Source organism: Ixodes scapularis, unplaced genomic scaffold, assembly GCF_016920785.2.
Source record: "Ixodes scapularis isolate PalLabHiFi unplaced genomic scaffold, ASM1692078v2 PGA_scaffold10__122_contigs__length_95168666, whole genome shotgun sequence".
In the NCBI taxonomy this organism is placed as follows: Eukaryota; Metazoa; Arthropoda; class Arachnida; order Ixodida; family Ixodidae; genus Ixodes; species Ixodes scapularis.
Window position 1 is genome coordinate 37,287,456 of NW_024609836.1, and position 116,909 is coordinate 37,404,364.

At 45.4% G+C, this 116,909-nt stretch overlaps 5 protein-coding genes across 9 annotated transcripts; 3 read left to right on the plus strand and 2 right to left on the minus strand.

The window, feature by feature from the left end:
• Nucleotides 1-831: 831 nt before the first annotated feature.
• Nucleotides 832-10,595, minus strand: LOC8039100 (translin-associated protein X). The gene is made up of 5 exons (XM_002413125.3): nucleotides 10,385-10,595; nucleotides 8,032-8,257; nucleotides 5,730-5,863; nucleotides 3,786-3,895; nucleotides 832-1,281 (listed from the first exon to the last, which is right to left on the minus strand). Exons 1-5 carry the CDS (start codon nucleotides 10,428-10,430, stop codon nucleotides 874-876), a joined length of 924 nt encoding a protein of 307 aa, XP_002413170.3. The 5' UTR covers nucleotides 10,431-10,595; the 3' UTR covers nucleotides 832-873.
• Nucleotides 10,596-17,444: 6,849 nt separating this feature from the next.
• LOC115325902 (zinc finger protein 528) lies at nucleotides 17,445-49,437 on the minus strand. Its single transcript, XM_042287820.1, has 12 exons — nucleotides 49,377-49,437; nucleotides 41,196-41,321; nucleotides 37,716-37,935; nucleotides 37,546-37,644; nucleotides 34,757-34,849; nucleotides 34,407-34,514; nucleotides 31,758-31,880; nucleotides 29,590-29,709; nucleotides 28,284-28,406; nucleotides 26,394-26,504; nucleotides 20,053-20,172; nucleotides 17,445-19,305 (listed from the first exon to the last, which is right to left on the minus strand). Exons 3-12 carry the CDS (start codon nucleotides 37,921-37,923, stop codon nucleotides 18,074-18,076), a joined length of 2,337 nt encoding a protein of 778 aa, XP_042143754.1. The 5' UTR covers nucleotides 37,924-37,935; nucleotides 41,196-41,321; nucleotides 49,377-49,437; the 3' UTR covers nucleotides 17,445-18,073.
• LOC115314625 (zinc finger protein 708) lies at nucleotides 38,673-57,790 on the plus strand. 2 transcript variants are annotated; one of them, XM_040210133.1, is made up of 7 exons: nucleotides 38,673-39,004; nucleotides 40,631-40,707; nucleotides 46,079-46,265; nucleotides 47,796-47,918; nucleotides 50,787-50,909; nucleotides 51,186-51,305; nucleotides 53,966-57,790. In XM_040210133.1, the coding sequence occupies exons 3-7, from the start codon at nucleotides 46,169-46,171 to the stop codon at nucleotides 55,453-55,455; spliced, it is 1,953 nt and encodes a 650-aa protein (XP_040066067.1). In that variant the 5' UTR covers nucleotides 38,673-39,004; nucleotides 40,631-40,707; nucleotides 46,079-46,168; the 3' UTR covers nucleotides 55,456-57,790. The 2 variants fall into 2 exon arrangements, with proteins under 2 accessions (XP_040066067.1, XP_040066066.1); XM_040210132.1 differs by lacking the exon at nucleotides 40,631-40,707.
• Nucleotides 57,791-60,283: 2,493 nt separating this feature from the next.
• Nucleotides 60,284-88,854, plus strand: LOC115314624 (oocyte zinc finger protein XlCOF6). Of its 3 annotated transcripts, XM_040210130.2 has the most exons (6): nucleotides 60,284-60,740; nucleotides 63,234-63,419; nucleotides 69,058-69,180; nucleotides 69,509-69,631; nucleotides 80,413-80,532; nucleotides 83,668-88,854. In XM_040210130.2, exons 2-6 carry the CDS (start codon nucleotides 63,323-63,325, stop codon nucleotides 85,158-85,160), a joined length of 1,956 nt encoding a protein of 651 aa, XP_040066064.1. In that variant the 5' UTR covers nucleotides 60,284-60,740; nucleotides 63,234-63,322; the 3' UTR covers nucleotides 85,161-88,854. The 3 variants fall into 3 exon arrangements, with proteins under 3 accessions (XP_040066064.1, XP_040066065.1, XP_029829611.2); XM_040210131.2 differs by having other exon boundaries at nucleotides 60,284-63,419; XM_029973751.4 differs by lacking the exons at nucleotides 80,413-80,532; nucleotides 83,668-88,854 and adding an exon at nucleotides 71,883-72,040.
• A 2,689-nt stretch (nucleotides 88,855-91,543) lies between these two features.
• On the plus strand, nucleotides 91,544-110,895 carry LOC8039102 (zinc finger protein OZF). 2 transcript variants are annotated; one of them, XM_029973744.2, is made up of 7 exons: nucleotides 91,572-91,804; nucleotides 93,276-93,388; nucleotides 98,194-98,380; nucleotides 98,669-98,791; nucleotides 100,333-100,455; nucleotides 105,196-105,318; nucleotides 107,344-110,895. In XM_029973744.2, the coding sequence occupies exons 3-7, from the start codon at nucleotides 98,284-98,286 to the stop codon at nucleotides 108,486-108,488; spliced, it is 1,611 nt and encodes a 536-aa protein (XP_029829604.1). In that variant the 5' UTR covers nucleotides 91,572-91,804; nucleotides 93,276-93,388; nucleotides 98,194-98,283; the 3' UTR covers nucleotides 108,489-110,895. The 2 variants fall into 2 exon arrangements, with proteins under 2 accessions (XP_029829601.1, XP_029829604.1); XM_029973741.3 differs by lacking the exon at nucleotides 93,276-93,388 and having other exon boundaries at nucleotides 91,544-91,804.
• Nucleotides 110,896-116,909: the final 6,014 nt, after the last annotated feature.

Here is a 116,909-nt window from a genome sequence, read left to right on the forward strand (position 1 = left end):
GATGCAGGATAAAATTACGATTTGCAACCTAATACGCCACGTAAATACACTGAAAACGCAGTAGGACAACCAATATTTTGAATTTTGTTTGAATTAACCGGAAGTACAAAATGTTCAGCTTCAATTATCATGAGCCTACTCTATTTATGTACAACACTGCATCGTTGCTTAGTTGCATTCGAGCCAGTGCTTCGTCGGCGCCAATTTAGTGCCGCGACGCAACTGTGAAACGTCCTTAAAGGGACACTGACGGGGTATTTATGCTTGCCAAGGTTTTTACTTGCACATAACATACAAAAGCACATCTACCCAGAACAGAATTTGTGACTCGAAATTTGTTTTCTTTCCGCCCGAAAGCCACCGATCAAAAATTGGCCGGTTTCAGCCGTGCTCACTCTCTTTTCCGTGGTCACGTACCGTTTTCTATGGTTAAAACACAACCAGCAAAGATATTCAAAGTTGTGGGTCATCGAAGGCACACACTAAATACTATAAATAGACAAAAATATGATACCCATCTTTTGTGGCCTCGTAAAAGACTGCAAATACGTCGATTTAAAAAGAAAAAAGTTGCACAGCCCCATGACTTCTGGCAACTTTCTCCTCCTATATTTTTTCTTCCTCCCCAGTCCAGTTTCGGTTTCGAGCAGTTTCGTTTTTTTTTAATTCATTAAAAATATATATGAGGCTGTAGCGAAATATTGATTGGGTAGTCTTTTGAGACCATAACAGATCGACTGGAAAAAAAAATTGTGTCCCTTTAAAAGTGGGAGGGAAGAAAGAGGGGTCGTTCAACCACAAAAACACGAAAAGACACGCAAAACGACGAGCTCGTATTCGAAAAGCGCTTTATTACGACTCCGTCCGTGGCACTCAGTCGCACTCTGGGAGCCCCTCTTCCTTGGCCAGCGAGACGCTGAACACGTCGGCCAGCATGTGGCTGGGGATCTCGGAGCCACGCACCCGTATGGCGTAGCAGGCGTTCTCCACCTTGCGCACGCTCTGGAACAGGGTCCACACCTTGCGGCTCGCCTCCCGCCCCGCCGTGTTGCCGAAGCCCAGGAAGGCCGAGTAGACGTCCCGTAGGAAGCGGCAGAGCACGAAGGGCTCCTCCAGGTTGCCCTGCCCCACCGCGTTGATGCACTTGCGCATCAGCTCCCCGGTCAGGTCTGCCACCCCCAGCATGTAGTCCGTGGGGGTCACCTCCAGCCGCAACTGGGCGGGGGAACCACCGGGGGCTGCTTCCCCTTCGCCGGAGGCCGCCAGGTCGCTCTCTGCCTCCTTGGTGGCGCGAGAGTGGTGTTGAACGAGCAAAAGGTTAAAAAGCATGAGGACAGGTAGAAAACACAAACGACACGACGGGTGCCGACTCGGACTTCTATCATTGCCTAAACATCCGGTGGCGTGCGCTTCCTCTTCGTGCACGAGAAAAGAATTCAGAATTGTCACGTCGGCAAGCAGTTAGTGCGACTGATGGCGGGATCTTGCTTTACACGTTGATAAAGGGAAGAGCCCAGCATACAAGAAATATGTTGAATTAAAACTTTGGTTTTGGGCCAGTGGGTCGATAATGCTAAAAGGCACAAAAGAAATGAGGACAAGTAGAGACTTTAAAAGCATCATGAAACATTTTTTTAATTTTTTTTAATTCTGAGTTATAGGTTATTTTGGAATCCTGGTTCTTTATTATATATACAACTTACATTCATTAATTTGATTGTCCGGATTCAATTACTGGTGTAAAAACTATAATCCCAGTTTCCTGGGGAGCTTCCCTCTCAGATCTACAAACATGTCATGATGGGGAACTTGCGTTGCCTGCGCAAGGTGGCTACGTAGACCAGACTTGATGTGCGAAGACAGAGCGTCAGATATCGCTCCGACGGCGGTGCCATAATGACGCCATGCACGCCAGTCAACGGATGACATCTGACATCCGATATTACTTATGCTCAGATACTCCCAAGACGGCTGACCTCATTGACCTCTAGCAGTGCCTATTAACTACACCAAGGTCAGCTTTTAGGTTTCGAGCCGTATGCCGTCAACGTATGTTGTTTGTGCTACTGCATGTTGTGCTACAAAGGTGAGCTTGAGGCGTGGAAGTACGAAGCTTCTGGAGGCAACATGGGTGGGAGGTCTAGAAAACACGGTGTTTGGCACGTCTCTCATTTCTCTGTTTTTCTGGCGCGAGCTTTTCCCGCTTTTACTTCACACCGTCAGACTTCTTTCAACCGATCGGAAACGAGCAGTACTGGCCCCGTATTACAACATCTGGCGTCAGATTTTCGGTGTTGCCCCTCGGCGCCTCGGATCGAATTAAAAAATTCAATAACTTAAAAAAAGAGATTATCGTGACCTGCAATTTTGGTTGCTAGTTTAGATGTGTCCAATAACATGTTGAACCAATTTGAGGCAAATCAGTTGCTATGAAAATTTTGCTGGATATCCCCTTAAGGGCAAGGGATTTGTTAAATCTTAAATTAAGCATGAGCAGAAATCAAAACCAAAACTTCGGCTTCGTCTGGCAACATTGCCCTCGGGCCGCCAAAAACATGGCTATCACGTGGTACGAGATGTCACGTGATCCCCTACGCAACAACAGGTGGGATTGGGGTGGGCCGATAGGCCACCATTGGGGCGGGTGTGTGTCAGGCACAAGTGTCGTCTGCATCGCACTCTTCACCACGTTTTGGTGTCTACGACTGTCGACGATGCTCACATACTGTCCAGTGTGAACAAAACTCCAAGACAATAATCACAAACGGTGAGACGACGACGGGGGATGTGACGCGATAGATGGCAGTAACAGCGGGACGGCCGGACGGCTCCCAAGAAGCGCGCTGCGACACCAAGCGCGCCGCAAGAAAACATTGCTGACGTCGCCAGTTACGCTTGCCCAGAGAAGTAAATACAAACAATGGTGATGATGTTGAGCTCAATGTTCGCTACGCCCACACCGTAGCCTTGACTGCGCTGTTGGTTGCACCTCAGTTCGCCTGCTAGAGTCAGCCAATTTCGGCAACCTGGCAAATTTCAAATGCTGTTGAATCATTTAAGAAACACCTAGACAGAGCTAGGTCGTAATATTTGACGTGCGGTCTCCCTAGGTGATACTGAAGAGGACTGCATTGTTTTTTCAAAAACAAAACAAAGTGGAGCTGTCGTTTAAGGGGTAAAGAATCGAAACTTGAAATATCCCCGAAACACTTCGAAACGGGTGAAATATGACCCATGATATCCACAAATGATAATCACACGCCTGTATCTGCAGCGGATGGCTATATTTTTCATTCAACCGACCGATTCTGGTAAGCACTTCAAAATTGGCCATCGAGGCGCCGCAATGCGTCTCGGGGCCAATTTGCACGTGACGTCCCGCTCGTGACGTCACGGACCCATAAACGGCCCAGGGTACTGTAATTACGATGGTCGTCACAGGTGGCGCCAGCTTTATCGTCAACGCGTTACGATCCTGCCAAATGGGAATACCCGTGCACCCGCATGGGACACTGCCGCGCCGCGGCGCTGCTACTATTGGATCCATGACGTCAGACATTCCAACGAGGCTTGACCAACCCAACCACCAGCTGGTATTGAAAAACTGTTTTACTCGTTTTAAGATTGCTTTTCTCGCGTCTACGAACGAAAGACCAGTGTTTCTGAGCTGCTGTCGTAAAAAAGACAGCCTCTGCACAAAGAAATAGATACTAAAATGTTGCTTCCATTTCCCTTTAAGGATTAACGCCGACGAACGGCCAGCCGTAAGAGACATGCCCTCTCACCTCAGGCTGCTCATCGTAGACCAGCGGTTGGCAGATCTCCTCAAGACTGACCAGGCGCCCGTCCTTGATGTAGTGGTAGAAGGTCACCGCCTCCACATACTCCTGGACCCCTGCACACGTGGAGGGCGACGTTCGTCAAGAGAACGACGCCAAACTTACGAGAGGTCGATGCACAGTCCGAGGACGTTGCTTCTCTACTGCGGGTCCTCGACATGGCGCCCCAAGTAGCACACTTATCGGTGCGCGAGTCACACTTTTCTTCCAAAATTTGTGGCGGTATGTCTTGTAGAACGGTGCAGCTTCTATGCCCTTTGATTCTACAAGCATGGACCTCAACCGCAAAAATTTGGCCCGAAGGTTAATATTTTTCGTTCGATTCGTCGACGTGAATATTGAAACTCGCTCTCAGTTGCACACATACTGCAATCGCAATAAGATACACGGTCTTTTCATTGCAGCTCCGTCGTGCCGACCGTACAAATACTTAGGCGCGACTCATAAGGCGATGCGAGCTATAGGCCGGAAAATATGGTGCCCCAGAGACATACAACATTAGTCGACTGAATCATTGGCCCTTTGAAGGGAACACGCAAACTGGTTTCTAAAAGTAACAAGCTAAGATCTCTTACATGGGGACCCCGAAGGCTGTGCATTTTGTGAAGCAAAATTTCGAAGAATGAGCATCCCTGGGCAAACAGCAAAGTGTTAAGAGAGTGAATTCGCTATCCACGGTGGCCAACGAAAGATGCAACACCAAAAAGATGGTGGTAGTTGTTGACATGTCGCCAAAGTAGCCTGACAAAGAATCTTTCTTGTTGGTTTTGTATCCACCCAACAAGATCATGCACTACACTGAAATAGCCCGAAACGCATTTGATTCATAAACATTGTCCGCCGTCGAAGATTGCTGCCTACGTCCTCGCTCTCACCTGCATCCATCTGCTGGATGTTGCGCCAATCGAACGCTTTTCGTTGGCGCACTGGTGCCACAGGCAGCGAAACCGGGCTCCAAATTGTTTACTCTTTACTCTGGCACGTTCATTCTTTGAGATTCTGACGCACGAAACGCACCATCTTCGGCCATTTCGGCGCAACGTCTTAGCGCGATCCGTTTAAACTGATTTATGTGGTCCCTTCAAAAGGCCAATGATCTGTTTGACTTGTGAGCTAAGTAGCGGAAGAGTATGGCCAACTGGCGTGGCCTGCTTGGCGGCTTTTCCGCTATACAACTGATGCGTTCCGCAAACGTCGGCCCTTTAGCCACTACCCAATATTGACTCTTTTTGTGTTTACAGACGCAAGCAGTCTTCGGTGCTCCAAGAGACTTCTGGTCGCCGTTCTGTTAAATGCTCTGAGCTTGTTTACATTGCAATTTCTAAAATGCGCTAAGGAAACAACGAAGTTTAAGATTTAGAAGGGTCCCTCTGCTGCGTCACTAAACATATTATGGGCAACTGGTTGTCTTATAGGAGTAAGCAAATCTCTCCAACGAGTCTCTCGCTAAACAATCCTTTAGCTAAGCACCAGTAGAATTGGTGAGAAAATATTTTTTGGTCGACACAAAGGGCAGTTTTGTGGCGGAGACCGTTTCTCCTCTAGTTTGACCGGAAGTTTGCAGGTACGTAAGACGCAACAGCGCCTACTTGGAGCATTTTTATGAAAAGGGTCTATGCAGATGGGCTTCACGAAGGGCTAGAGAACATATATTTTAGAGAGTTTTTAACCACCTGATCAAAGTCGCATGGTTTATGGGTGGTATTCGCAGTAGGAGCCGAGGGTGTGGCAAAAGTGCGGATCGTCTGCAAGCGTCTCGGCCTTTCCCCTCGCACCCCAACAATGCAGCGCACATGCACTCGCGACCAATTGGCGCAGGAGGCGCCTACCATTAAATCGCAAACACTCTCTCCTAGGCCCTCTGGGCAGGGCGGCGGGAAGTGGCATCACCTGGGGAGTATGCCCTGAGGTACAGGTAAGGGCACTGGTCCCTCAGCTCTGTGGCAATTTCCCTCAGCTGGGAGTTCTGCAGCTCGGAGAGCTTGCCGTGGGCTTCCGCCAGGGTCTTGTCCTTCTGCTGCTCCCTGCGATTCCACGACATTCCCCTCCGAGAACGATCGTTGTCGAAAACCATGCACGATGCGACCACCGCAAGCATTCCCGGTCAAAGTTTGATTACCCCGGCAGAACCAAATTTGCATCGTTGAGTTTCGTTGTATACAAGGTGTTTCACAAAACGTGGGCCAAATCGTTCCTTGCGAAAAGTATGAGTTGCACTGAAAAGAGGTCCATGTCGTAACAATCCCTGCCAAAGGGTCAATTTAAGAAAATTATTAATGTTTGGTATAATCAGTGTATTAATTACTTTTAAGTAATTAACTTTGTAATTAGTGAATTTATAGGTAGGGTTTCGATTAGAAACTTGCTGAGGATTATTGAAAACCACTCAATCAACCTATTCTAGAGGTATAGAAGGCACATTCAGGATTTTACCGTGCTCCAAAAAAATGCCCTATATATTATCGAGGTGCATATCTGCACGAGTGGTCCTGCCTCCCTTTCGCAGCTGAGGCGAGCAGCTATCATTTCGCCACCTTTGTAAGGAAAAAAGGAAGATGTGGTGCACTTGCATTGTGCACCTCGGCGGGAAGGGGGGGGGCAGGACTGCAGGCACAAAGATGCGCTCCGACAAGCCGAATCCTTGAAACGCATCCAAAGTGAGCGTTTTCTTTGGATTACAGTAAAATTCTGCGTGTGCCTTCTATTTTTCTACAATAAATTGATTAAAGGAATACTTCAACAAAATTTGAAATATATCTGCCGTGTTCAAAAATAGGTTGGATATGATCTACAATATCCGTAAACGACAATCGCACGTTTGTATTTTGAGCCTGGTAGCTGTATTTTTTGTTATAAACGGCCCACTCTAGCAAGCACTCGGAGAAGGCCCAGCCTAGAGCACGTAACATCCGACGCAATCGTGACGTAGGTTGTCTCGGGACGAGCAAAGCTACAGCGAGGCTGACGTCGAGGGGTGGTGGCAAAAGCAGCCACCGAAGCGGCTGCTTTTGCACAAATTTTGAGTGACGGGTTAATCTTTTATAATCTTGTAGGGGGACAATAGCCACTTCTGGAACACACAAAAGGGAATCTCGGGAAGACGGGAGTTCCTCGTTCCCCTCTTTTCGCAGGAACGACTTGGCCCACATTTCAAGAAACGTTCTGCATGCATATAGTGCTTGTACGAGCAAATGCAAGTGTTGCTGTCATCGTGACATCCCAACCACCAACTGCCGAAGCTTCCGGCAACTGCCAAGCTGGCGAGGAACCGGCAGTAGAACGGGTGTCTGTAACATTTAGCACTGCTGCTGCAACATAGCCAGGATCGCGGAAATCGGGTTGAAAATAAAAAGCATCAAATTAAAAAGCATGGCAAAAGAGCTTAAGTAGGCACCTGATCTTGCCTCCTCCCGCACGAAAAAGTCCGTCCGCTATGGTCAGCGTCACCATGGCAACAAAGAGTCTTCTTTATGAAGGAAAGCGCGAACACAGCATCTAAAGCCAGCAATGAGAGACACAAAGTTGCGATTGTCTACTAACGCAAACGCCGTAACGCGAGCAAAGTGGGCTGCGCCTTTGAAAAGCTCGACGCCGAGAGCGCAAAGCAGCTGCCCAGCACCCCCTAAGCCCAAGTTCCGACGACGCTTGGTGCACGCTCGGGCCCGAGATTACGTTAAAGTTTCCCCCGAGTAAAGTGAGGGGTGATCGCGCGCAGCACAGTCTGTCAGGCAGCTTAGCTTGAAGCCCAAGTTAGCATTGCCACATTGGTAGTAGACGGCATTTGGAAGATGGCAATGCTGTGGCCGGCTTCATATGCTACGTTTGCGAGCGCGTCTATTGACATTCGGTCATCATGGCGGACGGACTTTATTGTGCAGAAGGAGATGGCGGGATGGGGAGATCACTCGCATACTAGGGCTCTTTCGCTGCGCTTTGGGCAGAACAGGAAAAAAAAGAGTTAGAAATGAGGACTTAATGAAGATGCCAATTTTCTCCAGCTTCCAACGTTTAGACGAGCCATACGCGAAAAGCACGCTCCTTTGGCCATCTGACGGCTGGTTCTGTTCCCCTCGAACATGGGGCTAAAGCATCAAACTGCCACCACTTTTCCGGATGAGGAAAACACAACAGTCTCAGATGCGTTCCAGGTACCGTAACAGGGGTTAAATGAAACAAGGTTAGCAGCACCCACCCCATGATGCGGTGGAGGAGGAAGATGGTGCGCTTGCTCTCTATGGTCACGTCCCTGCTGAGCTTGACCAGGCGCTCGTGGCGGTCGTGCCGGTCGTCCAGCTCCACCTGAAAGGCCCGGAACATCTGCACCACGGGCAGGGACTCGTCCACCTCGGGCCCAGCCCCGCCGTCTGCTCCCTTGCGCTGGCCCCCTCCTCCTCTCCTCCAAGAGCCTCTGTCGTGTCCTGCATGCGTACGGAGGTCGAATTTCGGTCGACGTGAGGGCGTCCTCGGCCGCACCTCGGACGCGGTGCCACGACTTGGGCGTAAGCGACCGACAAGACATTTGTGACACACCCTCCAGTTCCCAACCGGGTAGTGTTTTGGTGAGAATGTCTCGGCGACGTGCGAATGGCGAGCGAGGTCTCACAACCTCCTTTGTGCCTGTCCATAGTATTCCTTCGTCCATCGGTCGACGTCGGCGGTGTAAATCAAGGTTTGCGAACAAAGCATGGGTTGTCAGTGGCTTCAAACACGAGATAGCGGACAATCACAATTCCAGCCAGCATCCAATCTTGCTTCACTGCGGTGCTCGGTTCGTAGCGGACAAACTTTTCTTTTTTCAGTCCGGAAGCAAAAGTTGTACGGCGTTTCATTTTACTTTTGTCTGCGTACGGTGCTCCATAGCAGACGAACTGCATTCTTCACTCCCGTTAGCGGACAAACCGTCGACAAACACAGTCTTCACTCGCGCTGCGAGAGGCAACTTAGGTATCCCTCTCACCCTCATCTTGATCAAAATCGGACCCTAGAAGAGGCGAGTCGGGCCAAAGAAAACAAGTGAGGCTATAGAGTCCATAAAGTTAATATGTTAATCTAGAGAGGACAATGCCATTGGTCCCACGCATTTTGGTCACTTTTGAATAATGGCACAAAGAATCAGACATCACTGGTCTTGATGGGGCATCTCCGCCGACATTTTGATATGCACAGAAGAAAAACGTCACTTGCAGGGTCTACATTTCTTTTTTGTTTTCCTAGCTTCATTTTGGAAGAAAACAACTGTGTCACGCATCGCATAAAAACAAATAAAAGTTAACAAATGCTCGAAGAACCTCAACTCGTCGCGACCAAACGAACACGCCTAGCTTACCATACGGTTTCTTTCTCAACTTTTCTGTTGCTTCCTTTCTCATTCTTCCTATTGGGACTACCGATGTCAGCGTTTACGATTTGCCACATTTTGCTCCCGTCTTTACCCCCCCATTACAGACAGCAAGATTGTTTGCTCCTAATACAGGGGCTATGGTGACATCAAGTTGCCAAGCTCTACCCCTTTTACCCAAGTTGCCAAGCTCTACCCAGATTTCCCCCCCTCCCCCCCAAAAAAAGTTTCTTGTTGCAAAATTGAACTATGCCCAAATGTAGCACTAGCAGCCCGGACCAGATGTCAAAATTTCATGGGAAAACAGGGCGCCTCCCAGTAGCCGATGCCACAGAACTCCATGTATGTGTGGACCTTGATGGCCGTCATTTCCCCAATGAAAATTTCCAAATATTTTCAATAACTCTTGAACCCGATAATGAAAGTTCTGAAGCTACGACATCTGGTCCGGACCTCTAGCGCAACATTTGAGCAGAGGCGGAGCGTTTGGTGATGCGTCATTTATATCTGTAATGAAAAAAACTAACGCTGTAATTTTTTTTTTTCGGGGTGCCCCATGTATTTTTATGTTTTCGGAAGTGTGACTTGGGCTTAAATTCTTCCCTATGCATACTTATTCGTTGTAGGTTTGTTCAAACAGCAGGGGGTTGGTCAGCCCCAATGGGTGCCCGGTGTTTCCGCTATGAGGAGCACAAGCTTGTCTGCTTCATTTGCAGGGGTTGTGGTGACAACAGAATGCAGAGCTCTGATTGGCTCTGACTGAAGGATTGTGGGTAGACATCAAGGCAGCTTGCTTTGACGTCTACCCACTATCCTTCAAACAGAGCCAATCAGAGCTCGACGTTCTGACGTCATCACAACCCCTGCAGAAGAAACGAAAAACTTGCGCTCCCCTCGCCGAAAAAAAAAAAATGTAGATTCCAAAGTCACGCTCTCGTGCCTCTCATAACCCTAATTTTATAAAGAAGGAAACTACAGTTAGTTTCACTTTCTGAGCGAGCAAAGCTTTGGCAGGGACGCTGAAAGCCTGGAGCTCGCTCTCGTAGCTCCTGCTGCGCTCGCACTTTAAGGTGAACGTGAAGCAAAAGCTCGCGCTGCAGAAACCATGGATCCCGAGTTCAATTCTTACCCCTGCCCGTTTCGATCCGAATGAGCATCGTACCGCCGTGCGGTAGATCATGCAAGCAACGGCCGTTTTGACACTAACCTCTTTGGCCGTGGCTCTTGTCATACCGTTTCCCTGGCTCCTTCATAGCTGTGACCCTTTGTTGTAATGCGAAACAAGCGATGGACGACCTAACTCAAATGTATTAACTTGATCAGTTTGTTTACGCGAAATACTGCAAGTTGTCAAACGGACGCGGACGAGGGATATCCAAACAAGCTTCTCGGCGTTTCTTCGGGGCCGCCGACTGGATTGTCTTGTTTTGATGGATTGCGACAAACAGAAAAGTCTATTCTGAAAATAATAAAAAAAAGGTCATGTGAATATATTGTATGTTATAAAATTATTGGTACAGCAATATTTTCGCACAAACAAGCAAATTTATGCTACACACGCAAATAGAGACAACATCACATTTTAAGATCAACAGTTGTTTCGGTTTCGTTTTGACAAACGATTTGCCGTTTTCATTTTTCTTTTAGGCTTGACGTGTACGCGCTTATTGCCATTCGCCGTGCTTTGGCTGGGCGTCGAGGCTCACGAAATTTCAAGCGTTATTGAAGATAGTAAGCTGCGTCTATCTTACAAGTAGCGCCAAATGCGCCATTAATGCACGTGCAGCCCCTGAAAGCGAACGGCGTCGAAGCATTCCCAGCACTCCTACCTCGTTGGAGCACCCGCTCGTGGCACGCGCACCATCTCACCTGAACTTGGCAAACGGAAAAGGCTACGATTCCCAGTGAGCCAATCAGCGCGTCGGACCAACTAGGTGGTGTTGGTCGACGAAGACACACGTGACTATGTTTTATCTCACTAAACGCAATGCTAACAACGCTAGGGAGCATCGATCAAGAGTGCATTCAACTGCTCGCCCGCGCGGTTGCGTGTTTATAAGCGCCCTTAAATTGAAAAAAAAAAAAAAAAAATTGTTGTAGAGCGGGAAGTTACATTTATACGAATTTTGAGTGACGGGCTGATTTTTTCGTGGTAAAAAAGCGACGCTTGGTACAGAGTAAAAAGGGTTTAAGTAAAAGCTGGGTGCTCCTTTCCCTCTGTTCCAATCGCTTCTGCTCTTCTACTGCACTCTCGCCCCTGTACCTTTGGTGGGCTTTCACCACTGATCATAGAGATCAGTGGCTGTCACGATCAGGGGCTTTACGTCCAGGCTCACAACTATAAAAAGTTACCCATAAAACATACGTTTGAGGAAAAAAAGAAAAAGGATAACCGCACGGCTTAATGACATTTGGGTGAGCATCTGCATCGACTGTCAGAAATGCAAACGAAGGGTCGCCAGATACTCGCTTCAAAACACCATAGAGAGACCTCCAACATTCAAAATGTAAAGCAGAAAATTTTCATGCAAGGTGCAGTACGGTGTCGAGACACTTGCAATCTTGCTCTGGCAACTTTTTTCTCTCTCTCTCTTTATTTCAGGGGCCTTATACGGAGACCAAATTCTGGAGCTCATTTCTTTGCCTAGTGACGTAGGTGGCAGCAGGACCTCAGAAATATCAATATTTTGTTGGAAAATACAAGAAAAAACATATTCTAGACTGAATGAAACAATAACAAAAAACCATGCACTTAGGTTTTGGTTAGTATGCGGGAAGTACGCTCACTGATACAGATTGCCTATGCCAGAACGTAATACCAAACGTGTGTAGAAGAAAGCCAAAGCACAGTTGGCCGCCTAGCTTCAAGTCACTCCGCCAGCCTATCATTTCCGCCAAATCTTTGACGTCACCGACGTCAAGGGTTAACGTTGTCAGGGGATGATGAACCATCTTCATCAACACGGCATGCGCTGCTTTCAACGTTGTTTTTGCCGAGGTCCTAAATCAAGACTGCCGGCTTATACATAACCGCTTGCTTACTACTGGAAATAACACCCACCAAAAGACAAAGTGAGCACAGTAGCTAGCAGAGACCCCGGTTTTAACTCTGGCGGCCCAAGAAAGGCGCCATAGCCAAAATCAGTGGTGTACCAACTTGTTTTTGAGTGGGGGGGCAAACCAGACCCCACCACCCAGGGTCAGGGCCCTCGGTATCCCTTGGGTGCCGCCGGACAGTGTTTGCCCTGCCCAGTGGCGGCTCTTTCAGGGGGAAGGGGGGGGGGGGGGGGGGGGGGGGGGCCAAAACACATGCCTTGCCCCCCACTCTAAAAACTGGGGGGCAAGCACCCTCCTTTCCGCCCCCCCCCCCCCCCCCCCCTCGTTGGTACGCCCATGGCCAGAACGATTCTGCAGTAAATACAGATTTTTCTTGATATCGGCACATTGATTTATAATTTGGTTTATGAGTGATTATAAATAGGTTTATTTTGTAATTTTTAACATTTAGGGTCTGTGTGTTTAATTTTTATTACACATTGATTTATAACATAGTTTACAACTGATTATCAAATATTTTAAAATTTATTTTGTAATATTTTTACATTTAAGGTTTACGTGTTTAATATTTATTATTTTCATTTACGGAAGAGATGCATTTCTCTCCTGGCCACTGGAAGGTTGGCCACAGGTGCCATGGACGTCAGGAGACAGGGATCTGCAGCTTTCACATTTTCCTCCTTTCATCACGTAGACATGGCAGAGCCCTGTTTACGTAGGGTTCTTCGTTTTCGTGCTTTATTTTTGTCAACAACTATTTTAATGTCTGCTAAGTTTGTTCTTGCTGTTATGGCTGTATCCCCATTGTCCTGTGTGTGTCCTCGTTGAGGGTTGCCCTCCCTTTTTTGTGCCCCCTAGTTTAAGGGCTCAAAGCTCCCAAAGTCTTCAATGGGTTTCCCCCATTCCGGAAGTGATGTCATGGACATGACAACAAAAATAAAACTTGAAAACAAAGAACACTATGTATACTGAAAGGGTTTGGCCGATGGGCAGAGCCTAACGTCTGCTACAAGAGGACTGTATGTAGGCTTTTTGCCTTTGGCCACTCCTCACGGTGTGTGCTAGTCCAAATGTGTGGTTAGTAGTTAGTAGTAAACACACATTCTTGTACTCCAATATTTTGTTATGCCTGCACCATCCTTAAGGTCGCGATCGGTGGCCGAGTGGGCTAGCTCACACCAGCTCGGAGCACATGGAGCGAAAGCTCGCGCTGCAGAACCCAGCGACCCTGAGCTCAATCGCCACCCCTGCCCATTTCAATCTGGATGAGCATCATGCTGGCGTGTGGCTGTGTACCACCCAGCTGAAAATTCCAATTAGATCCAATTGGAATTCTAACTGGTTTTAATTGGGACCAATTGGTTTTAGTGGGTTCCAATTGGAAGCACACTGGCCAATGGGTCTCACCAATTGGAAACAATTTTCCAGTTGGAATTTTAATGGGTTCCAATTGGTTCCCATTGCAGTGACCAATTGGTTGTCCCAAAACCTAGCTGGTACCAATTGGAAATTCCAATTGGAATCTAATGGGAATTTTCAACTGGGCACTACTGCTTGGTCAGCAAGCGGTTGTACTGCACTGCCTAAATTTCTCATCTACAGCTGGGAAACTAGCCGCCTGTTGAGGCAGACAAAGTTCTAGGCTGTATAAACATACCTATACACACCCCAAGTTTTGGCCATCCTTAATTATCTCCAGAAACAGAACTTACAAATAAGCTTTATTCTTTTCGGGTCTAAAACAAAATGCTTTCTCAAACAAAAAGGACTCTGGCAATTGAGTGCACGGGTACACAGCACCTCTCCTATATGGCACCCATTGTGGCACTCAAGTTGAGCAGTGGTCATCTTTTTGAAGTTAAAGCAAGGGTGCACGCGAGCTGGTTGAGTGTAGACATAACTTTAATAGAGTGGGGACCAGGAGGACAGCACAAACACAAATCCTACAACACAGCTAACATTTATTCCACGCTCCACTACCTTAAATAGGTACGTACATAAAGGAAGTCTGAAAGACCAGAAAGCAACACGTCGACCCAAGCACACTTAAACAAAGCGAAAAAACCTTGAAACTCGGGCGAGGAGGCAACAAAGCAAAACAAGTTCATACCTCGAAACCCGGGCAAAGAGGCCAAATCTCACAAGCGACAGAGAACAGAACCTTCTACGGGGCAATTCACACGATATACGAGCTGCTATCTGTATCGCAAAAATAAATAAAATGTTTATATAGAGAAACAACATTGTCCTTTATTTTCACATACCATATAATCATATTAGCTGTCGACTCATTAGAGAGTTTCAGTATATCATTCCAATGACTCCAATAGCGATACCCAATACTCCGCCGCTGCCTCGACGCATGCACCATATCATTATTGGGTGTCGGTGTCGGATACGCACATCATCTTACAGCCACCCAAGATTCCTTACAGTGAAGGGGTCCTTGGTGTACAATACATGATGCGTTGTATGTGTTTTGCCAAATCGGTAGCCATCACGAGCACAGACTATGGTAAGTTACTTGTCTACAGCCTTAATTCCAGCTTCATTATGCCTCAAGGCTGTAGTGGTCATGAAAGGCCCCTATGAAGGAGTGGGAAGGGACATGAAAGCTTACGAGGTTTACGTTGCGTAGTTTGTGGGACGCGAGATGCTGGCGACCCGGGACCCAAGCGGGCACACCAGGTAAAGGAAGACATGTCAGATGAGCTCAGAGTTTGAATGAAAACTGCATCTATTTACAATATCTACCTGCATCCAGAGACGGCGGGTGCCGCTGTCGGGCATCTCGCGCTATCTCGTTGTAACAACACAGACTGTAACTTATAGCGCCATCTGGTATATAGATGGCATGCTATAAAGGCCTACCTCACATGCTCGCATACACTCAACGGACAGCCTGTGGTTTTTTATACTCGTTACACGGGCACCCTTAACAATCGGCTTTAACTGCCATTATGCAACAACACAGTTATTGCGCTATACTCTCGGACAGCTATTTCAGAAGAAGTGAAGAGCGCGAGTGCACTGCTTTGATGGGTGCTCAAGATGCTCAAGCGCATGTTCACCTACAGCTTTGACTGCCTAGCCGCAAAATGTCTGCAAGCATCAGGGGCACATTCAGAACAATGTTTTGGGGGGGGGGAAATATTTGTAAGGACACTATTCTCCCATTCTTTCGTGTGCACCAGGGAGTCCACCCACGTCAAATTGAATGGAAAGCGCCGAATAAACAAGGACCAAGAAGGGGACAGAGACGAAGCGCACTCACAACTGAAGGTCTCTGTCCCCTTCTTGGTCCTTGTTTATTCGGCACTTTCCATTCAATGATGTACCAACTAGCCCATTTATCTATTTTACTACGTCAAATTGCCCTCCGAAAAGGGGGAAGGGGGGGGCGGCCGCTCCCGTCGCCCCCCCCTTGGATCCGCCCCTGGCAAGTATTGTGTGCTAACTGTGGCTTAGCGTAATTGCAGTTCAGTGTGCCCATGTAACAAGGGTATTACATGGTTCTTTGCTAGTCTTTAGGCAGGATACACAAAGGTCTTAAAACACAAGTCGTAGATGAAATAGGATATTGCAGGACACATGAACCAAATCGTAGGCTCCATACATATCCTCCCAATGGCTTTCATTCTCTTTCATAGCATATTCTAAAGATAGGTAGGTATAAGGCACCACAACACTCTGCAAACCTAAAAACTAAGTCTCACAAAAAAAAAAAGGTATATTTACTTTCTGATTATGCATAGTCTAGAAGAACAAAACATAGAGACTCTATTGGTACTTACTTGATGACAATGGCCTTTAAAGAAGAGGCAATTATTGTCTGTGCTTATCTTGTTGAGGTTGGCTTGTGACTTGCACATATCCTTATAAACTTTCCTTCTATTAACCACCACCAATTGAAATGCAATAATGGTACAAGTTGACTTGTACTATCGTTGTTCTTACATTTCCGTTTCTAGAGGTGCAGATTGTAATTGTGCCACTTTACTTTTGCTGACACAACATTCCATATACTCAATCCTGTCAACCTAAATAAATCTTGACCAGCATAGGACTAAAGACAGACCCTCTTTGGGAGCTGCCCTTTTGAACCTGTACCACTATTGCATGTAACTACTAAATTTTAGATTCTATTCCTCCGTTTATACCAGCGAATCCCAAGACTACACGAAAATCGATTGCAAACTTACAACAAATCACCCTGTTGGAATATCCTTGGGCCATTGGGGTTCAATGACAAATAGTTTTAATGACTGCTAGAGAGCAGACAGCTACAGTTTCTCATGGAAGGCAGATATGCAGAGGAGGGGCTGAAAACAAATGCACTAAATTTATTGAATCATCTCTGTAACATACATGCAAACATACCAATGACTTTGTAGTCTCTTGAATATTCAAGCTACCAAAAGGAATCCACTTGGGCCAGGTTAAGCACTTCAACGTCTTCAGTCCTGCAAGACGAGCCCGGTGCATAAGTCCTCATTCTGTCTGAATGCTTCACAACCACTTATACATTTGTTAGGTCTTTCAGTTTTGGAATATTATTGCATGCTTAGTATTCAAGCTACATTTTCATCTTTCCGGCTTTGGGTATGTGGGTATGTTGGGCATTCAAAGAAATCTTCACCGCTGTGAATAATCAAGTGTCCATCTAAGTCCCGTTTCCATCTTTGCATTTGTAAAGCATCTTGCGAGTATTCAGGCTATTTTGCACCATACTCTTGGGAATGTGAAGTACTTAAATGGCTCTTAGGCTGTGCAAGTATTCAGGTGCAAAAATACATTGGGTCTCATTTCTGCGAGAATGCTTTGCCACAGCTTTTACATGATTAACATTTATGGTTTTTCATGAATATTCATGCTCAATTTCCAACAAAACGCGTCTGAGCATGTAAGGTATTTGAAAGGCTTTAGGCCTATTGGCGACGTGCGCGACCGAAAGCGTCGCTGTGGTCGGCCTTCCACGATTGGCCCAAAAGCTGACTATGACGTCGGAAAGGGTATACCATCGACGGAAATAAGAGGAATGAAAGAACTTTAATTTCGACGGTGTTGGCAGTGCTGCTTTGAGAGCGCTATGATTTCAAGCTTCCACTATGCTATTTACAAACACCATCGAACTTGTTGTTTACAAGGTAATGACGTCACAAAGGGGAACCGCAGGAGGGCGCCACTAAAACATCTCGCCGCTAATGGGAGTAGTGGTGGTAGTTAGTGAAGCACTATCATTGCGAATAGTGTCAAATTCCATATTTAAAGGTCATTACACTGTTTTGAATACATGCTCAAAGCAGACTTTAAATTAATTTGAACAGGTAGGAAATTTCAAGAGCCCTTTACATTCATGTCAGGTCCTGTAGGAGCAGTCAATTCGCCCCTTGTTAGAAATGTTAGGGCCTTTTACATCCGAGTTCTTTTAAGATCGGTCATGCACAGATATACCAACCTGCAACATCTCTAAATTTCTAAAAAAATGCCTTCGCTTACTACGTTATCACAAAAAAGAAGCAAGGGAAAGCCTGGTGGGGGAGGAAAATGTGGAATTTCGACATGCTTTTTCGATTGTCGGTGGCCTTTTAAAGAGCTTATCATCCACGTGAGGTCTTTCATGAACAGTCAATTGGCTCTTTGCTTGAAAAGTTTGGGTCTTTCACTGCTGTCAGTCCTTTCATGATCAATCAGGTGATTCTAAAACTTCCTAGGGCAGGTGAATCACTTGAAGGATCTTGGACAGGTGGACACCTGTCCAAGATCCTTCAAGTGATGTGTGAACTCTATGAGCAACCAAGTTAAAATTCTTTTTTCAAAGGATTTGTCAAATAATACATTAAAAGAGCTCTTCATCCATGTGAACAGTCTCATGATGAGCCAAATGAGTTTTTCGTCGAAAAGCTTTAGGACATATGCCACATTTAAAGGGTCTTTCATCTGTGTGGATCATTTCATGGTTCTTTAAGCCACTCTTTTTTGGAAATGATTTAAGGCAGGTGGAGCATTTAAAGGGCCTTTCATCTGTGTGGACCACCTCATGAGTAGACAAACTAGACTTTGTTCGAAATGATTTAGCGCAAGTGGAACATTCAAAGGGCTTTTCGTTTGTGTGAATTCTTTCATGATTTGTCAAGCCACTCTTATTTTGAAATGATTTAGGGCAGGTGGTGCACTTAAAAGGCCTCTTATCTGTGTGAATCATCTCATGAGAAATAAAATTATGCCTTGTTCGAAATGCCTTGGGGCACATAGGGCATTTAAAGGGCTTCTCATTCATGTGAATTCTTTCATGAGCTGTCAAAATAAACTTTAAATGAAAAGCTTTAGTACAGATGAGGCATTTAAAAGGCCTCGCCATCTCATGAGCAGTCAAATGAGACTCCGTTTCAAATGCTTTAGGGCATTTGGAGCATTTAAAGGGCCTTTCAATTATGTGAGCCCTTTGATGAGCAGCCAAGTGAGATTTTTCTTTATAGGATTTGGGACATTTGGAACATTTAAAAGTCTTTTCATCCTTGTCGGCGCTTTCACAAACATCTGCTTTCTTGCAGATGTTGCGGCTGAGGTGCTTCTTTAAGTTATGTCTTGACTGAAATGTCAGTGGACAAGTGGCACACTTGAAGCGATTTGTGTCCATGTGTACATTTTGGTGACTTGTGAAGCTTTTTCTCCTCAAGAAGGCTTTGACACAAATGTCACATTTGTAGGACTTTTGGTGTGCGTGAATCTTTTCGTGGACAAACAGGTGATCTTTTCGTAAAAAAACTTCTGAACAAGCAAAGCATTTGAAGCGTGCTTTGTCTTTGTGAGTGCTTGCATGAGCGTTGAATCTCTGCTTGGTGGTGAACATCATCTGGCAGTGGTTGCAGCTGAAAGGTGGATCTCTTGTCTGTATGCACTCGTGCATGGCGAGCTTGCTTTTGGAGACACTGGAGAAAGAACAGAAGCGGCAGCCGTGGCCGTTGGGCTCGTCATGTTCCTCCTGCTGTCCTTGATCCCACTCTTGCGCACAAAGGGAGCTACTGCTCTCCTCAGGGTCAGAACTCTGCCACACCACATCAGCTGGCTCTGTGGAGAGACATGCCAGATAAGTTTAACTTTCTCAACATGTGCAGGAAACACTCGCCAGTAAAATTTCCTTAGATTCAAATTTATCCAAAAAAAACAAAGAAATTTAAGGTAACAATAGCAAAAAAAAATAAAAGCATAATGTGGTATCTTATTTGAAGGTAAAAAACAGTTCTGTGCAAGTGAATTTCAAATGAAAAAAGACACTCACTGGAGACTTTATATATTAGTGGGAAACTAAGAGGAAGAAGCATAAATTTTGTTTTTATTGACTGGTTTGGATGGGCCATGCTAAGCATACCCCATGTAGCAGACAATATGCCCAGTGTCGTCACCAACAAAGACGACGCAAGTTTTTTTTTTATGCAAGTTTAGATGTATATTTATTTATTTTTGTTAAAGTGTATGTTTTGTTTTTTACATTGTGATTTCCAGCCCTGTAATAGCCTTCACGGGCTGACAGTATTAATAAATAAAACGAGATCTAGTGTCATTAGTGCCACATTTTTTTACTTCTTTTTAACTTAAAAATTTGCAATCAAATATGCATAATAAAATCCCTAGTGGTAACCTGAAGATGTGTGACAAATACAGCTGCTACAAGCCAAGCAAGAAACACTTAACATGTTCCCCAAATGCCTCAACCGTCCCATTAAAAGAGACGGCACTTAATTCTGCTTCAAGTTGAGGCAGATTATTAAAGACAACCCGCATGACATCTAGAGTGGGGCTGCGAGAACAACTTGCCTTCTTTCACAACAGTGGCTCTATGGACATCGCTCACAGGCTGGCAAAAAACAGAAAGGCCGAGCGCATCTTCATTATCCAAGTCCTCGTAGGCAGGAGTGGCTCTTTCTTCAACTACCTCTGTCGAAACAAATGTGCAAGAATTATATCTATAGAGTAGGTGAAGTACAAAACATGTAAAAACATGGAAGTGGTTTAATATGGTGTCAGGAGACTACCCAATCAATATTTTGAATAAAGCAAAAAAACTCAACTGCTCGAAACGGAAACATGAGCACGGAAGCTCATGGCTGGAAAACACGTGGCTACACCCGACCACAGATTTTTTTTTCTCCGCTTCTCCGGTTTTTGAAACAGACAAAGACGACGACGACTAACTTGCGTGAACTGTTTGTCGTGCAATCGTTTTGCGCTTGTATCCCCTCCGCTCAATGTTCTGCACTTGAAGATCGACTGGCCGGTACCAGAAACGACAGTTCCGAAGTAGCGACCCCACGTTCGCAACGTCAATCCGTCGTGCGCCGCCATTGCATCATCTATTTAATATGGACGACGATTTAATATGGACGTAATAATGCGTCGCCATATTGAGAATGACATGTACATGTACCTACTGTAATCTGTGCAACATTTTTTTTGTTTTTTTGGATGAATGTATTTGCAGTTTTTTGGAGGCCACAAAAGATGGGGTTCATATTTTTTTCTATTTTTAATACTGAATGTGTGTCTTAGATGACCCACAACTTTAAATATATTTGGTACAGATAGTTTGAATGCCACGTGAAACAAGAGTGAGCGCGACTGGCCCCGGCCCATTCTCGACTAGCTGTTTTCGGGTGGAAAGAAAACAAACTTCGAGCCGCAAATTGCGTTCTGAGTAGTCGGGCTCTTATAGGTCATGCTCAAATAAAATCCTCGGCGAGCATAAATACCCTGTCAGTGTCTCGTTAAGTCCTTTCCTTGACTCAAAGAAAAGCGATACAGCTTTGGCCACTTTAGTCTTATGAGAGTAACAAGAAGGTCCCGCAAACTAATGCTTATCGAACAGAAGGTATCCAGCACAAACTGCCGCATTAGCGATTGCAATGGCAGCGAAGCTTCCCGAGCTTCATGAGCACAAGCGTGGTGGGCAGGAGTACAGTACCCCACGCTTGTGACATTTTTTGGAGGTCACCGCCCAGTTACCAAAAGGTGAAGAATAAATTAAAAACTCCCACTGGCTCACGACTGCATGATCTTATATGAAAACAATGTTCTGTAACGTTTTGGACACCGTATTTAAAAGCCTATGTAAACTTCACGCTTTGCACTTTCACTTCCCTCTTCCTCTCCTATATTCTCTCCTCTTTTCGCCCTTCTCGCAGTTTAAAAAGGGGAGGATGCTAAAAGGGTCATGTTCCCTGCAGGAGACAGTGGTTACACGTCGGCCTTTGAGAGGTCAGGACACGAAAATTAAACAGATAAATCACTCTTTGTATGCTATACGGATAGGTTACTTAGTATACACATTAAGAAATGTTTAGAGCCTTAATAGTTACAACAATTAACTTCATAACGTCTATCATTTGCATCTGGCGACCAAGCAACCCTGACCTACCCAGGTTGGACATATCATGGTATCCACGAACCGGACGATTGTAATCATGCAGCCAAAAGCCCTCGTTCTAGGTTTACCCAAGCTCGCCATGTTTGCACAATATGCAGCTACTCTCATTAACTGACCCTAAGATGTCAAAACAAGAGATACCAAAGACGCAAGCGATGCTATTGAGTTGATCGACTTCAAACGTGGGACAGAAACGAAGAAGCAAAAGGCCAGAGAAGTTCAAGCGCCGAGAGAACCAGGTCCGCAGGTGCAAGCAAGAGGACGGTCGGAGTTGCACCACTGTACTCTATGCCAACTATTCTGCGGTATGCTGTAAAGCCTAGCATAGCTTCCACACTGCTGCACGTCCCACGATGCTGTGCAGGCATGTGCATGTAACTTTTTTTACATTCAAACATGCTCGTGGAAGTAGCTTGGACACCTGTGGAGCATTGCAGAAGCTACACTAGACAATGTGGCACAAAATATGGCAGGCAAGTTCATCTGGCTCTTTGTGCACCTCCTGCATTTATTGCAGGTGATGCCGAGTATAGGGACACTTATAGATACACAAAGAGACGATGTAGATTGTCATTGAGCTTTAAAATATGACGACTATCCTAAATGGGTGGATCCGAGCGTCCCGCGATTAAATCTAATTAGGCCAAGGCACTGTTTACGAAACATATTTAGCACAAAAATGCCGGGGTCTCCAACACGTGGCCTTGAGCAGCTGCGAGCACCCATCCCCATGTCTCGAGCACCAGAAATGGCTCGTGTTATCGTATTTTTGGGATATCTTTTTTCTTCTTTTTTTGTACATACGAAAGGAAGTGGTGTCCTCCATAATCCTCAGGTTAAGATTCAAGGCATAGCACTGCCTGGTGCATTGCTCATCACTATTTTGCACTATTCTTTTTTTCTTCTTTTGGATTTCATTATGTTTCACATTCATCTATGCTTTCAGGGCTGTTTCTCGCGTTCAGCACCCATTCAACAGTACCCGTGGCCAGCATTAGAAGGGGAAACAGTATGAAATGCTGTTACAATATTTGACATAAAATCGAAAGACGTCAAATAGAATCCTTCACAAGATGTGCTAAACTCAACCTGGGTAAGTTGAGCATTTTGTTTTGACTCTAGTCATCAAGTATAAGCTCAGAGTAGGTACCGTAGTCAAAAGTCAAAGCTTAATATGCCACCGGTAGAAATCACAAGTTTCTAAGGCACAAGAAGCACGATGCCTCGTCATCAGGGAGTCTCGAGGATGTCTCTCAAACCCTCCACTACTTGCTACGCAAAAATTATTTCCTTTGCCTCAACTAATAGACCCTTTCCGAAATTCAGTCCGGCCACTTCAATAGCTATCATCATTGTCATCTTGACGGGGCTCAAAAGTGCGGCTGGCCACATTGTACGAGGGAGACGCTGCCAACGCCGCCATGAGCCTGTACGGCATCGCGAGTACAAGCTTTGCTGCTGCTGGCAGTCTAACAGTCTCGTGGACAAGACGTTTGTCGCCCATTTCAGACTTTCAGCCCGGTCGAGGACTGCGCCTGTGGCAGCATTAACGCAGTCGTCGATGTTACAATCGTTCACTATGCTGTCTTCAGTTGCGACTGCGTGGCACATGAAGTCAGCGGTTAAGTCTTCCATAGCGCTGACAGTGACGATTTCACCGCTTGCATTCTTTTGGCTCGATGCCCCAGGTGCCGCGTGTCCACCGGTCAGATCGGCGAATGCGTAGCTTGTTTCTTCACTAACGGGTTCGCTCACCGCGCCTTGACTGCTCGGATCGGCGATTGCGTCATTCGTCACTCCGGCATCAGCGGCGGAAAACTTCGGCGTTGACGGCGGCGCCTGTCGTACTCGTGGTTTCTTTCTGGGCGGCCTTTTCGCGACGTTGAAAGCGAAGATGCTTGGCACTGCTTCCTGTCTGAGGTAGCGATGTCTACTAGCGACGTTCGGAATGTAGTCACCCTCTCAAAAGTGTCCTGAGCAAATCTTAGTGTACTTCGTAATGGAGAAGTGCTTGCTTTCGTCACGTTTTATCGCAACAATCCATTTTTTTTCGGAGAGCGGGGTCGAATGGGATGGGGAACAAAGATACCTGTAAAAAAAAAAATATACAAATTCGCAAAAGGTCACACGAAATGCCCGAATGTTAACGTTCTCTCAATACCCCAAGCCCAGCAACATCGCTTCTGTTTACAAAAAGAAAAGGGTGCAGGTGCATGCTCCCTTCCGTCATGCTAGTGCTTGAGAAGCAGCACGAGACGGCTTATATCATTCTATGCTACTAATCTGGCGAGATCTCTTTCGTTTCGATTGTCGCAGCGGTCGCGTGCGTGCACCGCCCAACCGCAAGCCAGAGGCATCCTTGAGTCCTTTTTGCTTACACAGCGGCACACAGCAATGAAAAGGCATCGCAGAAGCAGCGTGTGGCGAAGTATCGGCCGCGCAACACCTTCTGTGGCCGCAGTGGTGTCGGTGATGTAGCGCACGTTGAGCAAGCGCCGATGCGACCATACATGCTTATGGCGGACGCACGCCACGCCACGCCCACCTGCGAAGTTTTGCAACCGTTCCGGTAGATGGCGCTGAATTTGTAAAAGGGTCTATTCCCCCCCCCCCCTCTAAAACACTGACCCTCAATGCCTACAAAGCCTACCTCTTGCTACCCAGCCCTCGGAGGAGGACGAGTCAAGACCGATAATGAAACTGGCTCTAAAAATGGCTACCTCAGATTTTGTCTTTAACACAAAACCTGCTTTATCAGCCGAATTTTATGAAAAGGCTCTTGCGAAGAACTGTCATGATGAACGCTCATAAAGGGGTATTCACGCAAAGGAGAAATCCGCTACTTTCCTCCACGGAGCATGCATCACATGAGACATACATCATCCCTTCTTGACACCTTGTGGTGCCGTCCTCCTCCTTGGCAGAGGAGCGGAGGGTTCGTGCTGTCAGCATGAACGCTTCGCAGGTGGGTGGCAGAGCAGTTCACTCTTCACTGTTTTTGGCAATACTCTTTGGCCTCGTCTGGCCACAAAAGTCTTTGCGCACTTCAGAAGGAATCGCCTGTGCCATTACTGTTGTTTCCGTTGTTGTAGTCCCACGTGAAATGGCAAACTTAAATGACAATGCCTCATTCTTTTTTATTTCCCTCGCTGAGCAGTTCCCGGCATTGTGGGACACAAGCAGCAATCTCTACTCAAACACAAACATCAAGGTGTCAATATGGGGAAAAGATTACCGGATAGATTATCGCCTGGTTCCCGCAATTTGCGGCGTACGCAGTGGATCAGTGATGTTTTCGTTCAATGCATATATGCGCTCTGCGGCTGCTGACATTAAAAACACTGTCAGAACCTCACAGGACACCTGATGTTTGTTGCCTGCTTCTTGTACTTGAGGGCCGACGCAGGCCAGTGGTTCGACGAAGACGTCATGGGGCACTCAAAGGAGTCTTCGATACTCGGCGGTGTCGCTTTCAAGAAGCTCCTCATACAACTGGTTCTGTATCCCAAGTTCTTTGCTCTGCACCCAACCTTTCTCACAGCATCTTCTTTTACCAGGAAGAATGTCTTCGCTGTCCCTTTCTAGCAGCACTGCTGCCATACTGGCGTACCGCCGCATCGTTGTCGAGAAAGCAATCGCTAAATTCGTCAGGTAACACTGATATTCTTCACGGCTCCCCGCGACTCGCCGCCCTCTGTGTGACTGCTAGAGCTGCAGACAAAGTTTCGCGGGCTGCTGACGTCGTGACATCTGTCCGCACAGTTCTCCTTCGTGTGAATACCCAAAGAACCATACCGAAAAAATGTGACATTATGCAACACCATGATGTCACAATGAATATGACAACACATGACGTGACGCCACCGTGGTACCACGAGATCCCACGACATCACCTGGATGTCGTGTTACACGATCATGATGCCCTGGTGTCATGGACACAATGAGGTCATACCACTCCAACATCACATGACACCATAACATAGTGTAATGTCAATCATGTGACCCCATGATGTCGCATGACGTTGCACACGCATAGGATGTGTCCAGCTCGTTCACTACAAATTCTGTGATCCCCGGTTTTTGTCAGCATGATCAAGCTTGTGTATTTTTATGCGTGCCTCTGAAGCACTAACCTGTGCAAGTAAAAAAGAAAGGGGCTGCAGTCACAGTTGAACTTGCCTTCCTCAATCACACAGTTCCAGTGTCCCTCAGGGCCCAGGGGGGAGGGCGATGCTCTGCTGCTTGCTTCTGTCTGGAAGCTGGCTCCCGTCAGAGTGGGCAGTACCTCTGTAGGAGATTACAGCACACCAATACCATTGATGATCCAGGATAGCATAAGGCATAGATGACAGGATTGACAGTAAGGGGAGGGGGGGGGGGGGGGGGGGCGTAACTTTGGGGTAAGTGCTAACATTTGCATTGAGCTGTCATAAAACGACAGATCAACATTGAGGAGGGCTGTAGCTATGTTAGCGCTAACTCTAGACACGCAAGTACCCAGCGATGCCATGGGATGGTTTGCCCAGACTGGCTTGCCATGGCTCGCAAGCTAAGGCGGCTAATGGCTAAAGGTCCCCGCAGTCAGTCAGCCAGCCAACGCCGGCCGTTGCAATGGTCGCTGTTTCAGTTTATTGCCCTGTCGGCATGATAAAGCTTGTGTATTTTTACGCGTGCCTCCAAAGCCCTAACCTGTGCAAGTAAAAAAGAAAGGGGTGGCAGTCACAGTTGAACTTGCCTTCCTTAATCACACAGTTGTTCCAGTGTCCCTCAAGGCCCCGGGGGGAGGGCGATGCTCTGCTGCTTTTTTCCATCTGGAAGCTGGCTCCCGTCGGAGTAGGCAGTATCTCTGTCGGACAGAATGGTACACCAATGCCGTTGATGTCCTAGGATACCATATGACCGCAGCCAGTCAGCCAAAAAGACCAAAAAACTTACAATATTGATCAACTTTGATTTTTGTTATTTTAAAAAAAGACATGAGGCTAACGAAACAAAGCTACAAAAAGGTATTTGGAACAGTACACATGTCAACAATGATTTTCTTTATAAAAGCATTAGCTTTAGGTTTCAATAGTAAAACCAACCGGCGGACACTTAGAGCGCCTTCCGGTTAGCTATTTCAGCGCCATCTCTTATCCGTTGGTATTCTATTAAGTCTTTCCGGTTTACGCCGGGAACTTTATTTAATAGGATGAGATACATATTATTGTTGCTATTTACAAATTTCAAAAATTATCCTGGTAAGATGAAACAAATATCTTGGTTAGCTAAAGTTTCGCCCTCATACTTTGCTCTCATTGGCCGGTTGTTTTTTGTATTTTGACCGTTGAGAACAGTTGCGCGTCGGCTGCCGCGCTCGCGGATGCGTCGGCTGCTCGGCGGCGCCTGTGCCAGCGGTACGGTGGTGGTTTTCGTTTGCGGCAGCGGGCAGTGGCATTGACCTATTGGTTATCGGTCTATTTCTGCTACCAGTACACAGAGCAAACGAAACCTTGTTCATTGCTCGACTCAGTGGTGCTCTAATTCCAGTGGCAACAGCTCTGCCAAGTTCTTTGGGTTCCCGATCGAGTGACGAAAGGTAAAGACGGGCTGCTATACTTTTGGTTATACAGTTTCGGATTGTCGAAAACTTGCTGGTGCATGTTTCTTTATAGAAGAGTTATTGTAAAGGGTCACAAGGGACAGCGCATGTATCTTAAAATGAGCGGTGTGGGCGGTGTCGGTGTTAGAGCACCGCAGCTCGGTAGCTCGTGCGTGGAGCAGCTCGCTGCAGAAGGAACCTGCGAGAAACCCCGGCGATCGAATCACTGTCGCTAACTACCGCAAAGTTAAATGTGTGATTGCAGGTCTGTGAATACTTGAATAGTAGTTTCGTGTAGATTTTGTTACTTTGTTGTGCTGTGCAGTGAACGTTTTTTTTTTTCTTTGTATAATGAGCGTGCCTAATAAAAAGAGAACTTGCAAAAGAAGTTTGGACTTGTGCTCAGACTGGCGATGTGCGCCCATCTTAAGCCGCTAAACAGCAGCGGCTGGGCGTGCTTTGCATTCATTCATTGACAATTTTATGAGAACTGGCTGTCACTGAACATGCACTGTTGCTAAGCCGATCTCAATCAGGCGAGGCAAAGTCAAGTGCAATTGTTTCGGAAGCGTCGGACATTCGCAAAAAAAGGTAAACACACTTTTTTTGTTCTAAAAAAGATTACATTGTATTGTAGAAGAACGAGACGGCGGCAATGGGAGCAGTTCCCTCTTCTCTCAACATCAGCGACAATAAGATGCAAATTCGTTCGGAGTTCGGAGGCTGCTCCGAACTCCGAACGAACTCGCATCTTTTTGTCGCCGAGGGTGAGAGAGAGGGAGAGGAGGGAACACACTTCTCTCACCCTCTCCCATAACCAAGCGGTTGCCATGACGACGGTGCGCGTATTGTTTTGTCTATTTGTTATTTCTTTTGGAGAAACCCAACGCCCGTTAGGGGAGATTTGGCGCTGCCGTCTGCAATTGGAGTCCCAATGGGAGGTATACGAAGAGTCCGCCGGTTGGTAAAACCTCCTGCTGCTATGAACTAAGATTGGTTGTTGAGACCGAACTGGACCGTGGAACGGGCATCTTTGCGGCTTACCTTCCTTGACTCTAACGACATTGTCCCCGTGTCCCTCCAGTTGTGGCGGACATTCGGAAATAATGACGTTACCACCGGAGGGCACGCTTTCACCTGCTGAAGTAGGCGCCGCATCCTCTGGCTCTGGTGAGGAAGACGGCACACAAATGTCGCTGCGAGTCGGACGCAAAACAAAGCCATGGTCATACGCTAAAATAAAGAATTATGCTGCAGGTCTGTAAGGATAGCATGATAACTCAAACTCGCAGCGCAATGACAACAGAGATGACTCACAGCACGCAAATGTTGCTGCTGGTCGGATTATAAGCAGAGCCCTAGTCGCCACTCAAAATGAAACGTTACGCAGGGTTCTCCCCACGCTGGGTGGCAGTGGCTTTACCGCCCACCTCTCCGACTGACCTCCCATTGCTTTGACTGTCCGCCCACCGCTCGATTATGCCACAAGATGACGATGCGATTTTGCATGTGCACATGGCTGCAGACCGTTGTACTCAGCAGACCTGCACACCGCCACATTATCGCGTGTTATCGCATCGCCGAGTGCCATCACTCTTTCAAACAAGGAGAGCAGAACCACAGAGCGCCGCCTTCAGTGAGAGGAGGGTGAGGTGCTCGGCCGAGGAGAAACTTAAAATAAACAGACGTGACGAACGCATACTGCACAGCAGCTCTCTCTGCAGGTGGTGAGTGGAGGGGAGCAGAAAACTGAGAGGACTTTTCTTTCACTGCTCAAAGTTTTCTCACGCCGTGGTTCTCTTTATCTTTGCCTCTTCGCTCGCTCCCCACCTTTCGTTCCCCACTTCTTTTTTTTTTTCCAAGGCAATGCAGTTTTTATTTTATCATTGCTCTGGGGCACCACTCACAGGTACGCAAAGTTAGAGAGCTTACGCAAAGTGTGTTCTGTTGGCAAGCCAAATCATGCCACATTGCAAACTACTACTAATACTCCTACCCCCCCCCCCCCCCCCCCCCCCCCCCCCCCCCCCCCCGTCCCCCCACCACCGCTCGCATGGTGGTTATGTCTACCCCAAAAGAATTCATGCGGAAACCCTCACATCACACTAAAGCTTTATAGTGATAGCATGCATCTACAGAAAAACTAAATACCCCAGTTGCACAATAAGACAGCTAAGGAAGTACGTTCTTTCCCGAGTCGCATGTGGAGAAAGGCGAGCGAAATGAATCAGAAAGCAATCCGAATGATGGGTAGCAGCACTACAATGCGCCATGGTCCTTCCTGCCCGACCGTCCAACAAACGTGTCAGCCCCGTGGAGCAGCTAGAGTAGTGGTGCAAGAGGAACTTGCCTTTCTTCACAAGCACGGACGTGTTTTGGTTTACATAAAGGTGCCCGTGGGAAATGAAGAGGTCTTCCGCATCTCCACTATGCAAGGCCTCGGATGTCAAAACGGCAGACTCTTCTTTCTCTGTCAGAGGAAAAGCAAGAGAGAGTTTTCACTGCGCTCAATGCCCAAGATTCAGAACAGGCGGGGAGTCATATGCTCATCTGACACTCGCCTAAGCATAGAGATCCTATTATTCGCTCTGTCTCAAGCTCTCCTAATGTCCAGCAAATTAGTTTTTCCCATTTTCCACTCCGCCAATGATAACCAAGGTCTCTGAGCAACGCTGCTATGATCGGTGGGACTTCCAGGGATAGAACTGGGCAAAGCAGCTTGTGACGTACCTCGTCACTGGTTGCTTCGGTCGTACTCACACGCAAGAAATCTCTTAAACGCTTTATTCTTTTGCGTACCCGCGCGCAGCGGTATCACTCCTGTTGCTAAGCCTCGCATTCCGCCCGACGACTCCTTCTTCCTTCTTGGATGGAACAGCACGGATGAACAGTCACACTGACATGCACACAAGAAGGAGACAGACTCGCAGCGCTGACTTCCAACTCAGTCCTATATTTCTTCTTCCTCAAATCTTCAACTTCAAACTTCAACTTCAAATCTTCAACCTTTGCCGTTAATGAGAAGCATGAATTACCAACTTGCCCAAGCATCCACATTATCAATCCTTCTTCCTCAACCTGCGTCGCCGCTCCCCGCCCGCGGCCGCTGTGCCATCTCTCGGGCTCGGCGCGAAACGGTTACAGTGGTCGCCCATGCCATTCGAGAGGTGCGGCCCATGTTACGTGCATGCATATGTGCGCTTCCCCTTACAAGCTTTGGAGCAATCTTGGGAGCGGAAAAAACTACAGTTTGGAGCAGGCTGGAAGCAGCAAAAACGAGGTCTTGGAGCAAGTTGGGAGCAGCATACGAGTTTTAAGAATGTTACAATAAAGGCTAAATGTCACCTGGTTTTTAAAACTAAAGAAAATATGGGATGCAGGTAACTCCATGTGAACTTAACGGTGGTTTGAATAACCTTTTTAGTTGCAAATATTTTTCACAAACTTAAGTGCAAATTACACAAAACATATGAAGCAAAACTGCACATGACAGTGTGACACATGATTAAACCAACTTGCAAAGGGGTAAATATAAACAGGTATAAATAGCTTTCATTGCTTAGCCTTGACTAGCAAGATGTACCGAAAAATAAAAATGCAGGTACAAAAATGGTCTTTCATTTTTCAGTAACTAGAATAAGACAATAAATGCCCTTGTACATATAAATCTATTGGGACTTCATCAATTACTCGCGGATACACTTCACTTTTTCGTAATTCTGAACCAATTTCGTATTAGCCTCCGCCAACAGCACTTGTCAAGACTCAATTTTCTCTATCTCCTTTTTTTTTTCAGACCCAACACAATCAATGACTGCGCATGCTCAAGCATAGTCTGCGAAGATATGATGCGCTGTTCAAGTTGTCGCTTTTCTTCCTGAAAACGAGCTTCCTTCGTACTCACATCACTATTCTTCCTCTTATGCCTGCGTCGTCTTGCTTCTCGACCTCTAGTCTTTCTGTGCAAACTTTACGAGACTTCTTCACAGTTTGCAGCAAGTCTGCTGTCAAAGGTACTTTTGTGACATCACTGTCAAATCGTTCCAAAGCCAATCACTATCTGGAAGCGCGTATCTTGCTCCGTCATACGCCACACTGCTCGCTCGCGTTTGTTCCCAAGTTCTCTATGCGGGGCCGCGGCACACGTTTGCTCCACTACTTAGATCTTCAGATGAAGTGACTCCAGGACTTCAGAAAAGCACGGCGAGCATGCAGCAGCGGCAGCTAATGTTGCCAACAACAACCTTCAGATACAGATTTTTGAATTCAGGTCGGAAGTTCCGGTGCCACTGTTGCCAACAGAAACCGCCAGACGGCTAATTTCGACGAGCCTCGTTTATAATTTCAGTTTGGGTGCACCTTGGCACAATTTTGTTCTTGTTTATACTTTTGCATCAGTATGGCATGAAAAGTCATTAGGCGCACAGTGGCGCAATTGGCACGGCAGTTCCATCCCTGGACTTCAGAATAAATTACTTCAATCACGTTGGTTCTGGCAAAAATGTCAGGTCAGCTTACCTTCTTTAACTGCAAAAGTGCCATTCCACCGTCCCTCCAGATGCAGACTGGAAGCGGGCAATCCGCCACAATCCTCGAAGTGTCCCCATTCATTCATCGGAGCAGCAGGAGTCTTTCTTGTCACTGTTTACCAAGACAGCACAAAAACATTGTTTCACGGTTCAGCAAGAACTATGAGCCTCTTTGTCTGCTTGGTAAAAAATATGATGCAACAGCCTGAAAACTATAGACAAGAAGAAAAAAAAAAATGAAGGGTACATTTAGCTGTGCTTCCAGATAAAGAAAAGTTGAAAATCCTCTAGACCAGTCGTTTTCAAAGGGGGTCGGTAGACCCCCTTGAGTCCCCCGAAAGCCTTCTTAGGGTCCCTGAAGCCCTCATAGGGTTGTCGAGTTGGATCTGTTCGGATGCGTCGGTTGTTTACATGCAATTCTGACGGCTCAAAAGCTTCTACCTCGCATAGATCAGGGATACAAAGCCGGGACTGCAGCGTGGTAAATCGCAAGTGCTGACATCTGTGATCACAAGAGGAAGAACGATATAAGGACAGAAAGTCCGGAGGCAGGCACAAGGTTAGGCCTGTTAATTCTGCAGTCAGTGATTGTTTACCTTCTTACACTACATGCCGCCGGCGTTTGCTCGTGCATTAAAGCATGAACAGATTAGGCAACGACCGTTCAGCTGATGGTTTGTTGCCTCTTTGTGTTTATTAAAGTGTTACCAGCAATCTGAACACCACCAATGGCAATCGCTAAGCGTGCCTTGCCGCTTCGAGGCGGCCAAAAGGTATGTGATGGTGGCCAACGCGGACATCTTCTTCAATATTAGTGACATGGGCTCCACGCTATGGACATTTTCGCCCGGCCTGTGTCGCGTGTTATATCTGCAGCTAAATAGTGGCAGTCGTGACTGGTCGTCGAAAAGCTCAGTTGGCTGAAGCGTTAATCGGCTTGCCAAGTTCGAGCAGCAGCCATTTTGAAGGGCCGACCGCCTCGGACAAATTGGTGGGTCGCTTCAAAAATGTGAGTTCATCTTCCGCTCATCTATTTGGAGCGAGTCCTACGGAGCAGAATTCACCATCAGTTGGGAAACTGCCATAGAGCCTGCTCTGAAAAAAGAGGCACCGATCCATACTCAAGAAGAGAACTATAATGGCGATCACAACGCCACCATTTCTCCCTCAGTGGCCACTCGGGGAACTGCACGGCTGCTTGTATTGGTTCGGGAGTATCGCATTAGATAGCATCCGCCATGACTGTTCTATTTTGGATTTAGTCGGCCATTCTGGAGCCAAAGCATATACGATGTAACGGTTTCAGGGATGCCAAACCCCGTCTCCCAAGCGGAAGTGCCGCGAATTATCTACGGAAGTTAGGACGCGCCCAGGTTAGGACACGCTACCTGAAATCACCGGTGAGACATGGTTGTATAAAAACAGTATTAATTGTGCTACAAAACCTTGTAAACTAAAGAGTCTGGAAAACATCACGTGCCTGTCATTCTGTACTGATCTTCTATAAAAGTTCCTACAAAAAAAAAAGCTTCTTCCATTCATTTTTACGCAAAAAGCATGCTTGCCGCAGTTGTGCAGACGTTGTCGGATGTCGTAGACGCCAAAAAGTGGTGAATAGTATGGTGCAGACGAGACTTGCGTCTGGCACACGCCCGCTACAATCCTGTCCATCGTTGCATGAGGGATCACGGGACATCATCCACCACGTGATAGCCACGTTCTTGGCGGCCCGAGGCCAACATTGCCAGACGGAGCCGAAGTTTTGATTTCTGCTCATGTTTAAGATTAGATTTAAAAATATACATCCCATTTTTCACGAAGCAAAGGACGTAATGTCTTTAATAGGGCTGTGAAATCATTCATTATCCCGAAATCTTTGGAACTGAGTGGAGTTGCCCTTTAAAGTACTGCTTTAAGGAGGTTTAGAATACTTATATCTCCCGACTTCAAAGTAAATTCCCCAAATTTGGTCTTGTTAAATTTGTATGAGGAAACGATGCTTTGTCAGCTCTGAAGCCACTTGATTTTATCTAATATTTGCTGCCATTTCCGAAAATAACTGAAGCACACCCCCGATTAGCCAAGGCAATGCATTCCAGTTAAAAAACAAAAACAAAACAAACTCTCTGGGGGAATGATAGGGCATCATGAAAGATTGTGTTAGAAAGTACTTGTAATTTCCTTAGAGAGTAAATTGTATTTACTGTATACTTCATGTATGTTGCAATCAGTGTAATTAATGCTTTACTTGAAGTACATAATCTCTCACTTACTCTGTACTTTACTTCAAGTACTCTTTAGATGTATTTTACCCAGTACTGGATAACACGTTGGTGATGCCGAAATGTGTGTCCATAAAACGTGTATCCACAAAAATTTGCCCATGAAATGTCTTTCCACAAAATGCCAGCAAAATAAGAAAGTCAGTATTCTACAAGCAGTCGTCAAACAAATTCAAAGAGCCAATGGGAGGCAACTGCCGCTAGAATTTTGGGAAATCATTCTCCCGGCTGCCGGGAAAATAGACACTGACTATTTTGTTTGCTTCCACTTGGGGCTGTTGCAGAGAGGAGTAGACGGAGACATGGATCCGCAGCAGCAATTCTCTATTAGGGCATGGGGTGGTCACAAATCTTACATTGTGTTTCACTGTTGCTGCAGCGACTGCTGGTCTCTGTACAGCGCTCGTCAAAGGTGAGAGTGGCCCCGCTGTCCCCATCACAGGAAACGGTCTCGTCGCTGTCACCTAGGGCAATTTTAGTGGGATAGTTACAAAACTACTACATTATCTCAAACAAGGAATGGACCAGATGAAAATGCAGGCTGCCATTCTCAGATTTAACCTATTCAAATGGGAAAGGTGGCATTTAGCCAAGCTTTTCAACACTTCTGTATTACACAAGAACAGTCTCTGACATGCATATATATATACAGTAACCTGGCGAGCCTATCTTTGAATGTGAGGTAATGGCCTAGTAATAAACTCACAGTCTTGTTGCACATTCTCGAAACTGGTCCGGTGGTGCTGTGTTAAAACTGCAGCACCAGAAGGGCAGCTACTGTTGGAAGCTGTCCTGTTACCTGAGGGATTTTCACCAAAAAATCAACCAAAACAGTCATTACATTACGTTTTCCTTGAAATGCCAAAATACAGAACACACTGGTAAACATTATGAGTAAAGCTATACGCACTCCGTCGTGCACCTCGGCTGGAAAAAGCTATACACACTACATGAAACTCGTATAAAACGAATGGTTATGAGTCTTCTAAGCGGAGGCATAGCATAGTGGTAAGGTGTCTGCTTCATACGTAAGAGGATGTGGGTTCGATGCCCGGTGTGGGCCTACTTTTTACTTTCTTTTTTTTCTCAAACATTTTGTTTTGTTGAGGCACGTGGCAATATTTACGACATTTCTCTTTTAAAATCAACACTGAAAAAAAAAAAGGGGGGGGGGGGGGGGGGGGGAAACAATGAATGTTGTAGACGAAATTTTGCAGAACGAAATGGTGACTCCCTTTGCGGAGGTGCAATCAGGAACAGCGGGGCTTGGGTTGCCAGCTGGACGCCGCGAAGCGGCATGTACAGGTGAAGTTTTGTGGTTAGCAGCCGCACTGTCGCCGCAAAGCAGCATGAACGCAGGCGGGGGGTGTGTTAATGAGCTCCCCAGTGATACACGCGCGGTTCGAAAAGGGTGACCCAAATAGCATGAGCTCTCTGCGTAGTGCATATAGCCATTTCCGGCCAAAGTACACTACGTAGTGCATATAGCTTTACTCAAACATTATAACATACAATGTGGCTAATTAGACCGCATATTGGCACTAAACATTAAAAGTTGTCTTTTTCAGGTTAATTTATCGGTCATCCAAAGGTGCACGGTTCAAAATTAAATATCAACGAGTTTTGCACGACGAGGCCCCATACTCCGTTTCACCTTATGTTGTACCGCAGCGAAGGCTAGGAACGCGAGCTCATAGCGTTGGCAGCTGCCCTTAAAGGGCCTCTGACATGCCAAAACAAAATTATTTTTTTTCATGCTGGGCGTTGAAATGGCATATCAGGACATTACAAAAAAAAAAACTCGTTTCACTATGGAGTTGCATAGTTTTTTTTTATAAAAAATAGAAATACGAGGCCCAATTCAAAGTTCCCGCCAGTGCACTGTGACGTAACAGTGTACCGCAAGGTGTCGGGGCGGTCAGAAGGGAGGCATCACCGGAAGTCACGTGAGCTGTATCCCTCTTCGGGCTTACATCGAGCGCGTGTAATATTTTTTAAAACATTTTTGTTATTCTCCGCACCTCCACGAGCGACCCAAGCAGACAAGGTTTCTTTTATTTGCTTTTCATTGCTTAATGTTGCTGTAAAGGTAGAAGAAGAGGAGTCAGTGAATTGACGTGATCAACTACAATGCCTAGAAGGTGCTGTGTGAGGGACTGTCGCGGTATTTTAGCAACTGAAGAAGAGATCAGACTGCCTGCATTTCCGAGAGACATACAAGAGATGGACCGGTGGCTGACTGCGGTTCCCGCAAGACAGCTATTAGAATCCGTGGGTAGGCGATGAATACGCTCGATGCACTTTAGTGATGGATTACAACCCTAGACGAAGTTTACTACAACTTACAGGTCTCGATATGAGACCTCAACTGCAGGTCTGAAAGTTTCCTGCTCATCTCCCTGCAGCAGCGGCACTCAAGAGGCTTGAATTCAGACGTCACGATGCATCGGCTGCATGTGTACCTAGTAAACAAGTTCTACTCATGTTCTAGACAAAACACATACTTTGTGCATATGTTTACTTGTACTTGGTACACTCACCAGTTCGTATTCTTTAGACGGCAGGCATCTTCAGCCTGGAGAGTATCCGATGATTCAACGACTTTTGTGTCTGAACCTTCAGCAATGCGATCGGGCGTGTCTTATGCTAGCAATCCTAATTTCTGCGAGCGTTCTAAATTTTTGTTTCAAAACTTTATATCTTGTTTTGTGCCCAGTATAGCTCTGCATCATTGGACTGACGGCATGCACTCGTACACTGGCTTGTACTCGCAACGCTTTCATCATTGACTTCCATCACATCGATCCACTGACTCTTCGTCCTCAACTTTTACAACAAGCAAACTAACCAACGGTGCAGCGATAAAGGCTAGTGGAACTGAAACTTCGTTTTTTACAATCGCTCGTAAGAAAAGCAGAATAAAAATAAAAAATAAAAAAAGTCTTAGGCACGGTCGCAGAGAGCCCGAGGAGTGAAACTCATGTGACTTCCAGCGAACCCACTTTTAGTGACGTAGGTTGATGCCTCCCTTCTGACCGCCCAGACACCTTACGGTACACTGTTACGTCACGGTGCACAGGCGGGAACTTTAAATTGGGCCTAGCTTGTATTTCTATTTTTTTTATAAGAAACTACGCGACTCTATAGTGAAACAATTTTTTTTTGTAATGTCCTGATATGCCATTTCAACCCCTAGCATGAAAATTTTGGCGTGTCAGAGGACTTTTAATGCGCGAGAGCTTGTGCCGCCGAGATGTGCCCCAGACACTGTGGCCCCAGAGCAAGGAGCTCGCGCTTGTAGCCTTTCCTGCGGTACATCATAAGGTGAAATGAGTATAGTCGTACGCACATTTGCATTGCTCAATGGGAAAAATGGGAACCACAAAATGATTCACGCAATTGCGTAAATATCAATATCGTACTGATACTGCTAGATAATATGTTCCAGCGTAAAAGCTAGCCTCGAATAAAATAGTGATAAAATGATAGCAGCACCTCTCGATGGCTTCCGAAGCCTCACGACCCGGTCGTGTGATCCCTTCGGAAGATTCTCCGACGGAACGGCGTTGGGTTTCAAGAACCTCCTCTTGAGCACTGTTATGAAATACGATGTACGGTTTGAGCGGATGTCTAGACAAGCGTGATTTACGCGCGTACTTACATACCTTGTCCAGAAGCGTAGTTTGCTTTAAAGGCATCGCTTGCGAAGTGACGACCACACACCACGTCATGCGCAGTCAACTTCTTCCCTACTCTTAACTTACTTATCCACTGCGATTTGAGTTTTTCTTCAGTAGGAAAGCGATGAAAACTGATTTTTTCAGGCTTTAGAGCATGCGCTGAGCACTGCGGCACGCAGCAAGAACGTACCATCTTCTCACAAACCTGCAGGGAACGTGGAAACTCACAGCAGCCAAAGGCAGCACACTGTAACACGTTGTTTTTCACACACGCGTTATTTGTTTTGGTGAACGCAGCGCCTCCTTTAGTTCGATCTTCTCCCCAATAGGAACTTCAGCCCATTCACGTAAACAATGCCCTTGCAAGCACATCCAGCGCATGCACGGGCTCAAAAGCAGCGGCTAAAAAGCATTGAACGTACGATAGTCCGTTGTTTTGGCCCATTCTTTTGTCTCCCAAAGAAGGGCTCGGTCTTGTTTGGCGAGATTTTCTTGAATGTAAGCATCGTCTTTTGATTTCCTAAGAATCTGCCGTTTACTGAGCCATTCATCTCTGATTGTCTGATGAGCGAAGCGAACAATGATGCCTGGTATTTTATCTGCTCGGGGTGAGTACCACAGCCTACGACCACAGTAGAGCGCAGAAGCCCGCAGAGCAGAGGGAGCAGACGAGCAGAGCTGATCACGCCGGATTGGATCGTCTTGTTTTCATGCTTTCAAAATCAAACCAAATTTCCCTCTACCCCCTGCTAGGAACATCCAGTAATAATAATAATAATAATCTTTATTAGCACAAAGAGCAGACTTTGTCCTGGGGGGCGTGCGAGGCGATATACGGCTCTGGAGCAGATAGGCGAAGCCCGTACGCGAGAGCGTCTGCTGGCCAACCCGACCAATCCCCCCAGGAAAACAAACAATAAAAACAGAAAACAAGCAAGTCTCTACGTGACTGTTCTCGCCTTCTATTGAAGGGTTGAAAATACTTTATTTTCCTAGAAAATAAAAAGAAAACCTCCAAATATGGTCTAGCGTGTTTATGCTGCCATGTGTTTACGCACCTTTCCTTTCACCAGCTTTCACGCTCTAAAATTCCCAAATCGGACTATGAATATTACTAAAACAAGACAATCCAATCCATTGTCGTTGTTTTGGTTTTGGGTTGGTGCTTTCTCGCGTGGTTGCGTTCCTCGAGTCCGTGCTGCTTCACGAACGTGCTTACGTGATTGGGCGGAAACAGTCCGGTGCTGCCGCGAACCCAGACCATCCTCCCGCAGGTGAGAGCACATTAAAGCACCCATCTCTGGGCTGGCGCGCTTGTTGCATCTAATCCAAGGAGGTTGTAAGTTCTATAAAGGCCCGTTCGCACTCTTGCGACCGAGTACGACTGAGAGAGACGAGATCTCTTACAACTTCTTAAATGTTTCTAGAATGAGGGAATACACTGACATTGTGGCGCCATCTATGCGGTGACCCTAGAACTGCATTTCACAAAAGCGAAGGTTTTGCGGGATTTCCGAGGTCAAATGTGCGTAATACGCATAGAAAGGCTCGTTTATAACATTGACAAAAGTTTTTCGAGCCAAAAAAGAAAGGATATTGCGCGAGAAATAAAAAATAATATGCCGTACCGCCGAGTTTACACTGCTTCCCAAAAGATGGCGCCAGTGTGTTCTCTGGTTTAAGAAGTTTAAAGGAACCCAGGTTTAAGAGGTCGCAAGCAGTCGCAAGAGTGTGAACGGGCCTTTAGGCTCTATAGGAGAGGGCACGTTGCAATATTGGTGAAGCTAAAACGATGTTGTGGCCAACGTGACCGTAGATCTCTCTGACTATTGGTGCGCGTGACATGTCACGTGCGAGATGGATGGTTGATTCTAGAAGGATTCCTTGCAGCTTGCGTGCGCTCCGTCCGGTAGGTTTTATCAGATTGAAGAATAGACGAAGACTAGCTACGGTCACGTGACGCGGTCACGTTGGCCTGATAAGTGAAGGAGGTAAGGAGGAAAATGAGAAAGAGGCGAGGCGTCAAGGGAGCATGGCCCTTGGAGGCTACGCGACTGACGTCATGCCCTCCTACCCTCTTACCCTCCTTGATCTAATCTCATCCACTTTGCGAACCCCTATGTCTTCATGTAGCCCGCGACGGGTTCAAGAATTCAGGGAAAACTCCTCCCACCCCTTTCCACTTTAGCAGAGCGAACGCTAAAGAGGAGCCGACCTCCTCTCCAGCGTTCGCTCTTCTAAAGTGGAGAAGGGTGGGAGGAGTTTTCCCTTTGGACCTGGCATCGACTTGGTCTCCTGTTTATTTCTCTGCCGGACTCGAAAAGTCATAAATCCCGCCTACGCCTGCTTTAGCAATCAAGGTTGGCTCCTTGATAGTTATACCTTCTTGATCTATTTCTAATATTTCTTTCGATAGGGCATATCGCCTCTCGTCATCCAAGGATCGTTTGGTGGGTTGCTCGCCAAGCAAAAACTTTTTTGTGCGAGAACGTATCTTTCTGCTTCGAATTTTTGAAGCTGTGCTCTGGTAACATTGATGTCATCGTTGTGAAAACCGGGATTGATGCTTTCCATCTCGTGGAATAACGAGAGTTTGATGGAGTTCGCGCTGTTCCTGTTTGTTTCCATAAGATATTGTTGTACAGCATTTAATTGCCAAGTTTTTTACCTCTTGCTTAAAACTGTCCCACATTGCAAAAATATGCATATTACTATTTTTAAGGCTCTCTGACAGAATTAATGAACCACCTTTTGAAAACTTCTCATCCTTTAAAAGCCTAAAAAACCCGTTGTAACCATTCAATTTAAATGAGTTTCGCGTGGTGCGTATAGCCATTTCCGGCCGAAGTGCACTACATAGTGCATATAGCTTTACTCTTGCATAAATGTGCTTGCATCAGGTGGAAAGGGCTCGTCGAGTGGCGCGTCCCTACCGCGTATCCACACCATCCTCTGTTCCAGCAGTCAACAGCCGCAGGTGAGAGCAAAGAACACGTGCCCATTCCTATTTAATAGTGGTAATAACCTTTCGTGACTCGCTCCACCTCTCCTTTGCGAACTCTTTTTATAGTGCAGCGTGTCCGACTGCCGAGTTAACAGCATGCAGTTTACAACACCCATATACCTCGCCGACGGATGCTATATGCACTACGCACTAATATCGCCGCTTCGTCCACTTGTGTACGAAGCGGACACCTTAACCCCTATGCTATGCCACCGCTTAGAAAACTCGTTGTGACCATTCGTTTTATACGAGACAAACATAGTGCGTATAGCAATTTCCGGCCGAGCTGCACTCCAGAGTGCATATAGCATTACTCTTGCCGCAATGCAGTGGAAAAAAGTTCTGTCTCCGAATTCTCTGCCTGGGGCTTACGGTGGAGAGAACCTCACCAGAAAATACCCTCCCCCTCCCCCTCCCTCCCAGCAAAAAGGCTCACCTAAGCGAGACACACTAATACTGACCTGCCCGCTGAGTGGTTTCTTGTGGGAGAGGCTGTGGCCGATGAAGTTCCTCGCTTTGCCGTTGGGGGCACTCGGCAGAGGCTTTTCAGCTTCCTTACTGGGATCAGGGGCGGATGCAGGAATTTTCTGAGGGGGGGGGGGGGGCGGGGGGTTAGGTGTTGGTCAGCGTACCAAATGTTCAGAAAACCCCTCCCCTTTTCCCTCGTTTCACGCCCTGCATTTTACACATGCAGAAATCAAGAGGGGGGTCAGGACATCCGGACCCCCCCTCTAGATCCGCCCCTGACTGGGATTGATGTATGCGGATGATATCGTACTAATGGCTAACAACAGGACAGAATTGCAGGAATTAATGAGCATCTGTGGTAGGGAAGGAGAGGAATTAGGTTTAGAATTCAGTAGTAAAAGATCAGTCATGATTTTTAACAATGATGAAGTTGAGAGGCTGAAGATACAGAATATTACAGTTGAGACAGCTAGTAAATGCAAGTATCTAGGAGTATGGATATGTGATGGTGCAGAATATCTCAGAGAGCATGAAAAGTATATAATAGGTCAGGGCAACAGAAATGCAGCTGTAATGAAAAATAGAGCACTTTGTAATTACAACAGGTATGAACTGGTGAGAGAGATTTGGAAAGGGGTCATGGTGCTTGGCTTGACTTTTGGAAATGCAGTGCTATTCATGAAATCCGAAGTGCATGCAAGACTAGAAGTAAAACAGTGTGGGGTAGATAGTCTGGCTTTGGGGGCAGATTGCAAAATGCCAAACTAGGGAGTACAAGGAGACATGGGATGGGTGTCATTTGAGGGCAGGGAAGCTGTGAGCAAGATAGAATTTGAGGATCGGTTGAGGCAAATGGATGGGGAGCAATGGGCACGAAAGATTTTCAGCTCTTTATACATAAGGAGTATAGACACAAAGTGAAGACAGCGCACTAGGAAATAAAGAGGAAAGTTTTGAGGCTATAGTGGAGTTACGGAAGAGCAGGTCTCAGTTAAGAAGAAGGTTAAGGCCACAGAAAGAGATTGGTGGCTAGAGGGAATGCAGACAAAGACAGCTCTGGAAAGCTATAGATTAAACAAAACAGTTATTGCCAAAGAAAGCATTTATGACAATTCTAGGGGAGGCTCATTGTTGTTTGAGGTGAGAATGGGTGTTTTGCGCACCAGAACACAGAGCAAAGTACCAGGAAATGGATATAGTGTGCGCTGTTTGTGGAGAGGAGGACGAGACGGCTGAGCACTTGATACTCTACTGTAAAGGGCTTCACCCTATGCCTACCGAAGACAACATAGATTTAATAAAGTCATTGGGTTTTAGAGACGGCGAAGGAAGGGTGGATTTCAAGACAGTAGAGATTACCAAGCAAACATTAAGTGAATTGTGGCAGAAAGCGAGAGAAAACTAGGTATTTTCTTATTAACTGATGGCAAGGGGGTTTTATAGCTTCACTTTCTTTTCAATGCAGAGTGAATATAGTTTTCACATTTACACATACTAAGCTTACTAAGCTACACATACTAAGCTACACATACTAAGCTTACACATACTAAGCTTACACATACTAAGCTTAAATGATAAAACAAAATGACTAGGTGGCATACGCTACCGCCCGATCCAAAGGGCTCAGCCGGATTCATCCATCCATCCATCCATCTGCGACTCGTAAACGGTTCACAGCAGCTGTCTAGTGTACGATCCGCACGGCGTGTGATTGGTGAGGCTGGTGATATCCGATTTGCGGGTGACACTTTGTAGGGCTTTCGGTGTCAGCATTTCTTGTCTGTCGTCGCAGCGGACATGTAAATACCCTCTAAACCTGCACAAAAATAAGTGAGCTTTGCTGAGAGATTCATCATTTCGGCACTGTCACCCTTCGAGATTTTCTAGGGACTAGGCTACAGACCAAATGGGTTCGGATAGATGGCCGACTCTTCATTTTTTCTGGTTTTCCAGTTTGTATGATATAAATATTTGAAGAGGGCCTGACTGCGATGGAAGGCACAACTGTTACAAACTGAGGCGGACAGCAAGCAGTCAAAAAGAGACTTTCGGTAATGCATTTCTATGGGGAGAAGTGGGTGCATTTCTTCTTTGCACTTGATTATAAGAGCAAACATTGCAAATAATTATAACATAGTAAATAGCTTGGAACATTTCTCAATCACATAAATGAAAATATTGGTCGGTTGCCGTGTTTTTCTTCCAAGTTCCTTGCATTAAAGGGATACTTCACCGAAATTTGTAATATTCCCGTCGTGTTCAAAAATAGGTTGAATATGATCCACAATATCCGTAAATGACAATCGCACATTTGTATTTTGAGCGTGGTGGCTGTAGACCCACTCTAGCAAGCGCTCGGAGAAGGCCCAGCGGAGACCACGTGACGTCCAATGCAATCGTGACGTAGGTCGTCTTGGGACGAGCAAAGCTACGGCGAGGCTGACGTCGAGAGGATGGCCTAGTCGTTCCAGCCACCGAAGCGGCTGCTTTTGTACGAATTTCGAGTGACGGGTGAATCTTCTATAATCTTGTAGGGGGACAATAGCGACTTCTGCGACACACAAAAGGGATTCTCGGGAAGAGGGGAGTTCCTCCTTCCCCTCTTCTCTCGTTGTGGCCGGAGGTGAGGCACTCACCATCACTAGCTGTCAAGGTTCCTAGACGGGCATTACAAACGAGACGTTAGCGACATCCACCAGGTGCTCTTTGCTAATCATTTAATTTGTTTTAAAATTCGTTTTCGAGATTTTTTTAACAAGATATTGGTATGCTCTATGTGATACCGCTCCTTTGAACACACAAAGACCAAAAAATGAGCGCCGAAATTTCGTTGTAGTATCCCTTTAAAGAATGCTTCATACATGCATTTATGTGCACTGTCGGACAACATCATTAGCTCAAACACGGCGTCAGCAGTTTTCTACATGGGGGATTTACGTGTCAAACGAACAAAGGATACCTGGAAAACCAAGAGAGGGCAAGAACAATGCAGTAGCACTGGAGCAGTAAAGCCTGGTTCAGACAGTTGCGTTTCACTGCATTTCACTGCGTTGCGGCTGCAAGAAACCAGGACATCCCTGCTGCTTATACCACATGCCAAGCTTATTCCTTGAATTGGATTCCACGCTTTATACGAAGCACAGATGTGCCGGTGACTCGCTTGCGGTTCTCGACGTAACGCAGTGAAACGCACTCAAACGCAAGTGTCTGAACCGGCCTTAACTCGCTCTGCATGCACACAATCAACATAATGTGAAGGCTAATTAATATTGTTTGATTTGCAGGCAATAAATGAGTATTGTTTTATTCTCGCTGCTCGTGCATATGTGCAAAGATGCTTGTTCTGCGTTCAAAGCATCACCCACATGCTTTAAATCTTTTAAAATAGAAGCCAGAGCACAGGTGCCCGCTAGAAGCTGCCCGGCACAGGAAGTAATAAAAAGAAGCACCTTTCATAGCCCACATGCTTCATTCTCTACGTTTTGAATATTTTTATCCACTCCATCGTAAAGGTGCACGACAGGGTCATTTTCATATAGTAACTTAACTGGCATATTAGCAATAGATAAGCATCACCACAATGCTGGTGAGCCTTGAACAGACTCTTCATTCCTTTTGATTGTTAGTTTGCTTAGAATCGTTGCTCCTTTTTACACACCTGCTATAGAATGCAGGTTTTGGGCCTGAAATATAGTGAAGTTTAACATTGTTCATTGATGAAGGAAAATACAGTAACTAAAGCAGTTACACTTTTATAATATTAATGAAGTTAGCTACTATTCGCTACGACCCCAGTAACAAAGGTGATACCTGTTATTCTCCGGCGAAGAGACAAAATGCGTGTGCTTTTTTCGATAAGAATGCACAGGAGCACTGAAAAAGTAGTCGACTAGTTGCTGTCTGCTTTGCATAGACATTAGCACCAGTTGAACCTCTAGTGAACATTATAATAACTCTATTTACTGTCCAAAGTTGAGGCACACAGAAATGCTAACCAGAAAGACATTTTTGCTAATAAATTCCTAAGTTATGCTCATCGTGAGGAGTTCTGAAATCGGTATTCCCAAACGTATTTGTAAGTGAGAGAATGGAAGCGTGGGAAAAACGAGAACTTCTGGTGTCCCACAAGTACCCGATCCTCGCCAGGGTGGGCTGTTGCTGTGGCGACAGCTTCTTCGGCAACATGAACAGCCAATGGGAGAGCTCGACATGTTTCGGAGCGCGTGGTTCTGGACCAGAAGAAAGATGGGAATAAACGACGTCCTTCCAGCGTCGTTTACTTCATGATAGTGTCCCTGTGGCGCAATGTCGGCACTACTTGTGATTGAAACAGACCCGAACAACCAGCTTACCATAACCGGAATGGCTGGCATAACCGCTTTTGTCGACTCCTACAAACTCGATCACTGCGACGTGAACTAAATTCTCATCTTTGGTAAAGGGGACTGCCCACACGGCAAGTTTGCAAAATGGCACGCCTGGGAACAAATCGCCATGGCTTCGCTTCTGGTCCCAGGAATACAGGAAGTAGCCAACATTTTTTGTACCACAAAAGTGTCCGCAAAAGCCACCTGTTCATGCTGGGAGCGGCGTATGTTCGACCTTAGTGCTGGAACCCACGCTGTTGAACTGTACCTTAGTAACCGCTGCAAGACCAATTTTTCACATTGAAGTTGCTTGTACAGGCTGCGGGGACACTACACAAGCGCAACTCAATGCTGACGTAACCGTTGGCAGGGAAAGCGTTTGACCCACATCGCATAGCTCCCAAAATATTTTTCTGACATTTTGCTTAATTTGGCTTTCTTCTTTTTGAAGCTAATTTTTTTTTTTTTTTGAGGCTCTTGCATTTTTTGCTGTTGTTGTTTTTCGACAGGAAAAGAGGCACATGGTCCTTGCCAAGCTGTCGGGCATCACTTTTGTGCTGCCCCGGTGAACAGTGCCAGAGGAGGTACCCACATCTCCAATGGATGAAGGCGCACACTTGGAGAACCATGGCGGAATGCTCGCTTCCTGTCTTCCTTTGGAGGGGAAGTGGAACGGCACTTTTGAAGTTAAAAAAGGTAAGCCAAGCTAACATTTTTTTAAATGATTAAAAAGCGCAACAAGACGACGGACACAGAAGAAGACAAAGACACAGTTTCTGTGTCCGTCGTCTTGTTGCGCTTTTTAATCACTATGAATCACCAGCTTGCCCAACTTTCTACACTTGTTAACATTTTTTTTTGTCTCTACCAAGGTATTTCACTTGGAAGACCGTCCAAATGCAGAAGCATAGCTTGAGGGACCTTCATTGGCAATGGGGGGAGAGCAAGTGGGGGATATGGATTGTCGCTGTGCATTCGTAAAGCACAAGACAGAGTGAATAGGACAAAGAAGAAATTATAATCTCCCGGACAGTGTTAAATGAGCTTACAACTCCTTGCCTGTTCTGAGCATCAAACATTGAGCACCATTGCAAATTTCTTTTGCATTACCTCTAACAAAAAAAACAAAAAATAATCATGATTTATAAAAATTAGATTAATCAAATCTATTTGATTTATTTAAGATATCTATAATTTAAATCAGATTTATATGATCTGAATCACTTTAGGTAAAAAAATGTAGATTTTCGTTACCAGATGTGTTCTTAAAGGGGCACTGACACATCAAAATCATATTTTTTTTTTTATTATCCAAAACGATTGAAAACAATGCCGGTACATTACCCTCAAAATTCGAAACTTGGGAATTCAGTATTTGTGAATTAAAAATACAATTTCAAAATGCCAAACTTGAAGTTCTCGCGCGATCCGCGGCACTGCAGTGAGTCAAATTTTGCGGTCTCCTGCGAGTCGACTTTCTTTCGGACCTCCGCTCCACGCTACGAAGCAAAGCACTGTTGCCACCGCGACCCAAAGCGAGGAGGAGGTGAGGAGGCGTGATAGAAGGGAGCCGGCGCGAGAAAAAACCGGTTTCTTCCCCAACTTGCCGATCATCCTCTGCTCAAGCGCCACCAAGTTTTCCGAGAGAGGATACAAATCCAGGGAGCGACATCACACCGGACTCTGATTTTTGGTATTTCAAAAAGAGGGGTCGTCGTGCGTTTGCAATTGCATTAAAAACATGTTTTACGATTGCCGTTATGAAATATTATAGAAATGTCGCCTACAAAGCTTCTAAATTTTTTTATTTTTGATGTCGCCGTGTAAAAGAAGCAAGGAGCTGAGCAGCGGGGGAGAAGAGCGCCAAAAATAAAAAGGCGCACGCACGCGCAAAATATTTTTTTTCGCAATGCGTTTTTTTTGTGTGTGTCTATGACTACAACTTGCATTGTTTTAGACAATAAAAAAAAATACGACTTTTGGGGTGTGAGTGCCCCTTTAAGAATGACTTCCTGATATAAACCTTTCTTGCCTCATCGATTCCTCGCTTTAAATATAAAATAAATGGCCATGGAAAGCATAAGATGATAAACAAACAATAAATAGAAAATATATTTGGGATTGTTTCGGGGGGAAGTATGATTTAAATCATTGCAGTCGAATCGATGCGATTCAAATGACAATTCAAGACACCTTCATATTTATTTTCCAACCTGCCTCTCGCAGAGCAAGATGAAGAGCCTGCCGTTTCGACTTCCTCGGCCTGGCATTGTGGAGACGTGGGTGATCCCTTCATTTCCCACGGGCACATTTGTGTGGTCCAAACCACATCCGTAATTGTGAAGAAAGGCAAGTTCCTCTTGCACCACTACTGCCTGCTCCATGGGTTGCAGCGACAACCGATGGTAGTTAAACATTGAAACAGGAAGGATGCATTGTAATTAGGGATGTCGCGAACCTCCCGAAGTTAGAATTCAACAGCTTTTGAACTTTTCGAAGCTCCCAGGGGTTTGATTTCTCAAAGTTCGGAACTTTCGAAACTGCCTGGATTTGAAGTCTTAAAGTTTGAAGTCATTGAAGTTTTAAAATTTCGAACTCGACGGTTTAGACTTTTTTTAGGATTGAGGTTCACAAAATTCAATGGATTAAATTTTTGTATGATTCAGTATCGCAAAATTCAATAATTTCGAATATGTTTGAGCTTCAGGTTCGAAAACTTCAAACAGATCAAACTTTTTCGGAGCCTAAGTTTGCAAAGTTGAAGCCTTCGAACTTCAGGAAAACTGGAGTTTCTGTAAATATTGTGAGCAGAGCTCCGGAAATTTTACTATGTATCTTACATGTGCCATAACATTCATTTAGTGTTCGCTTTTTCGGTACTACTTGATACCGGCCACAACTTCTGGCTGGTGGGAAAGACAGCGCTCATTTTAAAGGAGGCTATTTCTCTGGAGGTCCATGGATTGCGGAACAGAGAAAATACTGGGCCACGGGCAAGAATAGAATCGACACAGAACCCGACACAGCGAAAGCTCAAGGAGTACTCAACGACTAAACTCGAGGCTTCAAAAACGCGGTTCAACAGGTTCCCCGGACGCATCCGGACCTTATTTATCTGTAAACTACTTTTCAAACATAAACAAGGTTTTGTATGTACACTGGACAGCGTACAGTTAACCTAAATGCACATACCCAAACACTGGTCATGAAATTTGGTTCTCATCTCGACTGCTTTGTACTGCTGTCTGTCTGTGCGCGTTTTCCTTCGATGGAGCGGCGATTGGCAGTGCTCGAGAGTCGGAAGCCTTCTCCACGTTGTAACTCGCGCGCCGTCCATTCGGGAGAAGGGTGCCCCAGATATACTCCATTCACTGCTCCACCTTCAGTGCAATTTTTCTGCCCTTGCCAACACAAGCGTGCACGCACAGCCAAAGCACCGAGGAAGTCAGCAAGCTGGTGCTGAAGGCGAAGCTTCTCTCAGCGGTTGCGTGATGATATTGTAGTACTCAATGCCGAGAGCACGCGCTTTCGAGAAAAATGCAAAGAGCCAGTTACAAACTACCGCCCCAGCACTGTTAATGTCATTTGTCAATGCCAAGAGCTCGTGCCGGCCAGCAGATGCGCTAGCTCGTGCTAAGGAAACAAAAAAATAAGCGTCGGGCACAAAATGGTCAGATTTCATCACACTAAGCAAAGCGCACATGAAGTCACCCTGTTCCAAGCAACAGCCCAGCGAATACTGCCCCACAGCCCGGCATGCTGGTGTGTTTTGCCCGAGAAAGCGAGGAAAACACACGCCGTACACACAAACTTTCGAGATAGCACCTTTCTTTTAAAGATGTGTAGACCGCATAGCTGATAAAGAGCTTCTGTCAGGTGCCATCTTGAGAGCTGGGCGCATAAAGGTCAGCTACAAGGTGACCCCAAAGTATTTACCGAAAAACTGGGCATCTTAATTAAAAGTTTTTAACATTTTCTTTTTTCATTTTTCGACAAACTGGTAACGCTCGGGCCATTTAGTTTGGTCGAATTGCTAGGCTTTTTAACCTGCAATATTTTCCTCCTTCGTGGCCACACTTGTTTGCATCCATGTATTCTGTATTTTTAGAGCCCTTACAAGAGTTCACATTCTTGTGTGTTGAACTGCAAAAGAAAATTATTTATAGGCATTCATATACTTCTTGCAATTTTTTTTTTAAATTCTGAATAATATTTTTAATATGATCTAAAACCATCACAGGTAAAACGTGTAATTAGGTTGCGAGACCTTCACTTTCTGAAGGCAGCTTTTTTGTGGAATGATAAGAAAAACGTACGAAAAGAAACAGTACAGTCATTGCAGATATTTCCCCTAAGGACGGATGTAAAATGAGCACATATTACCTCAGTCACCCAAGACAACTCAGTAGAGGAACGATTCATTATCTTGAGAGTCTGCTTCCTGGTTCCTTTAATGGGATCATAATGACTGCATGTATGTCAGCCTGCTCCACGCTTGATCGTTATCTTCGCCGAAAAGGTCAGAAAGTGTCGCTACACGCAGCCACGAAGTCGGGGCAGTCGCCAGTCGGGGCTTGCCAACAATAGGCAAGATAGGCAAGAACTCGTGTGGTGGCTCCGCCTAGGAACAACGAATAAAAGCTTTGGCGCAATATTTTGAATCCTTATGAGATTCGCAATTCGTCGAACTTGTCAAGATAGCAGGTTCGAAAGTATGATACTTTTCTAACTTTTCAGGAAACAAGTTCGAAAATGTTTGAATTTTTAAATTTAGTATGTTCAAAAGTTGGTGAATTGCAAATCTCTTAATGCAATAAGTTTGAAATATTCAAATTTTCGAATATAAGAAGTTCGGAATTTCAAAATGATACAAATTATAAACGCAAAAGTTCGACAAAGCGAAACTTCTCGAACCTTGCAAACCCTCTAGTTCGACCTTCAAACCTCAGGTTCGAAAATAGTTTGCGGCATCTCTAATTGTAATGCTGCTTTCTGCTGTCCATATTGTTTTCTGATTGCTGTCACTCCTTTCCACGCATAACCTGCAAAGGGTAGATTCACTTAGCTGTCTAGTCACACAGCTGAGGTATTTCATTTTTTTGTAGATGCAGGCTACTATCATTATAGAGCTGTTGCAATGTTTTGTTCTTACTGGCAGCTGTGGCTTTGCTTCTGACCTGACTGGGAGCAACACTTGTGCTCTGACTTCTGCAACAGAGCCAGAGGATGCACCGTCTACTTCGGCGGATGACAGCGTGCACTCTTACAACTGCGGCGACATGTCCGAATTTCCACTGCAGCTGGAGGGGTACAGGGCCGGTGGCATTTCAGTCAAGGAAGGTGAGCTATAAAAAGCCCACTGGTCAACTCTGTCTCAACTGAGAAGGACTATAAAGCGAATTAAGAGGAATCAAAGTGAATTAAGTAAATCATGTCTCTGTCTTTAATGCATCAGCGCTTCGGCTCGCGCCTTCAAGTCGTCTTGGGGATAACATGAGAGACCCTGTGACTTTTTACATGCCAAATGTGTGTTCTCAAACACTGGCCCCACCCTGTACAGTCACTTTACTTCTGAAATGACTCGCAGCAACATTCGTGCGCTGCCTTTCCCAACAGAGCCAGAGGATGTACCGCCTACTTTGGCTGAAAGCATTCTACCTGACGATGGCAGCAGTATGTCTGAATGTCCACTGCAACTGGAATCACACGGGGACAGTATCACTGCAGTCAAGGAAGGTAAGCTGTAAAGGCCCCACTGGCCAACCTTTGCCTGAACAACAAAGATGCAACTTGAGTGGCGTCGCCATTGCCGTCGGCGTCACCGCACGCTGCATTATGGGACATTTCCCATAATGAGGTCACGAGGGCCATGAGTGGCGTTACAAGTGATGTCACTTGTGAAGGTCACGACGAGGGTCACAATCTTCACAGTGAAGGTCACGACCTTTACGAGGCCTTCACGAGTGACGTCACTAGGGTCACAAGTGATGTCACTAGGGTTACGAGTGACGTCAGAAGGGAGGAGGGAGGAAGGGGGAGGAGAATGAGTGGAGGAGGGGAGAGGGGGGAGGACAGGGTAAGGATGAGAAGGAGGGGCATACCCTCTTCTCCGTACCGTCCCCTTTCGTCGTCGAGTGCTGCGGTCTAATTTGGCATTACAGGGTATTGTAAACATCTTTCATTTTTACATCTTTTTTTATTAGCTTAATGTTTGTATGGAATAGCAAACTTGAGGTTGATTCACACTTTAGGTTTTTCCCAGGCGATGCCTTCTTTTGATGATTGCAAGTAGAAAGTAGAAAATACTTATAGCCACACAAATGTTTGATATTATGCCTTCATTGTTGAGAAGAGTACCTCATGGCAGCACCTGTGGTGGCACAAGTCTCCCAAATTCAAGCAGTTTTTTTATCTCATATTTCTGTTTATTTTTAGGGGGTGTACCCTGATCAGGGAGCCACGGGCCACATTTAGACCGCTAGATTTCTCTTCCCTCGCTGCCAAACTGAGTAGATGTAGTGGGATTGATTGTAACTGTTTTCACGGGTGCATAGGGGGATCGATGTTCTTTTTTTTTTCTTTCAAATTTCATGTAACAAAAGGTTAGAACCAACTGCGGCTCCGAACGGTTTTTATAGCGCTGTGCGTAGGTAAGCTTACCTTGAATTGAAATGAAGTTCAGCTGCTGCGCACAATTTCTATGTGAAATGCTTTTCCTAGAAGCCACACCGTGGAGCCACTTCTTCTTTCAGAGCGCAGCACTTAGGCATCCATTTCCATCTTGAGCGGCATCGCTGTCGCCGTCGGCGTAACTGTGCGTTCTATTATGGGTAATTTTCCCTGCTAAATTTAGCGGAAAAATTTCCCCGCTAAAGTTAGCAGCAGGCAAAATTTTCTGTTAAATTTGGCGGGAAAATTTTTCCACTAAATTTAGTGGGAAAATTTTCTTGCTAAGTTTAGCTAAAAATTTTCCTTCTAAATTAACGGGAAAAATTTTCCCAGTAAGTTTAGCAGAAAAATTTCTTTGCTAAATTTAGCGGAAAAAATTCCACGCTACATTTAGCAGAAAAACATCATTGCTAAATTTTACAAAAAAAATTCCCCACTAAATTTAGCAGAAAAATTACTCATTAAACTTAGCCAAAAAAGTTCCCTTCTAAATTTAGCAAAAAAATTTCTATGCTACATTTAGCACAAAAAATTTCCTATATTTTGTGGAAAAATTTCCCACTATATTTTACGCAAAAATTTCCTTGCTAAATTTAGTGGAGAAGTTTTTCCGCTAAATTTAGCAGGAAATTTAAAATGGGAGGAGACTAGGAGGGAAGTGGGAGGAGGGACATACCCTCCCCTCATACCCTTCCCTCCTCCTTAAGAGCTGCACTCCAATTCAGCGTTACAGAGAATTCTAAATGTCTAATCTTTTTTAATGATTCCAATATAGCATTGTTTAAATTGAATTCGATCCGAGATAAAATTTTACTTTTACAGCGAAGCTGTTATACGCTAGGGTCTGGGAAAAAATGCGTCCTCACATGTTGACAAAAATCTCCCATTTAGTGGTGACGAGTATCAATAAAAACAAAAAGAGGGGTCAAGTATGAACCAACAAGGTCCTAATCCCTTGTTATCATATCTAGGCTTCGTCCTTGAGGTCATCCTTGAAGTCGTCCTAGACGTTCTCCTCGAGTTCGTCCTAGCAGTCTTTCGAGAGGTCGTCCTCTAGGCGTCGTCCTTGAGGTCATCCTAGAAGTCGTCCTTGCGGTCGTCCTAGAAGTCCTTGAGGTCGTCAGAGAGGTCGTTCTAGGCATTGTCCTCTATGTCGTCCCAGAAGTCATACTTGAGGTTGTCCTAGACGTCGTCCTCTAGACATCGTCCCAGACGTAAAGATAACAGCTTCGCTGGTCCTCCATCTTCAGATGAAATGGAAGGGCGCTGCAATTCCAATTTATGCCCATCTTTGTATTATACATGAACCTGGGCAAGGCAGAACAACCAGAGACCTAGTTCCTTGTAACAGATGCATAAAATAAATAATTACCAACCTGATTCCAAAAAAAAAAAAAAATATCTTGAAACAGATTTTATCATTGCCAAGGGTGTGGCCTCCACATTACTGGCGAGGATTCCAATCTCTGCAGTATGCTTACCGTGGCCCATTCAAACCAATTGAAGCACGCAGAATTCATGCTTTCTCCTCTTAGACTAATACCAGTAATTAAAAAAAACTTCAGTGATTGCATTTCATGATTTGAAATGGGCAAGCACAGAGTTGCACAGACATCAGCATGCTTCTGGCATATCTCGAAATGTTCTTTCTGTAAGCTGTGTGTGACTTTTCCTATTTGTGCTCCATTATGAGATAACAAAATTTATCTGATGTGTGTCTTTAACAGAGCCAACTGATGTGGAAAGGCTGAGTTTCAACCGCAAGGAGAGCAACAGCTCTTTTGCCCATGAGAGGTGTGATCAGCCACAGCAGGAGGAACAAGATGAGCCCAAGAGCTACGACTGCTGCTTCTGCCCTTTCTCCAGTTTCATCAAAAGCAAGGTTGTTGCACATGAAAAGACACACACGGGAGAGCGACAATTCACCTGCAGCCACAGCCAAATGGCATTCCCCACCAGGCTGGGCTTTCATGCTCATCCAAACATTTTGGGTACCAAAGCACACTTCAAATGCTGTACTTGCTCACGAATATCTCAGCGGAAGGCTGACTTGCTTGCCCACCGAAATATTCATGTATATGAAAAGCCCTACGCAGGTGACACTTACGGCAAACGATCCCCGTCAAAAAGCAGCGTCACACATCACCAAGATGTACATGTAGACACAAATCGCATTAAATGTACCAGATATCAACAGACATTTAAGTCAAGGAAAAACTTGATGAAGCACCACAACCACAACGTCTGCAAGGAGGTAGATGTTTGTGAAAGCACTGATAGAGATGAAAGGCCTTTTCAGTGCGCCGAATGCCCCAGAGCTTGTAGAGAAAAATCTGATGTGCCTAGTCATCAAAGGTCTCACATGGAGCAAAGGCCCTTTAAATGCCCCAGATGCGCTAAAGTGTTTCAGACAAAGTCTCGTATGACTGCTCATGTGATAACAAGACCTTTTAGATGTCTCTTGTGCCCTAAAGCATTTCATTTAAAGTGTGGTTTGAGAACTCATAAAGGAGTTCACGTGAGTGAAAGACCCTTCAAAAGCTCTGCAAGCCCTAAAGCATTTAGAAAAAAGTCTTACTTGACTGGTCATAGACTAATTTGCACAGATGAGAGACCCTTTAACTGTGTCACATTCCCTGAGGCGTTTCAAACAAAGTCTAATTTGACTGCTCTTAAGGTAACTGACAGAAATAAAAGGATCTTTAAGTGTGCCAAATGCCATCAGATATTTAAAACATTGTTTTGTATGAAAGCTCATACAATGACTCACACAGTTGAAAAGTGCTTTAAATGTACCACCTGTCCTAAATCGTTTAAAAAAAGAGATCACTTAAGAGATCATGAAAGGATTCACAGTGGGGAGAGGCCCTTTAAATGTGCTTTGTGCCCTAAAATATTTCGAACAAAGTTTTGTTTGACTAGACACAAGATTCTTCACACAGATGAAAGGCCCTTTAAATGTCCCCGCTGTCCTAAAGCATTTCCACTGAGGCAGTACTTGACAGATCACGAAAAGGTTCACAAGGTGGGAAAGTTATTTTCATGTACTTCCTGCAACAGAACATTTGTAAGAAAAGGTTGGCTGATTGCCCATAAAAAAGTTCACAAGGACTGCACAGAGAATGATGTCGGCTGTACAAAGAGGTCCGGCAATGTGCGACGGGTATCATGCAACAAGAAAGTTCCTTCAAATGATGCGTCTGCTGCACTTGCCTAAGTGGATTTTGCAGAGTAGCTGGAGTCACAAAAGAAGCTATAAGGGTGAAGTAACCCCAGATATGAAGATGGAAACAGGGCTTGAGTAGACAGCAGGTTATCGGAATGGGGAAAGTTCCTTTAAATGTCCAACCTGCCCGACGGCAGTTTGAATTAAGTATGACTTGAACAAGTATGAAATAATTTTCAAAATTGAAATCCTTAGCGAACGTGAAACTTACGAAGCGTTTCGGTAGAGTCGGGACTTAACCACCAGGGGTTCGATTTTGGTCACCGCAAGTGTGAAAATTGATTCGCATCTCACGGAGCGAATTAAGAAGCGTTCATAGATGGTTTGTCTGTTCACACAACCGAAGATTGTGGTTCATCCCCTATCGAGCGTCATTCACGGGTAGAAATAAAGCAATCACCGTATGTCGTCTGCTAAGACTGTGAAAAAAGCTGATCGTCTGCTACAAGCCAAGTGCCGTGGTAAAGTGATATCGGTCGCAAGCTGAAATTGTGATCGTCTGCTAGCTCAAGTTGGAAGGCATTGACAGCCAGTGCTTCTTTTGTAAACCTGATGTTCCCTTGCTGTGCATAAGTTGACATTGGCAGATGGATAAAGGAGCCCCAAGAAGAAGAACATCAAAGGCAATGAGACATTTCTTGCTATTTGTGAGTTGGTGAGATGCTCCCACCAAACTATTTCCCCATCCAACGGTTCCAAAATTTTTCATTGGATTATGCTTACCCAGCTGGAAGCTGTGACGCCACATCAGTCAGCAGCCGTGAACGCTCCCTCTCAACTACATTGACCAAAATTGAACACCTCTCTAAGAAACACTGGGTTTGAGGCTGATCTCGCATTGGCATCCCTGCTAACCCTAACCGTGTGGACTGTTAATTTTCCTGCCGTTTTTACATTTCGCGGTGTACATACTTTTCCGAGGCCATTGAGAAGGCATTGTACCACATTTGAAATAAAAAACATACAACTGTAAGCTATTTTTGTTGAATGTGTGCACGACAGAACACGCTAGACTAGGATGTTTGCTTTATGTTTTGATTGCATTGCCCATTCAGAAGAATTGATTGACAAAGTACTTAGGTGTGAAAAATAATTTGCAACAGAAGGTGGCCGAAAGGCATGCATATTCCTTGCGTACAAATAATGTGATTACCGATGTTCGGAGAGGACTCTGAGATGAAATTCAGCAAGAACTTTAGCAATAGATTGTATGTACTGCACCGTGTAGCGTTATCAAAAAAGTCTATTTGAGAAAGAGCTCAAGTAACGCAGTGCATCCATTCAGCAGTGTCGGTGACAGTCACTTCTCGACGATCGTACAGAATTAAAAAAGACTTCGTTTTTAGGCCCATTTTGGAGAGAGATTTTTTTTTTTTTGCAGGACTGGTTCCAAGGCAAAAAAAAAAAAAGGAATGTAACTGATCTGTTCTCCACGTCAACCTAACTGTCTATTTTTGGCGAAGGCACAACTCTCCAGGACTGTCTCTGGCAGAACACTGGTCATTGTTTACAAAATTGTGTAGAGGGCCGTTCGACGTTCTTCCCTTCCTTTCTTGTGAATGCCGAGCGGAAACGCTCAACTAGAGAGTACTTGGGCTGGAAGCCCTAGTTCTCATAGGGCAAGAGAACACAAAATGGGTATTCAGCATGCCTAAGGAAAATAATGTTAAAATTTTCAGGAAAGGCTGGAAAACTTGGAATGAGAAGCTGCAAAATGCAAGTGCAGACGAGCTGAACAGGTTTCAAGAGAGTGGCAAAACATTTCTAGCTACCAGGGGTTGCGAGAGTCGAACCCCTGGTAGCTAGGAGTCCGACAAACTATAATTACATTTTCCGACGTGAAACATACGTCGGAAAATAAAATTATAGTTTAGCTTCAAGCGGTGCCGGGTTGATTTCCAGGTTCCAGGTTTTCATAATCCAGACAAACTTAGCACTGCATAAAATATTTCATAATTAAATTTTTTTTTTTTTTAATCTTGAAGAATTATTTGTTGATGTTAATTTTCGGGTGTGTGTGCACTTTTTAACAAGTGGTTGATGCAATTTCTGAGCAAATACCAGAAAAAACCATGTATGAAGTAAAAAACAATAAAGAAAAAAAACGCATGGAATTGAACTTGGCGGCCTTTGGGGGTTCGGTTTCATGTCAATCTCGGGCATGTCAATTTTGAAGTTCGAGGGTGACAGATTTTTCTTTTACATCCTGCAATAAAGCGTCTGTTCATTACACATTTGAAGCGAGACATGAAACATTGCAGGAAACCACTAGCTGTTACCATCCTCTTGATTTCATTACTCGTCAACGTCTTTGAGCACAACAGCTTTGGTGTGTGCCCACCCAAACAGAATAAAGTTTGAAGAAATGGTACGTCCCCAGGAGTGTTGCGTGATCGCAACGAGTCGGCCGCGAAACAAGTTTTCTTACCTTATTGCCTGGGTTCTAGAATCTAGAATAACCTCTAGATGTCCGCGTCTGCAACTGCATTCACATGATCGCCACGGAACGAAGCTAGTGGCATTCAAGAAAACCTCGGTACAGGGCAGCAAGAGCCTTGGTAACGTCGCGACGATATCGAGTGCTCGTCAGTACGTTCATAACCCACGTCGCATGTTATGAAGGGTACAGCCATTAACATCTGTTTTAACATGGCGCTCTTTCTGCGCTCAAGCATAAGGTTCTTGTTTCTACTGAGGATGAATGAGTGTTGCACGGTCTTAAGCAAGCGCCACCAGCTCTGCCACAACGTTCATCGTTAGACACGCCTGCTCCATCGTGTGTATGTTAGCATCTTGCTGGATTGGTACAGTTGTATTGCGAGCATGGAACTTATGGGACGAGGTAATTGGCATTGTCAACCTTGGGTATAGTTTTGTTTTCGTTCCCGGTGGGCGACAGGTAGGCCATTTCGTTTTTTTTTATTGCTCGACTCTGGCTATTTCAATCGGAGTGTGGATTTCAATAGTCACAAAGTGCCACAGTTTTTTTTTTTTTTTTTAATTATGAAGGGTCAATGTTTTATCTGAATACCCCAAAGGATAGCAAATATAGTTTGTTGTTTGGATGCTCTCTCAAGAGGAGGATGTGGGCTTGGCGTAGATACCAGCGGATTGTCTCCAAATACGCTTTGTAAAGCCCGATTCATGTGGTGTGATTCTCGTTGCAATTTTTATTTTCGGCGTTGCTATGTTGATTGGTTCCTCTGGTGGGCTGCACAAGAAGTGCTCGCTCATCACTGATTTTTGTATGCAGCGACAGTGACGAAAACAATAAATTTGTTAAAAAAAGAAGTTGTATGTCTTTAGATTTTTGTAGACGCAGTGTAAACGCCGTTCTTCGTGGCTGACTATCACTGCTGCCCGTGAAACACATTTCACTCCGGTGGTGGAGTACCACCATTCGAATAAAAGCCTGGTTAGCCTGGGTAACGGTTAAAAAAAGAAGCTGGAAAGGGGGTGGTTGGTTGGCAAGCTGGCACTATTTGAGTTAATTGCACCCCTAGCCGCAGATGTAGAATCTGGAAAATATGTGCATACACTGTTTCTATGTTTTTAGGTTAGGGTCAGTTGGAAAAGAGTGCAGGTGCGCCGTGTCAGCGGAGCGTTCACCACAGCCGGCGAAGCGGTGGCACTGCGGTTCCGATAGGATCAATCCCTTGCGCGTGTCGTCTGCTAGCCTCCTGCTCACAAAGACGTTGGCATGCGGCTAACCAAACTGCCGTCGCATTTGTAAAACAAATAGTTGCCTCTGAACGAAGTGTATTTAAAGAGAATGTGCGCACCAAAGCAGAAAGTAAAGTGCTAGTATATGTTTTCTCGCCACGAAGTGCGCCTATCCGTGGTTTTAGCAATTTTCTCTGGTGCATGCCTGAAGGCGTTCTTCATATAATGGAATTTTCTGCTCGCACCACTCGGATAAATATGCAATGTCTCGACTTTAAATTGGACTAAGTAATTAAAGCACTTCGAATTGTTTAACAAAGACAGCCGAGTCGGAACGCTATATATCGAATAAATTAAAGGCAAAAATGTACCCACCACCTTGCTCATCTCTTCTGCCGACCAACGCCAGTACCTTATGGCGTGCGGCTAGGGCTTTAGTCCTTTAGTCCTCTCATGAAAGAAAACACAGCCACAAATGCGACAGTCTGCGGCGGCTCATTACAAAATGAACCCATTCGGCCCACCCGAAAACGCTGCTTCGCGGCGTCCGACTATTCGCTAAAGTGTCACATTCGCTAAAACGTCATTCGATCAAATTAGTGCCTCCCCTCCCACATGTACGGAAAGCAAGGTCCTCTCATCAATATCACCACTCGTAGTTAGAGTCCGTAAACGAAGCTACGCTTATCTAGCTTATTTAGTGACACTACTCGTAGTCAAACAGGCCGCTTTTATTTATTTATTTTTTGTTTTTGTTTGGCGGGAACGACTGATGTTTCGCGGGCCGGCCAAAGCCTTGTTGAACTGCACCAGTCGAGTAAGCAGTGATGCATGGCCCAAATAAAAACGCTATCTCAACTCGACTGAAAATGAATGGGAAAGCTTCCATGTTGAAATTAACCTGAGACTGGGGTAGAGACAGAGAAGAAACATCAAAACGTAGAAGGGACAGAAAATAGACAGGACGACGTCTATCTTTTGAGACGTCGTCCTGTATATTTTCTGTGCCTTCTACGTTTTGATGTTTCTTCTCTACCCCAGTCTCAGGTTAATTTCAACATGGTTAATAATCACCAGCTCGCCTCTACCCTTACGATTTTTTCTGGGAAAGGTTCGTTTCTTGGCGTCGTAACGAATTGCGTCAAAACGAAACCGGAGCCTTTGTAATAGAGGTTGCCGTTTTGATAACTTTGCCGTCCTGATAATTTTAATATTGTCTCTAACAAAACAAAAACGAAAAACACTTCGGTGTTTAGGGCGCATCTTTGCGTGCTGCATAAAAGAATGTTTTGCGTGTAGCTTACCTCTTTTGATTTCTGGGGAGGTTGTGTCGCATTGCTTTAATTCCCCAAGGCGAGACAATCCAATCCACCGTAGGGAGCCATGTTGAACTTTAATGTCGCGATCTACTGTTGCAAAGTTGGTTTGTTTTGGAATTTGCGGCACGCTTTCATTGGTGCTGTTTGAGGCTTCAGCTGGTTACGATCTGTGTGTTCTGAGCCCGCGAGTTCCCTGAACCTCTCTAGCATAAACCTGCTTGCATGGGCAGAAAAGAGCTCGTCGAGTAGCGCGGGATCCATTCGATCCTCTGCTCCAGCGGTCAACAGCCGCAGGTAAGAGCAAAGAACTGCCCATTCCTGTTTAATAATGATAGTAATATTCTTTAATGACTCAGGAGACCCATGGAACCGTAGTTTTCTCTCTCTCGCGTCTCGCACACGCTTACCTTTGCGACCCATAGCGCATATCGTCTCCGCGTCTCTTTTTGCGAACCCTTTTGTCCAGTGCAGCGGGTCCGACTGTGGGGTTACGCGCACCTTTCGACAGCCGTGCACCTCGCCGACAGATAGCGCCTGTAGGAATGTAGTTAAAAAGTGCTGCGTCTCCAAATGTGGTGCCTGTGGTTTACGGCAAAAAAAAAAAAAAAACAAAAAAAAACTCCCTTTTTTTTTCTTTTTTTTATTACGTAGGGGGTTGCCTTTAGGCATAAATGTCTTATATGTATGCTACAAGGCCTGTGGTATGAGTGAATTGAAGCAATGTTTTGTGACAGTGGTTGTCGTGCAGCCACTATTGGCCTACGGATCCCCATGTGGCGGGTTCGAATTCCGGCCGAGGTGCCCACAATCTGACGGAGGCTTATTGCGGAAAAGGTGCCGTGTAACCGAGCTTTCGGTTGCACGTCAAAAGATCCCCAGGTAGTCAAAAATAATCCTCAGTCCTCCGCTGGGGCGTGCCAGATGCCCGTCGTTGGTTTGGCACGTAAAACCCTCAAATTTGACTTTGATGGTACCTGGTGGGTGCATTGTGTTGGAGACCTGCAGCTATAAGTAGGTGAGTGCTCTCAGTCTGTAACCCAGGACAAGTCCATATCAGGTGACGCACATCCGCTTCCATCGCGTTTAGGGGACACTTGGGGCATGTCGCCCGTCGTGTACCGGGTTGAGAGCTCCATGTGTAGGTCACAGCCGGTGTAAGGGCCACCCCAGCCCGCAGTCTCCGAAGCACTTCCTCCACCCAGACTCAGGGAGGAATAAGAGTGCGTGTGTCCTGCCGGAGAGAGTGTTTACGGGCGTGGAGGAGGGAAAGAGGTTCAAACGGGAGGGGGAGGGAAGAGAGATTGGGATCAGAAGGAAGACGGAGATAAGCTCACCGGAGATAGGCTCACCTGAGCACGACCTACTTTAACCCTGACCTGCCCAAAGATTAGCTCGTGCCGTTACTTTAAAGCATGGATTGAACATGCACCTGCTGGGCCCGCTCCCCGTAGCGTACGATCTACTGAAGCTCTCTATTATCTGATTGGTGGCACAGGTCGAGGGGAGGATGAATATTTTATACTCTTTTGGGTGACGCTTAGAATGGAAGGTGCGTGCACCCGTTTACAAAGAGATGCCTCCGTTGTAGGGATCGTAGCTCCAAAGAATAAATCTCTAGATATATAACTTTATGTTAAATAAATGTTAGAAAAGAAAAAAAACAAATACTGGCTAGGTGGCGGAAGCCGCTGCCCGATTCAAAAGGGTTCAGCCTCATCTATCTATCTATCAATCCATCCATCTGCAACTCATAAGCGGTTCACAGAGCCTGTCTAGCGCACGGGCTCACGCGAAATCGGGCAGGGGACACTTTATTTTTCATTATTTTACCTGGTCCCTACATCAAAATCTGTCTAGCGCATGTTCCGCACGGCACGGGCGGCTGGTGATATTTGATTACTGTTTTAAAGCAATAGCTTTACTGGTGACATGTTGTATGGATTTCGGTGTGGGCGTTTGTTGTCCGTCGTCGTAGCAGAGATGAAAAAACCCTTCTCTCCCTTTATGGCATGAAGAGAGAAAAGTTGTGTGTTCCCATTGCCCGCTCTGCACAAAGAGGGAGGAGAGAGCGGCCCTGACATCTGTAAAAGAAAATGCAGTAGTACGATTGCAGCATAAAAATGGTTGAGTAAACAAAAGGAGTACTACTTTGATATTACAATCACGTACCATAGTCATCTTTACAACCCAGCAATGCATGCCTAATTTGCAGGGATTTCAAAATTGCCCCCTCTGGCTGTGTAGTTCATGAACTGTCAGACCTCAATGAAGTGCGAACGGCGGAATGCGGGAGTTGCGATACATGTGGCACCACCTGGAGACCCCTGGGAACTTGTAAAAATGCCTGGTGGACATGGGACGGTTCACATAGAAATATTGCGCCTCTAATGGCCTGCTGTAGCTTCGGATGGCTCCGAGTTGTTCAAGCTGCACATTCATCTCGATCGTGACTTTATCACTCACCCTAGCAGTTCGTGTTGCAGCGCTAGGATCTAGGCAGTGACTCGTCAGCAACGCGGAAATTGCTGGCAAAAATTTTCGTGTCCAAAGCAGGCTTCGGATGCACATCTGGGTCCGCTGCAGGCATCGAGAACTCCGTCATTGTTTGGTGCTACAACGCACGATAGTGAAGAAAGCGTCATCCTGCAGCCATCGGCTGACGTGCAGTCTGTTCGCTAATAGTGCTTGCTCATTTCCCTTGTTTCTAAGGCCTTTCGCTTAGCTTGGCTTTCTTTTTTGTGTATCAATATTTTTAGGGCTGTCGCATAATATTTTCTTTCTGAGCAGGCAAAGAGGCACGCTGTCCTTGCAAGCTGTCGGGCATCACTCCTTTGCTGCCCCGGTGAACAGTGCCAGAGGAGGTACCCACGTCTCCAATGGACGAAAGCGCACACTGGGAGGATGGTGGCGGAATGCCCGCTTCTAGTCTTTTCCTTGAGGGACACTCAAACAGCGCTTTTAAAGTTAAAGAAGGTAAGCCAACCTAACATCTTCGTCTCTACCAGAGTATTTCGTTTGGAAAACTGTCCAAATGCAAAAGCATAGGTTGAGGGACCTTCATTGGCGATGTGGGGATGGCAAGTGGGGGAAACAGATTGTTGCTGTGTGTTAAAAAAGCACAGAATAGGGTGAATAGGACAAAGAAATTATAATCTCTTGGCCAAAGTGAAATAAGCTTACAACCTCCTGCCCCTTTCTGAGTGTCGAGCATTGAGGACCACTGCAAATTTCTTATGCATTATCGCTGACCAAAGTAGAAAATAGTTAATTTTCCACTTTGATCAGAGGTAATGCAGATACTCTAGGTACAAAATAGTAAATTCTTGTCACTACTGTAAAATATTGTGGAAGGGCCCAGTTTGTTCAGGCACCCACTTTTATCATTTCCCAAACTTGGGAATTCTGAAAATTATATGTCAAGTGCAGGATTTGACCAGACAAGCACCCATGTCTAGATTATCCCAGTTTTCAGTGAATGTTGGGTGGGCACTCCTCCAGTGTTTTACGGTAGATGTGTTTTTAAAAATGACTTCCTGATACAAATCTTTCTTGCTTTAGGTAGAAAATAGTATTTTATATTTAGGTAGAAATTTTACTTAAATTGACTTAAAGGGACAATGAAGGCAATTTCGGACATCTTTTTGGCGATTGAACTGGGTTCCAGGCACGTCTCAGGCCACGTTGCCCAAATTTCAGCTGAAACTGGCACTTGTGTGCTGCGCAAATCAATTAAACAGTCGCGGTAATAATCGCACCGGGATTGACTGGGGCGACGCCCCGAGAGTTAAAAGGGGCCCTGCAATCATATTTAAGCATCTACCTTTTTTGCAGTTTCCACGTCTCTTGAAGTTCGGGCAAGCCAGCGGGCACGGAGAGAGTAACTAAATATCACTGCGTCATATTTTAACCGGACGACGGGGAAACTTCCTCCACCGACGAGGGCGACCCGCGGTACCGAAAGCGCGCAAAATGTGACGTTTTTGGTCCTGGGCTTACTACTGGTCAGAGCCGCTAAAAGCTTCTTTTTAGTCGAAATACAAAATATAAGTGTCGCGAACCGTTTCAATTACTTATAAAAATAGTTTTTGTTCACTATTTTAGATGAGAAAAGAAACAAATGCAGTTTATAAAGTACGGAAACAAAAAATGACCCGTCGACATACCCGCCACCAAGCGGTGGAAAAGGCGGCGCATACTAGAAAGAAGTAGTGGGATCAGGCGCCGACACGGAAAGGTCCCGGATGTACCCGGCAGCGCTGTGGTCGTATGGGGAGGAGGGTCCGACCGGCTCCGAGCCTTCCGAAGGCCGTCGGCGAGATGCTTTGTCTTGCGGTTTGGCCGTTTCGCGGTATGGCAGCGCGAAGTGGCTCCCACTCTGAACTGATCTTTACCCCGTGTTTGCTGTCGTTTGTGGCCAATGAAGTGCCATGCCGAATTAGTGTTTAATCACGCAGCAAAGGCAATGAGAGCCGCTCTGGCTGCCCGCTGCATACAGCCTGTCCAGAACATGCTTTAGTAGTGCCCTCTCGCGCCGTCGACACCGAATGCGGCAGCTGTGAGCGCTCGCGATGAGCTCACTACCCCTCCTCTAGTTTACGGCCGCTCAAGCAACCAAGGACGTCATGAGGGAGGTTATTTTTTGCTTGTTTTTGTAATTTTGATTTGCCTATAACTTTTAAAATAAAGCGAATTTCAAGGAAATAAAAGTTACACTAAGTTACTACGTTCAGTGCGCTCAGGTTTGGTGCAAATAAAAATTAGCAAAAAAGTGCTTGCAGGGCCCCTTTAAGGGAGAAGCCAGGAGAAGCGGAGCTCACGTGATCGATGCGGGGGCAAGAAGCGTGACGTCACAAGAGACGCGTCAGTGATTGGTCGAAACGAGAGACGTGCCCTCGGTCACGTTTTGGTCCGCGATTTTTAGAAATACTGTTCTAATTTCCGCTTGAATAACCATGAAAAGTATAAATCGGATGGGAAATGATTACTAAACCGTAAATAAAGCACCATAATTGTTTTTTTCTTTGCTACGCTGGACGCGAAACGGCCAACGAGCAACTATGGGCACTTTGGCATGCGGGACGCACGTTACTGGCTGGGCGGTCTGCGTCGGGTGATGGAGGAGGCCGCAACACACATACTCCTGTTCCGTTTGTGTTTGTCACTGAAGTTCAGTGACTGAACGAAAGCTTGAACTCGCTCGCGAGAGCGGCATTGCCGTTCATGCTGACAGATTCAACGAAACGACCGCGCCACCGTACTGCTATAACCCACCGCGGTAACCAGAGTCTCGATCTCCTAAATAATACCGATACCGACTATTCACACTTGACGTCACTCCCTACGTCACCTCCCTTTTCGGAGGCCCAGAAACGAGAACGGAGATTGTTCAGTTTCAATTTCTTTACTTCTTTTGTAGGCTCAGAAATACGTGTCACAAATGTCTGGAAAAAATTGGGCAGCATACTATGTTCCCAAGAAGCATAAAAACATAATTTAAGAAAATTAAATAAAATCGTCTTCATTGACCCTTTAAATACTTTAGGTAGAAAGTAGTAAATTTTTATCACTAGACGTGTATTTAAGAAAGACTGCCTGATACAAATCCTTCTTGCTTCGGCAATTCTTTGCTTTAAATATGGAATAAATGGCAATGGAAAGCATAAAAGGATAGACAAACAATAGGTAGAAAATGTTTTCAAGATTGTTTTGGGGAAAAGTGTATGATTTAGATCATTACTGTCAAATCTGTGCGATTTAAATGAAAATTTGAAGGGACCACGAAGGAAGTTTGGAAGTTTTATTTGATGATTGAAATGGGCATCAGGCACGTCTCGGACACTGTTCACCAAGTTCTAGACCAAAGATGTGCCGCTCCAATCAACTAAACGGTTGCGGCAATAGTTGCGCCGGGGACGATGCCTCAGGCCTTCCCTAGATGGCGGCAGAAATGTGAACTAAAGTGCGCTGCTTGACGTTGAAGCATGACGACAATGAGCTTCTCGTCGGGCGATCGGTCCAAACAAATGGCACGCTCTTGGCGTTGCGTCGGCGAGTCGGGTGGAGAGTCGCTCCGAGGTAACGACCGAGGACTCAAAGGCTAAGGTCTCTATGTGCTGAAAGGTAGTGTCATTCCTCCTCTCCCCACGTTTTCCTGCTTGCCATCCAGGGCAATCCTCCTTGCCGTCCTTTCGCACCAGGCCCCCTGCCGCCATTTTTGTGCAAGGCCCACGAGGCACACGTAGGCGTGCGCCTGCGTGCCGCCCTGTACTTGTTTGCTATTGCATATGGCGGACTAGAGAATTTTTCTTTGTTAAAATATGAAGACAGTTTTGTTTTTTTAATGTGAAGAAACTAGCATTTGTGCACCTTTATTTGAATTGTAAAGCACAGGAAGACGTCTTGATCGGCAAATGAAATAATGTGTGCAAGGTTCAAATCACTCACGTATAAAGACAATCTTTCTCCAATTTCACTGAACTCGGATGATTTAAAAAAAATAAAAGCCAATGTAGTCTTGAATACTTTGGAGCACCCGCATGCACTGCAAAAATATATTGCTTTTACCCGTTTTTTGCTGCAAGAGCAGAGAGCAGGCATATGTTAGAATGCACCTCTCCCTGCGTGTAGAGTATCGTAGGCAAGAACTGTGTTGCTAGCAGGAGATGGTGTCATCGCTTTGAGCATGTATTGAGCACACGCCCGCAAGGATCGCAATCTTTAGTGTACGATCTTCTCAAACTTTCTAGTATCTTGAACAAAGCGCATTTGCAGACTTGGCATTACTCGATGAAGGCAAATAGAAGGCACCACAACGCGTGCAAAACAAGGAGTTTTCGGTAATTTTTTGCATTACCGATCGTTTCGCCAAACCAGCAGTTTGGTTTACTTCGTACACATTTTATAAATGTTGAGTACTACCTGCAACTGTGCACATCAGCATGAATGAATTTGCGACTTCTGCTATTTACGTGATTCATGCATTTAATTATCCATGAACATTTGTTTTCCCTCAGTTGAAACGTTTCCGACCGATTTGGTGGATCCATTGTTTTCATTGCTGAAGAATTTCTTTTCCCATTGGGACAGCAAAAAGCTTCTTCTCTTTCACAATCCTGTTTGTACAACCCACAGTGCAGCATGATGGCATTGTGTTGCTTTAAAGGTCGTAATAAAAAATGGTAGAGCCCTTCCGCTTCTCATGAAGATGGAGGGCCAGCGAAGCTGTTATTTTTACGACGTCTAGGACGATGCCTAGAGGGCGACGTCTAGGAGGGCCTCAAGGACGACTTCTAGGATGGCCTTAAGGATGACTTCTAGGATGACCTTGAGGAGGACGTCTGGGACAACCTTAAAGACGACTTCTGGGACGACCTCCAGGATGACGCCTAGGGCGACCTCTCGGACGGCCTTGAGGGCAACTTCTATGACGGCCTCGAGGAAGACGTCTAGGACTACCTCGTGACGACGTCTAGGACAATGCCTAGAGGACGACCTCGAGGATGACGTCTAGGACAACGACTAGGATGACTTCTAGGACGACCTCGAGGGCGACTTCCAGGAGGGCCTCGAGGATGACGTCTAGGACGACCTCGAGGACGACGTCTAAGACAATGCCTAGAGGACAACCTCTTGGACGACATTTAGGACGACCCCGAGGACAACTTCTTGAGGATGACGTCAAGGACGACGACAAGGATGACTTCTAGGACGACCTCGAGGATGATGCCTAGAGATGGTAATAAGTGATCAGGACCTCAGTACCTAATAATGCCGAAGAAGGCTGACTCACGCTTTTCATTTTTATTTTTTATTCATACTTGCTACGACCAATGGGGAGTTTTCTGTCAACATCCACCGACGCATTTTTTCCCAGATCCTAGTGCACAACAGCTTCGCTGTAAAAAATAAAGATTATAGCCAGGTTTATATCATTGTGGCGTCGGTTTATAGGAGACCTCCGAATCGCGTGGGGACATGGGGTGGTGACGGTCACGTGTCGCTCCCGATCGAACTGAAGCGAGGGCAAAAGATATCTTTTGACAGGGAAAGGGCATGGGAAAGGAGAAATTTCTCTTCCCCATTTCAGACAATGGTTTGCACTACCTTTCGGTATATAGGGACCTCATTGGTGGCAAGTCTGGGGCGCCCTCGTAAAGCGCCAAACCAGAGTTCCGCGTCCTGAAAAGCATCTCCCGTTCCGTCAGCGTGAGGTCACTGAGTGGGAGCTCAAACTCATTTGCAAGCTCGGCGTTGTTCACTTCTTCCAGGTTGATGAGTCTGATAACAACTTATACGGCCACAGCTTTACAAACCGCCGCGCACTATTTGGAACTGCGCTGAGCATCCATTAAATCCTACCATAAACCAGCAGTACTCTTTGATGTCGCATCCATTTCCAGAGGCAGAAAAAAAAAAAATTTGAATGTTTATTTTGGTTTAGCCAGTTTCTTTGCAGGCACAGAAATGAGAGTCACGGAGTTCTAGAAAAAATTGAGTGGCATGCTGGGACCCCCAAAATGTCCGAAAGCCCATTCTTTTGAAAAAATTTGAAATTGCCTTCATCGTCCCGTTAAGTCACCTTGATTTTAATTTTCCAACCTGCCTCTGACAGAGCAAGATGAAGAGTCTGCCATTTCGACTTCCTCGGCCTGGCATTGTGGAGACGTGGGTGATCCCTTCATTTCCCACGGGCACATTTGTGAAGTCAAAACCACATTCATAGTTGTGAAGAAAGGCAAGTTCCTCCTGCACCATTATTGCTTGCTCCACAGGTTGCGACAACAAGCAATGGTAGTTTGTTAATTATGAAGCAGGCAGGATGTATTGTAATGCTGTTTTGTGTTGTCCATATTGTTTTCTGATTGCTGTCACTCCTTTCCACGCATAACCTGCGAAGGGTACATCCACTTAGCTGTCTTGTTACACAACTTGGGTATTTTGCTTTTTTGTAGCTGCATGCCATTGTTATGGAGCTGTAGCTCAATGTTTTGTTTTGACTGGCAACTATGGCTCTGCTCCTGACCTGACTCGCAGCAACATTTGTGCGCTGTCTTCTGCAACAGAGCCAGAGGATGTACCATCTAATTCGGCGGACGAAGGCGTGCTCTCTTACGACTGCGGCGATATGTGCGGATTTCCACCGCAACCTGAGGGATACAGGGAAAGTGGCATTTTAGTCAAGAAAGGTAAGCTATTAAAAGCCCACTGGTCAAGTCTTTCTCAACTGCAAAGACAGAACCAGACATTTCATAGCAACAGGGGGTTTTAGCAGGCGGAGCGAGGACAGTGAGGCGTGTCTTTAGAACGCCTGGCCTCTAGCACGTCATCCACGCCTTCTGCCTTAGTTAGGCTGCATGCCTGTGTGCGAGCTGCAGGAGACGCTGAAATGTCCGTCAAAGGTCAGTTCTCACCTTGTCAGTAGGGAGTTTTAGAATAGCGCAGTAACTGAAGTGCTGCGCCATTTGCGCCAAATCGCACCATAAACAAAAGTCTGCCACGCCTTGCGCCAAAGCGCCATTTTTGTTAAGAATTGTACCGCACCTGTGCCGAGATGAAATGATAAAACGGCAAAGAATAAAAATATTGTATTATTGGTCACCTAACATTTAGAGAAGTAGGAGGAGAAGAAAATGGTACAAATATGTATTTCACAGCGTCCCTGCTCACCGTATGTGCCGAGAAGACGTGAAAAATGTGGAGACGACAGCGCGCAGGGATGTCGGAACGCCAAACTCTGGTTGGAAGGATTAGTGGGCTGCCTTTGTCTCCACTGGAGTCGTCTAACGCGTTAGAACGTGAACGCAGGCACCCGGTGTTTGGCTCTCGCATTTGAACGCGTTCGACGAGTTCACTGGAGACAGGCAGCTAGCTTTAGATCTACCCACTAATCCTTCCAATCAGAGCTCGGCGTTCTGACGTCCTCGCGCACTCTCGTTTCCTCCCCTCTCTCAGTTTCTCGGCGCATGGTTTGATCTTAGGTCAGGTTACGGTCGAAGGCTCGAACACATGCAGCCGCAAACACAGATACTAAAAGCGCAAGTCACTGGACGTTCGCTGCGCTTGATTGGTTTAGTCGACGAAAGAACACGTGTGAAAAGATGGACGAATGCCATTATGTCGGTTTGGTCGGTCCCATTTGCTCGTAGCATCGAATGCACTTTAAGGTAAAACAAAGTATTGAGTCTGCTCGTCAGCCACACTGGCTGGCTGATCCGCTGGCAGATCAACCGGCCGTACGATGTCAGGAGCTAACATTTTCGATAAATAAAACATGGAAAAATAGGGTGATGGTGGCTATTGCAATAAGACGGAACTAGGTTATTGTACTCCCGATGAGAACTTTGATTATCGTGTCTGCCGCACGCCCCCGTGCCGCCTCCTCACCAATGCACGGACTCGTCGATCTTCACCATTTTGCACCGGAGTGCGGGAGTAGTGGCTGACACGGGCGAGCGCCTGGGTTAGCGTGGTAGGCTCGGAAATTATACTTAGTAGCCGGTACTATTTTAGGTCTGTCTTTTTTGGTCTTGATTGTAGTTTCCTGTCTAATTTTTTAAATCTGCACAGAAATAGAGGAAAAAATGTGGTGTATTTTATTTCAAAGAAATATGGTGGTTCCCGTGCAGCTGTTGATCGAAAGAGCAGCAAACTTTGACTTCACTCTGGTACCAATGCCGTCGTAGAGCAGTGTTGCTTTTAAAGCACAGGTGTAGGTTTTTATCATATTTGTGGGTGGTGTTTTTTTTTTTTCTTTTCAGTTTATCATATTAGAGTTTTGAGTTTGGTAAGTTCATGAAACTTTGGGGACACATTTTTATTGATAAAAGTGTATATGGTTATGTTTGCTGGCATTTTGCATAAATTCTATTTACAGGCTAGATAAACACCCGATTATAAATGGGGAGGGGAGAGAGTCTTTATCCCAACTGAAGTGCTGTGCTATGAGTTATTGCTCAACCATTTTTAATACCCCTTGTTTACGGAACCTGCTCTGACCAGAGTCTCATTTCTAAAAAGAAGGCTCTGTGTATTTTTTGCATTTTATCGATTCTTATCACGAAAGGTAAATTGTAATATGCTCAAGTGTCAAAGAGGAACTCTTGATCACTATCATAAATGAAATAATTTAAAGATGCTTATCCATTCTTAAGTGATGTGCTAATAGATTTTGGCTTCTGCTCCGGAAGCATCAGTGGCTGATCCAAACCATTACAGCGAAACCCGACTATATCGAACCCGTTTACATAGAATTATCTCTTATATCGAACGATTTTTGTGCACAGTAACGTTACAGTGATAATATAAAGCAAAAACTATGATTACGGCGTTGATTTGTTTGGAAAAGAAGAATTGTTTTTGTGGAGAGAGCGGGGAGAGGGTGCTTCGTGCTCCCTTTCCCCGCTCCGTCCTCAAAAGAGGATATATTTTTTCTTCCAGGCAATTGACGCGGCCACCTGCAAGAAGAAAAAAAAAGCCAGTTTGTTCTGCTAGCTGACTTTCCCCCAACGCAGCCACTGCCTTAGGGGAAAGCCAACTTGCAAAGCAAAACGGCCCTCTGCAGGAGAAAGTGCTCCTGCTCGGACGTGCTCTGTACTCTCGGCATAGTTTGGCGCTAATGCGCGAATAAAAAAAGCAGCGGCCTCAGCATTTTCGAGTCAATTGATGACGTAGAAAAATATTGTTATTGGGAATGCAATGAAGAAAAAGCAGCAGGAGGTGCAAGACTATTTCATTGTGTAATATGTCAGCAGAAAGTGGATTTTTGAGAGTCACATTGATTAAATCTTTTATATCGAATTACCCGCTATATAGAACTGGTAAAAGTTTTTTTGCGAGTTCGATATAAACAGGTTTGACTGTATTTTGCATCCTACAGAACCTGCTGCGAAAAGGTAAAATGCCGCTTTCATCACTGATAACATATGTGAACGAGCAGATGAAGCGAGCAGATCAAGTTCTTTCTTGACTTTAAAGGAAAATGATCTTGCCAAATTAAGAAAGGTAGCAACCTCTGAATCATAGGGGTTAGTGGCGAGTGCGACGAGCACGGCATGCCTTTTCATTTTCCGCATGTGGTTGGAAGCGGCCATCTTGATATGAATACTATAGAGATCACAATACAGATGCGGTTGAATTGGTTCCAAGAGCTATAGACGAATGGAGTTTTTGTCTAGACATTTACGACGCATTAAATGTGTGTTCTCAAGTACCGGCCGCACCGTGTACAGTCACTGTATTTCCGAGGAGACTCGTAGCAACATTTGTGCGCTGTCTTTCCCAACAGAAACTGAGGATGTACCGCCTACTTCGACTGAAAGCGTACTACCTGACAATGGCGGCAGTATGCTTGAATGTCCACTGCAACTGGAGGCACACGGAGATAGTATCATTGCAGTCAAGGAAGGTAAGCTGTAAAGACCCCGCCGGCCAAGCTTTGTCTGAAAAACAAAGATGCAACTTACAAAAATTTTTATAGCAAAAGGGAGTTTGAATGTCACAATTAAAACAGATTGCTTTATTATGAAAACCATGATGAAAATTTTTACTGTTCTCAATATTATTAAACTTTTTTGTTTATTTGGCTAATGTTCGTATGGAATTGATTCATACTTAAGGTTTTTTGGTTTTTTTTTCAATTGATAGCTTTCTTTTGATGATTGCAAGTAGAAAGTAGGAAATACTTTATAGTCACACACATTTCTTATTTTTCTGCCTTCACTGTTTAGAAAAGTGACTCATGGCAGTACCTGTGGTTGCACAAGGCTGCCAAAATGCAAGCTGTTTATTTTTTATGTCATATCTCTTCGAACATGAAGAGGGAGAATGTGGCTCGTGGCTCCCTGACCAGGGAAGCCACAAGCCACATTTACACTATCAGATTGCTCATCCCTCTCTGGCGGACTGAGTGGATGTAGTGGGATTGATCGCAACTGTTTTCACGGGTGCATAGAGGGTATCTGTGTTCTTAATTTCCAAATCTTGTGTAATAAAAAGTTAGAACCAACTGTGGCTCCCAACGTCTTGTACAGTGCTGTGCTCGGGTAAGGTGAGCTTGATTTGAAACAATGCTAGGCTGCTGTGCACAATGTCTTTGGGAAATGCTTCTGCTTCTGCTAAAAACCACTCCATGGAGTCACCTTTTTAGTTTGAACACTTCCCATACAGCATTTTTTTCGAGCTAAAACTTTACTTTTCGTCCATCTTAGTGCATTATACACGGGCCTGGGCAAGGCAGAACGAACAGGGACCTAGTTCATTGTAACAGATGCATAAAATCAATAACTACTAACCTAATTGCTAAAAAACAAACAAAAAAACGACTTGAGAGACATTTTATTGTTGCCAAGGGCATGACCTCCGGCCCTCCAAACCTCACAGTTGGAGGACGTCCTCCAACTGTGAGGTCTGGGGCCATGTCATTTGGGTAGGATGAATGTCCGCGGATCGCAGAGTCGACGTTGGGGTATTTGTAGGGGTGGGCGATTACTCTGTGTTCTTTCGGATATCGGAATTCGGGCAATAAAGTGGGGTGGGCAATGACTCGGTATATTATAATAAGCTATTTTTGCTAGTGCAGATTCCTAGTGAAAAATGCTCCTGTTCATTGGTTAACACTTTGCGGTTCCACCAACCGTTCTTCGCTAGCAGACGATCTGGAAGTCCAAAGTGGTGCAAGGATTGCTGGAGACGTTATGGGGGGCCTCGTCTGCAAAGCGCTTTTATAACTTCGCGAAATAATCGGCAGGGGGCACTGATAGTACTGCGGGCCACGCAGAGTGGTGTTAACATCGATATTGATTGTGACAGTACATCTAAAATCCTCGCCTTTTTTTTTCGGGAATATATTGCATATTGTGTCATTTTAACAATTTTAACAGGTGTCTGTCAACCAAAGTTTATGAAAAAAAGTTTTGTGAAGATTTTTTTCACAAGCAAAGTTTCTGAAAAAAAGTTTTCTTCCACAATAAAAGGCGAGCGGCACTTGAAAAAGTTAAAAGCATGGTGCTTAATGTTTTCGCTAGCACTCTGTCTCATAGAATTGATCACATTTTGTGTAGGTGTCTTTCAGACTTAAAAGTAAATTATGCTCTGTGAAACGCTAACCGAATGGTGCCAGCAGTTTGGATAAGATGCCAAAGTTTCAGGACTTATTAGTTGTATTGTATTACAAAGTTATCAGCAAATATAGAAGATAATGAACCTTTTTTCCTAATTTAAATTTCCCCAGAAATGGCTTCATAACTTTGATCAGACAGCTCTAAAACTGTGGCGTCAGTACTTTCAGCAATCTATAGTTTTTTGTTGACATGCTTAACACACTCTTCTCTTTTCGCACTGACACCTGATTGCACTGGGTAACAAAGACTTCCAAACTGATGGCTTGGAAAATTTTATTCTGTAAATTTTTATTTATTCAAGCTCCTATTGTGCACTGAACATAAGGCTACGAGTGTCTCAGCATATTTATCAATTCGAAATCGCTGATTTGCAATGCAGCAAGCACTGAGAAAAGAAACAGAAATTTCCTTACCGTGCTTCCATAAACCGTTTCTTATCCATCCTTCGCGCTCCAGCGAAGTGGCAGGCCCAATGACGTAGCTATCACCGCACTATTCATCACTCGCAGCAACAAAACGGAACATAACTTTTTTGAATCACTGCCGTAACCATGCCACAGGTACCTTGCGTGCCATCGGTGCGATTGGTGCCACTAATCTCCATGACAATTCCTTGATTGCACTTCCCCTCTCCACGAACGCGGCCACCCTACTGATGTCGACCTTTTAGAGCGTTGCAGAGGCAGGGTGGCAACGTGCTGAAGACTGCTTGTTCGCCGTCATTCGCTGAAAGAGTTTTTTTAAAACTGTGCCTAAACAGTCACAATTGCCTTTGAGAGCACGCCGAAAATTTTACAAAAGCGCAACACCACAGGAAAAAGACACAACTCGTCGAAAGTGTCTCACGGCATGATCAAAGAGCATTTCCTTTGCATGCCAAAGTGCTGCGTCTGTCTTCGCACGCTTGGTTAGAAATCAAGAATCGATGCCACATAGATGATCTTGAAGTATAGTGGGCCGATCACCCTGTTCCGTCATCTCAACGTCCTAGGCTTCTTAAATTTTCCGTAAGGGGGGGGGTCGTTCTGCGCTCTGGAGTGTTAGTTAGGCCGCCAGAAAGGTATGGGACGCAGCCAGCCGTACTCCTACTCCTAGGCAGGTCATTATGGATGCCAGAGGTCCGTGTTTCAACGGAGCCTCTCACAAAGATCAATGGGTGCAATGCAAGCGAGTGCTGACTTTGTTTTCACTCAGTGCTGAGATGTACTACTTTGTCAACGGGGCAATCGAAATCGATACTATGCCGTTCCTCCTCATGGTCAAATAGATCCCATAATGCAACGCGCGCAGTTTCACGTGCAGGGAGCTTTGGAAGTAGTCTATGGGATCCCCGAACAGATGTCAAATGGGCTAGTTTTATTTGAGATAACCAATTGGAAAAATGCTATCCAATTGGACTCATTATACTCCGTTTCGCAATAACTTGGAAAACTGTGGAGGCTACGGCCTGTGTGACCCAATAAGAGCGTCAGAGCGAGGCACGTGACAACATGTCACGTGTGCGTCACTGCGCCAAGGAACCGGCTGTCGTCTGCTGGCCAAGAGTGGTCTGCTGCGAAACGAACCAACTTCGCATTGATGTCCACCGCCGCAACATTGCCGTGTGCTAAGAGTAGCGAGCTTTTCGGGAAGATTTCATGAGACAACCATACGCTCAATTTCCCGTAAATCTGTTGCGGATGCTATACTGCCGAGGCAATGTTTTGAGCGAAGCGGTCAATTGCACGGCTGCGATTGCCAACAGCAACGGCCCTACAAGGAGAAAAAAAAAATTAGGAGCGGATACGAATGTGGAGTCACTTTTCTGGACTAAATATTATTGCAACATAAATTCATCAATATTTATTTCTTATTTTTAATATATTCTCAATAAAGACGGAATTGCGCGAGTTCAGCTGCCGTTAAAAGAGAAAGAAACCTAGAACTACTTTTTGTTGCTATGGTGGTAACGAGGTTTTCCGTGGCTTAAACATGAAGTGTTATCAGGTGACTTGCTCCTACACTCTTATTGGGTCGCGGCGGCTGCAGCCTCCACAGTTCGCCAGGTTATCGTGAGACGAAGTATAGTTGGTCACCAGATCCCTATTGAAAACTACTATTCCAATTGGGATGACCAGTTGGAAAAATGCATCCCTATAGACCCTTTTCAAAGGTCCGCACCAATGCCTGTCTGCCATTGCTTGATCACATACTTTGTGCACGTATTGGACACGAGGGCTGCGTCAACGTTCGGTGAGGACTCGTATCCAATCACGTGCTCTGGTCCAAGGATGGATGAATGGATGGATGCTAACAACTGTACCCTTTGAATCGGGCGGTAGCTTGTGCCACCTAGCCTAGAAATCAAGAACCAAAATTAGGATTTCTTTGCCAATTCGTTTATCCTCTGCAATTTTGTAACATTGGGAGTCACTAGTGCAGTGATGTGATTGCTGCGCCAATTGCGCCAAACTGCGCCAAGGGGCTAACCCTGCTACATCCTGCTACATTTTGCCAAAATGTAGGTAATCTGCGCCAAGCCTGCGCCAAAGGAGCAATTTCGGTCGCCTTTCAAAACCGAAACTAAACTGAGAACCGTAATTGTGCATGCGTCAGCTACGTGGCGCAAGCGGCCGCCCGACACGAGTTCCTGTATAGGCTCCCTACGGGAGCCAGAGTTGCGCGTTCATCCCCGTAGCGCCATCTTTCCTGCATGGCATGTTGATCCAGCATTTACGTGACTGAATTCGGCAAATAGCAGCGCCGCGCGTTCGAGGCGCGCGGCACTTTAAAAGCAGGGGAACGTTCGGCGGGGTGCGTGCAACGTCTACTTTCCTGCACGGCACTTGATCCGGCTCCTCACGTGATCGGATCTCGGCGAATAGCGGCGCGGCGGCACGTGGAAAACAGACGCGCAACTCTGGCTCCAGCGGAACTCTACCCGACACAAAGTACCCTGCATCAATCATCCATTCGGTCTTGCATGTTTTTTCCCGTCGTTTTAACCTTCTTGCCGCCGTCTCGCGTTTCGCGCCCTTATGCCCAACGTTGCCCGTGCCCTCGTACCTCATCGTCTCGAAAATCTCGTCTCGCGTCTTTTTAAAAAATTTTCAACGATAAAGCGGTCCTGTGCGGACGCTCCGACGGTAGTGTGCCGGGTGCCAGCCATGCCGTCATGCTGTGAAACAAAACCACGTTTTTTGGGCGGCGAGAGTTGCTTTGTGAACTGAAACGCTCGCGCGATCACAGTCACCGTGGTCGCGCGACGTCGGGTGTTGCCGTCCCCACGTCGCTGCAGATATGGCGCTTTTTAAACTTGTTTATCGACATTCCTGGCCTTCTTTAAATCAAACTTTACTACAAAAAATCCCCTAACTCAACGACTGCTTGTCGAAATATTGATTACCTCAGTTTCTCTCGGTGGACTTTCTTTCGAGAGGGAGCCCGGTATGTGAAAAATCTGCCGCGAAAGAAAGTTGGTGAAGAGAAGTGAGCTAAAGCAAAGAAGGCAATGTGTGAACCCGCACATCGCGCTTGTTTGTCTCGAGTTTGGTCGAAGCGCTCCAAGAACGTTTTGACCCTGGCGCGCGATGTCATGCATCGATGCGCTCAGGTTCTTTTTTTCTGTGTGTTTAGCTTGTACATCGCCTGCCAACCTACCAAGCACAGGCCGCTCAACTGCTTTTTTTTTTTTTTTTGTATGCTGGACAGTTACATTTTGCATAGTATTTTGGGAACCAGTTGGCGACGGAGGAGAGTTGCATTGTTTCGGTTTCGATTCAGCAGCCGTTGTCTCCGCTCGCGCAACAAAGCACAGCCACTGCAAGCCTGCTGAAGTTGCCCTCACGTGCATATGAGAACATCACTGCATGACAGAGACGCCAGCCGGGATGCTTGCAATTCATTGTTTTGCATTTGCTTACTTTTGACGAAAACCTGGCATGTCGGGAACCAGTAAATCGGTGGCAAGCGTTCTTTTCGGAATTGCTCGGCAACGCCTATAACAATGTACACTTGTGGGATGTCTCAGCAGTAAAACACAAACAGCGAGTTCTGTCACAACACACCACAAAGTGCCCTTCGTTTGTCCATCAATTAAAACAAATATTTTTATTTTTCTAAGAATATCTGCTCCAAAAGCCACTTTTGCTGCTCCGAAACACTGTTTGGGCTGCTCCAAAAGCCACTTTTGCTGCTCCAAAACACTGTTCCGGCTGCTCCAAAGGCCACTTTTGCTGCTCCAAAACACTGTTCCGGCTGCTCCAAAGGCCACTTTTGCTGCTCCAAAACACTGTTCCGGCTGCTCCAAAAGCCACTTTTGCTGCTCCAAAACACTGTTCTGGCTGCTCCAAAAGCCACTTTTGCTGCTCCAAAACACTGTTCCGGCTGCTGCAAAAGCCACTTTTGCTGCTCCAAAACACTGTTCCGGCTGCTTCAAAGGCCACTTTTGCTGCTCCAAAACACTGTTTTGGCTGCTCCAAAAGGTGCTCCAAAATGGCTTAGGCCAATCACATCACTGCTAGTGCCACTAAATAAGCTATGCTTCAGAGTAACGACACTTGGCCATATTGTGTCTTAAAATCATGGTTGCCAGTTATCTGAAGCTTTATCTGAAATCACAGGAAATGCTTTTCCACCCTCCACAAATGTTTAAACCGTTCGCGACAGAGCAAAGGAATATTATATGACCTTCCTAACACCGAATCTAATGCTGAGGAAGTCACACTTTTGAATCATAACGATCGGTCGTTGCGTCTGTTCTGCATACGAGCGAAAATGGCGGCGCCCACAACACTGTCGAGGAATGGAGTGTCGATACTCTAAGCGCAGCTTATTTAGTGGCTCTAAAGGTCACCAAGCATTGGTGACTTGCCAATGTTGCTTGATGAACCTTTGTAAAGTGTCTATTAGAATAGCTCAGTTCCAATTGGGATTACCAATTAGTCATGCGAAAAGCAAATCATTTCTGCGATTCTAGTTGGTACCAATTGATATATGCATATTTGTACCAAGTTGCCTTTTCTTTTTCTTTCTGCGATCTGCGCGCGCGATATTGGCTCCCGTGATGTGCAAGTTTTTAGCGGTGCCCCGTATGCTTATTGCAATGTGAAGTGAAAATCTTCTGCGTCCACAATCTGCAGTGTCTGTTCCCTTGGCATGCGAGTTTGCAGCGAGGTCCAGCGCTTTTCTTTGTGACCTGCGGGTACGATATCGGTTTTTGTGACACCCGAGTTTCTAGCAGGTTCTCACGTGTTTATCGCACCGTGAAGTGTGCATCTGCTGCCCTCGTGATCAGTGGTATCTATTCCCATGACAGGAGCTTGTAGCAAATTCCCATGTGTTTATCGCAACATAGAATGCGGTTACCATTTCACGAGGTTTGTTTCACGCAATGTTTGTCACGCATTTTTCATAAAATTTTGCTGCTGCATTCTAAAGATGGCCCACCCCATATTTTTCACCATTTATCTGTTCATTTTGGATGCGCATTCTTACGGGATTTTACGGTAATTGACAAAGTCGGCCGGTCGTAATGGTATCTGATCACTGGGAATACTTCTGCCTCTTGGCGACTGAGTGAAGCAGCTCTTTCCCAACTTTGAAGTCAAATGATCTTGGCAGATTAAAAAAAATGTGCCAATCTCTGAACTGTTAGGGTTGGTGGCAAGTGCGACAAGTTCAGCGTGCCTTTTTTTTATTTCCAGCGTGATCCCGATTTGAATACTATCAGGATGATATACACGTCTGGTAGAAGTGGTGCCGAGAGTTACGGACAAATTGTGTTTTTTGCTAGACATCTATGACCCTGTGCAGTCACTCTACTTCTGAGGTGACTCGCAGCAACATTCGTGCGCTGTCTTTCCCCACAGAACCTGAGGATGTACCGCCTGTTTGGGCTGAAAGCGTGCTACCTGACAATGGCGGCAGCATGTCTGAATGTCCACTGCAACCGGAGGCACACGGGGACACTATCATTGCAGTTAAGGAAGGTAAGCGTTAAAGGCCCCACTTGCCAAGCTTTGTCTGAAAAACAAAGATACAACTAACCATAATTTTTATAGCAAAAGGGGTTTTGAATCTCACTACCAAAATAGATTGTTTAATTGTGAAAATCTGATTAAAATATTTACTGTTCTCAGTATCATTAAACTTTTTTGTTTATTGGCCTAATGTTAGTATGAAATAGCTAACTTTAGGTTTATTCATACTTAAGGCAAGACACTGGTTCTAAAATCGACATTTTTGTTTATTAATGGATTATAATGAAAATCAGTGTGTATATGTGTTTTAGCTTCATCTTTCCAAAAATTCAATTAGTTCTGCAATATCTCAATTACTTTTTGAGTTACGAAGAAAATAACGAAGCCTAATTAGGTCATTTCTTACGACTCATTAAGGAACTTTCTAATACTAATTTTTTTCCAAAAGTGATATGGATTTGTAGCTAAAGACCTGCCATGCAAGATGATGCTATTTATATTTTTGTAAAGATAGATCATTGTATAAAACTAGTCTAATTAGGTCAAGTACACTATTTACAAAGCCTAACGAGGTCACATTATCACTAACATTAAAATTTCGGGCCCATACTGTCATACAAAAATAGCATCACCCTGCAGTTCACTTCTTTCTGAATTCAATGGTATAAAGTTTTTAGAAATCCTTGAAGAATAATCTCATGAAAACAACCGTAAGGCTAGGCATGTAGACGAAAAATGCGAAGCTGAGAAAATTGCAGTTGAAGTTTTGACACCCATTGCATAAAATTGAGTAAGGGATCCCTTACAATAATGTTCAGCAATATGAAGCATAGTTCTATCTGAACAAATTGAGATGAAAAATTCTGCAGTCCATTCACAAGAACCTTTAAAAAATAACATAAAACTGAGAAATAATGTCTGCAATGTAAAATAAAGTTATAAAAGAATGAGTAGACTCTATAAGGGACAACGGGAGGAGGCACCAAGGGTTGCACGTTCCGAAAGCAGATTTTGTATGGCCCTGAAAAGGCCCTTTGTTCGTGTAGCACTTGAAAGGGTGGCCCCCTCACAGCTGTCCAGGACTGTAGTCCCCAGCTTTTCCAGTTTCCGCGGCTTCCGCACTTCGCCTGCGCGAAGAGGTCGTTGAGAGCTTTCATGTCCACTACATTGAACTGTGTCCCAGCGTCGCGCATCTGGCCTCCTGTGGTGACGCCGAGAAGGTCGAATTCGCGCTGGGTCGCCGACTTTTCCGATAGCGCACGCTTGCATTCGTCCGATCGTGCGACTCGTTGCGCCTGCTCGGCCGTGGAGTAGTATGCGGTGTCAACACGAACCGCGCTCGCAAAGCTCGACAAACCGCCGCTGCTGAATGGAGTCGCGATGTCTCCGGCTGATGTTTCCGGAAGATCCAAGGCATCCGGCGGTGCCGATCGCGGTGGCGCACTTGCAGCAGACAGCTTCGGCTTCTTGTTCCACGGTCGCTTCCTCTTCCTTCCGAACGCTTGCCGCGTGCTCGATTTCAACCGAGCGTCGTCCGGCATCTCGAGAACTCGAAGCGAAACAAAACAAAACACGCGCGACATCGTAGGAAAACGAACCAACAATGTTCAACGCAAGCGCGCAAACGGGAACTAAAACGTGCGCTCGACCACGGAAGAAACAAAGCAGACAGGCCTAAGGAGACGGGCGGAGACGGGCCCAGGAGCAGACGACGCACCTCTCGCCAGCGCGGGAGCGGAAAGGAGGAAAGGAGAAAAAGAGCGGAGGGGCGCGTTTAGGCCAATAGCAGGGGCGCTAGGCGCCGCGCGTGCTCTGACGTACGGGCACTTTGCTAGCCGGCCAATGAGCGATCACAATTGGGGCCTTCGAAACCCGCGGAATGCGGACGTTTCCCGATGTTGTCGCGATAACGAATGGCATGGGGACGTGGGGAAAATAAGCGGCTTTCCAACAAGACCAAGATGGCCGCGATCCGACGAGCGATTGCGAAACGCGCGGGGCGCGAAGTTCCACTTGTTTTCATTGAACTCGCTGTGTTAGGGCTCTGCGGGGACATCGTAAATATCATTTTTTTCATGTTTAGACATTGAATTCGACATTGAAACTTTGCAGGCAGGTACCTTAGACTACAATTAATCCAAATATGTGAATTTTGAAAAACGTGAAATTTCGCGTTTTTTGACCATTTTAAGACCCGCGTCTCCCCTTAAGGTGTTTTTTTTCCAAGTGATGCCTTCTTTTGATGATGGCAAGTAGAAAGTAGGAAATACTTCATAGTCTCACATTTCTTATTTTTCTGCCTTCACTGTTGAGAAGAGTGCCTCATGGCAGCGGCTGTGGTGGCACAAGGCTGCCAAAATGCAAGCTTTTATTTTTTATCTCATATCTCTTCCAATTTGAAATGGGGTATACCCTGACCAGGGAGTCATGAACCACGTTTAGAACGTCAGATTGCACTTTCCCCGCTGGCAAATTGAGTAAATGTAGTGGTTTGAGATGATTTGTGTAAAAAAAAAAAAGCTGGAATTAACTGTGGCTATGGACTTTTTGTATAGCTCTGTGTTCAATCAAGCTGACCTTGATTTGATACAAAGGTGGGCTGCTGCGCACAATGTATGAAATGCTTCTGCTAGAAACCATGTCGTGGAGCGACACTTTTTTCAATGCTTCCACTACAGCATTAATTGACTGATTTGATTCGTGCTAAAATTCTACTTTTCACCCATCTTCATGTTATACTCGGGCCTGGGCAAGACAGAACAGATGCCTAGTTTCTTGTAACAGATGCATTGAGTCAATACTTACCAAGATAAAAAAAAAACTGAGACAGATTTTATTGTTGCCGAGGGCATGGCCTCCACATTATTGGCGAGAACTCCAGCGCGTAGAGAAAGCTTACCTTGGCCCATCTAAACTAGTTGAAGCATGCAAAAGTTATGCTTTCTCCTCTTAGACTAATACTAGTAATTAAAAAATCTGCAGTGAGTGCCTTCCTCGATCTGAAATGTTCAAGTGCAGAGTTGTGTAGACATCAGGATGTTTTTGGCATGTCGGAAACAGTTCTTTCTGTAAGAAGTGTGTGACTTTTCCTATGTCTGCTCAAATTTGAGAGAACGAAATCGATCCGATGCATGTCCCCAACAGAGCCAACTGATGTGGAATGGCAGAGTTCCAACCACGAGGAGAGCAGCAGCTCTTTTGCCCGCAAGCAGTGGGACCAGGGACAGCAGGAGGAACAGTACGAGCCCAAGAGCTACGACTGCCGCTTCTGCCCTTTCTCCAGCTTCATCAAAAGCAAGGTTGCCGTTCACGAAAGGACACACAAGGAACAGCCGAACTTCACCTGCAACCACTGCCAAATGGCATTCACCACCAGGGAGAGTTTGAATGTTCATGCAAGCACTTTCGGTGGCAGAGCACACTTCAAATGCTCTGGTTGCTCACGAATATTTCTGCGGAAGGGTCGCTTGCTTGCCCACCAAAATAATTATCATGTACATGGAAAGCCTTACGAAGGCAACACTTGCAGCAAACGATCCCCGTCGAAAAGCAGCGTCACACGTCACCAAGATGTACATGTGGACACAAATCGCATTAAATGTGCCACATATCAGCGGACATTTGAGTCGGAGAAAAACTCGAAGCACCTCAGCCACAATGTCTGCGAGGAGATAGATGTTCATCAGAGCACCGATGTTGATGAAAGGCCTTTTCAGTGCTCCAAATGCCCCAAAGCTTTTAGAGAAAAATGTCACTTGGCTACTCATCAAAGGTCTCACGTGGATGAAAGGCCCTTTAAATGCCCCAGATGTGCTAAAGCATTTCAGACAAAGTCTCGTATGACTGCTCATATGGTAACAAGGCCTTTTAAATGTCCCTTCTGCTCTAAAACATTTCATTTGAGGTGTGGTTTGACAGCTCATAAAGGAGTTCACATGACTGAAAGACCCTTTAAATGCCCTTTGTGCCCTAAAGCATTTAAAAAAAAGTGTCACTTGACTGGTCATAAAATAACTCACACGCCCGTTAGGCGCTTTAAATGTGCCCTCTGCCCTAAGAGATTTCTAACAAAGTCGAATTTGACTACTCATAAGGTAACTCACGTAGACGAAAAGCCCTTTAAATGTGCCACCTGCCTTAAGGTATTTAGAACCAAGTTTAATTTGAGCAATCATGAGATGATTCACACAGGTAAAAAGCCCTTTAAATGTACCACCTGCTTTAAGTCATATCAAAATAGGAGTGGCTTGAGAAATCATGAACGGAGTCACACCAATGAAAGGCCCTTTAAGTGTGTCACATGCCACAAAACATTTGCAACCACGTCTACTTTGTATAGACATGAGCTAGTTCACAGTGATGACAGGCCCTTTAGATGTCCTGCATGCCCTAGAGCATTTCGGACCAAGTCTTGTTTGACTAGACATGAGATGGTTCACACAGATGAAAAACCCTTTAAATGTCCCTTCTGTCCTAAAGCATTTCCTAGGAAGTCTTCCTTGACACATCACGAATGGGTTCACAGGGGGGAAAAGCCCTTCCAGTGTACTTCCTGCGACAAAGCCTATCGAAGAAAAAGCCACTTAACTAAACATGAAAAAGCTCATGAGGTTTTCATAGAGAAGCCAGCTGTATAAGAAGGTTCAGCAATAAGTGATGAGGAAATCGCTTTCAATGCCACACCTGCCCTCATGCCTTTTGAAGAAAGTGGTAAATTACTATTCAGGAAAGGATGATGTGTGGATGAAAGGCACTTTAAAGGTCCCAGCTGCCTTAAAAGGCCCCTGAAAAGAAAAAAAAATTAAATATTTTTGAACAGTCTGGTTTGGACACGCTTGTCAAAAAATTAATTTTATGCAAAATAAATTTTTTTTTTTATAGCGATATTGACAGCGCGAGACGCGATTTAGTCGGCAGTCTCCTCCTTTCCGCTTGTTTTCTCTCGGCATTTCCGGCGCGTGGAGGAGAGGTGGAGCGGCTTGGCCTTCACGACCGTGATGGTCGACCTTTCCGGAATGACCTGCGATGTCATGGATTTCGCGCGCATAATTTAAAATAAATCTCTCCATCGATATTGCTCTAAAAATCATTTTTTTTTCACGTAAAATTTATTTTTTGACACGCAGGTCCCAACTAGACTGCTTAAAAAAAAACTTTTTTTTTTTTTGTTCAGGGCCCGTTTAAGGATAGGAAAAAAAAAAAAGAGATACACCTTTCATAGCCCTCATACTTTATTCTTTTTGTTTCAAATATTTTTTAACTGCTCGTAAAGGTGCACGACGGGGTTCTCATATAGTGGCAGGGCGGGCATGTTAGCAATATATAGGCACCACTGGAATGCTGGCAAACCTTGAACACACTTTATGTTCCTTTCTATTGTTATTTTGCTTAGAATTGTCGCTCGTTTTTTTACATACCTGTGGGAAAGAGGTTTTTGGCTTGAAATAAAGCTTCGTTCAGTGGTAAACAAAATTGCCGTAACTAAAGAAATTACACTTTTACAATGTTAATAAAGGGACATACTAGTTGGTTTAACCCAAATGACAAAGTTATCTATGTTATTTTCTGTAGGAGAGACAAAATGCTTGCGCGTTTTTCCTTAGGAATTCACCAGAGCTCCGCAAAAGTAGACTGGTTACTGTCTGCTTCAATTTCTATCCTGAAAGTCTCATAGACACTAGCACCAGTTGAACCTCTGGCGTACATTATAAGAACTCTGTGGTACACGGTGCTTGAGTAGACACCTGAGGCCAAATTCATGAAGAGCTTCTTAGTTTACAACAACTTAGGTAAGAAGTTTGTAAGTTACGAATATCGCAAGAAGAGGAGAAATCGGTATCCACGAACACGTTCTTAAGTGAGAGGAGGAAAGCGACGTTCTTGTACAGAAAAACTAGAACTTATCGATGCTGTTCCTATAGCGACGGCGTCTTCGGCAGCGCAGACAACCAATCGGAGAGCTCGGCATGGTTCGGAGCAGTTCGGAGCACATGGATTTTTAATAACAAAAACAGGCTACCTTTCTGCCACCGCTTGTCTGCGGTTCGTATCCATACAGTGATATGCCGACGCTAACACGATTTTAACGTGCCCGATTGGTGAGGCCGGGATGCGTAACCACCTTTGTGCACTGCTACAAACTAGATAGCTACGAAGTCAACACAACTCTCATCGTTGGTAAAAGACGGCCCGTGCAAGTCATTTGCAAAGCGATGTAGATGGAAACAAATCGCCGCGGCGTTTTTCGCGGCCTGGGAGATGCAGGAGCGAGCCGACACTCAAAACGATATGTTTGGACAACGAGTGTGTCAGCAAGAGTCGTGTAAATACGTGTTCACACTCGGGGCGGACGCGCACGTTTGATCGAAGTGCTGGATTCGCGCGGTTGGACCGTGAATTGGTAAGCGCTTCGGGACCAATCTTTTACGATTGCAACTCAATACTGACGTGACACTCGGCAAAGAAAGGTTGGACCGGCATTGTGTAGCTCCCACGAACTGTTACAGCTCAACAGTGAGGTACAGTCATGTCAGAATAAAAATGGCATACTTATGACAAATTGGACATACCGTGTTGCGAAGGTAATCCATACAGTGTTTATTTAATCTCTATATCACACGAAACAAGGATATAGAACCAATGAGAGTCCCTTTTCTACGACAGCGTTAGTCACCGCTGCCTCGAAAAGCAAGGAGCTGACAAGGGGAAGAGATTGACCTCTTCATCTAAAATTGAGGTCAGCAATCAAACTATAATATGGGAAGGGTCCAAAAGGGTCGTGCAAGCATATTCCATTCAGCAAGCTAGCCAGTTGTGGGCAGACGGTCTTGGCCAAGGATCATCGAAGCAACTCTACACCGAGTCGGAGTGCCTGCTAGGCCTATATTCTGCCGAGCTCGCTTGCTCGGGGTCAGTGGAATCATGGCCGTTGTAGCTTTTCCCGGGTATTTGTGGATCCAGCGTTCTTGTTCGTCATGGTCTGTTTCAAGTACTTCTTTCTTTTTTCTTGCTGCTTGAAGTCGGGACGCGCGAGAAAAGCACGTAGAAAAATAAACGTCCGTTGGTCGTCGCGACCAAGTAATTAGCTGAGTGGCGCTGTCGACCATGCTGATTTGATCATAAAAAATGTGTAAGACGGCTCCGAAGCTGTCGTAGGATTCGTGGTAACCTGCGCAAAACTTACGAGAATTTTGTTTCGTGAATACGAATTTGTTCTTACGTTTTGTCGTACACACATTTTTGCCGTAAGATCGTTTCGTGAATCTGGCCTCAGATGATAGATAGTGCTGAAAGATCCTTTCAATGCCCAACTTGCCTAGAGTCAGTTTAAAGAAAGTGTTGATTAAGTATAAAGTAATTTTTAAATTTGAAATATTCTACATCTGTGAAAAATGTTCCAAAGCATTTGGGCAGAATCAGGACTTATGCACAAGGCTTCTTTTATAGACCATTCCACTTGGATTTTTTTAGAAGACAGGGAAATGGATTCGTGACGTTTGGGCAGTTTTGGCGGTACAGCCCGCCGGAACTGCCCAGACGTTGGGAACGGCCACTTTGTCGTCTGCTATCAGGATCGGGTGCGTGCCCTCTATCTTTTACCGCTTTGAATCCGTCAAGAGTAACTGGTTTGTCATCTGCTATCGTAATGCGGTGTATGCCTTTTCCATCTTTTACCCTGCCGAATCAGTCGAAATGCCCGGATATATGTAGGTGGCCCCTCAGTCGAACGAAATGGCACCTCCTAGACAGCCCTTAGTGGAATGGTGTATGTGCCTGGAGCCATATTAAAATGGCCGATCCACCCATTCGTGTTCCCTTTGGTAGTTTGAACATTCACAAGACTTCAGAAAGGTAAAAGGCTATTTATGTGCCAATGCATGAAAAGGCATTTTTAAATAAAGGGTGTGTTGTGGCTCTTCAACTGAGCGATATGCCGTAAACTCCATTCAAATGCCACAAGCCCTCGGAACGTTCTGCATTCCAATGACTGTCGGTGCGTTACACTTGGTACCATACAGTGTCCCTGCTCCTTTTAATTGCACGCTAGCAATGCATGCCACAGTGATGTAAAATGTTTTACCAATGTGCAAGAATATGTTAGTACAGCATGTGCGTAGCCCCGTTGTCGTGGTTCAAGACTACTGTTTCCTGTGTAATCTTCAAATGAATCGATGACAAGCTGGAGAAAATTTGAGCCCTGGAGCCTTCGCTTAGGTGTATATATTGTACATATGTGCTGGACAAATATTTTAATAAATATGGTGCTTTTTTTTTCAGTCACCCATGTACATTTTTGCGTAATAAAATATGTATAAATATATATATATATATTTGATCTCAAGCTGGTCATTAAAAATGTTTGGCATTGAACCCCATTAGTCCAAGGCTTTGTTACCAAGGTAATTTATTGTAGTACTAGTTTGGTGTAGATTTTTGTTTAGCCCTGGATGTATAGACTTTTTCGTGTACTCTCGTACCCAGCCACCAAATAGGCGTATCCGGTATGGGTGACAAAAAAAAAAAAAAAATAAAACGTTTGAACCTGTAACCAGTAAAAAAATAGAAGTGAGCGAAAACGAGAATGTGTGACGGTTATGCTTATATCCTAAGTGTCTTCTATTGGCGTGGCGACGGCAAAACAATGTTTTCACCAGGCACGTAGCCAGGATTTTGTTTCAGGGGGGGGGGGCCCGCCCATGACAAAATGCTGTATGAGGGGGAGGGGGAGAGGAGGCCCCAGCAAAATGGAAGATTTCGGGGGGGGGGGCCCGGGCCCCATGGCCCCCCCCCCCTGGATACGTGCCTGGTTTTCACCCATACTGGAAGTGACGACAATTCAAGATGGTGGCGCTCTCGTAGAAAATGTCTATACTCTCACGAATGGAAGGATAGACTGAAATAGCTGATGCTTGAAAGCAGGTTTAAAGAATATTGGCAAGTCACTCCCAACCTACACTTGATGTGATCAGAACAGAGGACAATTGCCTCTATTTGTAGACTCACGGTCATTAGGTGTATGTACCAATGGATTTTCTACTTTTCTGCGGCACCTGGCACGTTGAACCGTAAAATATATTTTCGCTCGTGTGACCTCTGGTAATTCTCGAGTGATGGAAGTGCTACGCGCCATTTGGCCAAACTGCGCCACGAACGCAAGTCTGCTTGCCATTTTTGCACAAATTTGCGCCATAACTGCACTAAGATGAGCTTAAACAAAGCAAAAATAAAAAAAATAATTTTTGTTGACACTAATATTGAGAGAAGTAGAAGAGATACAAAAAAAAAAAGGGTAAAAACATGTATTTCACAGTGTGTCTACTCATTGTAGCTAAAATTCACTGTTCTACCGCGCTGGCCACGTCCTCGTCAACAATACATCAACACATGGCGGCAATTTCAAGAAGCTAAATACTGCAAAAAAAAAAAAAAAAAAATTTTTTTTTTTTTTTTTTTTTTTTGTGCAACAAGCATAGTTTTATTGTTTAAATCAAGTGAGCTGGGGGGGGGGGGGGGGGGGTGCTTCCCGCATAAAACCCAAAAGGGCGTCGGCATGCGCCTTTACTCTAGTCCATTTATGGTAGTCCTCGGGGGCGGCCAGGTTGAGGCCTCATACCAGAGTTTGGAAGGAGGAGGTGCTGCAGATTTGGACAATTCCAGAGAATGTGTCGGAGGCCCACTGTGGACGCCCTGGCAGAGCAGTGGGGGCTCGTAAAATGGTCGTATGGCGGCTTCTGTCTAAAGACAGAACAGGGTATCGTACTCCTGATGAGATCGCTCGGTTTTCATATCAGCCTCATGCCTCCACGCCGTTGCACTATCGCCACTCGCACCAAACTCTCCACCTCGCGCAGGCTCGCCTGCCTCGAGCTTCACCGCATTACATTGGTGCGTTGGGAGAAATGGCTCGCAGTTTGTGATTTTAGATACTTGAGTTTTGTAGATTCGTAAATCTTAATGGCACTTTTTTTTTTTTTTTTTTTTTTCTTCTTTTGTTGACGTTATGCGGATATGCCAGTTTTTTCCCCAGAATTTTACGTAAACGATATTGACGGGCAGTGTAAAAGAGGAAGTGGGGAGAGACACTTTATCTGAACTCAAGTATCTTGCTATGATTAATTTTTAAACCCGTTTATTTTTAAACGAGTAATTTAGTCGATGCGGCGTGATTTCCGAAATAGCAAACCACCTGTATGGAATTCATTAAAGACCAGGACTGTCTGAGTAGCTGTATCTTAAAACTGGTGTGTGATGCTAGCCTTGGGTGGCGCTGTGACGGGGGGTAGTGTTCATTTTCTGGAGGCTCCTATTTCTTCAGCGTCCCTATATGCCTCAAGTTTTTGCAAATTTTTCTTGGTTGGCTTTTAGCTCTGGTAGGTCTTGGTGCGCCACAAGACCGTGACTATAGTTGGTGACAGGTTAAGAACGCAGTAGATGGTCCGCCTCTAGTCCGAACTTCATGCCTTCCTGACAATTTGATAACATTTCACCGCACGCGGAACCAAAGTTCGGTGGTAAGCAACAAGAAGGTACTGGAAGGTTCTCAATATCTCGCTGACGTTGCTGTCGCAGGTGACAAGTTTCCTTCTTCACCTCCACCCCCTTTGTATGAATTTTCCGGAACCAGACCACAGGGCTGTCGGGCCATCTTCGTGCGTTGCAGGTTCGTAGCCTTACTGAACTGGACCGGCCAAGGTCCTCCGAATTGAACTTGGGTTGTAAAACAAGAACTGCCATCCGTGGCCATAGTAAATACGTTTTCTCAACTCAGCTTGAATGAAAATTAGTGGGACAGCGCACACTGGGCGTCACTCCTTTTCATCATAACGAAACCGGAACCATCATACAGCGGTCCGGCCTTTGACAACCTGAAAAATTTAATTTTGTCTGTAGCTGTCAGAAACACTGCAGTAACGCGTCTTTTCCTGCGAAATAAAAGTACCACTTTATCTTTTCTTTGTTTGATCTAGCAAAACTTTTAGTATTATTGTTGAAGGAGGAGAAAGATCGGTCGGTATCTCCCAAGGCAAGACAATCCAATCCATTAACTTGAGTGATATGGGACGTTTGTTGTAACGTTGGTTAATTTTGGAACCTGCGGTCCCCTTTCACTGGTACAGCATGAGGCTCAAGCTAGTTATTAGCTTCGTGTTCCGCGCCCGTGGTTTCCCGGGTTCCCTCTTGCACGAACGTGCTTGCATGAATGGACGCAAACAGCTCGTCGAGTAGGTCGTTGCTGCCGCGGATCCACACCATCATCTGCTCCAGCGGGTAACAGCTGCAGGTAAAACCAATGAAAACGTGCACATCTCTATTGCGTAATAATAATGATAATGATCTTTAATTACTTGGAAGAGCCACGGCACTGCACTTTTCTCTCTTTCTCTCAGCGTGCGGTCACCTAGGCCCATATTCTCACTGGCACTAGTGGGGCCGAAGTATGGGAGGCACTCACTTGATCGAATGACGTTTTAGCGAACGCCGACGTTTCACCGAATGACACTTTACCGAATAGTCGGACGCCGCGAAGCGTCGTTTTCGGGTGGGCCAAATGGGTTCACATTTTTGTAATGAGCCGCCGCAGACTGTCGCCGCGATGCGGCGTAAGCGCAGCGCGGCGGATGGTTTAACGCGCGCCCCGTTATTCGCTAAAAAGTCGATTCGCTCAAATGTCGCTGTTCGCTAAAACGTCAATCGCTCATGTGATATGGACAGGAGGCACTCACTTGATCGAATGACGTTTTAGTGAACGCCGACGTTTCACCGAATGACACTTTAGCGTAAAATCGTACAGAACGCCACTGATTAAGAAGTGTGGTGGCGCCGGACCGGAGGCCTGGCTGGCCGAGCAAGGAACGACATGCGCGGTAAATAAACGTTGAAAAAAAAAAGGAATTGTGTCGCTTGTATGTTTGCACAGCCTTGATGCTGGTACGCCTCAACGGGTGACCTGTTTCTAGATGAGAAATTTAGCCAGGGCAGTACAACCGCTAACCTGGGTTTTTTTTAATGTGCATTACGCAGTAGTGATTACAGGAACGTGTGCCGGTACGAAACTCATCGAGATCGAGATGGGAGGGCGTGGGGATCGAACCCAGAAGGTTCTGCAGCGCTAGCTTTTGCTCCACGCTCCGAGCTAAGACGCATTAGTGGGTATTGATGTCGCTGACCTGTAATAAGGCGGAGCCTTCGGGGGAATAACGGGGGCACGCATTAACCCACGCGCTGCAGTTACGCCGCTTCGTGGCGCCAGTCTGCGGTGGCTCATTACAAAAATGTGAACCCACATGTCTGTGTGTGTTGGCCCACACGTAAACGCCGCTTCGCGGTACCCGACTATTCGCTAAAGTATCGTTCGGTGAACCACCCCCTCAAGAGACTTCGCCTTATTACAGATAACGACTGCAGCTCGGCCACTGATCCCCCTTAATATTTAATCCAATGATGTGCTTATATAGAGATGGCATGGTAAACAGTGCCCTCTATATACCCCCTTAAAAAGAACAGAAAAAACGTGATTGTTATGTACACAGCTGACAAATACAATGACCAGATTGTTAGCATTAACAAAACAGCCCAGAACGTCTACACTAACTATTTACAACCCACTCGGGACGTAGTCTTCATATCTTTATGGCATTCTTCTCATCCACTGGGGCCTGCTATGTAGCGATGGGGTGGCGTCCTGCTTGACTTGCCCTGGGGCTGGTGCTGACTCTGCTGGTGGAAATAGAGCTTCAGCCTCCTGACTTCAGGTGTCCGATGTTTCCTCGCCGCTCCCTGCGTCAGGCCCACATGAGGAGGCTGCAGTAGTGCCCCCGGGTGATGGCGACAATGGCGGCGTCCTCTCCTCAATGTCCATCCCTACGTGAGAATGGAGACTGGATGTAATGTTCTCAACCACTTCCTTGTGTCCCTCCTTGGGCATCCAGTGTCAGCTTTGCTGTGTTTCATTTGTATCCATTTGCGAGGAGAAACAAATTTTTACAAATGCGTCTTTTCACCTTCATCAGTACAGAAAACTTTTGCTGCACCTTGGCCCCCCTCCCCCCCCCCCCATCTTCACAAAATCTGTGGGCTCAATGGTAGAGTTCTTGGCACCTTGTCTTTCATCACTATACCTCTTGGTACGTCGTTGCTGCTCGAAGACCCTCTGCAATGTACACCTGTGACTTGTCGAAGAATTCTCTCTCAGGGAGTTCAACCACGTCCAGCCTGGTCCGTGGTTTCCTTCCATGTAGCAGATATGCCGGAAACTTGCCTGTTGTTGCACGAGGGGGGGGGGGCTCTGTAGATGCTGAGGTACTCCAAGACGGCTTTCTTAATGTGTCTTTGCTCCAGTGCTGGAACCTGGATATACTCCTTGAGAACACAATTAAACCGTAGTATAAAGTAGCCAAACAGTGGTCAATCCCACTGTCCTGTAGGAACTCTTCAAAATACAATGACACAAGCTGACGCCCATTGTCAGCCACAATGCTCTTTAGATAGCCTTCGCATGCTAAAAGTTTCAATAGCACTTTCACCACAGACTGTGACTTTACTGACAACACAAAAAGACCTCTGGCCATTGGCTGTGATAGTCAATCATGGTTACCGCGAACCTGCACTAAGGAGGTGCCCATTCCATTGAACCCACAATGCCCACATCCAATTTTTCCCAGGCTTTTTCAAGCCACTGCACTTGCTGATTCTGTCGACTGTGCCAATTTGTGGAATGAGGCCATTCCACAGACTGGCACAGTTTCTTGTATATAGACGGCGCTGTTCATCACAATGAGGCATGATAAACAGCGCCGTCTATATACAAGAAACTTCTTTGTCGCCACATAATTTCAAAGATAAAAGCGGACGTTTCCTTTTTGTCTCTCTTTCGCAGACTTTGAGTACGAAACGAAGGTCGGGGGACCACATTGTTGGCATTGTGAACAATGCAATCCCCCAGGATTCCGTCGCCAAGTTTTGTGATCCCCACTCATCTCTTTGTTCCCAACGTGTGGCACTCTGCATGTGCCTTGTGGTTTGCTAACCACAGCGTGTGGCTATGATAAACATTGGCGGCACAAACTTGGCTCCAGATCACTTAGGTGCGTGTTCTGGTTGGAGGTTTGAGTGCAGCTCGTTTTTCTCAAATATTTTTCAGCGACTGTCATTGTGTGAAGAAAAAAAAAAACTAATGGATGTATCAGGTTAAATGTCAAGAAATATTTCCAAGCGGTATTTGCTGGAGGTGTGAAAATTGTTGCATTGCCCCTTTAACAGTGCACAGCTTGTGCTCGGTGCATCGCTTTGGAGAATAGACTGCTTCCAGAAAACTTTGCACCAAACGCCACGCGCGTTGCATTATGGGACTTATTTGGCAATGGAGAGGGCATGGTTTTGGTACGGATTCCCTTGTTGGCAAAGTAGTGCATCTTAGCACTGCATAGAAAATAAAGTCAGCACTCAGTGGCTTTGCACCTATTCATCTTTGTGAGAGACCCCGTGGAAATGCGGACCTCGAATAGCCGGCCTGCCTAGGCTTAGCGAGGAGTAGGGCCGGCCACGTCTGAGGCCTTTCTGGTGGTTTGGCTACCATTCCAGAGTTCAGCATGACCCTCCTGGCTTATGGGTAATAAGCCTATGACATTGAGGAGACGATGGAACAGGATAATCGGCCTTGTATACTTCTTCCATGTGCTACTGTAGTCATGTCTACCCGTGCACAAACTCTGGCACGTTGGGAGCGCAGAAAAAAACGTTCCCCAGCATTCCATTTGTATTGGTAGGCAACACCTTTGTATTATAAATTTAAACAAAAGTCACATATTCGAAAATGCAAGCATTGTGTTTAACCCTGGTGCAATGTCGTGAGGTGAGGTTGGCAAATCAAAACCGAAACTTTTGCCAGCGGGATCCCGAGATGCTTTCCACGGCACTATGCCACTCGAATCGCTTAGATTTTGCGAGAGGTCTATTCGATTTTGCAAAAGATCTAGTTCATGTGATTAAATCTTTACGTTTTATCAATTTTTTAGGAATTTATGCTTCTAATTCTAGGCTCTTCTATAGGCAAATAAACAAAAAGTTCATATTGTTCTCATTTTGGCAACGTTGAAACTAGATATGGTTACATTCAAACGAAAATGGTCGTCAACGAGGGCTGCAGCAGCATGCCTGCTTTGAACTGTGCACATTCTGCGTGGGAGGCACCTGTAGCTTTGGTTGCACTACTGCTCTAGAATTATGTTGACCTCCTTTCACGAGCAATGCGATGAGTTGGGCCAGCGCTTTTATCGACTAGGTGCTACATGACCCTGTGATATTCCCTGCACGTGTGCTTTTATTGTTTTATTTTAGTTTTCTTAGTTTCTTACTATTTCTGTAAGTATTCAAGGTGCGAGTTTATTGCACTTTTTTCTTTCTTTTTATATGTATGAACGTCATTTTCCTCTTACTCTCATAAATATCAGTTATAAGTCAGCGCTTGCGTGTGTTCTATGTATTTCCTGTTGTCCTGTCCTTTGTGCACTGTTTTTCATCTTGCTGTCCTTGCACAAAAATTTCATTTCATTGAATTTCAAGGACTTTTAAGTTTTTGTTCAAAACTGCGCAAGAATGGATGAGCTTTGCTGCTGTCACTTTGGAGCTGTATCGCCCTTCGAATTTCAGAGGGACTACAGACTAGAGGATGAACGGGTTTGGATAGTTGACCGACACTTCATTCTTTCCTTTTCCCTAGTTTGTATGATAGAAACATTTTGAAGAGGGCCCAATCGTGATAGAAGACACAGTGCTAGCTAAGAAAGGGCACTTGTCCAGAGCTGAGACGGAAAGGTTGCCGACTGGTAGAAGGATGCCCCTCAATTGTGTCGGTAAAAAACCTTCCACGATCACTCCATATCGGTCAAAAGGGTACTGCTGCCGCCGAAGGATATGTGTAGGGCAGGGGACTTTTAGTACCAAGGAGCATGACTGAAGATTGTTTTCTGGAACAAAATATATGTTTAGTAAAAAAGTTTTAAATAATAAAACATTTTAGTTTGATAGAAGTCTTGGAAGATAGGGTAAAAGGCGACCAGAGAGGCCCCATCCCCCTAAGTGCTGGCTCTCTCATTTCGCTTAATAAAGGTAGAAACATATTCTGAAAACAGCCTAAGACATAACTTGAGACCCTTGGGCAAGATCGTTAAGTATCCCATTCCATAGATGAATGAAAATTTCCTGAAAGCCTCATTAACACAAAATAACGGCGCAGGCGTGAGATTGTTCTTGCGAAGATGCTGACGGCAGCACCACCACCTGCTATCGTCGTCTCCTTTATATATCGACTATAGTCACTGACAAGGTAAGAACGGCAAGGAAGTTGTCCCACCTCCAGCGCAAGCTTCCTACCTTCAATTCGCTCCAACGTCACGTGCACCTTGAAGACATGCGCACATTCGAAGCGAGTGGCGGAAGGCATGAATGTGCTTGCTGGAGGTCGGGTATTCGAAGGACATGCCCTACTGTTCTCCTTTTGTCAGTTACTACTGCTGGTGTTGTCTGCTTTGCAGTTCAGTAGCATCGTTTCCTATCATACTCAATAATGCGCGTCTCTGCCTCAGGGCAGAAACAAAAAATGTTCTCTGATTGTATATGTGTATGCACATATGTGTGTGGTGCATTTGTGTATTTTTTAAAATATTTTGCCCTACCTCTATCTCTTTTTCCCGATACCCTTGTCTATGCTACCCTACCTTCCCCTTTTTTCCCTTTTTCTTCAAGCAGCGTAGCAAGCCGGCGCATAGCACTTGTCGACCTAGCTATATCTCAAATAAATGCTTATTTTCTTTCTCTCTCTCTCTCTGATTGGCTGCTGTCACTCAAAATGTCTCCGAGTTGTTGGAGTTGCACATTCATTTCGATGGGGACCCTATCACTATAGCACCTGGGATGTGTCTTCACCTGGCGTATTTACCACTTCATAAAAAGTGGTCCTTCAATTTCCGCCCGACGACGTCACTGAAGTGTCATGCCATTGCAGCCCCTGGCAGTTTCACAGCAGTGGTGGTGGATGTTGCAGACGGATGTCTCGTTGCAGGTTGCTCTCTAGCTCGACAGTCCGCGGACGCTTTGGCAGAACGCCGTGACGACAGCGTCGCTTGTGTTCTCTCGTGCGTTTTTTTGTAACTACTACGGCCAACCACCGGGATCTAGACATTGGACAGCTTGACACTCTGGCTTTTGTGACCTCATTTGTTGCCACTTTGGAACCACTTTCGACACGTGGGTGGAACGGGATGCCAAACACCGGCCGAGGACACATTTCAGGCACCATACTATCACTCATCTTAGCAATTCATGTTGCAGCGTGAGGATCTATAGAACGACTTGTCAGCAACCCAGAATTGCTGGTAAAATTTCACCGTTGGAAGTAGGCCCGAGACGTCTATTTGGGTCTGCTGCGACCATCGAGAACGCCTTTAATGTTTGGCGCAACACGGCACGAGGGAGGAGAGAGCATTGCCCTGCACCTGTCAGTTGACTTGCAGTCTGATCGTTTGAAGCGCTCGCTCGCTTCCTTTTTTTTCTATGGCCCGTGACCTGTCGAATCGTGTCAAGCATTTTTCTGCCATTTTGCTTTATATAACTTTCTTTTTCGTACAACTTTTTTTTTTTAATGCTGTTGCATTATTTCTTGTTTCTCGGCAGGCAAAGAGGGACGCGGTTCTTGCCAAGCTGTTGGACATTATTTTTGTGCTGCTTCGGTAAACACTGCCAGAGGCGATACCCGCTGCTCCGATGGGTGAAAGTGCGCACTTGGAGTACTGTGGCAGAATGCCCACTTCCAGTCTGCATCTAGAGGGAGAGTGGAACGGTGCTTTTCAAGTTGAAGAAGGTAAGCTGACCTCACATTTTTGTCTCAACCAAAGTCGTCAGATCAGTGTATTCAAAAGGCAGTCTGATCGTGGCGGCACAGATAAAAGGACCTTCGTCGGTGTTGAGAGGATGAAAATTGAGGGAATTGTTGCTGGACATTCGAAAAACACCAAACAGAGTGAATAGCGCAAAGAATGAATTATAATCTCTCTGTTTAGGCCACCGTTAAACGCACTTTGACTGCATATCTGTTTAGTGTCGAGCATTGAACGCAACTGCAGATTTTTTTTTGCATTCCCTCTGACAGAGCAAGGTGAAGAGTTTGCCACTCCGGCTTCCTTGGTCTGGCATTCTGGAGATGCAGAAGATCTCTTCAGTTCCCACGGGCACCTTTATGCGGACCAAACCGCATTCGTTGTTGTGAAGAAAGGTCAGCTCTTTTGCACTACTACTCTAGCTGGTACAATATCCATCTCGCGCAAACTTTTCGAAACCCTATTTCATAAGCAGAGCCTTGGCTGGTCGGAAAATTATTTGCCACATCATCCTCTTTCACTCGTCTACCTAACAGTGTGTTCAAGTGCATGCTCAAACTTGTCATGCACTTGACTGCTCAAACTTGCTCTTTCTTCATGGGTGACGCTTGTGTGTTCTTTATTGAACTTCGGTATGCATCCAAACACACTTTGTTGTCACAATACTCTTTCTTTATACTGTGCACAGCGCGTTGGCACAAGACAGACCCTCAGACTACAAAATACAAATTACTGCTTGCTGGTCCTCTTTTGTGCAAATCAAAAGTGAGGCAGCCATTGTTTCTTGCACTGCAGTTACAAGTGAACTGACACAGCATGTTCCAACCTGCACAGCTGTGACTGTAAAGACAGCCACCTCATACAAAAGGCGCTGACAAGAAGTGCGGTCATTGGGAGCTCTAAAATAACCGGAGTGCAGATAAGTTTTGAAGAAACCTAGTATGTACGGTATTTACTCAAATCTAACGCACACTTTTTTTCTGGAAAAATAGGTCCTAAAATTGCTTGCACGTTAGAATCGAGTACGCCCCAAAAATGCACTACCATATCGCCATCGACATTTCAATATGGCCGCTCCATTACGCGCTGAGGTATGGTGTAGCCAGCGCTTAGCGTAGTCGTGTGTTTCTTGCGTTCGTATCAGCATGGAAGTTCCCTCTGCAAAGACACGCCGCGTTCACCATGATGCTGGATTCAAAAGAAAAGTGATATTGTGCGCGGAGAGCAATGGAAATCGGGCCGCATCATGTGCATTTAGTGTTCCAGAAACTTGCTTGCGGGACTGGCGCAAGCAAAAAGAAAGGATTTTGGCCTTCAAGTTTCAAAGATGAAATGCTTTGGGCCGTTGACAGCGATAAGGAGTCATCTGACAGCGATGACGAGTGATACATACCGCCCCACGGGCGCTGCCCTGGACCGGCGTTATGATAACGACCTTGCCGGCGAGAGACGGCGCTGTTCATTTCATCGCAAGAATGACGCATTTAGAATAAACCTTCATTGTTCCAAGTGAGAAAAAGTTTAATTTCTGTATCCAACCTACAAAATCTGGTGCGCGTAACATCGAGATCATCGCATATTTTTTTTTTTTTTTGACCTCGAGAAATGGGTGCACGTTACAATCGAGGGCGTGTTAGATTCGAGTAAATACAGTAGTTTGTTGGACATTGAAGCAGAAAGGACCATGATACATTGCAATGCTACAATGTGCTGCTGAGATTGTTTCTCCATTGCTGTAGTGCTTTCTTCTATGCACAGCATGAAGAAACACATTCACTTAGCTGTTTCGTTTCACAGCTGGGGTATCTAACTTTTTTGTAGACGCATGCTATGTACTATCATTATGGAGCTGTTGCAATGTTTCATTTGACTGGCAGCTATGGCCCTGCTTCCGACCTGGCTTACAGCAACATTTGTGTACTGTCCTCCTGATCAGAGCCAGAGGATGTATGGCCTACTTTAACGGCTGAAAGCGTGCTCCTTGACGACTGCGGCGAAATGTCAAAATTTCCAATGCAACTGGAGGGACTCATGGACACTTCTATTGCAGTAAAGGAAGGTAAGCTATGAAGACCCCACCAGTCACGTCTATCTCAACTTCAAAGACATACCTACTGTAGTACTCAGAGTCATCGCCCATCCCTCTGCCACCTGAAATTTATAAAACAAAATTCCGAGGACGCCTAAGCACTTCTTATGAGTTGCGAATGCAAAAGCATTCTTGGCGCCGAGGGTAGCAGAAGCGGCCGCAGCGCCAACAGGGAGTGCGGCTGTGTGCCGCGCAGATCGTCCCGCTGTGTGTTCGGAGACTTGACAACGATGGGGGATTTCGCCTACACGCAGCGCATTCCTATAAGCACCCCGCCACGTCTTCCTATTACATGCTCCCCCACCGCGCAGGCGCTGCAAACCTTGCCAGCTTTACGACGGCTTCCGTGGCGAAGCATTGAGTTGCTGTGCTTTTCTTTGTTTTTTTTATTTCTGAAGCGCGTTTGCTTTGACCTTGAGCGCGCCCACTGGCTTCCACAACAAAACATCTATGTTGCTGTTTTTTTTTTTTTTTTTTTTTTTTTATTTCTGGGGCGCGCTTTTCTTTACCTTGAGCAGCAGCTTGTGACAAAGCATCTGATATGACGTGTTGCAGCCATTTAGTGTAGTTTTTCGCGGTTCCGGGTTTTTGTCTCATTTTCTTGTGCTTACAGACGCCGCCGGCTTCGCTTCATAAAACAGTTAATGTTTGTGCGTTAAAAGTGGGGTTGGTTATGTTTTGGGTGGGTAAGCAAAAATCACTTAGGAAAGGCTAAAAAACGCCCTTTTTTGTACATATCTAGCACGGCTGTATGGGAGATACGTTAAACCCATAACTCCATTTAGTTTCATTGTTTTATACAAAAAAGGCTAATGATAGAGTGTTTAACTATTGCAAAGTCCGTCGCTTGCTTATACGCGATGAACTGCGCTGATTGGCATAGAGTGCGAAAGATTTTTTCATGAAGGCACGTTTCAAAGACCGCTGTGTTGTCTTTAATAGTAAAAGAGAAAAGAAACAAAAGCGAGTCAACAAGCAAATAGAAAAACCAACCAGGCTCAACAAGCAAGCGACCGAGGGGCGGAAGAAGTGACAAAGAGCGGTGCTGAGGAAGCAGGAAAGACGACGATCGCTTGGGCAAATACTTTGGCATTGGGCCAATTTGGGCGCCTTGTCAGTCACGAGTACAAGCTCTTGCACAACTTTCTTGTTTGGGGCACACATGCCTGCGTCTGTGCATGGCGTGCTATCAACACGGGTTGAGGCGGCGTTGCTGCGTGGCGTGGACAGCATCACAAACACTGAGCTCGAAATGGGTCGCTTTACAAATGTCTGTGTGGCGTTCCTGCAAATCTTTATTTACCCCTTGGCTTTGTCTCAAACATGGGCCAACCTTACCAACCACGGTCGGGACGGTCCGGAGAATGATTGGTTATTCGCGGTGACCTTATTTTGGTGGAGACGGACTTTGAGCTTACGTCTTTGACCTTACACTCCACGGTTACATTTCAGGATATGGGGCGTTGGCTGACCTCGTGATCCCTGAACGGGTTACTGCTTGTGGTAGGATGAATATTCGCAGGTCACGGAGTCCGCGTTGGGGTATTTGTGGCACTTTTTTTTTGGAAATCAATATTCGCTTAAAACGTGGGGTGGGCGATGGCTCAGGGATGGGCAATGACTCGGGATATTATGTTAGACATATTTCATAACAGCAGGGGGTTTGAGCAGGGGCATATTTTGGTTCTAGAAAGTATATTTCCTTAGCTACTTGGAAACTGTTGCATAGTCATCACCGGTTACTTCATCCATGTCTTACTCCTGTTTAAAATAATAAGTCCATTTCCTACCACCTAGCTCTTCATGCTTCCAAATAAAACAATATGAATATAAATTTGTCTTTTTTTCAGAGCTCCTATTGTTCTCTATAATTCATATTGTTTAAAAAAAAAACTAAAATGAGCATGAACTCTCATCTTCATTTTGGAGGCATTGTGACCGTGGTTCCTGAATGACTACTGGCACCTATTTATGCACAGTAGTACTTTTACAACAGCAAGCAGCTGTTGTAAAAGTCGATAACACGTTCGTGCTATCGATGCATGCATGCGCAGTATGGCTTCCGAAAACAAAGAAGTATGATTTCACTACTAGAAGATTTCTCGGACTGTGTACATGAGACGCTTGAAAATAATAAGATAGCGTTTGCCTTGTTTGTGGATTTATCTAAAGCATTCGACACACTCGACCACAAAATTCTATTACGCAAACTCGAAAAACACGGATTCAGAGGTCCTTTTAACAGATTTTTTACAAACTACTTTACAGACAGATTTCAAATGGTCAAAATTAGTCATAACACAAGTGAAAAAGTAAGAATCGAATGTGGGGTGCCGCAGGACGGCACCTTAGGCCCCTTGCTTTTTAATATTTATGTAAACGGCCTAGGATCAATACCGTTGCAGTCTAGAATGTTTCAGTCTGCCGACGATACCGTTTTATTATTACCACATTATGACTACGAGCAAGCGGTTCCTCTTTTTCAGAGTGAGATAAACTTAATAATAGATTGGTTCTCAAGTAATGAAATTTCTCTAAATACCAAAAAAACTAAGCTAGTATGTTTCCGTAACCCTCATAAGCGCATTGAACTTAAGACAAACGTATATCTCCACCTTCATGAGCAAGATCAGTCAATCTGCAGATGTAAGCCATTACCATACGAGTCTTCAGTCAAATATTTAGGTATATTCTTTGATGAGCACATACTTTGGAAACAGCAGTTAGAACATATTACTAGAAGGCTCCGTTTAGTATCCTCGTATATACAGTCAAACCCACTTATAACGATCCCACATATAACGACCTATCGGTTATAACGACCAACTTTCAGAAAATATACGAATTCAAGGCCCTACCCATTAAAATTGGTCCAGATAAAACGACCGTTTTTTAAAGCATCGTACTGTTACAACGAACACAAAGTCTGCTTTCAAAAGAGAAAAAAAAAAACGTGCGCAAAAAACAAAAAGAAAAAGCAAGGAAAAAAAAAAAAAGATTTAAAGAGATTCCAGGCGTGGCGGTAACGCGAGACGCTCAAGGTCATTTTCACAGCATCGCGGCAGGGGAGAAAACAAAACTACAAAAGCAAAAACGTCCTCTCGGGTCGCGTAGTCTGCTCATTGTGCGCGCGCGGGAAGGAGAAGAGGACGAGGGTCAACTCTCCTGCCGTGCTGCGTTCGTTTGTTCGCGTTCGTTCTATGCGAACTGTAGGCAGCTCAAGAAGAGCTCAAAGCTCGCTACAAGTTGGCTAGCCCCATCGCCATTGGTTTCAGTTTGTTTACGTTCGCCATATTGCTATCATGCACATTCTCTCGCGTCTACGGACTCGTGCCTCTCGTTTTAAAATGGAAAAAAAAAATGATCCACCAAGAGGCTTTACTTAAACGAAAGGGCATCATGCTGGCGGAAAAAGATGACAATGGAGCAGCACTGCGTGGCTCAGAATCCCAGCCACCCGACGAGCTCGCAAAGTGTTGTTTGAAAGATGACCCTGCCAGAAGCGACGGCCGCGCACTCGTTCATGCGCAAGAAGCACGGCACTTAAAATGTTTTAGACCAAAGCAAGTATTAATTATCTCTGTAGACAGCGAAGAACCATCGTCGGGCTAGTGCTCGGCATTTATTTTTGTGGTGGAGTGCGTTTCATAAAATCTGTTCTGTGAGGTATGTGGTCAATGTTCATTATTTTACTTGTGCAGTAGAATCGGCAGCAATTTACTTTTTATTTATCTGAAACCTAAATCTGCAGTCGCGTTAGAATTGGGGCCCGTCAGAATCTTGCAGACAGTTTCTTTAAATAAAGAGCTGGCAGAGTGAAACTACCAATACCAGCTTCATTTTCCTTATTTATAATGTTTTAAAGGGAAGTCCAGATATAACGAACTACTGATAAAACGACCACTTTTCGCGGAACTACCACGTTCGTTATAAGTGCGTTTGACTGTATACAAACTAAAAAGTGCATGCTGTGTAAAATTACGGCAGTCTATTTTCAGAGCTCTAGGGGAGTCAATCTTACGGTATGGAATAACGATGTACGGGATTGTTCAGGGTACAAAAGAAAGGGAATTGATAGGGTCATAAAGCATATTGCGAATAACGTTTCATATGGTTCAGTCCATGATGGCTTAGAACTGGAAGAAAAAATGAGGGCACTAGGCATACTCTCATTCGATCAATTTCATAAATATGTAGCAATAACAAGTAATTATTATAAAAATGATTTCAAATACGAGGTTAAGAAAAGAAATCTAAGGCGTACAGAGAGATTTATGTTGCCGAAAGTTTTAACAAATTATGGTAAAAAAGAAAGGAAATATTACATCCCTGCATTATTTAACGCGTTGCCTGAAACTTTAAGTAATTTAACATCCATTCGCGCGGTGAAACTAAAAGTCAAAGAATGGTGTCAAACGCTCGCTGCTGTTACCTGTGGATAAAAAGTTGTAATCGTTTGCATAGTGCACAGTTCTTATGTGTAATGATGTATGCAGTGTTTTGTTTTCTGCCTGGACCCACACAAGCATTTCTGCTTTCGTGGGCCAGTACGCTATCTTGTGTAAAATATTTCTTTTCAGTAAATAAATAAATAAAAAATACCATTATTGAGCCGTAAGGCAATGTTTCGGTTTGACTGGTGACTACGGCTCTGCTTCTGACCTGACGTGCAGCAATACATGTGTGCATCTGTGCTGTCTTTTCCAACAGAACCAGGGGACGTACCACCCAGTTCAACAACCGAAAGTGTGCTCCCTGACGATTACGGCACTACGTCCGAATGCCCGCCGCAACTGGAGGAACACAAAGACTGTGCCATTGAAGTCAAGGAAGGTAAGCAATAGAGACTGCAGAGGAGGCGCATGCCCTCTCCCTCTTTTACCCCACCAAATTCGTTGAAATGCCTGTATGTAACAAAAATGGTGCCTCTTTGAGATGGCACCATTAGATCGCTCTATAAACCATTTCATATAGCAAATTTTTGGATCCAAATCCAAAAAGTTTGCTGTATGGGATGGTTTATGGAAGGATCTTAGGGTGAAGGTGTCAAGGTGAAGCATGTTTTACCCCTCTGCTTCCTTGCCTCTTTCACTACCTGCAGCCAGAGCTAGAGGAACGGCTGGCACATGGTAGGATTTTCTTTGCACAGCCTCAGCACATACAAACTGATCACAGGAGCAGCGACGGCAGTATTTGGAGAAAGCCATGAGTGCCATGACCATGAGTGCAGCGCACGATTCAGTGTATCGAATGCAGTGGCTGGTGCAGTTCGATACAGGTGCACAAGGCTTCCTTTACATAGAATTTTCAAAGGGATGTCTTGACTTTTCGAAATAGACAATAATTAGAATTACCCAGTTTCAGTATAATTGGGCTCGACACTACCAGTGTGCCCATACATGTTTTGGTGGTGGGATTCGCTTATGAGACGGTTTTGTATTTGAAGGTTCTAACATTTTGCACTGTAAAGTGTGTTCTAGTAGCTACATGTTCTCTTTTGAAGTTGGTACCACACTTCTAGGAAAAGGTAAATTACCTCTTTCTTGTCTATCCCTTTTAAACAACCGTGGGAATTCAAAGTCAGTTGGAGAATAAATACTGGTGTGTTCTTTAATCCAAGTGGCTTTAGTTCAGTTTTTGTGCATTGCAAATGAAAGTTTTGGTATAAAATTTTTTACCATTGGATGCGTGCAACAAAACAGTGGTCCCTCGGTGCTGCTCCTAGCAGAAGCATTTCGCTTAAACATCGTGCAGCAGCCGACCTTCGTTTCTAATCAATGGCACTACACAAAACGTTTGGAGCTACAGCTGGCTCTCATTTTTTTTAGACAACTTGCAAATTAAAAACATAAATCACCTCCATGCGCTGGCAAAAATGGCCGCAATCACTTGTATACCAACACACCCACTTGATCTGCTAGCGAGTGAAGAGCAATCTCTTAATAACACGAGTGAAAAATGCTTCTCTTGGAGATTTTACCTATTACTGGCACTTGTAAATGTCGTCCTGTAGTGATTTTCGGACCATCAAGCACACAAGCGCTTTGTACCGGCATATTTGTGTAGAGGCAAGGGTAAGAAATGTGGAAGTGTGTTGTTGCTGCCACTTAATACTGCAAGAGACATGATTAAATTCGAGCTCTGCTCAGGTCATGTGGGTCAAAGAACATGAGAGCACGTACAGAGCAACGCTGGATATGATTGTGTTTTTTTTTAATGTCGAGGTGCAAAACCTCTACTGCGACGCGAGATCAACAAAATGCGGCCAGGGAAAGGTGCAGACGCAGCCAAGACGCTGTGGACGCATTAGAAGTCGGTGCAGACGGCACTTCCCTATGCGACAAAACTTGGACATTGGTGCAAACCAGATGACAATTAGGCAGAGCGGTATGCTCCCTTTAGGTGTCGCACACTTCCGACACAGCACTATTCAATTTGAATTAAATTTGAGCTGAAATTTTACTTTTCACAGATCTGTATTAAGCACGGGCCTGGACAAGAAAGGGTAACCAGACATTTAGTTGCTTGCAACAGATGCAAAGAAGCAATGTTTCCTAACCTGATTACAAGAAAAAACTTGAGACAGATGTTGCTGTTGCCAAGGGCATGCCCTCCACACATTATTGACGAGAACTTGTGTGTGGAGTATGTTTAGTGTAGCCCAACCAAACCCCCTAAAACAGTTCAAAATCACAATTTCTCCTTTTAGTTTAACTCTAATAAATAGAGCAAGCAGAGTTGTGCAGACATCAAAGTGCTTGTGACATGTCTGGAACTGTTCTTCCTGCAAGGCCTGTGACTTTTCTTGTTTCTGCTCCAGTATGAGAGCGAAATTTATTCTATGTATCTCTCCAACAGAGCCAGCTGATGTAGAATGGCGTTGCTCCGACTACGAAGAGGGCAGCAGCTCTTCTGCCCAAGAACGGTGGGACCAGGGACAGCAGGAGGAACAAGATGGGCCCAAGAGCAACGACTGCCGCTTCTGCCCTTTCTCCAGTCTTTCCAAAAGTAGAATCACGGTGCACGAAAGGACACACACGGGAGAACGGCCCTTCACCTGCAACCACTGCCAGATTGCATTCACTACCAGGCGGGGCTTGATTGCTCATGCAAGCACTTTTGGAGACAAAGAACACTTTAAATGCTCTGCGTGCTCGCGTGTATTTCTGCAGAAGGATCGCTTGCTTGCTCACGAGAAGATCCACGCGCGTGAAAAGCGTTACAAATGTGACACTTGCGGCAAAAGATTCCAATGGAAAAACGGCTTCAGACGTCACCAGGACGTACACATGAATGCAAATCGCATTAAATGTGCGACATGTTCGCGGACATTTCGGTCGAAGCAGAACTTGAAGATGCACCTCGTCCGCAACATCTGCAGGGAGGTGAATGCTCTTGATAGTACTGATATACTAGATATAAGGCCTTTTCAATGCTCCAAGTGCCCCAAAGCTTTCAAAGAAAAATGCCACTTGGCATCTCATCAAAAGTCTCACATGAGTGAAAGCCTCTTTAAATGTCCCAGATGTCCCAAAGCATTTCAGATTGAGTCTCATATGACTGCTCATAAGATGACAAGGCCTTTTAAGTGCCTCACCTGCCCTAAAGCGTTTCATTCAAAGTGTGGCTTGATAGACCATGAAAGAGTTCACATGACTGAAAGACCCTTTAAATGCCCTGCGTGCCCCAAAGCATTTCGAACAAAGTCTCATTTGACTGGTCATAAGCTAACTCACACAAAAGAAAGGCTCTTCAAATGTGCCTACTGCCCTAAGGCATTTCAAACAAAGTATAATTTGACTGCTCATAAGGTAACTCACACGGATGAAAGGCCCTTTAAATGTCCCATCTGTCCTCAAGGGTTTCGAAGGAAGCGTACCTTGACATATCATAAAATGGTTCACACGGGTGAAAAGCCCTTTCAATGTAATTTTTGCAACAAAGGCTTTCGAAAAAAATGTTATTTGTCTGCTCATGAAAGAATCCATGACAACCGTAAATAAAGAGGTTGGCTGTACAAAGAAAGGTCCAGGAACAGTCGTCAAGAGTCAGGCACACGGATAAGAGGCAAGTTAAATGTGGCATCTTCCCTTGAGCCTCGAGCATTGTGAAGGAAGTGGCGATTCACTTTGTGAGAAGATGGCTTTTGTAGATAGAAAGCAATAAACTCCACCCACGTTAAAAAAAAAAAAATTCTAAAATGGCAGTTAACCGAAATTAAAAAGCTTTCGTTGATGACACCCTTTAAACGTCCCACTTGGCCTAAAAGGTTATGTACAAAGTAAACCTACTGATAATGAAAGGACTTGCATGGGTGAAGTACTCTTCCCTTTCCCTCTCGGAGAGAGAGATTAGCTTCCTGCGAGGGTGGAAAGTCCCCCAGCCCACACGGCACTAGAGCTTAAAGGTTTGGAAAAACAGTGGCAAACAAAAACAACCCCGGAAAGCCACCCTCTGTTCTTATTCTCGTCTTCTGTTCTTGCTTGACCCTCTGGTGCTCTGGTCCGTCCTGCGCCTTCCCCAAGGAATTCCAATGACCCCCCCCCCCCTTCCCCCGCTCTCCGCCGCAACCCCCAACAGCACAAAGCGACGCGAGGTGTCATCCACGAGAGAGGCGACACAGACCAGACCACACCGTGGACCAGAGTTTCGACTGCCCGCTGTGCTCGCCCCGCAACGGTCTCCCTGTGTTTCTTACACCTCCACTCATCCCTCTCCCACCTTTCCCCATCGCCTCCCCAAGTCGAGCTCTGAGCGGCGAGCCGCCCCAGTAAATCTCTAGTTGCAAGTCGAAAGCTGTGTCGTCTGTTTTGTCCTCTTGTGTGTTTCTTTCGTTTTAAGTCAATGCCTCACCTTCTCTAATTCATTTTATAGCCCCTTCTCGTGGCAAATAGCCAACGATCGCCGAGCGGATTCCTGTGTCTTTTCAAGATGCCAACGAAATTCGCTTGTGCCCCTGGTAGATCTGAAGCCAGTGGAGAGCTCACCAGGCGGCTTAAATCAATCCGTCGGAAAGGGGCTGAGCTCATCGAGCGACCTGAAGAAGTTTTCTGCGCTTCATTTTTTTTTCGAGGAGTTCAATCTGTTCCCGCTCGCAATAGTTCAGTTTCGATATTTGCATTTGCGATGTTGGGGCAACCATGAAGGCAGCTGCACCAGTAGTACCTGACAATAGAAGTTATGAAAATAATGCGGTGTTGTTACAAGCTTCAATAAGAGCTGTTCGAAGGTCGGCAAAGTGATACATGGCGGTACCGAGGCGTTGACATTCTGGGCAAATGGACGGAGTTGCGATCAAGATGCGTAAAAAGTCAGTTTTACTTGGGGGCATGCTTATCATTCTGCGGGAAGGATACGTCAATTGGTTGCCTCATAAGCCAAGGCAATAAATATGAGCCGCTCTTGTCCAGCATGGTGTACGCGGGGCTGGTGGTGAGTCTTCGGAGGGCAGCAGGGGTGGTGAGAACAGATGGAACAGTGCCAGCTAGCAGACCAGCTACATCTGCTGCATTGTGTGCCCCAGAGCAGTCAGAAGCTTAGAATCCCAAATCTGCGAGCGCTTGTTATTTGCAAGGGAAAGGGGTGATTAAACAAAGGGCCATTTGAATGCTCATAAAAGATGAATGAAAGGCTCTTCAATGATCATGAAGGACTTTAAGACAATAATGGCCTGTAATTGTGGAACATGTGAGACAGTTTGGAGATAGAGATGGAGCAAGGAGACATTGCTCTTTGGAATATACCATACTAAAAGACAAACAGATATTTTAAATTGTTTTTTTGAATAGTGACAAGCACTTATCATCTTGTCGGGAATGTATTTTATGAGATAAGTCTTATCTCGAAATATGGACTTCAAAACTTAATAAAATGGGTCTGTGCAACTTGTTTTGCTATTAACTCGGAATGAACTATTTACACTGCTATTGTATGGAAGCCATCTCTCCCCTTCCACTCATCCAATCTTCATATATTTTTTTTCGGGTAGGTGAATGTGCAATGTTTGAAGTAAGGGCTATAAACATGGTAAATATGACATCAAGCCTTTTTTTAGATGCCTTCACTTTCTGCAGTAAGTAGTCTTGAAACAGAAATATTTAAGTGTTATACAGAAAAACTTGTATATCGTCATTAAAATGGCAATTTGGGCTAGCTGGTTCGCTATGCACACCGTTATTTGGTGACACAAGAATTTTGGCTAGGTATTCCAATCGGTAATTTAGGGAGCTACACGAGGCATTTGAAATAAAAGAAAAAAGCATAGATTGTATTAATGATGCATATGCGTCATAATCGGCGAAAGAGCGCGTGCTTTTGTGAAAGGATCAGCACCCGATGTAGGAGTGACTGTATTTTACCATGAGTATATGAGATAAGTTTTCAATAAATGTTAGTTGGGAGTGCACCCTGTTTTCGTCCCCTTATTGTCCTTGTGTAGTTTCGGCGCTTTGAACAAGCTATAAATCATCCTAGAGCTTTCACATATACCTTTTTGTGCAGAGCTTTCGATTTACTGATGATATGTTTCGTTTTTGATATCAGTATTTCGTTTTGACTCAATGCTTCCCATAATAATATGCAAGTTCTTTCAATATTAACGAAAGTAATTAGGCTGCATCTACACCAAGTATGATCCTGCATCTACTCCAAGTATGATCCTGCATCTACACCAAGTATTAGGCTGCATTAACACCAGCTACACAAAGTATGATCCTGGGTGGCGTGCACAGCCGTGCACGCCACCCAGGATCAGATTTTTGTATGCAAATAAATATTATTATTATTGTTATTTGTAGTCAGATTGTAAAGAAGATAAGTTATGCAAATTTCGTGTAGATTGTATGAAGTTATTTAATTAAAAAAAGAAAGCTCTAGAAGCAGTGTTGCCCGCTTAATAAAGTATTTGCTCGTAATAAATGTTTTTTTTTTTAAATAAGGTGACAACTGAATCCTCACCTTTAATGACTGTATGATAAAATGCCGCCATTGCTACTTTCACTTCGCTTGCTTTCCTTTTCACATTTCTCTGCTTGGGTTTGCAGAGCTCTGGCAACTCTTGGTGCATTAGAAGGCTGTGACCACAATGCAAGAAACACATTTAGGTTATGCTGCACACGGACCAGAGCTGTGCATAGAGAGAGTTTGGTCAATGGGAGGCGCGGGAGAGCCAGGGTGTGCACCAGATGCAGAAAGAGGGCTTGACATGTTCTCTTGGCCAACCAGAGGCCGAAACGAATCCCCTAGCAGTGGTAGCGAGAAACAATTTTAATCTTAAGTGTATGGTTTTAATAAGTTCGCAAGAGTTAAATGTAGCTACCCTTCATGGCTGAAATTAGGCTGCACATGATGTTTTAATCATGATCATGCAGAAAGATGTAAGAAACAAATGTGCTGCTCAATTCTGTTTTGTTCGGACGGACTGTGACCGCTTGGACGGCAGATTCCCGGCCCTCGGCGCCTGGCGTACCAATCATGTCGATTGTTCCGCTAGTCACACTCTTCCACCATGATTTTGAATGACCGTGATTGAAACATCACTTGCACCATATTTTCAGTCACCGAGAGTTACTCCGACACACTTATTAAGTTTGTTTCTCGCAACCACCGCCAGGGTATTATTTCCGGCTTCTGGTAGGCCACATTCGAATTTGTGAGGACGCCCTGAAACACGCCCAGCCCGCTTTCAGCCAATGGCGCCTCCTGATTTGTCTCCATCCTTCCCAATGAATGGCCAAACTCTCTACATATACGGCTTTGACACGGACCACTGATCTCTATGACAATTCGCTGGGTTACGCTTCCCCGCTCCGCAAATGCGGCCACCGGAAGTTCCAAATCGACCATCTTGGGCCTGTGTAAATCTGCTGGGTGAAGCGTTGTAGAGGCGGGGCAGCTGTTTGCTGAAGGACACATTTTCTCCTCGTTCGCCATCACTCGCTGATGAAATCTGTGAAAACCCTAAGTAAATGGTCGTACCCGCACTTACGAAAGTGCGGCACTGCAGGAAAAAGGTACAACTTAACCCAAATGCGTCTCGCAGTCGGGCAGTGTGATCAAAGGGCATGCCTTGCCACGCTGAAATGCTGCATCAATGTGCCTTTGCACACTTGGATACCGATCAAGAATTGCTGCTGTGTGAATGTGTTAACCCTTTGGGAAAGTTTTTGAAACGGTGTCGCACGTACATGTCTTTGCTGCCTCAATATCGGTTGCGGAATTCTGGATCGTTCTTGTACTCTAGCGAGTTACTCTCCCTGATCAGTAATTGCTGCCAGTAATTAAAAAAGAAATCGGTGGTAATTACCTTGCACTGTCAGCCATTGGCTATGTTTGAAATCTACTTGTACGATTCCAAATACTCGCATCACATAGCAACACGGATAGAACAACACGGTGGAGCAGCGCTGAACGGGAGGTAGTTTTTCGAACGCCACTTAAGTAAACTCTTTTTTGACCCCCGATTGCTGCAAGTGATAATACAGTCTTCACGGTAAAGTATAGCGCTGCTCCAGAGGCACTTTTTGCCCGAACGGTTAACACGGCATTGAGTTTTGATTGGTTACGAGCGTGCGAAGGCAGAAGCGCAGCACTTTGTCGTGTCAAATTGTTACCTTCTATCGCACCACATTACTGCGAGACTTGCATTCTCTGGGTTCTGTTTTTTTCCTGCGGTGCTGCACTTTCATACAAATTTCCTCGGGTTCTCAAGGGCAGCTACAACCGTTCACACAGGGTTTCCAAAAAAACTTTCACCCTCCACTGTGGTAAAGAAGGAAGACCAGTGAAGCTGTACTACGGTGGGATGACTTCAAAAACGAAGCTTAGAGGACGATGTCTAGGACGACCTTGAGCACGACGCCTAGTACGACCTCAGGGACGATGCCTAGGAAGACCTCAAGGACGACGTCTACGACGACCTCAAGGACAGAATCTAAGACGACCTCAAAGACGACTTCTAGGACGACCTCAAGGACGACTTTTAAGACAACCTCGAGGATGACGTCTAGGACAACCTCAGGGAGGACATCAAGGACAACCTCGAGGACGACGTCTAGGACGACCTCAAGAACGACGTTTAGGACGACCTCAAGAACAACTTCTAGGACGACGCATAGAGAAATTTAGCCTTTCCACTCTGGTGAAAGCCAGAGTGGAAAGGCTGGAAAGGTTGCTGCCATCTATGAGCGACGGCAGCAACCAGACAATTGGCAGGCCAGTTGTCTGGTTGCTGCCATCACTCATAGATGGTGGTAGCTGTCCAGAGTTTTGTGTCAGCATTTATTTGGTGACGGACATGAAACTGGGAAAACTGCTCCGCTGTAAAACTTCTTCGGCGAATGACGGCGAACCAGCAGAAAACATGTCTTTCAGCATGCGACCACCCAGCCTCTGCAACACTTCACCTGGCAGATTTACACAGGCTCAAGATGACCGATCCGGAATTTTTGGTGGCGGCACTTGCGCTGCACTGACCAAGTGGGATTGTGCAATCGAAAAGATTTCTTAGAGATTAGTGATGCGAAAAGACTGTGTTCAGATCTAGCCTCGAACCAGGACTGGTTCGTTTTACGCCAACATAGAAGGCACTCCAATGAAGAGGCCAGCTGTGAAATAGAAGAGACCGACATTCGCGAAGAACGAACAGCTTGTTGATGCCGCGAAGGTGAGCAGACCTTTGAGGAAGAAACTCTCCATGCTGTTGTAACGGGGTACAAGTGTCGATGTAATAGGGAAGAAGTGGATAGTGGTACCCTTTGAATTGGGTGCCATCTCTCTGCGTTGAAGAGGAGCGCCATGCATGCCGAACATAATCTGGGTGCTTTATCGTATCGAGTGGCATTGCCTAAATATGTTTCTGGCATTATGGCTGTAACGTGAGTTGGCGACAGGTTAAGAGTTCAGTAGATGCTCAGCCTCGAGCATGATGTTTCTGCCTCTGATAACTTTACTGCAAGCCTGTCAAAGCCCGGCGGAAGGCAACCAGTGTGTGAAAGTGTCGCTAACCTTGCTGTCGTGTTGTGTTGGATAGTGGACGAGAACAAGACTGTGCTCTCTTGAGCCTAGACAAAGAGAATTAATTGTGTATTTCGAGCCTTACCCCCCCCCCCCCCCCTTCCCCTCCTGGACGAGCGTCTCATAGCCTTTTGAACACGCTCTTCTCTTGGTCGCTTAGTGGGCAGTACTTAAAGTTCAATGTCTTTGCAGGCTTCACGATGTGGTCTGGTAAGAGGAGCATGCTGGTAGCTAATGTGGAAGTTGGATTCTGTCTCGCATGTCAAAATCCTCTGATTACGCCGGAGCCGAAAGAATCGGATGGGACCTGTTCAGCCAGACGTCATCACAATCCATTCTTGCTTGGTAGCGGTGCTTTGGGCTTGCAGGTGACTTAACTGTTATACTTGTTCTCCAGTCAATGATCCAGACACGTCGTCTCCCGTGCAGAGGTTTCAACGAACAGAAGAGCGAACATTAGCTCAAGTTGACTGCCTTTGGGTTTGTTTGAACTGCCTCGCTTACGGTAGTCTCTTTACTAGTCCAAAGCACAAAGAGTGACTTCTTGACAAGAATGGTTCGTCGAGATTTCTTACGACACAGACATCAGCCATTGCGAGTTTTTCCCTGTGACGAATTTTTGCTATCAGCACTGTGAATACGTCAATGTGGTTTGACTGGGCCCTGGTATTGCACTTGTGGCTTCAGCCAGAGACAGCATGCTGAGATGCTGGCTGTACATCCTCTGGAATTGCAGTGATGTCTGCTCCTATGCCTATTTTAAACGACATTTGTGATGTCTGGACTGCCATCACAGACTGCGATGAATCTTCCTCCGACGATTTAGGGACTCCTAAAAAGACGGGTTTTCGGGCAGTTACCTCGACCCTATAGAAAGGCTGGCGCTTCGGCTGTGACCCCTCTTGCAGTCATTGATTTGTTGCAAACCTTTGCGAAATGTCCCGTCTTCTTGCACTTGTCACTGGCTGTGTTCTTGGCAGGATGTATGAGGACTGCACCCCTCACAAAGGACAAGTTGCTACCGTGTTCTCTTTGAGGGCCTTCTCGCCACACTCGTTTTGCTGGTGAGAGCTAGTGCCGCAGGTCGATACTCGATTCAGGCCATCATTTCTGTGGAGATCAGCTTGCTGCTTCTTTGCTGTCTTCGAATAACACGCAATTGTCATTGCTCTTTCTAACGTTAGCTTCGCGTCGAGTTCGATCGATCCATTCATAAAACTCCCGTTCTTGGAAACCCACTGCGATGCGGTCCCTCATCATTTTGTCATGTAGGTTTTTGAACTGGCAGTATTCGACCAATACATGAAGATCCCATGATGTCTTCTACTGAATTTGACAACCCCCAAATCATAATAGAGTTTAAAAATGGGCTAGTCGGTGCATAAAAAAAAAAAAAGGACAAGGACATATAGACGAAAAACACAAACTAAAGACGACTGAAAATATGTCTTGCTGTGAATGTTTTTTTTCTTTTTTTTTCCCCCACTTTATTGCTTGTGTATTGAAGAGGAAAAAGGAAAAAGAAAACAAAGTCGTGAGTATTTGCTGTTTTTGTCTCATCTAGCTTGTCCTTGTATTTCTGCAGTTTTTTGTTTTGTTTTTTTCTTTTTTGTAACCTTTGAATGTTTGAATTAAACTTGGCTCTGCCGTAAATTATGTTTAGTTAAACCACACAATGGTATACGTTCTTATATCGTACTGCTGCAGTTGCTTCTCTGTCAGGATTACGACACCATAAGGTGTAGTAATCTAAAGTTTTCTATGGAATGAGAAAAAGTGAGAAATAGGAAACGTGCGTCACGAAACACAATGCAAGATCGGAGCGCGTGCTCCGATCTCGAGCGCGGAGCGAAAGCTTGCCCTGGGAACCTCCTGGGTTCGATCCCCACCGTCCCCGCCCGTTTCGATCTGGATGAGTAATTCCTACCGGCACACGTTCGTTTAATCACTACTTCGAGAGGTTAGTGGTTGTACTGCACTGGCTAAATTTATCATCTACAGCTAAGCAACGGGTTACCCGTTGAGGCGTACCAACATCAAGGCTGTGTGAACATACAAAGCAAGGCAACTTTTTGCTCCGATGTCATTTGCCTTCGTCACCCTCGAGATCGTTTGCCCCTGCTGCACTCTGTACCGGGCGTACCGTACACCCGTAAGCGATATGAAGGTGAACAGCCCTCTTCTTGTTTTTGACGCTCCTACAAGTTTTGGACCAAGCTCTTTTCCAGAAGAGGGCTAGAACGCAAAGTTTAGACCCGAAGCCATGTATCATTTGAGACGTTGAGAGTTAATATAGCTTTAGGGAGCCGCAAAACAGGCAAGAAACCAGGTAAGGTGTTCACCTTCATATTGCCGGCGGGTGTACCTTCGATTTGCTAAACGCGCGCACAGCGCGCTGCTTTTTTATTCTT

What these genes read in the sequence shown, in the direction of transcription:
- LOC115314625 (XM_040210133.1), top strand. Translation starts at nt 46,169, where the DNA reads ATGGATGAAGGCGCACACTTGGAGAACCATGGCGGAATGCTCGCTTCC. An exon ending in CACTTTTGAAGTTAAAAAAG is followed by an intron (nt 46,266 to 47,795) that starts GTAAGCCAAGCT and finishes TGCCTCTCGCAG; the next exon opens with AGCAAGATGAAGAGCCTGCC. An exon ending in ATCCGTAATTGTGAAGAAAG is followed by an intron (nt 47,919 to 50,786) that starts GCAAGTTCCTCT and finishes CTTCTGCAACAG; the next exon opens with AGCCAGAGGATGCACCGTCT.
- LOC115325902 (XM_042287820.1), bottom strand. Translation starts at nt 37,923, where the DNA reads ATGGTACGTTCTTGCTGCGTGCCGCAGTGCTCAGCGCATGCTCTAAAG. An exon ending in CAACTGTGTGATTAAGGAAG is followed by an intron (nt 20,173 to 26,393) that starts GCAAGTTCAACT and finishes TTGTTTCGACAG; the next exon opens with AGGTAGTTGAAGAAAGAGCC. An exon ending in AGCCACTGTTGTGAAAGAAG is followed by an intron (nt 19,306 to 20,052) that starts GCAAGTTGTTCT and finishes GTCTCTCCACAG; the next exon opens with AGCCAGCTGATGTGGTGTGG.
- LOC115314624 (XM_040210131.2), top strand. Translation starts at nt 63,323, where the DNA reads ATGGACGAAAGCGCACACTGGGAGGATGGTGGCGGAATGCCCGCTTCT. An exon ending in ATTCATAGTTGTGAAGAAAG is followed by an intron (nt 69,181 to 69,508) that starts GCAAGTTCCTCC and finishes CTTCTGCAACAG; the next exon opens with AGCCAGAGGATGTACCATCT. An exon ending in TGGCATTTTAGTCAAGAAAG is followed by an intron (nt 69,632 to 80,412) that starts GTAAGCTATTAA and finishes CTTTCCCCACAG; the next exon opens with AACCTGAGGATGTACCGCCT.
- LOC8039102 (XM_029973741.3), top strand. Translation starts at nt 98,284, where the DNA reads ATGGGTGAAAGTGCGCACTTGGAGTACTGTGGCAGAATGCCCACTTCC. An exon ending in TGCTTTTCAAGTTGAAGAAG is followed by an intron (nt 98,381 to 98,668) that starts GTAAGCTGACCT and finishes TCCCTCTGACAG; the next exon opens with AGCAAGGTGAAGAGTTTGCC. An exon ending in TTCTATTGCAGTAAAGGAAG is followed by an intron (nt 100,456 to 105,195) that starts GTAAGCTATGAA and finishes CTTTTCCAACAG; the next exon opens with AACCAGGGGACGTACCACCC.
- LOC8039100 (XM_002413125.3), bottom strand. Translation starts at nt 10,430, where the DNA reads ATGAAGGAGCCAGGGAAACGGTATGACAAGAGCCACGGCCAAAGAG. An exon ending in CAAGAGCCACGGCCAAAGAG is followed by an intron (nt 8,258 to 10,384) that starts GTTAGTGTCAAA and finishes GTACGCATGCAG; the next exon opens with GACACGACAGAGGCTCTTGG. An exon ending in CTCCTCCACCGCATCATGGG is followed by an intron (nt 5,864 to 8,031) that starts GTGGGTGCTGCT and finishes GTGGAATCGCAG; the next exon opens with GGAGCAGCAGAAGGACAAGA.